The 108,945-nt window shown below is 41.6% G+C and overlaps 4 protein-coding genes and 1 pseudogene across 7 annotated transcripts; all 5 read right to left on the bottom strand.

The window, feature by feature from the left end:
- Positions 1 to 10,494: 10,494 nt before the first annotated feature.
- Positions 10,495 to 22,393, bottom strand: LOC106581741 (interleukin-10 receptor subunit beta). The gene is made up of 7 exons (XM_014163988.2): positions 22,173 to 22,393; positions 21,364 to 21,487; positions 15,095 to 15,264; positions 14,688 to 14,842; positions 12,366 to 12,513; positions 12,038 to 12,183; positions 10,495 to 11,886 (listed from the first exon to the last, which is right to left on the bottom strand). The coding sequence occupies exons 1-7, from the start codon at positions 22,234 to 22,236 to the stop codon at positions 11,683 to 11,685; spliced, it is 1,011 nt and encodes a 336-aa protein (XP_014019463.1). The 5' UTR covers positions 22,237 to 22,393; the 3' UTR covers positions 10,495 to 11,682.
- An 85-nt stretch (positions 22,394 to 22,478) lies between these two features.
- i20ra (Interleukin-20 receptor alpha chain) lies at positions 22,479 to 30,603 on the bottom strand. The gene is given in 7 exon segments (NM_001141080.1): positions 22,479 to 22,941; positions 27,055 to 27,170; positions 27,344 to 27,503; positions 28,478 to 28,641; positions 28,874 to 29,049; positions 29,882 to 30,005; positions 30,502 to 30,603. Coding segments are annotated over 7 exon segments (810 nt in total). The 5' UTR covers positions 30,542 to 30,603; the 3' UTR covers positions 22,479 to 22,911.
- A 9,809-nt stretch (positions 30,604 to 40,412) lies between these two features.
- On the bottom strand, positions 40,413 to 51,506 carry LOC106581703 (uncharacterized; annotated as a pseudogene).
- Positions 51,507 to 54,772: 3,266 nt separating this feature from the next.
- LOC106581740 (uncharacterized) lies at positions 54,773 to 61,145 on the bottom strand. 3 transcript variants are annotated; one of them, XM_045704506.1, is made up of 9 exons: positions 60,861 to 61,145; positions 60,374 to 60,483; positions 58,230 to 58,350; positions 57,040 to 57,197; positions 56,663 to 56,811; positions 56,365 to 56,524; positions 56,140 to 56,282; positions 54,961 to 55,875; positions 54,773 to 54,929 (listed from the first exon to the last, which is right to left on the bottom strand). In XM_045704506.1, exons 2-8 carry the CDS (start codon positions 60,420 to 60,422, stop codon positions 54,982 to 54,984), a joined length of 1,674 nt encoding a protein of 557 aa, XP_045560462.1. In that variant the 5' UTR covers positions 60,423 to 60,483; positions 60,861 to 61,145; the 3' UTR covers positions 54,773 to 54,929; positions 54,961 to 54,981. The 3 variants fall into 3 exon arrangements, with proteins under 3 accessions (XP_045560462.1, XP_014019461.1, XP_014019462.1); XM_014163986.2 differs by having other exon boundaries at positions 54,773 to 55,875; XM_014163987.2 differs by lacking the exon at positions 60,374 to 60,483 and having other exon boundaries at positions 54,773 to 55,875; positions 60,861 to 61,139.
- Positions 61,146 to 71,673: 10,528 nt separating this feature from the next.
- On the bottom strand, positions 71,674 to 95,981 carry LOC106581739 (uncharacterized protein C21orf62). Of its 2 annotated transcripts, none has more exons than XM_014163983.2 (3): positions 95,731 to 95,981; positions 75,577 to 75,717; positions 71,674 to 73,878 (listed from the first exon to the last, which is right to left on the bottom strand). In XM_014163983.2, exon 3 carries the CDS (start codon positions 73,813 to 73,815, stop codon positions 73,078 to 73,080), a length of 738 nt encoding a protein of 245 aa, XP_014019458.1. In that variant the 5' UTR covers positions 73,816 to 73,878; positions 75,577 to 75,717; positions 95,731 to 95,981; the 3' UTR covers positions 71,674 to 73,077. The 2 variants fall into 2 exon arrangements, with proteins under 2 accessions (XP_014019458.1, XP_014019459.1); XM_014163984.2 differs by lacking the exon at positions 95,731 to 95,981 and adding an exon at positions 75,835 to 75,948.
- Between the last annotated feature and the right edge of the window lie 12,964 nt (positions 95,982 to 108,945).

Here is a 108,945-nt window from a genome sequence, read left to right as displayed (position 1 = left end):
ATCCCACCACTGCGACCTGTACGCTCTCGTTGGCTGGCCTTCGCTTCATAATCGTCGCCAAACACATTGGCTCCAGGTCATCTACAAGACCCTGCTAGGTAAAGTCCCCCCTTATCTCCGCTCACTGGTCACCATAGCAGCACCCACCTGTAGTACACGCTCCAGCAGGTATATCTCTCTGGTCACCCCTAAAGCCAACTCCTCCTTTGGTCATCTCTCCTTCCAGTTCTCTGCTGCCAATGACTGGAACGAACTACAAAAATCTATGAAACTGGAAACACTTATCTCCCTCACTAGCTTTAAGCACCAGCTATCAGAGCAGCTCCCAGATCACTGCACCAGTACATAGCCCATCTATAATTTAGGCCAAACTACTACCTCTTCCCCTACTGTATTTATTTATTTATTTTATTTATTTTGCTCCATTGCACCATATTATTTATATTTTAACTTTGAACTTTCTTCAAATAACAAATCTACCATTCCAGTGTTTTACTTGCTATACTTTATTTACTCTGCCACCATGGCCTTTTTTGCCTTTACCTCCCTTATCTCACATCATTTGCTCACATTGTATATAGTCTTATTTTTTTCTACTGTATCATTGATTGTATGTTGTTTTACTCCATGTGTAACTCTGTTTTTGTATGTTGTCGAACTGCTTTGCTTTATCTTGGCCAGGTCGCAATTGTAAATGAGAACTTGTTCTCAACTTGCCTACCTGGTTAAATAAAGGTGAAATTAAAATAAAAGAAATAAATAAAAACATGATTTTACTGGGATACTACCTCAGATGTTTGTTTGCTTCCAGTGTGAAATAAAATACAAACAAAGACAATGTAAACAATGATGGACTGGCATACCTGTTAACGATCTAGATTAACCTACTGGTAATGGCTGTACCTTAACACATTTAAATCAGCCCAAGGTCAGCCTTGACATGTGCCAAAAAAATGCATCAGGTCAATCACTTGGACAAACAAATAAAGTTTGTTTTGTCTTTACAACTGATATTCACCACAACAACAGTACATTCATGTTTTGGTTTGGAATTAATGTAACATGCAGGACTAAATGCATATGTCTATAACACAGTGCCTCTCCAAAACTAACCACATTTGGTAAGTAGAGACCCTACTAAGTATCTCCACCCCACTTTAGCTGAGACAGGTAGAAAGGTTCTCTTTACAACCCAATATTCTCAACATACCAGTGTCAACATTGTATTTTCTTGTTGGCATAATAAAAGTGGCCATTGATTAAAATTCTATTTCATTTGAATGAGTTATCCACATTGTAATGTTTTGAAATGCTGGCTTTTATTTTAAAGGTTTCGTCATTACCATATGAACTTGATGTCATTGTTTGTGCTGCAGGCAGAATACCAGTTAGAAATGCCTAGATAGACAATGGGGGGGATTCATGGCTGGAAATTGGCAAGTGGTGGAAAATCTGATAGAAATTAACGATCTGGTGTGCCTGATTGATGGCAGAGGGACCAGGATTGATGTAGACAAGGGAAGAGTCTGCCTTGGACCTCACTCTGTATCTAGTGCGATGGCAAGAATCTGTGAGTTGAGGAGTCGATAGTAGGGAGTGATCATTACCCCATAGTATGCACAGTAAGCCGGAGGGAGGAGGTGTCAGGGGATGGAGTAGGCAGGTGGGTGTTTGGAAGGGCAAAGTGGGATCAGTTTCAGGAGTTAAGTGAGCAGCAGGTGATGGCTCGGGTGGATATGAGAGGGGATGTGGATAGTACGGATAACTGGGTGAGAACAGCTTTAGCGGGGGCAGCTACTGAGGCTCTACCTAAGAGTTCAGGGAGGAGGAAGAGGAGGAGGAGGAAAGCAGTCCCATGGTGGACGGAGGAGTGTGGGGCAATGGTGAGGAGTAGGAACAGGGCATTTAGAGTACTGAAAAGGACACATAACTTCCAACATCTGATTCAGTATAAGCAGGCCCATTCCCTGGTGAGGAGAACTATCCCTCAGGCAAAGAGGTCATGTTGGCGTTGGTTCTGTGACACCATTGGAAGTGTGACACCTGTGGGAGTAGTGTGGGGGATGATTAAGAGGATGAGTGGGGTCAGAAGGGAGTGGGATTATCCAGTGTTGACAAGTGGGAAGGATGTGGCAGTAACAGATGAGAAGGCAGAGATGCATAACTCTGCAAATTTGTCAGAGGAGGGGCAGAAGGGGAGAGAGGAGCACCCTGGAGTTCTTGATAGGAGGGAGGATGTAAATGATGCGTTGAATGCACCATTTACTATGGCAAAGATAAAAAGGGCAATGGGTAAGCCTGTGTTAACTTCACCTGGGAAAGATGTGGTGTGCTATGTTATGTTGGCCTATCTTAGTGATGAGGCACTGGATAAGGTATTGGTGTTGTACAACAGAGTGTGGGAAGAGGGGAAACTACCCGGCGGCTGGAAGGATATAGTAGTGGTATCAATCCGGAAGCCAGGGAAGGACCCAATGAGGCCAACAAGCTATCGACCAATAGCTTTAAATGTCAACAGTATGTAAGATTAAGGAACGTATGATTACGGAGAGGCTAATTTACTTCCTGGAGAGCAGGGGGCTAGTTTCGCCAGTTTATCGCCAGTTCAGAGTTGGTTCAGGAAGGGGAGGGGAACTATGGACCCAGTGCTCTGCCTAGAAGCAGTGGTCAGGAAGGCTAAGGTGAACATACAACTGGATAAAGGATTTCTTGTTTGGAAGGTCTATCCAAGTAAAGGTGGGCAGCTACCTGGTGGATAACAGTATACTGCAGGGGAGCGTGATTCGTCATTATTTGCAGATGATGGGGCCTTATGGATGAGGGGAAGAAGTGTGCCATACATAGTCAGGAAGGTACAGGAAGCAATTGATGAGGTAGAGTGGTGGGCATTAATGTGGGGATTCAGGTTCTCTGTGTTCTTTACCAGGAGAAAGGTGGGAGATGAGGTAGGCTTGAAGTTATATGGGAGAAACTTGCAGAGGGTTGGGGCCTTCAGGTTCCTTGGGGTATACTTTGACACTAGGCTGACCTGGGCAGAACACATTGACAGGTGGGAAAGTGTAAGACGGTGCTAAATTGATTGATTGATTGATTAAATTGAATAATTTAACACAATAAAGCTTAAAAGCTTATTTTCATTGTGGTCCTTTCGGAGGGGGAAGGGGGTGGAGCAAGGTTAGGCGGCAAATGCAGTGGCAACAACCAATGACAGACACAATAGTTGTTTGTTTCATAAAAGGAGATATTAGTACAGTTCCATTTCCTAATAAACAACTCTGGACAGGTACATCTCCCTGGTCTCACTTACCCCTAATATATACAGCATTCATTGTCTTATATATACACACAAGGCTATCACAAAATGATACACAATAGGCATCAAAAGGCAGACCATATGCTGTCCCGGGCATTTCCTTCTCAGCCACGTATTATAATCTTACGACTCACTAGTGCTACTAATTAGCAATTTTTCAGTGAGAACTTGAAACTGCCCATTGAAGGTATACGTTTCCAATTTTTTGAAAGACTGTGATGCACTGTCTGACGGGAAGGAGTTGGGGGGCTGGGCGATCCTCATTGAGGACCATTTATGTTCCATTGATCAAATCTGTAATAGACTATGGCAGTATAGCGTATGGTTCGGCAGCTCCGACCTCATTGGAAAGGCTAGATGTCAGTGGCTCAGTGGCTGCACTACAGGTGGAGATGGGGGATATGCCATTGCAGATTCGGAGACAGCAGCTGGCAACTAATTATTGGGTCAGCCTACAGGGACATGGGGTGTCTCATCCTGCAAAATATATTTTACAGGCATGCTGCGAACATGAGAAACATGCTGCGAACATGAGAAAAATCATCTGTCCTTGGTTTCAACACTCACTTCCGAGTTCCGAACTGCCTCTGGTAACAACGTCAGCCCAAGCTTTGGGTGTGTGGGTAATAGCCAGCCGAGGGAGATGGGACTGTATGGAAGGGAGTTTAGTCCAACGGTAGCTATTCCTGTAAATCCACCATTGCTACTCCTTCCTCCAGTTGTCGATCTAGAAGTATTGGAGAGACTACAGAAAGATAGGGAGGGTATTGAGCCATCTGATTGGTTTAAGAGTCATCTGGTCATATACACAGACGGTTCAAAAGATCCAAGGACAGGAAGTACTGGGTCAGTGTTTGTAGTGCAGGAATGTGGGGTGAAAGTCAGGAAACGTATTACAAATCATCTGGCTGTATATACGGCGGAGCTGATGGCCATACTGTTGGCCTTGCAGTAGGTGGAGGAAGTTAAGCCAGAAAGAGTAGTTATTTGCTCAGATTTATGAGCAGTTTTGATGAGTCTACAGTCTTTCAGCTCACGAAGCAGACAAGACCTGCTTTATGAGGTGCTACAAACCCATGGCCGGATTAGACTGATGGTTAAACAGATAAGATTTACTTGGGTCCCAGGACATGTGGGGATGAAGGGGAACGAGGCAGTGGATGTACTGGCTAAACAAGCACTTAGTAGAGGGGATGTTGATGTTGTAGTTTCAATGAGCAAGGCAGAGGCAAAAAGTATAATATGGACAGTGATGGTGTAGAGATGGCAGGAGCAGTGGAATAGAGATACTAAGGCAGGCAGTCTAGAGGAAAGTCGGGGAGGACGGCAGGAAAGGACAGAAGAGAGGAGGCTATTTGTACAAGATTAAGGGTGGGACACAGCCGGTTAAATAAGTCCTTAAATGTGATAGGAAAGCATCCAACAGGAAACTTTTCTTATTGACAGGAAACAGAGACTGTGGAGCATGTATTGCTACAGTGTGGGCAGTATCAGAGGGAAATAAGAGAGGCTGAGATCTAATGAGGGGATACAGGAAATTAGTTTAAAGAGTGTATTTAGTTTCTCCCTGTCTCTGGCCCACACTCCAGTACATTAGGTGGTGGTAATGCACCATAGCTGTGGATGCCAACCGCCGATAAACCCCACCGAAGAAGACAATGAGAACAGCTATATGGACACGCCTGTTTCCCAACATGGATGACATATTTCTTGAGAGTTGAGTGGAAACCCTAGTTTTAATGTCTATGGGGGGGGATTCAGTTCAGTCAGTTGTCCTAATGAGCCCTCCTTCCCTGCTAGCTAGTTTATGATTTGTGGCTCGAAACTTCAGCGAGAATTTGAAACTTGTCAGATTTTTTTGCAGGACAGTTGTCGTGTCCAAAACCACTGGGAACTCAAAGAAAAAAAGATCTATTTGAACAGTCATCCAACTCGGAATTCCAACTCGGGAACTTGGGCCTCTTTCTAGAGCTCCGACTTTCCAACCTGAAGATCACTGACGTCATGATTTGACCTAGTATTTTTCCAAGTTCCCAGTTGTTTTGAACGCGGCAAGTGTAGCATACATACACTACATGACCAAAGGTATGTGGACACCTGCTTGTCAAACATCTCATTCCAAAATCATGGGCATTAACCTGTTTTAGGATAGGGGGCAGTATTTTCACGGCCGGATAAAAAACGTACCCGATTTAATCTGGTTATTACTCCTGCCCAGAAACTAGAATATGCATATAATTATTTGATTTGGATAGAAAACACCCTAAAGTTTCTGAAACTGTTTGAATGGTGTCTGTGAGTATAACAGAACTCATATGGCAGGCCAAAACCTGAGAAGATTCTATATGGGAAGTACCCTGTCTGACCATTTCTTGGCCTTCTGTAGCCTCTTTATCGAAAATATAGGATCTCTGCTGTAACGTGACATTTTCTAAGGCACCCATAGGCTCTCAGAAGGCGCCAGAACGTGGAATGATAACTCTGCAGTCCCTGGGCGAAAAACAGTAGGGGTTTTGGAAAGTGGTCGTTCTGAGAACAATGACACTGGCTCGCGCGTGCACGTGACGACTCCATTTTCTATTTTCAGTGTTTGAACGGATACCGGTTGGAATATTATCGCTATTTTACGAGAAAAATTGCATAAAATTGATTTTAAACAGTGTTTGACATGCTTCGAAGTACGGTAATGGACTATTTTTAAATTTTTGGTCACGATACGCGCCGGCACGTCACCCTTCGGATAGTGTCTTGAACGCAAGAACAAAACGCAGCTATTTGGATATAACTATGGATTATTTGGAACCAAAACAACATTGGGTGTTGAAGTAGAAGTCCTGGGAGTGCATTCTGACGAAGAACAGCAAAGGTAATCCAATTTTTCTTATAGTAAATCTGAGTTTGGTGAGTGCCAAACTTGGTGGGTGTCAAAATAGCTAGCCATGATGGCCGGGCTATCTACTCAGAATATTGCAAAATGTGCTTTCACCGAAAAGCTATTTTAAAATCGGACACCGCGATTGCATAAAGGAGTTCTGTATCTATAATTCTTAAAATAATTGTTATGTTTTTTGTGAACGTTTATCGTGAGTAATTTAGTAAATTCACCGGAAGTTTTCGGTGGATATGCTAGTTCTGAACATCACATGCTAATGTAAAAAGCTGGTTTTTGATATAAGTATGAACCTGATTGAACAAAACATGCATGTATTGTATAACATAATGTCCTAGGAGTGTCATCTGATGAAGATCATCAAAGGTTAGTGCTGCATTTAGCTGTGGTTTTGGTTTTTGTGACATATATGCTAGCTTGAAAAATGGGTGTGTGGTTATTTCTGGCTGAGTACTCTCCTGACATAATCTAATGTTTTGCTTTCGTTGTAAAGCCTTTTTGAAATCGGACAATGTGGTTAGATAAAGGAGAGTCTTGTATTTAAAATGGTGTAAAATAGTCATATGTTTGAAAAATTGAAGTTTTTGCATTTGAGGTATTTGTAATTCGCGCCACGCTCTACCATTGGATATTGGTGAGGCGTTCCGCTAGCGGAACATCTAGATGTAAGAGTTTAATATTGAGTTGGTCCCCCCTTTGCTGCTACAACAGCCTCCACTCTTCTGGGAAGGCTTTCCACTAGATGTTGGAACATTGCTGTGGGGATTTGCTTCCATTCAGCCACAAGACATTAGTGAGGTTGGGCACTGATATTGGGAGATTAGCCCTGGCTCACAGTCCACATTCCAATTCATCACAAAGGTGTTCGATGGAGTTAAGGTCAGGGCCTTGGCAAGTCCAGACAAGTTCTTCCACGCCGATCTCGACAAACCATTTCTGTATGGACCTTTCTTTGTGCTCAGGGGCATTGTCATTCTGAAACAGGAAAGGGCCTTCTCCAAACTGTTGCCACCCAGTTGGAAGCACATAAACGTCTATTATGCCATTGTATGATGTAGCTTTAAGATTTCCCTTCACTGGAACTAAGGGACCATTTCTGTAACCAAATCTAACTCAGTCATAGGCACGCCCCAGGGACACATACAGGACCAGGCGTCATTTGACCAGCCTGTTCGATGGGCACTATAAAACACTCCCTGATTTACATTTCTCCAGACCAGGCCTACACTCCGTTGGCACATAGGTTCTACCATCTAATTCCTCTACTGAAAGTGAACCATACCACGTGGTTAACTTTTAGACTATTGATACCGACAGAATAAGAACAAGTCTTTAATATTAATTATTAGTCTGCAGCTAAGTAAATTATATCATCGAACGCGAAGACCAACGAAACCACCATTCTATGACGACATTAATGAATGTCGCTCTGAAAGATTCATTCTAACCGAGAGAGAGAACGCGGACAAAACTCCCCAACAGAACTACTCTCCAACAAGAATCAGAACGACACACTGAGCGTAAATATATATATTGATTGCAATTGTTCCCGAATGAGTGAGCCTTCAATTGTCAATTGTTAATGAACTCTGTGTAAACTTCTCAGCTGACCATTTATGACCCATTGTTCAACAGGCCGACCAGCCTGTTTAGCCCACAAGGGCACATTCCGATACCAATCCTTTGTGACGATAATTACTGTTTGTATGTTTTTCTGTTAATTACTTAGTGTAGTAAATAAATGATTTTAAGACAATTGATGTATGGATGATTTTAGTAAAGACTGGGTTCGTGCAGATACAACAATTTACGACGTTTGGGATGAGACTGGACTAGAGGTAAATACACCATTTGAACTAGAAGATAATCGACCTATACTATAATAGAATAGAATATTATAGTACAGGAAAGTTATATTAGGAAAATTATAGCTTTGTAATCTGAATATTCTCCTTGGTGCCCCGATCTCCTAGTTAATTACAATTAAAAGATTAATCAGTTTAATCGCGTGATAATAATTACAGGGAGCTAATTGATAAACATATCTTCCGTTTAATGGTACCCCCAAGGTCACGACAAGCCCCAGAGCATTATTCCTCCTCCACCAAACTTTACAGTTAGCACGATGCATTCTGGCAGGTAGCGTTCTCCTGGCATCCGCCAAACCAAGATCCGTCCATCGGACTGCAAGATGGTGAAGCGTGACTCATCACTCCAGAGAAGGCGTTTCCACTGCTCCAGAGTCCAGTTGTGGTGAGCTTTACACCACTCCAGCCAACGCTTGGCATTGCACATGGTGATCTTAGGCTTGTGTGCGGCTGCTCGGCCATGAAAACCCATTTTATGAAGGTCCCGACGAACAGTTCTTGTGCCGACGTTGCTTCCAGATGCAGTTTGCAACCTGAGGACAGACAATTGTTATGCGCTACGCGGTTCAGAGCTGAGCCGGCACAATTGTTTAGTGAGTCCGTCAGATCAGAGGAAGGAGGGATGACCAGGGATGTTCTCTTGATATGTGTGTGAATTGGACCAAATTTGGTGATGCAGAAACAAGAGACCACATGTTGCTGTTTTATGAAAATCGGATTATTCTGGTGACATTATGATCGATGCTTGGTTGCTGACAAATAAAAATATTCTCACTTTTGGCGGCAGATAGCCTAGCGGTTAAGCACATTGGGACAGTAACCGAAAGGTCGCTGGTTTGAATCCCGAGCTGACTGGGTGAAATATCTGATGATGTGCCATTGAGCAAGGCACTGAACTCTAATTGCTCATGTAAGTCACTCGGATTTGCAATAAAGCACTAAAGTAAAACTGCAAAAGATGTGGCAAAGCAATTCACTTTTTGTCCTGAATACAAAGTGTTATGTTTACATTTACGTCATTTAGCAGACGCTCTTATCCAGAGCGACTTACAAATTATGTTCGCAAATCCAATAAAACACATTACTGAGTACCACTCCCCATATTTTCAAGCATAGTGGTTGCTGCATCATGTTATGGGTATGCTTGTAATTGTTAAGGACTGGGGAGTTTTTCAGGATAAAAAAGGAATGAAGCTAACCACAGGCAAAATCCTGGAGGAAAACCTGGTTCAGTCTGCTTTCCACCAGACATTGGGGAGGTGAATTCACCTTTCAGCAGGACAATAACCTAAAACACAAGGCCAAATCTACACTGGAGTTTATTACCAAGAAGATAGTGAAAGTTCCTGAGTGGCCGAGTTACAGTTTAGACATAAATTTACTTGAAAATCTATGGCAAGACCTACAAATTTGACAAAATAGTGAAAAATAATAATGGCCTAATGTTGCACAATCCATGTGTGGAAAGCTCTTAGTGACTTATCCAGAATTATTCACAGCTGTAAAAGCTGCCAAAGGTGCTTCTACAAATTATTGACACAGGGTTGTGAATACTTATGTAAATGAGATATTTCTGTATTTCATTTTCAAAACATTTTCAAAAATTTCTAAAAGCATGTTTTCACTTTGACATTATGTAGTATTGGCGCAGCGGTCTAAGGTACTGCATCTCAGTGCAAGAGGCAGCACAATTGGCCTAGCGTCGTCCGGGTTTGGCTGGTGTAGGCTGTCATTGTAAATAAGAATTTGTTCTTAACTAATTTGCCTAGTTAAATAAAGGTAAAATAAAAAATAAAATTACACAGGTGCACCTTGTGCTGGGGACAATAAAAAGCCACTCTAAAATGTGCAGTTGTGTCTCACAACACAATGCCACAGATGTCTCAAGTTTTGATGGAATGTGCAATTGGCATGCTGACTGCAGGAATGTCCACCAGAGCTGTTGCCAGAGAATTGAATGTTAATTTCTCCCCCCATTAACATCGTTTTAGAAAATTTGGCAGTACGTCCAACCGGCCTCACAACCGCAGACCACATGATACCATGCCAGCCTAGGACCTCTACTTCCAGCTTCTTCACCTGCGGGATCATCTGAGACCAGCCACCAGGACAGCTGATCAAACTGACGAGTATTTATGTCTGTAATAAAGACCTTTTGTGGTTTGATTGGCTGGACTTGGCACCCCAGTGGGTGGGCCTATGCCCTCCCAGGCCCACCCATGGCTGTGCCCCTGCCCAGTCATGTGAAATCCATAGATTAGGGCCTAATGAATTTATTTAAATTGTCTGACTTCCATATATGAACTGTAACTCAGTAAAATCTTTAAATTGTTGCATGTTGTGTTTATATTTTTGTTCAGTATATTTCAACTTGAAGTAAACATGCATTGATAATAACCAATGATATGTGACAACACCAACCATTTATGAGCATTTAAAAATATATATTTATTCCCTTGGCAAGTCATTTTTAACTGTTGGGCACATTTTTTACTTGTTTGTGTGTGTGTGGTCTCCCACAGTATAAATGGTAAAAAGTCTATAAAAAAATGACTTCAAATGTCAAACGACATCTTCCAAGTGCTAATAGAGTACCTTCAACTGAGGGCCAATGCAGTCAAAAACGTGAATTACCTGTGTTTTAAATTTCCACACTATGAGGTTGGAATAATACTGTGAAATTATGATAATGTCCTTTACGTATAAGAGCAGTTTGAAAAGACCGTCTGAAATTTCAGCCTTTTTATGTAGGATGGAGTTTTGGGCTTCCATGGTGACATCACCATGTGGTAAATTAGTTAATAGACCAATAAGAAAGAGTTCCGAACCTCTCTGCCAATAACAGTTCATTTTCTGTTTTTGCCTAAAGCACTCTCAGACAGTCCTAGCAAATGTCTTGATTAAGAAATTGCTCTTTGATAAAAAAAGCTATTTGTTTCCTTTTCACTATTTTAATTGAAGTACCTTACTCTGTTTTCATTGTTACTCATAAATGATTTGATATTTAGATAAAAATGGCTGCATTGGTCCTTTAAATATCCTTCACAAACAGTGTCACACAAGAGACATATAGGCACAAACACAGAGTGCATCAAGGCATAAACACAGACCATGTAATACTCCCCTCCTGGTGTTGTGCAATTTGGACTGTGTTGTTAGTCTCTCTGATGACAGTGGTTGAACCATTTCGTTGCCCTATAGCCATGATACCCAAAAAATGCCAGTGTAGGCTTACCATGCATGGCCATAATGAATGATAGGCAATATTGATCATTATCATACACGTAAAGGTCACATAAATAAACACATCACAGTAAGTAGCTCTCTTAGCATTTCATCAACATTAATAAAATCACTAAATCCCAGATGTCAGAATATTATTTCTCAATAAGATACACATCCTCATTTCTGCCATCTATTTCAGTCCTTGTCCTCTTTTCTTACTTCACATCGGTCTACTCACTTCCTATTTTTGACCCATATCTTCCCCACCCACTTTGGGCGTGTTCGACATTGCAGCTGACTTTAAAGGCGAGTCAAGATTGACTGATCAATAAATCACCTTGCATCATAAATAACTTCAATATTATTTGTAGATCTGTCAATCAGTCTCAATTCACAGTTTTGATATTCTCGAACACAGCCAGACGGTCTGTGTTGTCTGCCAGTCTGTGTGTATTACGTTCTTCCGACCACCAGATAGAGCTCTCCTTTGTCTGTGCCCCATCTGGCATGATGAGGAGATCATGGTACACCTCCTCAGGCTGGGGGCTGCTCTGTATGGCCAGGATGGAGGAGCACGGGGGATCCAACAGCTACGGCATAGAATAGAATACTACTTAATTGTGTTACAGAGAACAACATTATTATGACCCATCCTCCTCTTTAGCAGCCTCCACTGCTACACACAAAGAAACACAGTCTATTATTCATTAAAACACAATGATCATGCGTCATACTACTGACCTCTGTGAAATGTTTAGGCAGCTTGGTCTTGGGTCTGAGGAAGCAGACCACCCTGTAGCAGTACCAGAAGGCCAGGGCCAGCAGGGCCACTGCCACAGCCATCACCACAAACGTCACCAGGGCTACCACCCAAGGCCTGTCATTGCCTGAGGAGTGGTTGGGGTTGGAAAAAGGACACCAGGGAAGAAGAATTTAGTTGAGCAGGGGGGACTTGTACTTGGAGAAGCACTGAAGGCAGCAATCTAATCAAATCCTCATCATTTGTGTTTAACCGATGAAAGGGAGGAAGAGAGAGAGGCGGAAAGAGAGCGAGAGACATGGGGCTCACCCTTAGTGGTGCTCTCACACGTAACATTGCTGGGCTGGCTGTGTTTGGAGAACCTCTGGGTGTACACCCAGACCTGAACACAGTACCTGGTCCATGGCTCCAGTGCCAAGACCACTTTATGCAGTGGGGTGCCATTCATAATTTTGGCCTAAGGGGGTGATAGAGAAATCTAATTTATTTGTCACATACACATGGTTAGCAGATGTTAATGTGTGTGTAGCGAAATGCTTGTGCTTCTAGTTCCGACCATGCAGTAATAACCAACAAGTAATATAACCTAACAATATCACAACAACTACCCTATACACACATGTGTAAAGGAATGAATATGAATATGTACATAAAAATATATGAATGAGTGATGCCCGAACGGCATAGGCAAGATGCAGTAGATGGTATAGAGTACAGTATATACATATGAGATGAGTAATGTAGGGTATGAAAACATTATATAAAGTGGCATTGTTTAAAGTGGCTAGTGATAAATTGATTACATCAATTTTCCCATTATTAAAGTGGCTTGAGTTGAGTCAGTATGTTGGCAGCAGCCACTCAATGTTAGTGATGGCTGTTTAAGTCTGATGGCCTTGAGGTAGAAGCTGTTTTTCAGTCTCTCGGTCCCCGCTTTGATGCACCTGTACTGACCTCGCCTTCTGGATGATAGCGGAGTGAACAGGCAGTGGCTCGGGTGGTTGTTGTCCTTGATGATCTTTTTGGCCTTCCTGTGACATCGGGTGGTGTAGGTGTCCTGGAGGTGGTGCGTTGTGCAGACCTCACTACCCTCTGGAGAGCCTTAGGGTTCTGGGCGGAGCAGCTGCCGTACCAGGCGGTGATACAGCCCGACAGGATGCTCTCGATTGTGCATCTGTAAAAGTTTGTGAGTGTTTTTGGTGACAAGCCGAATTTCTTCAGCCTCCTGAGGTTGAAGAGGCGCTGCTGCGCCTTCTTCACCACGCTGTCTGTGTGGGTGGACCATTTCAGTTTGTCCGTGATGTGTACGCCGAGGAACTTAAAACACTCCACCCTCTCCACTACTGTCCTGTCAATGTAGATAGGGGGCTGCTCCCTCTGCTGTTTCCTGAAGTCCACGATCATCTCTTTTGTTTTGTTGACATTGATTGCGAGGTTATTTTCCTGACACCACATTCCGAGGGCCTTCACCTCCTCCCTGTAGGCTGTCTCGTCGTTGTTGGTAATCATGCCTACCACTGTAGTGTCGTCTGCAAACTTGATGATTGAGTTGGAAGGGTGCATGGCCACGCAGTCGTGGGTGAACAGGGAGTACAGGAGAGGGCTGAGAACGCACCCTTGTGGGGACCCAGTGTTGAGGATCAGCGGGGTGGAGATGTTGTTACCTACCCTCACCACCTGGGGGCGGCCCGTTAGGAAGTCCAGGACCCAGTTGCACAGGGCGGGGTCGAGACCCAGGGTCTATGGTGTTAAATGCTGAGCTGTAATCGATGAACAGCATTCTTACATAGGTATTCCTCTTGTCCAGATGGGTTAGGGCAGTGTGCAGTGTGATGGCGATTGCGTCGTCTGTGACCTATTGGGGCGGTAAGCAAATTGGAGTGGGTCTAGGGTGTCAGGTAGGGTGGAGGTGATATGGTCCTTGACTAGTCTCTCAAAGCACTTCATGATGACAGAAGTGAGTGCTACGGGGCGATAGTTGTTTAGCTCAGTTACCTTAGCTTTCTTGGGAACAGGAACAATGGTGGCCCTCTTGAAGCATGTGGGAACAGCAGACTGGGATAAGGATTGATTGAATATGTCTGTAAACGCTCCAGCCAGCTGGTCTGCACATCAGGATCGACAGCGGCATCAGATTATTAGACGCATCAATTAAGTCAGGCTACAAGAGCGTAGACCCAATGATAATCACTGACTGTCATTAAACTGTTGGGTGTTTTGTAAAAGATGTCTCTTTCCATTCATCAAATGGCGCAAGCGCACAGTGCACTGTTCGGATGCAGGAACTATTTTGGAGTGGACGAGCATGAACAAGTAGTCTACTTTTTGAAGTGATTTCTCTGACAATAAGATGAAAACATCATGACTGGTTGTGTTCTTGCCAAATTAAAAAGGTAATAAAAGAATTTTGAATGTTAAATGACACGTATTTACTATTAGATCCATAAACATGTCATGGTATAATTCGCAATCTGCTTAAACTTGTACCTCATACTCCTTATAGGCTCCCGTTACTATGAAGTAATGCTTGTTAACCACCAGACGTGAAAGATCCGGCGACAGTCTGTTTTCCTTTGTTTTAACATTATCAGATCCCTTGATGAAAAATGGAAAGTAAAATGGTCACCATACCTTCTCCTCCTGACCGTCTTTCCAGTAGGTGATGTTAAAGGTTGCGTGGTCGTATACATCTTTGAACTCGGAGATCCTGAGCACTGGGTCGTTGATGCTCACTTCAATGTCAGCACCACTGGAGACGAGCGTCACACCGGGAGGGCCTAGAGTGGCTGTAGAGAGAGACATTTGAAAGGAAGTGACCTAGAGGTAGTGAACACCTCTCAGATGAGGGTTAAAGAAATTACACTTGCTAGCTGATAACCATAGCCTAGTCTATTAAAGAGGCAATTCTGTGAGGCTCCAGGCTTTATTCACAGTGACACACTGTGTTTTACCCAACCTCTGGTTGAACAGTGCATGTTAATACACTTTCATACCCTGAACATCTGTCAAAGCTGTTACGGAGATGGGTATAAACTCACTGTGTTCATCCATGACAAACTGCTCAGTCTTCATCCAGCGAGATGTGTCCCCCTCTCGTTCTGCCCTCACTTGGAAAACGTACACTCCAAATTTGTTTAGATGACTGGTGAAGTCACAGCTTTGGGCTGTTGTGTTCCAACATACAACCTCATAGCTGCTGACCAAGCCCCTGTATCAAAACATGGCATAATAGTTATTGCAGTTGAATATTATTACCAGCACGGTCCGATGCTCATTAGGCAAGATTAGGTGGCCGCCTATGGCGGCAGATTGACGAGGGTGACATTTTCGGAGCTAAACTGACCAAGACGCACCAACAACACATAAAACCTCACATAATTCTGCCCAAAAACAATGATAATTTCTCTCAACCAGTGGCATATGGGCTTTTTAGATGAACGCTGATGCCGCCCTGTGATAATCAGTGCCCACTTTATTAAAGGCAGGGGCGCAAATTATTTTGCTTGTCCATTCCCAGTGTGCCTCCAACAGTGTGCTGTTGGAGAGACGCATCTCTGCAGCGCTCCACCAACGTTCAGTCAAAACAATTACCTAACATAAATCATGTAGCAGATATAGGATGTCATAGAAAGAGTATGTGGCCTTTTCTTTTGCCTACAGGCTGGAGATAATGTATGTAATGAGATACTCTTTTTACATCATGCATGTTACTCTGATAAAATAGCCTAACCTAAATGGTGCCCAATCAAATAAAATATGCACTGTCATTTTCACGGCCGGATGAAAAAACGTGCCTGATTTAAACTGGTTACTATTCTTGCCCAGAAACGGGAATATGCATATTATTAGTAGATTTTGATAGAAAACACTCTGAAGTTTCTAAAACTGTTTGAATGGTGTCTGAGTATAACAGAACTCATATGGCAGGCAAAAACCTGAGAAAATTCCAAGCAGGAAGTGGAAAGTCTGAGAATTGTAGTTCTTTTGATTCTCTATCGAAACTACAGTATCTGTGGGGTTACGTTGCACTTTCTAAGGCTTCCATTGGCTGTCTAAAGCCTTCAGAAAGCGGATTGAGCCTTCTCCTGTCTCTGGGCAGAGTATAGTAGCTCCGTTTCTGAGTGGTCTGCCTGAGGACAAAGGGATTGGATATGTGCGTTCCCGCGAGCACGCTGTTTTTCTTTTTCTCCTTGAATGAATACACTATTGTCCGGTTGGAATATTATCGCAATTTTAGGATAAAAATACAATAAAATTTGATTTTAAACAGCGTTTGACATGCTTCTAAGTACGGTAATGGAACATTTTGACTTTTTGTGTCTCGAAATACGCTCGCGCGTTACCCTTTGGATAGTGACCTGAACGCACGAACAAAACGGAGGTATTTGGACATAAATATGGATTATTTGGAACAAAAACAACATTTCTTGTGGAAGTAGCAGTCCTGGGAGTCCATTCTGACGAAGATCAGCAAAGGTAATACAATATTTCTAATACTAATTCTGAGTTTTTGTTGCCCCAAACTTGGTGGGTGTCAAATTAGCTAGCCATGATGGCGAGCTAGGTACTCAGAATATTGAAAAATGTGCTTTCGCGGAAAGGCTATTTTAAAATCTGACACAGCGATTGCATAAAGGAGTTCTGTATCTATAATTCTTAAAATAATTATGTATTTTGTCAACGTTTTATTTTGAGTATTTTTCTAAATTCACCGGAAGTTTTTGGTGGGAATACATTTTCTGAACATCACGCGCCAATGTAAAAAGCTGTTTTTGGATATAAATATGAACTTGATTGAACAAAACATACATGTATTGTATAACAATGTCCTAGGAGTGTCATCTGATGAAGATCATCAAAGGTTAGTGCTTCATTTAGCTGTGTTTTGGGTTTTATTGACATATATGCTTGCTTGGAAAATGGCTGTGTGATTATTTGTGTCTATGTACTCTCCTAACATAATCTAATGTTTTGCTTTCGCTGTAAAGCCTTTTTGAAATCGGACAATGTGGTTACATCAAGGAGAAGTGTATCTTTAAAATGGTTTAAAATAGTCGTATGTTTGAAAAATGGAAATTATTGGATTTTTGAGGTTTTTGTATTTCGCGCCACGCTGTTTGTTCCATTGGATATTGGCTAGGCGTTCCGCTAGCGGAACGTCTGTCCACAACAGGTTTTAACAAACGACATATCCTAAAAACAGGACAGGTCAAAGTAAAATGAACGATATGGAATGGACAATCACAACTGTTGTCCAGGAGTTTCAGTCCATTGTCATGATCAGTGGTTTCAAGTTTGTATCCGTCCATTTCTGACAAGCTGATCATAGCGGGGAAAAAAATAAAAATACTTCTGCATTTCCCGCTGTGTTAAACATATTGCAAATAGGCTCACAATAACTCCTCATAAAATTGTGTAGCTGATATTCAGAGCTTAAATAGCCAAATTGGTTAGTCACAGGAATCAGGACAGATAAAGGCAACAGCCTGTTTTACAAATGGTGGGCCCACCAAATGGATGGATATTCATAAAATTCCATTGCCCGACACCCCAGTAAGCACGAGCAGACGTCTTTTTTTGGTCTTGTCCGGACGTCTTTTTTGGTGTTTTACAAACGGAAGGCTTACCACATAAATGGCCATTCATAAAATTATATTTCAGGCAACAGGCTACACCTCAGTCAGCACGGACCGATGCAGATGCCTTTTGGACGTCTATTTTTGGTGAAGTCCAGATCGGCCTTGATTTCCACAGACATTGGTTTTTGGTCCGGTCCAAATCTGAACCAATCATAGAAGTCTATGTTTGGTTCAGATTTTGTCAGGTCTGGACCAGCCTTTGTCAGGTCTGGACCAGCCTTGACAAATCCAATGCAAGTAAATGGTACCTACAATGCCTTCAGAAACTATTCATACCCTGGACTTATTCCATATTTTGTTGTGTTACAGTGATTTGCATTTGACATCTGATTTGCCAGTGTGAGTATTCAAAATGTATAAAAAAAATTACAATTATTCTCACCCATCTACACACAACACCTGATAATGACAAAGTGAAAAGGCGTATTGTTTTTTTGGTGCAAATGTATTGATAAATTAAATATGGAAAAATCGAATTTACATAAGTATTCACACCCCTAAGTCAATACATGTTAGAATAAACTTTGGCAGCGATTACAACACATTATTATTACTTGTTTATTCTTCAAGCTCTGTCAAGTTGGTTGTTGGTCATTGCTAGACAGCCATTTTCAAGTCTTGCCATGGACTGGAAGGGGTCTCTGACTAGGCCACTCAGGAACATCTTGGTAAGCAACTACAGTGTATATTTGGACTTATGTTTTAGGTTATTGTTCTGCTGAAACGTGAATTTGTCTCCCAGTGTCTGTTGGAAAGCAGACTGAACCAGGTTTTCCTCTAGGACAGCAGTCACCAACCTTTTCTGAGTCAAGATCACTTTCACAGTCAAAAAGCAAGCTGAGATCTACTGCTCAGATTTTTTTTTTTACATTAACTTGACACAAACAATTTTGTAGGAATGAGGTTTGGGAAGTAGGCCTAATACATTATCACAGCATATTGGCTATATGATTGGCCTGCCAATATTGTTAATCAGACCATGTTATATTTCAAAACTCGAGCTTTGATAACAAAATAGAGCAGTTAGTTTAGCACTTGTGAGGCACTGTGGAGCATGAATTGAAATAATTCGCTTTTTTATTTTACTGGACTGATGGTACCTGCATCTGATGTTCAACGAGGTCAAATCACGACGTCAATTCACGACGTCAGTGAGCTTCAGGTCGAAAAGTCGGAGCTCTAGAAAGTAGCCCGAGTTTCTGACTTTGATGACCCTTCAAAACGATTTTTCCCAACCGCCTCTCACCGTCCCTGCTCTCACCTTCCTTTCCTCCACTGAGACTGACCAGAGAGAGGGGACACAGTCTTCCACCTGATGGCAAAACTCGATTCGCAGCGCATCTGCTTCATGCACAAATTCATGTTGTTCCTATGACCAGAGAAAGTTAAATATTCCTTCATATTAAAATCGACACGACGAGCAGCTAATAATAATAATAAAACGCAGGGCTTTCAATACTTGGCCATTCATTGCAGCTGCAGCCCGAGCGGAAGTACGGAGAAGCGCGTTTTGTAATAGTGTTGAATGAAAACAGTGACGGTGCTGAATATAAACTTAAACACGAACTCACTAAACAAAACTGCAGCTCTTTGTTGTATTCGTTGACAGTCCCTCTGTGGTCATGGTTTTAAAAGTTATTAAATCTTACGTAGCCTATTAAACTTGTCGGTGGCCAGGGTCATGGAAGCTCGGTAATTTGAGCTATCCGATTGGGCAGCAGAGTAGGTGCACTCCATTTAGTCAGATTTGCCGGTCCGCCGGGTAGGCGTAGTTTGTCTCATGTGAACACTTTGCTTACCCGGTGCGCAGGACTTTTGAATCAAGTGCAACTACCGGCAACACTCAACACGATTTTAAAAAAGGAGCGCAAGCCTTTATCGTTCGTTGGCTTTTCTACAGAAATATTTGGTGAATGACTAGGAATGTCTTGAAGATCGACCAGTCGATCGTGATCGACCAGTCGGCGACCACTGCTCCAGGACTTTGCCTGTGCTTATAGCTGTATCATGTTTCTTTTTATCCCCAAAATCTCCCTAGTCCTTGCAGATGACAAACATACCCATTACATGATGCAACCACCACCATGCTTTAAAATATGAAGAGTGTTACTCAGTAATGTTTTTGATTTGCCCCAAACATAACACTTTATATATATTTGTATTTATTTAACCTTTATTTAACTAGGCAAGTCAGTTAAGAACAAATTATTATTTACAATGACAGCCTGGGCCAATTGTGCGCCGTCCTATCCTATGGGACTCCCAATTGCGGCCGGATGTGATACAGCCTGGATTCAAACCAGGGACTGTAGTGATGCCTCTTGCACTGAGATGCAGTCCCTTAGACCGCTGCACCACTCGGGAGCCCCCGAGGACATAAAGTTAATTTCTTTGCCACATTTTTAGCAGTTTTACTTTAGTGCCTTTTTGCAAACAGGATACATGTTTCGGGAATATTTGTATTCTGTACAGGCTTACTTCTTTTCACTCTGTCATTTAGGTTAGTATTTTAGGGTAATTACAATATTGTTGATCCATCCTCAGTTTTCTTGTTGAAATCCCTGAGCGATTTCACTCCTCGCCGGCAACTGAGTTAGGAAGGACGCCTTTATCTTTGTAGTGACTGGGTGTATTGATTCACCGTCCAAAGTGTAATGAAATACTTTACCACGATGAAAGGGTTATTAAATATCTGCTTTTTTTTTACCCATCTACCCATCCTTCTTTGTGTGGCCATGGTAAACCACCCTGGTAGACGTGGTTGAATCTGTGTTTGAACTCCACTGCTCGACTGAGGAACCTTACAGATAATTGTATGTGTGGGGTACAGAGAACAATATTATCACACAGAGTGAATCCATGCAACTTATTCTGTGACATGTTAAGCACATTTTTACTCCTGAACATATTTAGGCTTGCCATAACAAAGGGGTTGAATACATTTCAGCTTTTCATTTAATTTGTAAAAACCTAACAACTTCAATGACAAATTTCTCTGAACAGGGGAATAAAAAACATCACCAAATTCACCGGGATTGCATTGCATGGCATGAAGAAACAATACTCTGAGCCGCACCTCCATACTACTTGTCAGACATAGAGAACTGATACCATATACTCATTGTTGGTGTGGGGGGGGGGGGGGTCCATGGGGGGCTTTTGACAATTTCTTTGGAATCCTTATTGTTAGAAAAATGTGTTCCAAATCAGATGTTAGGTCCTATATGTATTGAATATGAATCATATCAATTAAAATAGCCAATTAGCTTAATTTCTCAGAGATTATATTTCAACAAAATGATGTTGCAGGAATGCTAATCTTAGCTGTTTCTAATAGATGGTGGGGTTTTTGGGGTGGGGTTTTTGAGGTGGAAGTGAAATAGGAGTGAAATAGTTGCACCCATTTCTTAGAAATATACTGACTGTGTGTGTGTCAGTGTGAGCAATACTGTATGAGAAAAGTAGGAATGTGTGTAGGTACAAAGAGTACGCCAGAGTGTGAGCGTGCCTGTGTATGACACACAGAGTCTACTGGGTAAAGTCGACTTGTAGGTGTGTCAGTTCTACCCTTTCCCAGCACCCACAGGAGGAAGTTCCTCATATTTCAATGTGTCAGCCTCCCTTTGCTCCATTGTGTTGTTTTTCATACTACCACGGTCTCCACTCACCTGTACTCTGCTCTGTAGGTTACGTTTTCTGTGTGGTTCTGAGGTGCATCCCACTCCAACACTAGTCCCATGTTGACAGAGTTAATCCTGATGTTACTGGGACTTGGAAGTTCAGCTAACACTGCTGTAAAGCACCGAGATATACATTTGAACATACTGACAATATACTGTACACCTGTGGTTCTCAACCAGGGGTAGTAGGACCCCTGAGGGTATTCAGCCCATCCACAGACTCATGAGACCATAGGCCTACTAGTAAAATTTAGATGAGGGGGCACATCAAGGGTACTCCGGGCAGAGCAAAATTCAGTTGGTGGTACAGTAACCGAAAAAGGTTGGGATGCTCTGCTGTACATCATGCAGCAGGTATGGGGAAAATAGTATTGTTTCAGGTCTTAGACTATTTTAAGAGGTACTAGAGAAATTAAGCCTGCTTCATAGAGATAAACACTCTTGAGCAAATCTGCCATTCAGCAATGCTGCTGGATAAAACCTTTAGCCTATGTGTATTTACATCATCAGTATAAATGTAACCGAAACCATTCCTGTACGTTACAGAGAAGGAAGTAAACAACTATTTACAGCAATGACGACGACAAATGTCAAGTGTTACCATTGGTTCCCACAATTGGCAATACAATAGATTGAGGAATGTATGAGAGTGTTAAATAAATGTATAATAGACTGTGAAATTATAAAGGAATATCTACAAAAGGATGTTTAAAACCTTCACCAACAAACAGACAATCGCCTGACAGCACGTTGGTTGGCTATGCCTTCTATGGTAAGACCAAGAGCAAAATACTGACCTGTAATTCCATGTAAAGTTAAACATACTTTGACAAACAAGATAGTAAAAACTGTAGATTGCATGTTTCCCAAGAGATTTTCAATGTAATCCAATGTTCTGTTGGCTATAATTTTCTTGTGGCTGCTCTTGAGAGTTTGTCGAGCCAACTTTCTGAATGGTCTGAGAATTGCGAGGTAAGCGTAACTACGCTGCTCATGAATACTGAAGCTTACGTAAGGTTCAAACGAAACCATGACACGCACTGGGCATTTCCTAGCTTCGCTATATTCAGTGTCAATAATAAAGTATTGCAATAAAAAGTATTCAATTTCCTCATTTTATTACAGGTCTATAATAAAACCTTAACTACTTGTTGAATATGACATAGTTCAATACATTTATAGAAAAATCGACATACATTTCACATTTAGTTTTTGCTTATGCCTTTTTTTACATGTTATAATCAATCACAAAGTAGCATTATTCACAAGAAAATAATAATATAACTTTGACATGACTCAGACAGAAATATAAACCAATGGTTTGTTATAATCTTATCACTGGATAATTGTGGGTTAAATATTTATTTGATCTCGAGGAGACCACCACCAGTCTATAGCCTTCATCATCATCTTCTTCCTCGACACGTCTCCTCCCCTGTGTATGGCCTGGGAGGGACAAAGTCATGGTGATGGGGGTCTAACCACAGGCAGGACTGAGAGCAGGTTGAAGGGGTCAGGCTGGGGATCTGTAGGCATCTAACCACCACCACAGAGAGGAAAAGAGGACTGCAGGCAGAGAGCGTATAGCCAAAAAGTGTTGGGTGTTAAGCCATGGAAGAGGCAATATCAAAAACATTATAATGATGTTGATGGAATTTCCTTTCCCCCTTAGTGAATAAATAACAATAATAATAATCTGTATTGAATTAAATTGGTGTCAGGCAAAGTTTCAGTAGCAAAATGATCTGTGTTCATATCCTGGTGTAAGCAGTTGCGGTGTTGATGTGGTTTTAATTTGTGTTACTATGAACAGACTGTTAAAAAATACTGTTGTTCAAGCAGAGTGTCAAATTAACCAGTGTTACATTGTGTTGATTCTTCATTGTAACATTTCAAGTGTTGATTCAGGTGTTAAATTAACTCTGTAAGTGTTACATTAACACTCATTGGTGTAAAAGAACCCTAATGTTGGTGTTAATAACCAGTGTTAAACCAAAACCACAGCCATCATTATTATATTTCCCAGCATGCCCTATTGCATGTGTTGATTAATTAATCTTATGCTTATATAAATAACATGCATTTTTCTAAGGTAATCCAATCTGTTATATGGATTTATTGCACCTGTTACTGAAATGCAAGTTCCAGTTTAGAATCTTAAGGTAGCCGCATATCTTAGTCTTCCCAACCCTGAATGCAAAATTCCAAATGTTGGATATCCCCACTCTGGTTGGATTCCAGTAGGAATTACATCACTTTGCAAGCCAGCATAATGTGACTTGCAGGCCTGATTTTGCCTGTAAACCATGACTTTAAGGCAACTGTATTAGGATCAAACTAGGCTCTCAAAATCAGGCCTTATGAAGTGCATTTGGAAAGTATTGAGATCCCTTGACTTGTTCCACATTTTGTTACGTTACAGCCTTATTCAAAAATGTATTAAATAAAATAAATCCTCAATCTACACACAATACCCCATAATGAAAAAGGGAGAACAGGTTTTCAGAAATTTTTAAAAATGTATCAAAAATAAAAAAGATTAGAAAATGATTTACATACAGTACCATTCAAAAGTTTGGACACACCTACTCATTCCAGGGTTTTTCTTTATTTTTACTATTTTCTAAATGTAGAATAACAGTGAAGACATCAAAACTATGAAACAATACATGGAATCATGTAGTAACCAAAAAAGTGTTAAACAAATCAAAATATATTTTATATTTGAGATTCTTCAAAGGAGCCACCCTTTGCCTTGATGACAGCTTTGTACACTCTTGGCATTCTCTCAACCAGCTTCATGAGGTAGTAACCTAAAATGCATTTCAATTAACAGGTTAATTTGTGGAATTTCTTTACTTAATGCATTTGAGACAATCAGTTGTGTTGTGACAAGGTAGGGGTGGTATATAGATAATAGCCCTATTTGGTAAAAGACCAGGTCCATATTATGGCAAGAACAGCTCAAATAAGCAAAGTGAAAAGAAAGGCCATCATTACTTTAAGACATGAAGGTCAGTCAATCTGGAAAGTGCAGTCGCAAAAACCATCAAGCGCTATGATGCAACTGAAGCAAGTCTCACAAGGACCACCACAGGAAAGGAAGACTCAGAGTTACCTCTGCTACAGAGGACAAGTTCATTAGAGTTACCAGCTTCAGAAATTGCAGCATAAATAAATGCTTCACAGTGTTCAAGTAACAGACACATGTCACCATCAACTGTTCAGAGGAGACTGCATGAATCAGGCCTTCATGGTCAAATTGCTGCAAAGAAACCACTATTAAAGGACACCAATAAGAAGAAGAGACTTGCTTGGGCCAAGAAACATGAGGAATGGACATTTGACCATGTGGAAATCCGTGCTTTGGTCTGATGAGCCCAATTTTGAGATTTTTGGTTCCAACTGCCATGTCTTTGTAAGATACAGAGGAGGTGAATGGATGATCACTGCATGTGTGGTTCCCACCGTGAAGCATGAAGGAGGAGGTGTGATGATGCTTTGCTGGTGACACTGTCAGTGATTTATTTAGAATTCAAGGCACACTTAACCAGCATGGCTACCACAGCATTCTGCAGCGATATGCCATCCCATCTGGTTTGTACTTAGTCCCACTATCATTTGTTTTTCAACAGGACAATTAACCAAACACACCTCCAGGCTGTGTAAGGGCTATTTTTACCAAGAAGGAGAGTGATGGAGTGCTGCATCAGATGACCTGGCCTCCACAATCACCCGACCTCAACCAAATTGAGATGATTTAGGATGAGTTGGACCGCAGAGTGAAGGAAAAGCATCCAACACGTGCTCAGCATACGTGAGAACTCCTTCAAGACTGTTGGAAAATGATTCCAGGTGAAGCTGGTTGAGAGAATGCCAAGAGTGTGCAAAGCTGTCATCAAGGCAAAGGGTGGCTACTTGAAAGAATCTCAAATATAAAATATATTTTGATTTGTTGAACACTTTTTTGGTTACTACATGATTCCATATGTGTTATTTCATAGTTTTGATGTCTTCACTATTATTCTACAATGTAGAAGATAGTAAAAATAAAGAAAAAACATTGAATGAGTAGGTGTGTCCATTATTTTGACTGGTACTGTAAGTATTCAGACCCTTTGCATGAAATTGACCTCCGGTGCATCCTGTTTCAATTGGAAACAGGATTGGAGTCCACCTGTGGTCAATTAAATTGATTGGACATGATTTGGAAAGGCACACACCTGTCTATATAATGTCCCACAGTTGACAGTGCATGTCAGAGCAAAAACTAAGCCATGAGGTCGAATGAGTTGTCCATAGAGATCCGAGACAGGATTGTGTCAAGGCACAGATCTGGGGAAAGATACCAAAACATTTCTGAAGCGTTGAAGGCCCCCAAGAACATATAAGCCTCCGTCATTCTTAAATGGAAGAAGTTTGAAACCACCAAGCTTCTTCCTGGAGCTGGCCGCCCGGTCAAACTGAGCAATCAGGGGAGATGGAAGGGCCTTGGTCTGGGAAGTGATCAAGATCCTGATGGTCACTTTGACAGAGCTCCAGAGTTCCTCTGTGGAGATGAGAGAATCTTCCAGAAGGACAAACCTCTCTGAAGCATTCCACCAATCAAGCCTTTATGGTAGAATGGCCAGATGGATGCCAGGATCTGCAAAAAATAATGGAGAAACTTCCCAAATACAGGTGTGCCAAGCTTGTAGCGTTATACCCAAGAAGACTCGAGGCTGTAATTACTGCCAAAGTTGCTTCAAAAAAGTACTGGGGAAGGGTCTGAATACTTTGTAAATGTGAGATTTCATTTTTTTATGGTTTATACGTTTGCAAACATTTCTTAAAAACTGTTTTTGTTTTGTCATTGTGGGGTATTGTGTGTAGATATATGAGGAATTTAGAAAATGGTAAAAATAAAGAAAAACCCATGGAATGAGTAGGTGTGGCACAACGTTTGACTGGTTCTGTATGTAAATAAGGTATTTCTGTTTTTTATGTTTAATACAAAAAATGTCTACAAACGTGTTTTCCCTTTGTCATTATGGGCTATTGTGTGTAGATTGCTGAGAATTAAAAATATATATTTTTTGGAATAAGGCTGTAACGTAACAAAATGCGAGAAAAGTCAAGGGGTCTGAATACTGTCTGAATGCAGACAGTATTCAGGATGAAAATGGATGCAACAACAATGTCTCTGTCACTAACAAATACAGTCATGGGCCGTAACTCCACAATTCACTTGAAAATCAAGGCACTCTGGGAAATATGCAATTTAGGCTTTAAACTAAACAGTGTGTTAATTTAACACTGAAAAGTGTGGACCCATATAGACACTGAACCAGTTTTAAAGTGTTGATTTAACACTTAACAATTTGCTCTAAAGGGAAAGGTGAACACCATAACAGTATACATTTATCACTGACCTAGTGTTAACATTGAATTCTGAAGTGTTAAATACAAGATATTAGTAAACACTATAACAGTGTCACTGTAACACTAAGTTAGTGCAACATTTTAATGCCACTGGTGTTGCAAAGTATCAGTGTTAAATGGCAGAATTTTGAAATGTATAAATTCAACACTTTCTGGTGGTTGTCATTTAAACACTTCAAAGGTGTGAAATTGAACACACGCAGTGTTCAATTTACCAATCAAATTTCGCTGTGCAGTTGAATAAAGTGGCAATAGTACCAGTGTTTTGGGGAGAGGTTTGTGCATACAGAGCAGGCGACCACTGTAGACCACTATTCCACAGAGGAGCACCACCAGGAGGCTAATGGCACACAGTACACTCAGAACCACAGGCACTGGGGGACAGACAGACACCAAGGGTTACGGACTATAATTGCTAACAGATGTAAACACTGATGTAAAATAATGGCCGTGCCTGTTGTGTATGACTGATTTACCAGTGCTGTATTGCTATGTTCTACTACAATGTGTGGTCTCTTAGCTGTGCTGTTAGGCCCTGGTACTGTACCTGTGTTGGCAGCAGTAGGGCTGGTGAAGGCACAGTGGGGCTCAGAGGGGACAGAGTGCGGGTTAAAGCTCGTAGATGCGGTGACAGTCACGCAATACTCCGCCCCTGGCTCCAGGTAGCCAATCACAGTTTTCTCAGTGGAGGTGACCCACATGCTGAACTACAAAAAGGCAGAGACATTGTCACAATGTTTATATAATGTTTATAGACCCGTTTACCATGCTGTAATGCTTTGGATAAGTCATCCACATTGATCATTGACCATAACAGTCTAATTCATAGCCATGTGTGTAGCTATAATACCAATATCTCATTAAGATATTAGTCCTATGACTAATGATTTGTTCATTCATTGTTGTCTTGTATTAGATTCACTGTATCTGTACCAAATTGACAAATAACTGTGGGTTAGAGATAGGGAGATGAGATGACTGACAAAGAGATGAGGAGAAGAGACCCCTCCTGAATCTGTGTAGGCGTACTTTTTCTCAGAGCAAGAGGCAGTTTCCTCGAACACAAACCAGACTGTGTGCTCCTGAGAGGAAGGTGTGGGCAAAAACCACACGTATCTACATCTGTAGTCATGAAAGATAAACAACCCTCAGAGAGGAAAAATGTGCATGATTAAATTCTTATATTAGACAGATACTGATCTGCTTTCTCATCAATGCCCTGATGTTATTCTCAGGTTCTATTCAAATATAACGTGTGTGGGTTTGACCACATTCTCAGAACTTGCTTTCTTTTCTTGGTATATGTCCCTTCACATATCTTTACGCTGTAAAAAACCAACAACCTCAAAATGATGTTGATAGGTGAAACCCAACGTGACAGGGAAAGGTATAGGTCTTCCCTGTGGCTCAGTTGGTAGAGCATGGTGTTTGCAACGCCAGCATGGTGTGCGCAACGCCAGGGTTGTGGGTTTGATGCATGGAATGTTATGAAATGTATGCGCTCACTACTGTAAGTCGCTCTGGATAAGAGTGTCTGCTAAATGACTAAAATGTAAAAGATATCAAAATGAGTGTAAGATCAAAGCTGTAAACAGATGTCAGCTAAAGAGATATGTTAAAAAGTCCCCCCCCAACTTACCCCATTGGGGGTCACAATTTGAACTACCAAGTCAAGTCCTACCTGAGATCCATCCCTGGTCCGGCGCACCTTGCAGGTGAACTGCCTGTAGAGGAGCTGTGTGGGGGACAGGGAGTGCTGCAGGCCCCTGGATGTGGGGGGAGTTACCTGCAGGAGCAGGCAGTTCCCACAGCCGGACACAGACACCACTGGAGGGCCCAGCAATGCTGCAACGTCAGAGGTTACAGTGAAGACTGAATGATTCTATACAGGTAAATGATGTAACAAGGACCACTAGAATGGACAATATTTTTCCATTTCCTAATATAAAAAAGAGTAGACTAACGTTTCACTCAAATACCATTCTCAACATGCATTTTGTCTAGTGAGCCGCGGTATTCCAATGAAAAGAAAAGGGGACTGAAATGGAGGGGAAAAGGTACAGTAAAAGCATCTCACTGTCAGTCAAGGGGTAGAAGGGCATAGAGAGGGACCAGTTGGACTTATGAGTAGTGGTGATGGCTTGAACACGGGCTTTGTAATGATAGAAGGAATCCTTGAACGTGTTAGTGAGGTCACATGACTGGCTGGTCTTCAACCTAGCACAACCCTTTACGAGCTGCCATGAGTTCTTCCTGGAGGAGGGAGAGATATAAAGCAATTAGAGAGTTTCATTTGCCAAATTTGAAATCATAATTTAAGATTTCCAAGACCTCTCTGATGAGAAGAGGCTACCCTTCCTGTAGGGGGAGGACGCAGAGAGCTGTGGGTTGGCAGCGCACCCCATTGTTGGGCGTCAGGTAGCCGAGCGTTTAAGAGCCTTAGGCCAGTAATCAAAAGGTTGCTAGTTTGAATCCTCAGAGCCAACTAGGTGAAAAATCTGTCAATGTGCCCTTGAGCAAGGCACTTAACCCTAGTCGCTCTGGATAAGAGTGTCTGCTAAATGACTAAAATGTAACCAAAATGAGGGACAGTGTCTGACAAACCAACCTACACATGTCTTCAAGTTATTTATTTACTTACTGATTTCCATTTCTAATACAACTCCACCCCCGACCCTTGATTATTGTTGTTACTGATTGTCATGTTTGTGACAATCTTGACAATTATTCATGATGTTGTTATTGATATTATTAATGAATCATTCAATTTCCAAAGTACACTTTGCCAATATGTACATTGTTATGTCATGCCAAAAAAAAAAATGAATTGAGATTGATTTGAGAGAGAAAAAGAGAGAGAAATAGAGGGGAGAAGCTAAGGAAATGCAACACTGATGATGATATCTACACTGCTCTACATTGCACAATTGCAGTGATTCATTATTGGCCTCGACCAACTAACCAGACGAAACGAAAGCATTGGATCATCCTGGAAGACAACCTGAAAAGAAACTGTTTATTCAGCAGCTACGTATAAGGATGGGTTAAATGAAAGCATGGGACTGAAGTGTAAGTGTGAGCTAACCTGAGGCTCTGAACTGTGAAATGTGTGTTGTCAGGAGTCCCTGGACCTGGCAGCCAGGTCAGAGTGTGCTCCAGGTTGAAGGAGACAATGGACACGTTGGTAGGGGCTGGGAGCATGGACACCACTGGAAGATACACACACACACACACACACACAGAGAGATAGGCAGACAGACAGAGTGAGACAGACATAAAAAACATCCAAAATGATAGACAGACACAAACAGGACAGCCAGAGAGAGAGACATTTTAGCAGAGCACAATATTAGTACCAGAGACAATGCAAACGAAAACACATCAAACATTCACAGACTTTCTTTTCTTCAAATAATACAAACAATGAAGATAAAATACTGTAGATAAGGGAAGCTGTGTGTCAATATACAGTACATTATACAGCCCTCCTTCAAGAGTTGCAACTTGCAAGAGGAACATCCTACATTAAATACTGCAGTCCTCAACAGAAAGTAAAATGCATGACACAAACAATCAACGAAAATCAATTGAGGGGTTAAATGCGGAAGCCAAATTTCGTTGAATGCATTCAGTTGTGCAACTGACCAGATATCGCCTTCCCCTTCATTTCCCCCCAGAGACCCCCTTCAAAAAAATAGAGCCTACCCAGGGGTAGGTGCAGGAGCAGCAGGGTCCAAGGCCCCATCTTTCAGATTGGGTCAGGTCAGTCCAGTGGTAGCTGTGTAGGATGGCAGGCCTGGCCCTTTGTCTCGGGGTTAGAGTGCAATGAGCTGGGGCTAGGAGCTGCTGCTGTCATTATGTAAAGGTGTAAGTTTCATTTCCCCAGAAATCCTCCCTGGGTTGTTCCCCCTAACTCACTCACACACCTTATAATATCCCTGTGCCGTGTTCTGTCACTCCCACACTCACTGGAATGCTGCATGCTAAAATGGGATGTACACCACTGGATTGAACAGTATTTTCAATTTTTTTGCTGTCCATTTGAATGTAATATTTGTGTTTGTGAATGTTTGAAGTGTATGCTGTATTAGTTGTGTGTTTCTGTATGAGATCAGTTTGAAGGAAGCTATACAGTATACATATTTCTGTCATGAACATAAAGCTTGCTTATAACGTTTTACTGAATAGAGTGCTGTCGTCAGTTTATTAACTGTTTATAACATAAAACTACAAAACAAATGTTAAGATGGTATATACATATATTTCATTTTATTAAGTAAATAGAAATAAAAAAGGATACAAAATGTCTTCAATAGATTCATTACAAAATGTTTGTATTAGTAATTTGACCCTTAACAGTTTGGCATTAACAAATATTACATTTCAATTACCAATAAACAGAATATCTCCAAACAACATTCTTTTTGCATTGATAATGTACATATAAAATAATACACACTTCAAAATGACTACTTTTTCCTGAATATGTAACAGTTTGGGTGGCAGGTAGCCTAGTGGTTAGAGCATTGGTTCAGTAATCGAAAGTTTGCTGGATTGAATCCCCGAGCCGACAAGGTAAAAATCTGTCGTTCTGCCCTGAACAAGGCAGTTAACCCACTGTTCCCTGGTAGACCGCCATTGTAAATAAGAATTTGTTCTTAACTGACTTGCCTAGATAAAACAAAAAAATGGATTGCAAGTTTTCTATAGTATGGCAAAAAGCAAGTAAAGGCTACTATACTACATTGGCATAAACACTGAAAAGTATGTTGACCATAAACTTGTGAATATGTACAGAATACTGTATTGTATAGCTTGACCTATGATACCCTTGACGTTTGCCCATGAGCATCCCACAAACACATATGGTACACACACTGATCCCCACTTTACAAATGTTAGGCACCAAACAGAATTTCAGGAGTTCGAGAAAGAGATATATATTTGGAAATATAGTTTAGCACATCTCATGACAACTTGGATGGTAAATTACTCAGGATGATAGCAAACGATATTGCCACTCCTATTTGCCATCTCTTCAATCTAGGCCTACAGGAAAGTGTGTACCCTCAGGGCTGGAGGAAAGCAAAAGTAATTTTGCTACCTAAGAATAGCAAAGCACCTTTTACTGGCTCAAACAGCAGACCAATCAGCCTGTTACCAACCCTCAGTAAACTTTGGGGAAAAATTGTGTTTGACCAGATATAATGCTATTTCACAGTACTTGTGAACTTCAGAGCTGTAACAATGACACTTTTGCTTTGGTTAAAGACAAGTACAAAAGCATACTAGTAGTAGCTCCTGCTTGAGTCTACACATGCTGGGAGATGCAAAACAACGTCATCATCTCACTGGCTTCTTCTCTGGCGAACTCTCATTGGCTATTGCTGATCACTGTTCTCAAAACGTGTCATTGCACATCTCACACTACAAGAGCAATGCAGATTTTGTGCTGATAAAATCAAACATGTTTGAAAATGTTAGGATGTCTGGGACTACTCAAACACAAGATCAGTAGCCCTCAGATTGCGTCTCTGACCCGCTCACATCAAACGAGCGTCAGTGATGGCAGCGCGCCCTAGTAGGCAGCGACATGGGGATTTTGTCTCCAGTCTCAAAAACTTGACTAGGATAGCTAAACAATGGCCAAAATTGTGTAGTATACACACAACTTTATGGAACAGCAGGGACTGTGAAGAGAGAAACACACACACACACACACAAAACACACAAACACATGGATTGTGTGTAGATATGTGGTAGTAGGGTAGTGGCCCGAGGGCACACAATTAATGTGTTGTGAAATCTGTTGTGAAATGCAATGTAATGTTTTTAATTGTATAGAACTGCCTTAATTTTTCTGGACCTGTAGGACCTGCCTTGTTATGGATCCCCATGCCAAGGCAGCAAATAATGGAATCCATAAAAAACACAAATGAGTAGTGAAGCAGACCCCTAGACATAGATGCAAGTTAGCAGGTTGTTAGCTAGGTAAAATGACTGAAAAATGTTGTTTATGAAACCAATAATTAGCGACCCGGAATTAGTTTAAAACGGTCCGCAACATGGTTTGTGAAATTATATAAAATATGCGCGAAATCACGCAGGAAGAAAAAAAGGTAGCTCCGTTAATATGGGTCATATTTTTTTAACCGTTTGAGCTAAGACAAGACATTTCCTTTGCTGTAAAGCTGCAAGCATGCCTGTCACATGGCTGTGCTGTATTTGTCCTCCCTGGCACTCAGAGGCTGCGTGACAACAAACTTGCAGAGCCTACTCAGACTGGCCGTTGCCTTTGGTTATACCAGGGATTAAATGATACAATGTATTATCTTTACTTGCTCTGCTCCAATGTATCAAATACATAAATGCAAACACAGAAGACTCATCAGGGTCACTATCCCTGCTCATTACGACTAAATTATATTTAAAAAACTGATTGAGGAATAGAAACTGACTCTATAAAGAAATATATAATTGGTAGGGCTGAAAAATGTGGTAGTATCATATGAAACGGTACTACAGTATTATAAAATGTTGGTATCATAATTATTATGACGTTTTGGTACTGTGATATTACCGTCGTACCGGTATACGGTGCAACACTACAAGAATGCATTTGTGCATTTTGTTAAAAGCTGCCCAGAATCAAGTTAAAAAAATTCTAACTATCATCCACCACTGTAACATCAACTTAAAACTAGCAGTGCTCAAGGACACTTGACATAGAGTATACATTCATTCTTTGGAGATTTGAACTAGGGTGGTCTACTAAGCTAACATAGGGACATTTTTTAGATGGTCATACTATGGATAATTTTGCTACTTCATTTAGAAATGTAGGACCCCTTTAGGTATCAAATTATTATATATATATTTTTTAAATATAGCCACCGAAAAGTTCAAATCCTGAGAGAATTTATGCACTCTTAGATTCTAGATTCTATCAGATTGTCACGTCCTGGCCAGTATAAAGGTTAATTGTCATTGTAGTTTGGTCAGGACGTGGCAGAGGGTATTTGTTTTATGTGGTTCGGGGTGGTGTTTTGGTAAAAGGGCGTTTGATTTAGTATTTCCGGGTTTTTGGTTTATGGTCTATGTTTATGTAGTTCTATGTGGAGTCTAGTGAGTGTGTTTCTATGGTTGATTAATTGGGGTTGGGACTCTCAATTGAAGGCAGGTGTTTTCTCTTTGCCTTTGATTGAGAGTCCCATATATTAGGGTGTGTTTGTCATTTGTGGGAGATTGTTCTTTGTCTAGCATGTATGAGCCTGAGAAGACTGTTAGTGTATCGTGAGTTTGTTTTTTTGTAATCATTTTGAGTTAATAAATGTTCAAAATGAACAAAACCAGTTCTGCTGCATATTGGTCCTCCTTTTCCGACGATGATTTCGCCATATCGTCTGACGACGACGAAATCCCTGACACAGATCCGCGATAGAAAACATCCGCATGACGGTGTCGGAGGTGGAACTGCGTTAGTGCTGTTAAATCCACAAGCATCTATCGGAATAAAAAATACGTTTTATTGTCATATACACCAGATCGGTCCAGTGAAATGTGTTGTATTTCAGCAGGTGTCAAATTCATTCCATGGAGGGAAGAGTGTCTGCGGCTTTTCATTCCACACGTGTACTCGATTGATTAATTAAGGTCACTAATAAGTAAGGAACTACACCTCTGACACCGCCAAAACACCAGCTATGCGGGTATCGGCTATCGCGTGTTTACACTTGATCTGATTGAATCTAGGCCATAATGTCAAGTGTCCCTGAGCACTGCAAATTTTTCTTAAAACCACTTAAGGATACGCACCTTTTTTTCAATTTCCGCCTAAAATGACATATCCAAATCTAACTGCCTGTAGCTCAGGACCTGAAGCAAGGATATGCATATTATTGATACCATTTCAAAGGAAACACTTTGAAGTTTGTGGAAGTTTGGGAGGCCACGTCTGAAACCTATCGTCTTAACTCCTTTGAGTACCGGACTCCGGTTGCTTGGTTGGATAGTCATGATTTAGCGTGTGACTGTTCTGGAATTCCACCAGGTTGTACCTAAGGGTGGTATTCTGCTGCATTACAGAGTCCACTAGAGCTCTTAAAGTACTGATCATGGACACATGAGTGTCGTACTTTCTCCTTTCGGTCTTAGACTTATCTGTCATCGTTTGCAGATAGAGGTCTGGAGTACGGAGCTGGAGATTCAGTGATGAGATTTCCTCCGCTTGCTTAAAAATCAATATTTCCATCTTCATCGCCTGAGTTCTCTCATCATTCATTTGGTCAGCGACTTCAATGAGTTATGCTGATTTGTCATCCAACTTAGTCATTGTGTTCATTAACTGATTGTCTTTGGTCTGCAGAATTTGGAGTAGAGTATTGTTACTTTAAGTAACGTTCAACAAAACTGCCTGCATGTTATCAAATTGTGTGCTCCTGTTTGTAGATAACTCAACAGATTTATCTAGTTTGGAGTGGACTACATCGTATTTAGTTTCGGCTAAATCGAGTTGTTCCCGGAGACAACGATTTTGTTGAAGAGTTTGTGCTCATTCATTGTCATAAGTATTTGCAATTACTTTTAATTGCTTAAACGCAGTTCCTCGGCTAGCAGAATATTTTAATTCCCTGCTTTTGTCAATAGTTGCTCGGTTCTCTCCACCTGTCTCCTCATGTTAGCCATATCTTTCACGTGCTTCAGCTGTGGTATTGGACCGATGCCAATCGTTGATGGCGATACATAAGGGCTAAAGTGGAGAGAACCGTCACAAAGCCTATGTTCGATGGTTGATTTTGGAGAGCTTTCGGCTGTTTTTTCACTAATGGCATAATTAGGGTTGGTATCGCTGCTGAGGTCAGAGATCCAGCCTTTTATGGGTGGAGGTTCACTAATTAGCGGAGGAGTGGTGAACACATCCCCTTGCTAGCTAGCACATTATTTCAAAAATGTTGAGGAAAAATGCACGTTTTTTTTTTAAGTTTGGGTTTGGAATTTGTTCGAGCCTGTAAAGAAGTTTTATCTTTTTACAGATGTTAACGAACCATCAGTACTGTACCAGTAATGTGGGAGTTGGACGTGAATGAATTTGCAAAAGCAAATTGAATTAATTAATCAATGATAATGATTAATCATACCTTGATAGGCTATCTGGGAATGAAACTTTAATTAACCTGAGAAGTTGGTTCATCTAGGTTAATATGGGAAGTTTAGAAGTGTCTCATTTGATTGGAAGAACTTTAAAGTATGTTCAACAATTTAACTTATTAAATTGAATTAGACGATATCCAGTCAATGGAGATTGTATAGATTATCATAAGTGTAAACAGCAGTTCAGATGTTAGGGTACATTCACCACTAGGTTCACTTCTCAGTAAGGCCGAAGCCACATGGGATTCCTGCTGGAGGCGGGACTTCCTTCAGTACTGGGTAGTTTGGACTGAGCTTTGCACAAGCAAATTTGACTGATGAATCAATATTAATGATAAATCAAACGTGTATAGGCTGTTTGGGAATTAAACTTTAAATTAACCTGAAAACCTTGTTGATCTAGGTTAATGTGGAAAAAGTTTACATTGTCTCATTGTAGAAAAGTAATCAATTTGGATATTATTTAAAAGGTCCACTTGAGAAGGTAAATCTGGCAATTTTACTTCTTAGTTAAATTGAATGAGACATTGATATCCATCTGGATATCATATGTAACCACTTGGGTATCACCTGAATAATTATTCTTGAAGGAATGTACTCGCGATTCTTCAGAGGTCACTGATAGCACACACTGAAATCAAGCGGAAGTATTAAGGGCAAGACTTCCGTCGCGCAATTCGGAGGAATTTCAACGTGACAGGAAAAACAAAATGGCTGTTTTCCCTTTGTTAGCTTAGCATCTTGTGCAAGCTAATCCTAATTTGTAAACTTTCAGGCATAACATGGATCCCCTTCAGCAAGGGAAAGGTTTTACCTATAACGTATTATGTTCAAACCCTTTTCGGCGTTATTATGACGATGTTTTAACCGGAACGCGCGGCAAACAACGAAATGCACCGTGGTCTATTCGCGCGAAACGCGCGCGAGCGAGAAAGAGATAATTATTGCTGGTCAAGCTATATCTATTCAATTTCAATCGGCTGACTCTTTGTCCTCGCTCGAGACATTAATAATGACCGAGCCTACCCGCATCTGAAACGAGGGAGGTAGAAATAGCACTACGCTTGGCCAAACAATCTATTTCTCAAATTTCTATAAGTAGCTGGATCTTGTCCTAGTACTAGAAATGTATAGCTAACGCTACCCACTGGCTATGTCAGAGAACAACAGGGAGGCAGTTAACACACACGCTCACCAACTCCTGTCTACAACTCCAATAATGTGTATAATAAACTGGGTGTGTTGTGTAATCTGCTTTTCAATTTAATATAGGCTGAATCAAAATGAAAGCGTCATCCTGTTCACACGGGGCACCATTATGTCGTGTCTTTAATATGGATTAAACTAATGCAGGAGAATATAACACAGATCTGGTAAAAGATAATACAAAGAAAAAAAAAATGTTTGTACCATCATCTTTGAAATGCAAGAAAAAGGCCATAATGTATCATGCCAGCCCAGGCACAACTTAGATTCTGGCCACTGGATGGCAGATGTGTTTGTGCAATTATTTTAGACTGATCCAATGAACTATTGCATTTCTGTAAAAATGTCTGTATCAAGACTGCCCAAATGTGCCTAATTGGTTTATTAATACATTTTCAAGCTCATAACGGTGCTATCTCCTCAAACAATAGCATGGTATTATTTCACTGTAATAGATACTCTAAATTCGACAGTGCAGTTAGATTAACAAGAATTTTAGCTTTCTGCCAATATCAGATATGTCTATGTCCTGGGAAATGTTATTGTTACTTACAACCTCATGCTAATCACATTAGCCTACGTTAGCTCAACCGTCTGGTCGGGGACCCACCGATCCTGTTTGTGCCATAGGCACATCAAAAGAAGGCTATCCTATAAGTTTAAATGCAATTGCAAGTGAGGCATGCCAAGTTAATTTGCAGGACAGGCCAAAAAGTACCCAAGCGCATTGAATTTGACAGTAAATATATAGCAGAACACTAATACATACACTACCGGTCAAAAGTTTTAGAACACCTACTCATTCATTCAGTTTTTCTTTATTTTTCTTTTTCCCCCCCTACATTGTAGAATAATAGTGAAGACATCAAACTATGAAATAACACATATGGAATCATGTAGTACGCAAAAAAGTGTTAAATCAAAATATATTTTATACTTGAGATTCATCAAACCCTTTGCCTTGATGACAGTTTTGCACACTCTTGGCATTCTCTCAACCAGCTTCACCTGGAATCCTTTTCCATCAGTCTTGAAGAAATTCCCTCATATGCTGAGCACTTGTTGGCTGCTTTTCCTTCAGTCTGCGGTCAGACTCATCCCAAAATCTCAATTTGGTTGAGGTCGGATGATTGTGGAGGCCAGGTCATCTGATGCAGCACTCCATCACTCTCATTCTTGGTAAAACAGCCCTTACACAGCCTGGAGGTGTGTTGGATCATTATCAATTGTTTTTCAACAGGACAGACTCACTAAGCACAAACCAGATGGATGGCGTATCGCTGCAGAATGCTGTTGTAGCCATGCTGGTTAAGTGTGCCTGTAAAATCACAGACTGTGCTTTGCTGATGACACTACCACACCATAACACCTCCTCCTCCATGCTTTACGGTGGGAAATACACATGCGGAGATCATCCGTTCACCCACATCGCGTCTCACAAAGACACAGCTGTTGGAGCCAAAATTCCAAAATTTGGACTCAGACCAAAGGACAAATTTCCAACGGTCTAAAGTACATTGCTCGTGTTTCTTGGTCCAAGAAAGTCTCTTCTTCTTATTGGTGTCCTTTGGTGTTCTAGGCCCTCTCCTATTCTCGCTATACACCAAGTTACTTGGCTCTGTCATATCCTCACATGGTCTCTCCTACCATTGCTATGCAGACGAAACACAATTAATCTTCTCCTTTCCCCCTTCTGATAACCAGGTGGCGAATCGCATCTCTGCATGTCTGGCAGACATATCAGTGTGGATGACGGATCACCACCTCAAGCTGAACCTCGGCAAGACGGAGCTGCTCTTCCTCCCGGGGAAGGACTTCCCATTCCATGATCTCGCCATCACGGTTGACAACTCCATTGTGTCCTCCTCCCAGAGTGCTAAGAACCTTGGAGTGACCCTGGACAACACCCTGTCGTTCTCTACTAACATCAAGGCGGTGACCCGATCCTGTAGGTTCATGCTCTACAACATTCGCAGAGTACGACCCTGCCTCACACAGGAAGCGGCGCAGGTCCTAATCCAGGCACTTGTCATCTCCCGTCTGGATTACTGCAACTCGCTGTTGGCTGGGCTCCCTGCCTGTGCCATTAAACCCCTACAACTCATCCAGAACGCCGCAGCCCGTCTGGTGTTCAACCTTCCCAAGTTCTCTCACGTCACCCCGCTCCTCCGCTCTCTCCACTGGCTTCCTGTTGAAGCTCGCATCCGCTACAAGACCATGGTGCTTGCCTACGGAGCTGTGAAGGGAACGGCACCTCCGTACCTTCAGGCTCTGATCAGGCCCTACACCCAAACAAGGGCACTGCGTTCATCCACCTCTGGCCTGCTCGCCTCCCTACCTCTGAGGAAGCACAGTTCCCGCTCAGCCCAGTCAAAACTGTTCGCTGCTCTGGCACCCCAATGGTGGAACAAGCTCCCTCACGACGCCAGGACAGCGGAGTCAATCACCACCTTCCGGAGACACCTGAAACCCCACCTCTTTAAGGAATACCTAGGATAGGATAAAGTAATCCTTCTAACCCCCCCCTAAAGATTTAGATGCACTATTGTAAAGTGGTTGTTCCACTGGATATCATAAGGTGAATCCACCAATTTGTAAGTCGCTCCGGATAAGAGCGTCTGCTAAATGACTTAAATGTAAATGTAAATGTAGTAGTGGTTTCTTTGCAGCAATTTGACCATGAAGGCCTGATTCACACAGTCTCCTCTGAACAGTTGATGGTGAGATGTGTCTGTTACTTGAACACTGTGAAGCATTTAATTGGGCTGCAATTCCTGAGGCTGGTAACTCTAATGAACTTATCCTCTGCAGCAGAGGTAACTCTGAGTCTTCCTTTCCTGTGGTGGGCCTTGTGAGACTTGCTTCAGTTTCATCATAGCGCTTGGTGGTTTTTGCGACTGCACTTTCCAGATTGACTGACCTTCATGTCTTAAAGTAATGATGGCCTTTCTTTTCACTTTTCTTATTTGAGCTGTTCTTGCCATAATATGGACTTGGTCTTTTACCAAATAGGGCTATTATCTGTATACCACCCCTACCTTGTCACAACACAACTGATTGTCTCAAACGCATTAAGAAGGAAAGAAATCCACAAATTAACTTTTAAGAAGGCACACCTGTTAATTAAAATGTATTACAGGTGACTACCATGATGCTGGTTGAAACAATGTGCAAAGCTGTCATCAAGGCAAAGGGCGGCTACTTTGAAGAATCTCAAATATAAAATATCTTTTGATTTGTTTAACACTTTTTTGGTTAACACATGATTCCATGTGTTATTTCATAGTTTTGATGTCTTCACTATTACTCTACAATGTAGAAAATAGTCAAAAACAAACAAAAACAAAACACTTGAATGTTGTTCTAAAGGTGTTCTAAAACTTTTGACCGGTAATGTATATTACTGTAAAAATCTACCATATAATGACTATAAAATGTACCACTAAATTAACAGCAATGGCTAACAGTGTAGTTTCATGTTATCACATGTTGAAGCATATGTGAAATATGTGACCTTTCACATCTGAAATCATGTGAAAATGTGTTTTTGGAACATATGAAGTGTTTTGAAATGTCACATGAAGTGTTCCAAAAACATGTTTTCACATTTGAAAAGCCACATCATCACGTGACTGCTCCCATCCTCCTCTTTCATCTGCTGTAATCCCTCTACGGTCCGTGTGTCTCTCTCTCTCTGAGAAAAGACTGAAGCTCAAGTCCTGTCCCAATGAACCACACTTGGCTGGCTCTGGAAATTGACTGGTTTGTGAGGACACAGATAGTTGACAGTTGTTTGATATGGACATTAAAAGGCAGTCAGGTCTGTGCAGAGATTCACGTTGTTGGTCTTTGGTTATGAAGAGAGGACATTGAGGGCGGTTGGACTGTCTCAGAGGTGGTCTTAAGCTCTGTGGATGGGACAGTGGGATAGGACAGAGAGTGTTTTTGGATGGGTGTAGGAGCACCTCTGTTTTAGAGGAAGAGGAGGAGTAAGAGGAGAGGGGGTTGTGAGAGGACAGATCGGCAGCGGCCCCTCGTGTCTCATACCCTCCTCCTCCCCCACTATTTATCTTCCCCTCCGTCTCGATCACTGCCTCACTGTCGTCCTTAATCTCTCCATTCTTTCCACTGCTTCCCGAAGGTGAAACTAAATGCACTGAGGGAAACCGTTCCTCATCGTAGGACACTGGAGGCAGGTTCTCTTGGTGTTGTATTTATCTCTGCAAAGAGTCAGACAGTGTTAATGTGTTTTAAATGAAATATGTTGATAAAAAAAAAACAGTCTTAAATCAAGAGACCGTTGAGCCTCTTCTGACACCATGTGTGAGCCTGTGACTAAGGTCACCTCATAGAATCCCCCATAAGGGAAAACCCCTCAACACTAAACCATTGCTGTGGTCAATGCTTCACAATGGAACAAATCAAATAGCGAGCGGATTGGAAACAACCTAGCTTTTATTAGCAGCGTGTTAGCCTAGACTCTCCCTCCTCTACTTGACACATTTATGTTAATTCAGCTATGTGGTTTAAGTCATGCCCACGCTATTAACGGTTCCTTGTACCTCGTCTTTGTGACAATGTATGTACAGTAATAACTATCATGTTTCCATGGCACATGGTTTATGAACTGACACACAAAACAACGCCGTATTCAAAACGTAAGAGTTTTTCAATTTAAATGATTATATAAAATTCTTGCAACCAATAGAATGTTATGTATATGGGGGATACAAAACATCTGTTTTTCATGCATGATGGCTCACTGTTTGTTGTTGGCATATCCTGCCTAGGTTTGCCCACTTTGCCAATGAAGTAATCATTAAAATAATTGGCAACATCAAATGGTTGTGATGAATAAGCCATCTGATTCGATGAAAGGTGGAGTTGAATTTATCTTTCTGCCCATAATTTAATTTAAAGTACTCCAAAGTGTTTTCCCACTCCATCAATATTTATACAGTATCATTGATCTTGGCTTCATAATAGTGTATTCTTCTTTCTGTTGAGTTGAGCTTTTCAATTCCTCATCAATCCATGGAGCCTTAACAGTTCTAACAGTCAGTTTGTCAACAGGTGCATGTTTATGAATAATTGGAAGAAGCAATTTCATAAATGTATTAAGTGCAGTGGCTGGATGCTCCTTATTAATAACATCAGACCAACAAATAATTGTAACATCATCCACATAAGAGTCACAGCAAAATCTTTTGTATGATCTCTTCTACACTATTTTAGGCCAACTTTTGAAACTTTGCCTTTCCTGGGTATAGCCACTATATTGTGACCACTGCATCCAATGGATACGGACAAAGCTTTCAAACAAAGTGCTACAGAATTAGTAAAAAATGTGATCAAAACATGTGGATTATCTTGATCCTGTAGTGCTTGTAACCACACATGTAGGTTGATTAATAACCTGAACCAGATTACAGGCACTGGTTACAGTGAGAAGCTTCCTCTTGAGCAGACAGTTTGATGAAAGCCAGTCAATATTCAGGACCCCAAAGAATGTAGACCTCTCGGTTTACATCACATACAGTATCAAGCATTTCAGACACATTATTTAGCTACTGACTGTTAACCAGTTGGTATGTGCAACTGTGTATGTCTGCTGCAGGATTGAAGCTACGAACCCATCCCTTCCAGGCTCAAGCGCTCTGGTAGCTTTCATGGCCGGGATGTTATTTTCTCTTGTGGCACACAGCTTCTGGATAGTCCTTGTTGAGGAAGATGTACGTTCCTTTCAAGTTCTTGGCTCTTTCGAGAACAGCTACCTTGTCCTTTAACCTCATGAACTTGACCACGATCGGCCTGGGCCGGTTTTTCAACCCTGTGGGCGCGCTCCACCTCAATCTTCCTGTGGTCCAGCTTCAGTTTCTCAGAGATAATTTCCATCACTTTGTCTTCAGACTTCATCCAGATCTCATGCGGAGATTCTGCAATTCCATCCACAACAATGTTGTTCTGCCTTGATTGTCCCTCGAGATAATCTGATTTCTCCGTCATTGTTATCATGGATTCACATACAGAACTGATGTCCTCGCTCAGTGACTTAAAGATTGCTGTCATCTTACTGTTTTCCTGTTTAAACTCATTGAGCTGACCCTGGGAGAACTACAAACTCTTCTTCAGGTCCTGGACCTCTTTGGTCAGGTTGTCCATTCTTTTATTAGTTGACTCCACCAGTATTTGGACACAACACTTGAAGCTATTTTCTTGTTGTTGTAACAATTGATTGTAGAACTATTTTTGTTGGTTTAAAAGTTCCTTCACCTGTGATAGAGAGACACCACTGTCCTCAATGGTACTCCCGCCGGCGTTTGTCTTTGTCATGTAGCAACGTAGGCTACGCTGTTATTCCTTGCAGTTCCAGACACCGCAGGTCACAGGGAAGATGGAAACAGCAACAAACAGCAAGGATCTATACAGTCACAAGCCCGGAACAATCCGCAGTCCCAGCCACAAGGGCTAACCACGTCACGGGCTGCGTTCAAGCCCTTAAGGAAACCCTGCTAGCTTGATAGGTACCTAACAGTGGCAGCTAGGCTAGCTGCTACACCAAGCAGCTCAGACCCTTGATCGGCAGGATGTCTGGACAGATACTATAGCAGTGGTCCCAGCAACTGTTGCCAACTGCGTCGCAGGATCCGATCTCAAAAGGTAGCTCAGGGTTAAAGTTTGGGAAAGATAATTTTCACTGTAAAAATACACCTTTTATAATAAAAGCATTACGTGCATAGTAGCATTTGCGGTCACTTTTGATAATGGTGTTTTCCTGCTAATGAAGCATTCACGCTTAAAGCCTACTGCTGTGTGCACTTTTCTGCACTTATAATGTGAAGAAATAGCCTAATAGTTAATCAACATTTTAAGCTAAACGTTCAGATTTGTTGCGTCAGGCTCAATGCAAACAAAACGTTTTTTTTTTATGCTAGTGGTTGTATTAATTTGGGATCGATCGCATCCCACAACTGTCCCAGACTGTGTTTGGAATATTTATTTCTCGCACAGAATAGGTCAACTTTGGTACTATGGGAGATAGTAGATTGACATAGGCTAGTGCTTTTGCTGTTCGTTAGGTCTACTCATCTTGTTGGCTGACGAAAAATAAATGTGGACAGTTCTTCCAATATCTTCAATATGCACCTCGGAATTGGATAAGGACGCGTGCAGTTGCGTCCCCGATGTCTGTCTTCACTTGTAACCTGAGAAAGACCTGATCACGTGATGGAGAGCCATGTGAGTGAGATGAGAGGTGCTTCGGAGCGGGCAGAATTTAGGGAGAAGGGCTGCAAAAGGCATGGCTTTTTTTTAAGGGTGCATTATAGCCACACAAAGGGGATGCCTATCAAGTGCTTCTCAAATTGTGAATGAGAGACTGATGAAGTGTGTACAGTCTGCATAAAAAAACTAATCGGAGGTCATGCCTGTTAAGCAACTTTTTCAAATTATCATTAGAGTTGCATCGTGCAGCCTTACAATGTATAAAAAATCAAACATAGCCCAACGTTTGTAAAACAACTATAGTTACATTAATAACTCTAAATTAAGTATATTGGAGGACCTATTTCTTTGTTAACCGCTCAATACAGAATAGCCGCATGTGCACACTCCCTCAAATGGTTTGGAGAAAATATCCTCTCTATTTCATTCAGCTTTTTTTAATTGTTTTTTCATACTATAAAATAATGCCACAGAATTCTAAGCAAATCTTGTCTGCTAAATGAACTAGTGTAGCCCACAGCCATAGTCAGATCAGAACCTAACATAAGGACAACTCAGAGTATGCTATTCTGTTCTTCTGAAATAGACAACATTTTCTCTATATCGTGTTTCTTTAGACCTGTCTAAAATAAACAATGGATTTACCGGACGTGCTACCTGTCCCAGACCTGCTGTTTTCAACTCTCTAGAGACAGCAGGAGCGGTAGAGATACTCTCAAAGATCGGCTATGAAAAAGCCAACTGACCCTTACTCTTGTGTTACTGACTTGTTGCACCCTCGACGACAACTATGATTATTATTATTTGACAATGCTGGTCATTTATGAACATTTGAACATCTAGGCCATGTGCTGTTATAATCTCCACCCGGCACAGCCAGAAGAAGACTGGCCAGCCCTCATAGCCTGGTTCCTCTCTAGGTTTCTTCCTAGGTTTTGGCCTTTCTAGGGAGTTTTTCCTAGCCACCGTGCTTCTACACCTGCATTGCTTGCTGTTTGGGGTTTTAGGCTGGGTTTCTGTACAGCACTTTGTGATATCAGCTGATGTAAGAAGGGCTATATAAATACATTTGATTTGATTTGATTGTGATGGTGTCGGCTATATTACATGGATTTATTAGACTTTTTAAAATGTAGATGTTACAAAGGTCTGCATCAGTGGCTTGTGTGGAAGCCAGGAGATGCTAAATGTGCTTATGTTAATTAACGGTCAATTACCGTGAGACCGACAGATATTTGCTTGACAATCACCGATTGACAACATTTTGTGACTGCAACAGCCCTTGTCATGAACAGTGCTTGTGCCCATAGAAATGCTGGAAGGGGGGCCCTGAGTGAAAAAGTTTGGGAACCCCTGCATTAGAGAGACAAAGAAGAGGGGTTTGTTTTAAAGGTGCAATATGCAGAAATCACTTTGCCATTTCTGGTTGCCAAAATTCTAATAGATCACCTAATTTCAGTTAATGTGACTGTCACGTCCTGACCAGTAATAGGGGTTATTTGTTATTGTAGTTTGGTCAGGACGTGGCAGAGGGTATTTGTTTTATGTGGTTCGGGGTGGTGGTTTGTTTAGTAGGGTATTTGATTTATGTATTCCGGGGGTTTTTGGGCACTGTTCTATGTTAGTTGATTTCTATGTTCTGTCTAGTCTTTTGTATTTCTATGTTTTGTTAATTGGGGTTGGACTCTCAATTGGAGGCAGGTGTTTTCTAGTTGCCTCTGATTGAGAGTCCTATATATTGAGAGTTGCACCCCTTCTGAAAAAACCTACACTCGATCCCTCCGATGTCAACAACTACAGACCAGTATCCCTTCTTTCTTTTCTCTCCAAAACTCTTGAACGTGCCGTCCTTGGCCAGCTCTCTTGCTATCTCTCTCAGAATGACCTTCTTGATCCAAATCAGTCAGGTTTCAAGACTGGTCACTCAACTGAGACAGCTCTTCTCTGTGTCACGGAGGCTCTCCGCACTGCTAAAGCTAACTCTCTCTCCTCTGCTCTCATCCTTCTAGACCTATCTGCTGCCTTTGATACTGTGAACCACCAGATCCTCCTCTCCACCCTCTCCGAGTTGGGCATCTCCGGCGCGGCCCACGCTTGGATTGCGTCCTACCTGACAGGTTGCTCCTACCAGGCAAGAATCTGTCTCCGCACCATGTGCTCTCACCACTGGTGTCCCTCAGGGCTCTGTTCTAGGCCCTCTCCTATTCTCGCTATACACCAAGTCACTTGGCTCTGTCATATCCTCACATGGTCTCTCCTATCATTGCTATGCAGACGACACACAATTAATCTTCTCCTTTCCCCCTTCTGATAACCAGGTGGCGAATCGCATCTCTGCATGTCTGGCAGACATATCAGTGTGGATGACGGATCACCACCTCAAGCTGAACCTCGGCAAGACGGAGCTGCTCTTCCTCCCGGGGAAGGACTGCCCGTTCCATGATCTCGCCATCATGGTTGACAACTCCATTGTGTCCTCCTCCCAGAGTGCTAAGAACCTTGGCGTGACCCTGGACAACACCCTGTCGTTCTCCACTAACATCAAGGCGATGACCCGATCCTGTAGGTTCATGCTCTACAACATTCGCAGAGTACGACCCTGCCTCACACAGGAAGCGGCGCAGGTCTTAATCCAGGCACTTGTCATCTCCCGTCTGGATTACTGCAACTCGCTGTTGGCTGGGCTTCCTGCCTGTGCCATTAAACCCCTACAACTCATCCAGAACGCCGCAGCCCGTCTGGTGTTCAACCTTCCCAAGTTCTCTCACGTCACCCCGCTCCTCCGCTCTCTCCACTGGCTTCCAGTTGAAGCTCGCATCCGCTACAAGACCATGATGCTTGCCTACGGAGCCGTGAGGGGAACGGCACCTCCGTACCTTCAGGCTCTGATCAGTCCCTACACCCAAACGAGGGCACTGCGCTCATCCACCGCTGGTCTGCTGGCCCCCCTACCTCTGAGGAAGCACAGTTCCCGCTCAGCCCAGTCAAAACTGTTCACTGCTCTGGCACCCCTATGGCGGAACAAGCTCCCTCACGACGCCAGGACAGCGGAGTCAATCACCACCTTCCGGAGACACCTGAAACCCCACCTCTTTAAGGAATACCTAGGATAGGATAAAGTAATCCTTCTAACCCCCCCCCCCCCCCAAAATATATAGATGTACTATTGTAAAGTGGTTGTTCCACTGGATATCATAAGGTGAATGCACCAATTTGTAAGTCGCTCTGGATAAGAGTGTCTGCTAAATGACTTAAATGTAAATATATAGGTATGTGTTTGAGTACTTTGTGGGAGATTGTTCTGTCTATAGCCTTGTGCCTTACAAGCCTGTGATTAGTCGTTGTGGTTTCTTTGTGTTTGTTTTGGTTCTCCTTCTTGTCCGTTTATAATAAAGAAGATGAGTGCACATTTCCCCGCTGCATTTTGGTCTAAATCTGACGTCAACCGTTACAGTGACAAAACAAACAGTCATTGTGTAAAGCGCTGTGAAATATATTTTCCATAACATAAAAAGTTGTATTTTCAGCTGTTTGAAACTGGTGTACAAAACCAAAAGTTTTTAATAATAAATAAAAAGACGCAAAAACAAAACTTAAGAACGGGAACCATAGACATAGCGCACATTGAATCGATCTACTGCGTCTTAGACTTGCTTTCAATGAGAATGACAGATCTGTAACTCACATTTCTATATGAATGTTTTCAGGTCAGCCAAAAAAAATTACCTATCTTTGTAGTTACAGCTTTAACCAAACAAGAGAGAGAAGCAGATGCCGGGGGCTGCAGCTGTCTGTTAAACACTCTGCCCTTTGTCTTTGTGACCACAGCACAACCACAGGTACATGTATCACAGTGGTGGCGTGTGTGTGTGACAACAGAGGGGAGGCATATGCGACACCTGCAGCTCTTTCCTGTGTTGTGTCTCCACTGTGTGAGCCTCATGTTGACATTTTACCAAGGCCTAAGCTAAGGTTTGTGATGTGACTTAATGCTATGAGTTACCCAACACTTTTCAGACAGTGTTACCTTGTCCCAAATCCCTGCTGATTGAGTAACCTGCTATCTAGGGAGTTTTGCCTAGCCACTGCGCTTCTGCATCAGCATGTCTTGCTCTTTGTGGTTTTAGGCGAGGTATCTGTAAAAGCACTTTGTGACAACTGCGGATGTAAAAAGTGCCTTATAAAATACATTTGATTGATTGATTGAAGCCAGGGCTGGAATATCTGTATCAGTCTATAGCTTACCAGTATTTCTGGAAGAGGTCGTTTCAGACAGATGAATCCAGTGTGAACCAGTAGGGCTGTACAGAGCCCAGACAGCATCACAAGAAGACACAAAACCACTGAGACCTCTGTGTCTGAAGAGAGAGAGAGAGTAAGGGCACAAAGACCACTAACATGGATTCATGTGTGTACACCCATGTGTGCGCGCACACACACGTGCCTGCGGTGTACTTAGAAGTAGTGAAGGTACAGTGTGGTTCGCTGTAGGAAGAGTTCCCGCTGCGTCTCTCTGGGCCGCCTAAGATGCTGACGGAGACACAGTACTCTCTGCTGGGGGCCAGGTCCTTCAGAGTCTTACCCTTCAGAGACACCTTGTCCACAAAGTACTGGACACAACAGATACCATCAAAACCATGCCAGGGATTTTTCTGCATAGAAAAGTATTGGGCGGGCAAAAACGTAAAATAAATACAAAAAATATATTTTGTAAATATTTTTCAGGATGGAAAATATGTATATATTATATATATATTTTTTATAACAATTACAAAAATAACAGGGACAATCTAAAATTTTAAAAGTATGCATTCAGGAATATTTTTGTTATTGCATGAGGCCCCCCATTGATTTTATTATAATGTTCGATACATTCAGATACAGTAGCATAAGCCATGGCCCAATGTGTAGAATTGCAGGAAATGTGCTTTAAAACTGCTAAATGTTCTCTTAGCCTCGTGGCAAAATATGTAGAATTGCAGAAAATTTGCTTTAAAACAGCTAAATTGTATCACTGCGACAGCTAGGCTGTTGGTCACGCCAAGTCCCATTTTGATCCAGAAAAATCCCTGAATGGATCATGCTTGAATGCACTTAAGAGACATTTAGCACTGAAAAAAATAACATTTAATGCATTAATAAGCACTTTTGATGATTTAGTGAGTGCTTTATAATCAGTTTGAATCTGTCACTCTATTTGAAATTGACCCATATGGCACAGGTTTTGGGTCTTCAAAGGTTTGGACCATCATAAAGAACTTTAAGGAAGTGTACGTATCATGCTCTTCCTGTCCTTACTGTTGCGCCATCCCTGTTGCTTCTGATGTGGAGTTTGTAGCTGAACCTGTCGTAGACATCTCGTTGGCCATCCACGGGTGGCCTCAAGTCCACACAGAGTGCTGCCACAGGCTCACTCACCAAGGGCAGATCCAGGTGGGCTACAGGACACACAGAGGGACAAACGAGCTTAGTGACTGCTGTGCAACCAAGCTTTTTTTTAAAGGCCCACTATGAGGTTGGAATATTACTGTGAAATTGCCAAAATTATGATAATGCCATTTTAGTATTAAACCTGTTTGAAAAGACCACCTGAAATTTAGCCTGTTTTGGTGGGATGGAGTTTTGGCCTGACTGGTGACATCCCCAGGCTGTAAATTAGTTAATAGACCAGTAAGAAAGCGTTCCAAACCTCTCTGCCAATAACAGCTAGTTTTCCGTTTCCCCTCTCCACTCAGAACACTCCCAGACAGTCTAAAAAATTATTTTGAGAAATTGCTCTTTGCTTAGAAGCTATTTTTGTTTCTTGTTGATCATTTTAATTGAAAACAATCACTGTAAGGTACTTAATTGTTACCCAGAAATGATTTGATATCAAGATAAAAACAGCTGTATTGGACTTTTAAAGGTTGAGTAAGTAAGAATTTTGTCCACAAACGTACCGACATTTATATGATATGTAAATAGTTTATGACTAATAAACGCCATAGTGTAGTTATTTTGTTGGATACTTTTCCCTATTAGCTGAAATCATATATTTTTTAAAGCCATTTTTGCTATCACGCTAGCTGTTGGATCCGAACAGACCCAACAGCTAGCCGGACAGACCCCCAAATCGGACAGACCCCCAAACCCCCGAATCATGGTAATTTGTTGTGCTAGGCAACACTCCTTCACTTGCTGGGGCAGGCCTGCTTCCTCCGTGGATAAAGCCAGTGTGAGAAACTTGCTAACAAACATTTGTGCTATGAAACTAACTGCACACTGACCCACAACATATTTTCTAGATTCATCATAGTGTTGTTAGACAAAGCAAGGAAAGTGAACTTCAATACGCGATGTAGTCTAGTTTTATTGGAATTTGCAACTGTTGTTTGTAAGTAATGAATATGCTAGGTTCTGACATGACTCACTGCATCTTTAAAGTCTCTCCAAGGGGACCAGATGTTTTTAAAATGGAGAACGTATAGGTGCAAGCTCTGTTTGTGCTACTGAACACAACTCCAAAGTATTTAAACTTTAACCCTGAGGAAATGCTGATAGTCATTGTCGTTGATGAGTTTAAAGCCATCTTAGTGGGTCGGGCGTGAGATTTGGTTCCCCAACACAGCGAACACCTGGCTGTAGTAGGTGGGGTTTCGGTCAGAGGAACTCTTTGGTCAGGCTACACACCAGAGGGGACTGCACATGCTCACAACCAGCCACCTCTTCCCAAGTCTGTCCGACCCTTCCCCTTCTGTACAGGAGGGACAAAACATAGGGAATAAGAGAGAGAGAGAGGGAAATAGCAGTTGAAGACTAGCTGAGGTGTTTTGAACTTGTTACCTTTAACTAATCTGCTTACTTGTTGGCTAAATATTACAGTAGTAACTATGAGTATGTATCATTGCCCTTAAATGCAGGAAAACACTCCCAGTCCTGTTCTGACAAGTCTATCGTCATCTACATGGTGTAATTGTAGTATTGAATCTCCCAAAGAGCAAACGCCTCAAGGGAAGGCTGTTTTGATTAAGATATTTAGGGAGTGAGAGAGATACTCAAACAGATCACAGAATGACACACTCACACCCACAAGCAAACACATACCTGTCAGAGCGAACCTTCATGAGGTAGTACACACCCCTGGATACCATGTCAGGATATGGACAAAATGGCTGGAGGAGAGAGCCACATTGATTGGAGCAGGCAGATCACACAGTGCTGAGAGAGACAGAATTATATTAGGATATTTCACCTCAGAAATACGGTAAGGGATACAATGAAGCAGTAGGCCTTGTGGAAAAAGTCAAGGCCTACTGAGGTGAAATATCCTAATATAATTCTGTCTCTCTCAGCAATGTGTGATCTGCCTGCTCCAGTCAATGTGACTCTTAGTCTTTTTCTAAAAGTGATACAATTGTTGTTTTTTCCTCAATCTGCACACAATATCCAAAAATAAAAAAGCAAAAACAGGTTTTTGGATTGTATTGCAAGGTATTAAAATAAAACAGAAATATTATATTTGCATAAGTATTCAGACCCTTTACTCAGTACTTTGTTCAAGCACCTTTGGCAGCAATTACAGCCTCAAGTCTTCTTGGGTATGACACCACAAGCTTGGCAAGCCTGTATTTGTGGAGTTTCTCACATTCTTCTCTGCTGATCCTCTCAAGCTCTGTCAGGTTGGATGGGGAGCGTTGCTGCACAGCTGTGTTCAGAGACTTGTCCCAAAGTCACATTTAAGAAGGAAGGATGGAGGCCACTGTGTTCTTGGGGACCTTGCAGAAATATTTTAGTACCCTTGCCCAGATCTGTGCCTCGACACAATCCTGTCTCGGAACTCTACGGACAATTCCTTTGACCTCATTGCTTGGTTTTTGCTCTGACGTGCAATGTTGGACCTTATATAGACAGGTGTGTGCCTTTCCAAATCATGTCCAATCAAATGAATTTACCACAGGTGGATTCCAATCAAGGATGATCAATGGAAACAGGATGCACCTGGCCTCAATTTCGAGTCTCATAGCAAAGGGTCTAAGTAAGGTATTTCTGTTAAAAAAATTCATACATTTGCTAAAAATACAAAAAACCTGTTCTTGCTTTGTCATTATGGGGTATGGTGTGTAGATTGATGATGATTTGTATTTATTTAATACATTTTAGAATGAGGCTGTAATTCACAACATATCATACGTTTTCCAAATTCGTAACATATTGTACGAATTGTAATTCGTAACATATCATACGAAATGGATGATGGCCATCCACAAATTAATACATACCACACTGTCACATCCTGACCAGTATAAGGGGTTATTTGTTATTGCAGTTTGGTCAGGATGTGGCAGGGTGTGTTTGTTTTATGTGGTTCGTGGTTTGTTGGGCTATGTTCTTGTTAGTTTATTTCTATGTTAGTTCTAGTCTGTAAGAGGGGTGTTTGTTTAGAGTGTTTTGGGGTTTGTTGGGCTATGCTCCTATGTAAGAGGGGTGTTTGTTTAGAGTGTTTCGGGGTTTGTTGGGCTATGTTCTTGTTAGTTTATTTCTATGTTAGTTCTAGTCTTTCTATTTCTATGTTTAGTTAATGGGGTTGACCTTCAATTGGAAGCAGCTGCTCCTAGTTGCTTCTAATTGAAGGTCTTATTTAAGAGGGGTGTTTTTTCTATGGGATTTGTGGGTAGTTGTTCCTTGTTTAGTGTTTGTTGCACCTGACAGGACTGTTTTGGTTTGTTCTTTTTTTGTATACGTATTTAGTTGTTTCTCCTTCAAATAAGAAGATGAGTATACATATTCCCGCTGCATTTTGGTCCAAGCCTTACGACAACCGTGACACATACGAAATGTATCATATCATACTAATAGGAGTGTCCAGGATTAACCATTATTATGTTACGTCTACCCCTGAGTCCAGGCTGACAGTGTCGTACCCTTTACTTTTTTTTTTGGTTCACCCCTGAGATTTTTGTTCCTATTCAACGTTTGGAACCACAATAACCAGCATGTTGTTGAAATGCAGCCCGTCGGACCCCTATATATGAATGGACAAAGCCATCGATCACGTGACACCATTAATTCATTCGATGTCTTTGTCCATTCATACACACTATATATACACATATGTGTGTGGACACCCCTTCAAATTAGTGGATTCGGCTATTTTAGCGAAACCCATTGCTGACAGGCGTATAAAATCGAGCACACAGCCATGCAATCTCCATAGACAAACATTGTCAGTAGAATGGCCTTACTGAAGAGCTCAGTGACCTTCAATGTGGCACCATCATAGGATGCCACCTTTCCAACAAGTCAGTTCGTCAAATTTCTGCCCTGCTAGAGCTGCCCTGGTCAACTGTAAGTGCTGTTATTGTGAAGTGGAAACGTCTAAGAACAACAACGGCTCAGCCGCAAAGTGGTAGACCACACAAGCTCACTGAATGGGAACGCTGAGTGCTGAAGTGTGTAAAAATTGCCTGTCCTCGGTTGCAACACTCACTACAGAGTTCCAAACTGCCTTTGGAAGCAACAATGAAGTGGGTTTCCATGGCCGAGCAGCCGCACACAAGCCTAAGATCACCATGTACAATGCCAAGTGTTGGCTGGAGTGGTGTAAAGCTCACTGCCATTGGACTCTGGAGTAGTGGAAGCGCCTTCTCTGGAGTAATGAATCACGCTTCACCATCTGGAATTCCGACGAACGAATCTGGGTTTGGAGGATGCCAGGACAATGCTACCTGCCCAATACATAGTGCAAACTGTAAAGTTTAGTGGAGGAGGAATAATGGTCTGTGGCTGTTTTTCATGGTTCGGGATGGGCCCCTTTGTTCCAGTGAAGGGATATCTTAACGCTATAGATACAATGACCTTCTAGACAATTCTGTGCTTCCAATTTTGTGGCAACAGTTTGGTGAAGGCCCTTTCCTTTTCAGCATGACAATGCCCCCGTGCACAAAACGAGGTCCATTCAGAAATCATTTGTCGAGATCGGTGTGGATGAATTTGACTGGCCTGCACAGAGCCCCTGACCTCAACCCCATCGAACACCTTTGTTAGGAATTGGAACGCCGACTGCGAGCCAGACCTAATCGCCCAACATCAGTGTCTGACCTCACTAAGTCCTCGCAGAAATGTTTGAATATCTAGTGGAAAGCCTTCCCAGAAGAGTGGAGGCTGTTATAGCAGCAAAGGGGGGACCAACTCCATATTAATGCACATGATTTTGGAATGAGATGTTCGACGAGCAGGTGTCCACATACTTTTGGTCTTGTAGTTATACAATCATTGGGGAAGAGTCAATAGCACATTGATGCCAAATTAAGTCGGCCAAATTAAGTCGGTTAAGATGGTGTCATGATTTGATCTGAGCTCTTATTCTTCTCTCATGAAATTGCACTTACATTACAATGAATAAAACCGACATACAAAAACAAGTGCATGGCATTTTATGGAAATTATTATTTTACATACACATTCACATTCTCAACAGAAGGCAATAATGGTGAAGGAATGTAGGCCTATGTGAGACGGCATATCCAACCAAGTGGAATATCTGTGCAGTTATAGGCTAAGGAACACTATTACACCACACACACACACACACACACACACACACACACACACACACACACACACTAATCAATGTCCCATGTACCCTGAGAAGTCTTCCTCTTCTTCCTCTTCTTCTGCTGTCTCATTGTCAGCCTGCACAGTGCCTGAGTGCGTTACAAGGTAGCCAGAGTGTGTCTCTGTGCTGTTGTCAGCATGTCTATTTGAATATTCAGAGTATATCCATGTGCAGACTGTCTGTGGCAGTGTCAGTACTAGCCCTGCATCCTCCTGTATCTCACTCGGAGATCTCATGCTGCCCGGTCGTAAGTTCCTCTGTAAAGAGTCTATGGGAAGTTGAGGCTTCTGCTCCTGTTTTGAAAATTCTAATAGAAAGTCTGTCTCCTCTTCATACTCGCCCTCCTCATCCCTCTTTACTGCCCCCAGAGTCACAGAGAACAGATTGACATTACCAGAGGTCTCCTTCTCCTCCACCTCTCTTTCTTTCTCCTCCTCTCCACCCAACCCTCCAAGTCCCAGAGGTCTGGGTCGGTCTCCGTCAAAGCTGGAAATGACCCTCGCCTGTTCACCTTTGACCTCTCCCTGAGTCTGACATCCTAGCACCATCACACCCACAGGAGCTTCCCTTTCCTCCTCAGCAGCAGCTACCTCAGAACTCAATCCCCCAGAATGCCCTGCTGTGTTAAGGAGGGCTACGTTGGCCCCTGATGCATCCTGGGACTGTGTGGTGCTGGAGCTGCTGTCAGATGAGAGCCCCGCAGCGCGGTCCATGTAGTCGTTGTTTTCCCCCTCTTCCTCTTCATCCTCCTCCTCCTCCTCCTCCCCCGCTTGGTTAGAGTTCTCTCTGTTATGGTGTGTTTTTGATCTGAGGGCCTTCCCTTGTTCCTCTGTCTCAGAAGATATAGAGACCAAGTCAGGGATCGTCCTCTCTGGGATGAGGAAGTAGCCCCCCACCAGGGCAGTCTGCATGGGGGGGAGGAGAGAGAGGCTGTGTTAAACACAGAGAAAGGTACAGTGACGTACCATAAGATTCCTGAATCTGTGTGTGTACACCCCTTTATGTAGACTACATGGGTGACAGAGTTCCTCTTACAGTATTTTCCTACAGAAATTGGCTTTGCATTGGCTTTGCATTTCTTAAGCTCCACAAATTCACATCCTTGATCCACAGATCAACATTGAAACAATGACAAAGAGTGAGATTGTGAGGTGTAGTTAGTTACAGACGTAGCCATTTCTCGCCAGTCCTCTGGGTTGGTGGGACTTCAGCTTGCACAAGAACCCCGTGTAGAACAGGCCAAACGTGAGAACCATCAGACCTACCCCACTCACAATGAGGACAACAGACACCCCAGCTACAACAGCAGGGACTGAGAGAGAGAGAATCATGATCAAATATGAGCTCTGTGCAATTGGGATGAAACATTGACTGAAACTATAGACAATATTCACCTCTGTTGGGCTCCAGACTGCTGGTGTAAGCACACTTCCACCCAGAGGACCGTGTGTTGAGGTTGGTGATGATCTTGGTGTACACCCTCACACAGTACTCCATACCCACCTCCAAGTTCTCCAGCATGTAAGCTAAATGAGTCGTTTGGGTCATTTGGGGCTGGAAATGAACATGAACGAAGAGTAATAATTCACATGAAACAGTCCTCTATATTTCAAATCATTAAAAAAAGAAAAAAAAGAGTACAATTTGATACGGCAATGAAGACAAGGAATGAATAGGCCTAGTTGTTTTTACCTTTGTCTCTCCTGCCCTCTTCCAGTAAATGTCAAAAGATAAGGATTTCCCATAGACCTTTTTAATAGTTTCTATCTCAAGCAGTGTGATGTTGATTTCCAGGCAGTTGCCACATCCATCCAAAGACAATATTGGAGCGCCAATAACAGCTATGTAAGATATAATGGTACGGTAGCATCATTTCACACACAGAGTAAACAATTTACAAAAATATTACATCAGACACGTTCACACACAAATACATACCTAGATTGTGTAATTTAATGTCAACTTGGATAACGTAAATAATTGCCCTCATACAAACACCTGTTCAAAATCTCTAGCAAAGAAATATCTTAACATTCTTATTAGCAAGTCAAAATGGAAAGCAGACATACTCTGTGTGAAGGGGGTGAAGGTGGTCTCGACCACGGGCGACTCTGAGAGGTTGCGGGAGGCCCAAACACATATTTTATACTCTTCTTTGGGGAACTTTAGATCCAGCCTATGACTTGTCATGTTGGTTTGATGTGGATATTGCGGCCTGTGGTTTCTTCTGTTGAGACAGAAACAAGGAGGGTAATTTTTGTGTGGTGCCGAATATTAGCAAATAATACAAGGAGTAGGCCAAGTTGAATAACTTTATTAACAAAAGTACGTTTGGTTCAATTCCAAATTATTCAAATGTTTAGTGTGGTCTTCAAATCTCAACAATATCTCATTCACAGTGTTGTGAGACAGGATTTTATACCCATATCACTCAGTTGGTTTTCCTGTTCCATAATGAGTATTTATCTGTAGTTCAAACAAAACAAAGCTGTGCTTTCAGTAAGCTCATCTGTCTGACTTGTTGCATCCTCACCAGACCCCCAGCAGAAGAGAAAGTGGTTGATTATATTGAATTTACTTGAAATTCACAGCCTTTTTAAAGTGGTAACACCTGCATAACAGAGTACTGTCTCTAGAGTCTAGAGCAGATACTATGAGGGTGGAAACAACGACCACGATGACACAAAGCTGTATCTACGGTCAAGTGAAAGCAATACTTGAGAAAAACACTTCACACTGCAGTCAAATCTTCCAGCCGCAACACACTTGGTAAGACAGGCAAATTATGCTGAATAGGCTAATGTTGGTTAGGTAAAGGTTATAGCTTATGTCCAAAACCAACACATTTCTCCACAAGTGAAACCCAAAATGCTCTGACTGAAGTTTGAACTTTCCAATGACTGTCACTCTGAAAAGCAATGATTTACTACTGTAATTATAGTGTTATTACATCTAACCTCTGAGACAATCCACAACCCAGTCATATCAAGTGTGTCATGGGAATCCGATCAACATCATTTGTCTAAAGTCCAAAAACCTAACCACAATGCAGTAGTAGAATTATCCAACAAGATTAACACAAACAAAATCATGATGAGAGGTGACACTATACTCAGTTTTAATTCAAAGTAACTGTCCAGTGTTTCCAGATTTCCACCACTGCTAAATGCATATAGGCAAAGCACTGGAAAGCATATAGGAGTACCTCAACAACAGAATGGTGTGGGAATAAACCGGTCATTAAAAATATTGTGACAACCTGCGGGTGATCTTGTACACGGTCCCAGGAGGTGTGCCTGGACCGGCGCTCCAGCGTAGAACATGGTGGAAGTTGAGGGACTCTATGGAAACATTGACTGGAGCAGGGAGGGAGCACAGGGCTAAAAGGAAGAAGATAATACAGTGAGGGCCATTACCATCAAACTCATAAAGATAACATACAGTATATGGTACCACTATACTGCCCACAGACACAGACTGTTTGTGGGTGGGTATATATGTGAGAGAAAATGTTGATCACAGTATCTTATCCGAGGCCAGGTAGGCAGCTCCAGTAAATACATAACTTGCTGCTAGTATCTGGCAGTAAAACTGGAATGCTATATTGAACCAGTTTTTTAAATGATTATTTTTTACCTCTTTTTCTCCCCAATTTCGTGATATCTAATTGGTAGTTACAATCTTGTCCCAACGCCGCAACTCCCGTACGGACTTGGGAGATCGAAGGTCGAGAGCCATGCGTCCTCAGAAACACGACCCTGCCAAGCCGCACTGCTTCTTGACACACTGCTCGCGTAACCCGGAAGCCAGCTGCACCAATGTGTCAGAGGAAACACCGTACAACTGGCGACCGTGTCAGTGTGCATGCGCCCGGCGCACCACAGGAATCGCTGGGACAAGGACATGCCGGCCAAACCCTCCTCTAACCCGGGCGACGCTGGGCCAATTGTGCGCCACCTCATGGGTCTCCCGGTCGCGGCCAGCTGCGACACAGCCCGGGATCGAAACCGGATCTGTAGTGACGCCTCAAACACTGCAGTGCCTTACATGGAACCCAAACCGGCTGCACGCGTGTGCCATCGTGCATAAATGTATTTTGTCCCCCTACACCAAACGCGATCAAGACACGCAGGTTAAAATATCAAAACAAACTCTGAACCAATTACATTAATTTGGGGACAGGTCGAAAAGCATTAGCTTGCTGTTGCTAGCTAATTTGTCCTGGGATATAAACATTAGGTTGTTATTTTACCTGAAATGCACAAGGTCCTCTACTCCGACAATTAATCCACACATAAAAATGGTCAACCGAATCATTTCTAGTCATCACTCCTCCTTCCAGGCTTTTTCATGTTTAACTTATATGGTGATTGGCATCTAAACTTTCTTAGTATTACCACGACACCTGGCAACAGTTCGCCTCACAATCAGCCATGTGGGTATAACCAATGAGGAGATGGCACGTGGGTACCTGCTTCTATAAACCAATGAGGAGATGGGAGAGGCAGGACTTGCAGCGCGATCTGCGCCAGAAATAGGAATGACTTCTATTTTATCCCTTGGCAACGCAGACGCTCGTTGACACGCACAAGCAGTGTGGGTGCACTAATTGAATAACATAGATTCCTACATTTATTTTGCAACGCTCGTGGTGTAGTCAGGGTATTAGACCACTGTGGCACTAAAATATTTTATTTTCCAGTTCAGTACAAAAACACAAAAACAGCTGCCAGAAATATAAGGTCGAATATTTAAGCTATAAGGCCCGAGGGGGTGTGGTATATGGCCAATATTCCCTGGCTAAGGGCTGCTCTTAGGCACGACGCAACGCCTGGATACAGCCCTTAGCCGTGGTATATTGTCCATATATCACAAACCCCTGAGGTGCCTTATTGCTATTATAAACTATTACACCAACGAGCAGTAAAAATTAAAATGTTAAAATGTTTTGTCATACCCGTGGTATATGGTCTGATATGCCATGGCTGTCAGCCAATCAGCATTCAGGGCTTGAACCACCCAGATCATAATGCTTATTATAAACTGGGTGGTTTGAGTCCTGAATGTTGATTGGCTGAAAGCCGTGGTATATCAGACCATATACCATGGGTATGACAAAACATTTATTTTTACTGCTCTAATTATGTTGGTAACCAGTTCATAATAGCAATAAGGCACCTCAGGGGTTTGTGATATATGAATACTATACCACGCCTAAGGGCTGTATCTAGGCACTCTGCGTTGCGTCGCGGGTAAGAACAGCCCTTAGCCGTGGTATTTTGGCCTCCCTCATGCCTTATTGCGTAAATAACGCATACTACAACAACATATATGATAGTGACAAAAACAGTACAGTGAGATGTTGAACCTGTTATTTAACAATGATTGGTGTTGGTAACTTACCATAGCAACACTGCAACATCAAATAAATAGTCCGAAGAAAATGTTTCATATCTTCTTATTTATTAAACATCACATAGCCTAAGTCTTCTAACTCATGGTCGGTTATTGACCTGAAGAAAAAAAAAGATTGAATACAGAAAATAAACTTGTCCTGCTCACACAATAGGAAAGGTTGACACTACGATTCGATCCTGTACATAACTATTGTGAGGTTTGTATCCCATCAAACATGAAGATCAAGTTGCATGTTGCAATATTGAGGCAGGAGGACAACACTTTACATCTAGGCTACTATTATTTATGTGTTTATAGAAAGCTGGTGTCTATAACCCTTCTACAAGTCTTGAAATTATTAAACACAAACTATTTTTAGGATATAAAAAAACATCTGTATTAATGAAGAGCCACGGTGTTTCTATAATAAAATGATACATGCTACACTGTTTCTTGATCTGAACTAAATGCTGACATTAATAAATAATTGTACCTGAAGACCGTGCGTTCCTAGAATTCCATTCGGATGAAAGTGATGTTCACCTGTTCGTAAAAGCAGAAGCGAAAATATACATGTGAAAACATAGATATAGATAGACGGTCTGAAGGAGCCAACACTCGCAAAAAAAGAGTCAAGCAATCCGCGCTTCAGGAGCCTCCTGGTTTAAGGTCCAAAGACTTAAAAGACACACCCTGTCCCCTCAAATTAAGCGGACACTTGACAACTGACGAGTATACACCTGCAGGGCAAGGGGCGAGGGAGGAAGGAATGATTTTTAAATGGACCATCCTTAACCGGAAATGTGTCACTCGCTCATCCCGCGATGATTGTGTTTTCAGCCACCGGTAACTTGCGGGTACTTTTTATACGCTATGTCAATTATGAGTGCATGTTTGGACCGTACACCCCGGATTTATGCGCTAATACACAACACGTTACAGTATCACGTGTTTTCTGGTAGGGAAACTTAACTCTTATCCACAGAAAGAGGCGAAAGCACAGCATTTCTAAACCTAGATGCGCCCCCAGATATACTTTTGAGCTGATGAGAAACTCCATTGGCATCGTATTAACGACCATTGTGTACTTCGCCCATGTTTCGATAATGGGCAGCGCAATGCGTCCTGGCCGATTCTGGGACAAGGAGAGATGAGCTCTCCTTCAAGGAGTCAATTGAGTACCACAATATGAGTCATAATACACAAGAAACTAGCGGTAAAACCCGGACATGGTTCCAATCGTTTTTCCACCATTCATTTTTCAATGGGGGATTTTAAAACCACTTCATATAAGGTCTGTATTTTGTGTAGGTTTACCCCGGAAAGTCTCTCGGACAAGGTAACTTTTATCAATATATTTGTCTGTAATTACCCCTCCCTAAATTAAATTCTAACTAGCTGCTAATGTGGCTATCAAACAGAACTGCAGTGTTGGAAAAAGTACTCAATTGTCATACTAGAGTAAAAGTAAAGATAGTTTAATGGAAAAATGACAAAAGTAAAAGTCAACCAGTAAAATACTAACGTTACTTGAGTAAAAGTCTAAAAGTATTTGGTTTTAAATATACTTAAGTATCAAAAGTATATGTAATTGCAAAAATATACTTAAGTATTAAAAGTAAAAGTATAATCATTTCAAATTCCTTATATTAAACAAAGCAAATGGCCACATTTTCAAGTTTTTTATTTATTTACGGATAGTCAGTGGCACACTCCAATACTCAGACATCATTACAAATTAAGCATGTGTTTAGTGAGTCTGCCAGATCAGAGGCAGTAGGGATGACATCTGATGTTTTCTTGACAAGTGTGTGAATTACACCATTTTCCTGTCCTGCTAAGCATTCAAAATGTAACAAGTACTTTTGGGTTTCAGGGAAAATGTAAGGAGTAAAAAGTACATTATTTTCTTTAGGAATGTAGAATGAAGTAAAAGTTGCCAAAAATATAAATAGTAAAGTACAGATACCCCCAAAAAACTACTTTAGTACTTTTTTTGTATTTTTACTTACAGTTGAAGTCAGAATTTTACATACACCTTAGCCAAATACATTCAAACTCAGTTTCACAATTCCTGACTTTTAATCCAAGTAAAAATTCCCTGTTTTAGGTCAGTTAGGATCACCACTTTATTTTAAGAATGTGAAATGTCAGAATAATAGTAGAGAGAATTATTTATTTCAGCTTTTATGTATTTCATCACATTCCCAGTGGGTCAGAAGTTTACATACACTCAATTAGTATTTGGTAGCATTGCCTTTAAATTGTTTAACTTGGGTCAAACGTTTCAGGGAGCCTTCCACAAGCTTCCCACAATAAGTTGGGTGAATTTTGTCCCATTCCTCCCAACAGAGCTGGTGTAACTGAGTCAGGTTTGTAGGCCTCCTTGCTCGCACACGCTTTTTCAGTTCTGCCCACACATTTTCTATAGGCTTGAGGTCAGGGCTTTGTGATGGCCAATCCAATACCTTGACTTTGTTGTCCTTAAGCCATTTTGCCACAACTTTGGAAGTATGCTTGGGATCATTGTCCATTTGGAAGACCCATTTGCAACCAAGCTTTAACTTCCTGACTGATGTCTTGAGATGTTGCTTCAATATAGCCACATAATTTTCCTCCCTCATGACGCCATCTATTTTGTGAAGTGCACCAGTCCCTCCTGCAGCAAAGCACCCCCACAACATGATGCTGCCACACCCGTGCTTCATGGTTGGGATGGTGTTCTTCGGCTTGCAAGCGTCCCCCTTTTCCCTCCGAACATAACAATGGTCATTATGGCCAAACAGTTCTATTTTTGTTTCATCAGACCAGAGGACTTTTCTCCAAAAAGTACAATCTTTGTCCTCATGTGCAGTTGCAAACCGTAGTTTGGCTTTTTTATGGCGGTTTTGGAGCAGTGGCTTCTTCCTTGCTGAGTGGCCTTTCGGGTTATGTCGATATAGGACTCGTTTTACTGTGGATATAGATATTTTTCTTCCTCCAGCATCTTCACAAGGTCCTTTGCTGTTTTTCTGGGATTGATTTGCACTTTTCACACCAAAGTACATTCATCTCTAGGACACAGAACACGTCTCCTTCCTGAGCGGTATGACGTCTGCGTGGTCCCATGGTGTTTATACTTGCGTACTATTGTTTGTACAGACGAATGTTTGTACCTTCAGGCGTTTGAAAATTGCTCCCAAGGTTGACCCAGACATGTAGAGGTCTACAAAAAAAAATTCTGAGGTCTTGGCTGATTTCTTTTGATTTTCCCATGATGTCAAGCGAAGAGGCACTGAGTTTGAAGGTAGGCCTTGAAATACATCCACAGGTACACCTCCAATTGACTCAAATGATGTCAATTAGCCTATCAGAAGCTTCTAAAGCCATGACATCATTTTCTGGAATTTTCCAAGCTGTTTAGAGGCACAGTCAACTTAGTGTATGTAATCTTCTGACCCACTGGAATTGTGATACAGTGGATTCTAAATGAAATAATCTGTCTGTAAACAATTGTTGGAATAATTACTTGTGTCATGCACAAAGTAGATGTCCTAACTGACTTGCCAAAATTATAGTTTGTTAACAAGAAATTTGTAGAGTGGTTGAAAAACGAGTTTTAATGACTCCAACCTAAGTGTATGTGAACTTCCAACTTCAACTGTAAGTACTTTACACCACTGCAGAATTGCACATCTTGTCACATGCTTTGACGTGATCACTGAAGGCAGTGTTGCAGGGTGGGAAAAAACTCAGTTTCTCCACACAAACGCTCAGTAACAAGGAACCTAGCAGGTGAAGTCAAATAGAATAAATAGTAGATATTATTTTATATAATATATAAATAAACATAGTTTTTGTAGTTTCTCATTTAAATAACTGATATTGTGTATTTATCGTGTGTATTGTGGTATAGCATCTTTCCAATTACCTACCGTAGCTTTTTTTTCTAGAATTATTTGAATATCCCTGGCTTTTGTAGCTAACTAGCTAGCTAAGCTTAGGCCTCTCTGTTGATCAGAAGCAAGGATGGTTCAGTGCTATGTACTGGATTGTAACCACTACTCCAATAAGCATACGTGAATTTTATCGTTTTCCGACCTCCGTAATCGAGAGGCTAGCTGCTGACAAGCTATTTTGGTTAGGTCGAAGATCTATGCTTAGCTAGGTGCTTATGGAAATTAGCTAGATAACCACCGACTGTAGTTATGTGTACAATGCACATTACCTTCCTTACAAAAGAAAACCAGCATAGGCTAGCAAAATGGCTGTTGTGACCTTTTTATTGACGAGTCTTTAGTGAGCTAGCCAGCTAGTTAATGTTAACTCACAGGTTGTGTAGTCATACACTATACACACAATAGTATGTGGTCACCTGTTAAAATTACCGACTTCTTTGCGCTATTGAGTCTTTGCATAGGAAAGAATGGGGTAATGTGATCGATGGAAACAGCGGCAGCCTATAAGAAGCGACACTAAAGTACCATACAATATTTAATTTATAGCTAGTAATTTTAATACTTTAAACCAGACCATCAGGTCAGTGGGTGTGAAGAATTAGCTGTATTAAGTTACAGTACATTTTCAATAACCCACTTGTAACTAGTTGACAGTAAGATTTGAAAATTAAACATTAACTTCCTGTGAACCAGCTGCCATCAAGGTCCTGGAAACTGCACAATAACCTTTTAACAGTGCAGGTCTTGATTGACACAAGTTCTTACAAAGATTGCAAAACTGACAATAGCAAAAGAGATGCTCCCGAATACATTTGCCCCACCTACACTTTAAAGTCCAGCAATGAGTGTTCTTAATGCTGCATTCATAACCACATGGGAAGTAGGATTTCACCACATTCAACTGGGAAAAATCCACATGAATGGCCTTCCAACTGGTAATTACTAGTGGGAAACGCGTCTATCATCCATGAGCTCCAACTTCTCCCACATGCTGACCTATGATGTCACCTTGCCAGCAGCATACCACCCTGCATCCCATTGATGGCTTGCTTCTGAAGCTAAGCAGGGTTGGTGCTGCTCAGTCCCTGGATGGGAGACCAGATTCTGCTGGAAATGGTGTTGGAGGGCCAGTAGGAGGCACTCTTTCCTTTGGTCTAAAAACTATCTTAATGCCCTGTGTAGGGTGCCGTCTTTCGGATGGGACGTTAAACGGGTGTCCTGACTCTCTGAGGTCATTAAAGATCCCATGGCACTTATCGTAAAAGTAGAGGTGTTAATCCCGGTGTCCTGGCTAAATTCCCAAGCTGTCTCTCATACCACCACGGTCACCTAATCATCCCCAGTTTACAATTGGCTCATTCATCCCCTGTAACTATTCCCCAGGTCATTGCTGTAAATGAGAACGTGTTCTCAGTCAACTTACCTGGTAAAATAAAAATAAAAACCTACTATTATTTATGCACTTTGAGATTATTTTTGAAAAGCGCTTTACACGTAAAAAATTATTATCATCACTACTACTAAGGAAATGACCTTGATAACAGCATTTTCGGCAGTCAAATGTAACAAAACATTATTTAGAAAAACCAACCTGTTAATATGGTTTTTGAACTCTATAATTTGTTTACCAATCTGATAGCTGTATTTGTCATTTATGGGTGACGCAGCTTGTTGGCCACAAGCCAATTAGTGTTTCCCAACAATTTGGATGCACAAGAATGCATCCAACTGGTATTACGACTTCACAACTAGTAAATTCCCACCTCTCACATGGTTACGAACGCAGCTTTAAATGTAATATTTTGGGTAGAAAAATGTACCATTATAATAGATTGCCCGCACATGAACCCTAAATAGATTGTCCGCACATGAACCCTCACCCTACCATGTGAGTTCCTCTGTGTACCTTTGAAGGTATCTTATGTTTTCCTTTGGCCTTTTTGTACACCAGGGAACAACACTACCATAAACATACTCTTATTTTTGAGAGTGTGTGCATATACTGTATGTTCTTGGTAACAAATAACCAGCTGGTGGCACTGCTGAGACATTAATACACACAGACCAAAAGGTTGCAAGTTCAAATCCTCAGAGTATTTATGCACCCTTAGTGCTAGATTATATCAGACCCGCGCTATTGGACACCTGTGTAACTGGTGTGAAATGGCTAGCTAGTTAGCGGCGCGCGCTAGTAGTGGTTCAATTGGTGTCGTCACTTGCTCTGAGAACTTGAAGTTATTCTTTCCCATTGCTCTAAAGGGCCATGGCTTTTGTGGAGTGATAGGTAACAATGCTTCGGGGGTGAATGTTGTCAATGTGTTCACAGGGTCCTTGGTTTGAGCCCAGGTTGGGGCGAGGAGAGGGACAGAAGCAACACTGTTATACCCACGTAGCAGTTGTTTTTGCGGTGTCGGAAGTGGAACTGTGTTAGAGCTGTCAAATCCACAAATTATCCCAAAAATATTTATTGTCACATACACCGGATAGGTGCAGTGAAATGTGTTGTTTTACAGGGTCAACCCTAGTAGTACGGCACCCTTGGAGCAAATTAGGGTGAAGTGCCTTGTTCAAGGGCACAGAGAACCTTTTGGTTACTGGCCGAATGCTCTAATTGCTATGCTACCTGTCGTCCTATACCTAGGGAACTAAACTCCACTCCATGGTAAAGGAAGTTTCTGATGAACTTCACCAACAGAGTGAAGCAGAGACCAGGCTTTGTGGAATCTAGCTCTCACTACATTGATTCGCCCAAGGTCAATACTTTAAAAAAACGTAATCATTAAACGCCTACCTTGTACTTATGTTTGTCCTCGGTAGTTGCGTGCCTTTCTTTGTTTGCTGATATCCATACCTTTTCCATAAAATGTTAATCAAATACAACCACCAACGTTTTATTTGTTTCTGTTTCTTGAAGTAGCCAATAACATATATATGTATTTTTTTTTTTACAGTTCTTGCCATAAGTGCTTCAAAAGAAGGCTATCCTATGAGTTTAAATGAAATTGCAAGTGAGGCATGCCAAGTTGATTTGCAGGATGGGCCAAAAAGCCCCCCCCCCTTTTGGTCGTGTGTATTGAATGTCTCAGCAGTAATAATATAGTGAAACTAATTTCTCAACATTAAGTGCATTATGTGGTTTGAATGAAGTAACAGCACTGCATAAAACAATTAATACATGTCCCATGATGGTAGTGACTACCCATTACTGCTTATCACTTATTAACCATCGTTTATTCATATTACTTCACTTTAATAAAATATTTGTTGTTGTGTATATTACATTTGCTTTATTTGGTGACTTTATTTCATTCCTAGTCATCATCTCATCTCTATAGAGTAGCTGTCTATGCTGTCTGACAAAACCACAATTTTAATAGTTCTTCAATGTAAGTACAGCATACTTTTATGACTCCAAAAAAACATTCCTTACCCCAGGATACTTCAACTGGTGACGATCTGGGAGAATGAAGAAAAAAGAGCACTTTGTTGCGACATAAATCAGATTTATTGACAGGACAAGTATGACTCGCCTTCATCAGATACTTTTATGACTGCTGAATACCAACTATCAATTTCTTAGATCGTGTATTTTCAGGTAGAGATAACGCTCTCTCGATTGTGCATTCTTCTGTCTCTTATACATAGCAGGCATAAAAGAAACACAGACCAGACAAGTAGGTGCGCAATGGATTATGGTCATTTTAGTAAATTACCACATTTTCTGTGGTAAACTATGTAGAGTATTAGCCTGTTGGAAACTACAACTCCCTACTCCATCGCACAGTTCGGGCTTTGTCCGATTTATGAGAAACGAGCAATATGCGCATTTAGCTCACAGAATAATAAACTAAATGGAATTCAAATAATTGAACCGACATTATCAATTAGTGGTTTAAAAAAACTAAAAATAACCAAAATGTCAGCACTAGACATTTCACATGTGAAAACATGTTTTTGAAACACTTCCCATGTGATCACATTTTCAAATGTGCAATTCCATGTGTTATCGCTGTTCAGCTTAATTATGATACCATCTGGGATTTGAACTCACAACCTCTGGAATTGGAATACGCTGATACTGTATTTCTGCTGCACCACAAAGTCAATAGCGTTCCCCTAAACATTCATTACCTATAATACATCTCAGTGCTTAGCAAAAGAGTGCCAAGTGCAGTGCTATTTTAGTTATTCTGACTATTCTCTCATCATGGATTTCAATTACTTATTTCAGCAATTTGAGGGTTTTCTGTATAGTTGTCTAATGTTGTTGGGGCATATTATTCTGATTTAATGTTACTCCTGAATCATTAATATAAATATATTCGTTTTTCTTGAGTGTCTGAGATTTGACTTTGAAGTCCAAAGTGTAGGAATACAGGTGAAATCAGTTACTGACACAGACATGGTGGCGTAGCAGGAAGATTGTAATGCCGTGAACCAAGAGGTTGTGAGTTCAAATCCCAGGTGAGAACATGTTGATAATAAAGACTGTGTAAATAAATGTACCCTCTTAATCAGGTTTACATCCAACCTTTTTATGTGTGTAAAGTTCATGTCGGATAAAAAATGTCATGACAGACCTGCTGGTAAACTTTCCAAATATCGACAAAACAAAATACACTAGACAAGGTGGGATCTTTTTGTGTCTGTAAAATTAATTATACAAGGAATGTTGGCTTGTCGGATGCAGAACTTCACAGGGTGGTGAATGTGCAAGGTGATGAGCTTGATGCTCCTTTCCAATAAATATTGAGGGTATTATTCTGGTGACATGAATTTCGATGGTTGATGGACGTTATTGTCCATAATATTCTCATCATGTAGGTCAGTGGTTCCCAACCAGGGGTACTAGGATCCCTGTGGGCTCTTGGCCTATCCACAGCGGGTACATGAGAAGACTCATGAGGCCTACTGGTAAAATGCACAAGGAGGTACTTCAGGGGTACTCTGGGCAGAGCAAAATACAGCAACCGAAAAAGGTTGGGAACCACTTATGTAGGCTATAACTGCACTGTATCTGTGAGCTGTTGGCTCGAGCCCATGTGCCAATACCAGAGTGGGCACACGCTATATAATGCAAACATTTTCAAGAGTTGAAAAAATGTCCTGGAAACACATTTAACTTGTATTTTTTATTCGGTATTTGGGAATTTAACTGCAAAATGTATTTTTATGTGCCCTGCATCATCACTTTTATCTGCAACAAGTCAATTTGATGGAAACACATCTTGTTTTCATGCGGATTTTAGAATATTCACATTAAAATGTGTTGCCAATTGGATGGAAACCTAGCTAGTGTAGTCATGTTTGTCAAATATGTACGTTGAAAACACAATGTGTATCATAACAACTTATTTTTGTTTGTAGGGCATCATCTGTGAAATCTCATTTGAAAATGTTAATCCACATTGTGGATCACGTGAAAATCCACATGTGAAATATCATCACATGTAAAACACATGGTTTCACATGTGAAAATCCACATAACGTGAAGTGTTCCAAAAACACATGGCTTCACATGATTTCACATGTGCCGAACATATGGAAATGTCACATGTGAAATCATGTGATTTTCCACATGTGAAATCATGTGATTTTCCACATGTGAAATCATGTGGTTTTTCCGTAAGAGGCAGATGGTTAGAGCAAGGAGCAACACATTTTTGATGACCTAGCCTGAATGTTTAATCCACAGTTAATGGTTTTCAGAGGTGTCTACTCATACATTCCCCAGATGGGAAGGACTAATGCCAGATTTCTGGCTGTACAGAGTGAGTCTGTGCTTGAGAGATTATATCGGCGATACAGATTCCAACATCAACAGTCATTAGTGAGTGCCCACGTCCCAAATGGCACCCTATTCCCTATATAGTGCACTACTTTTGACCAGGGCCCATAGGGTTACAAGATGTAGATGAGAAAAGAATATGCACGCAGCTATGCATGTACAGAGCATTCGGAAAGTATTCAGACCCCTTGACTTTTTCCACATTTTGTTATGTTACAGCCTTGTTCTAAAATGGATTAAATAGTTTTTTCCCTCATCAATCTGCACACTATACCCCATAATGACATAGCAAAAAAAATATTATATAGTATTCAGACCCTTTACTCAGTACTTTGTTGAAGCACCTTTGGCAGTGATTACAGCCTCAAGTCTTCTTGGGTATGATGCTACATGCTTGGCACACCTGTATTTGGGGAGTTTCTTCCATTCTTCTCTGCAGTTCCTCTCAAGCTCTGTAAGGGTGGATGGGGAGCATTGCTGCACAGCTATTTTCAGGTCTCTCCAGAGATGTTAGATCGGGTTCAAGTCAGGGCTCTGGCTGGGCCACTCAAATATATTCAGAGACGTCCCGAAGCCACTCCTGCGTTGTCTTGGCTGTGTGCTTAGGGCCGGTATCCTGTTAGAAGGTGAACCTTCACCCCAGTCTGAGGTCTTAAACACTCTGGAGCAGGTTTTCATCAAGGATCTCTCTGTACTTTGCTCTGTTCGTCTTTCTCTCGATCCTGACTAGTCTCCCAGTCCCTGCCGTTGAAAAACATCCCCACAGCATGATGCTGCCACGACCATGCTTCACCGTAGGGATGGTGCCAGGTTTCCTACAGACATAACACTTGGCGTTCAGGCCAAAGAGTTCAATCTTGGTTTCATCAGACCAGAAAATATTGTTTCTCATGGTCTGAGAGTCTTTGAGTACCTTTAGGCAAACTCCCAAGTGGGCTGTCATGTACCTTTTACTGAGGAGTGGCTTCCGTCTGGCCACTCTACCATAAAGGCCTGATTGGTGGAGTGCTGCAGATATGATTGTCCTTCTGGAAGGTTCTCCCATCTCCACAGAGGAACTCTGGAGCTCTGTCAGAGTGACCATCGGGTTCTTGGTCACCTCCCTGACTGTTCAGTTTGGCCGGCGGCCAGCTCTAGGAAGAGTCTTGGTGGTTCCAAACGTCTTCCATTTAAGAATGATGGAGGCCACTGTGTTCTTGGGGACCTTCAATGCGGCAGACATTTTTTGGTACCCTTCCCCAGATCTGTGCCTCGACACAATCCTGTCTCGGAGCTCTACGGACAATTCCTTCGACCTCATGGCTTGGTTTTTGCTCTGACATGCACTGTCAACTGTGGGACCTTATATAGACAGATGTGTGCCTTTCCAAATCATGTCTAATCAATTGAATTTACCACAGGTGGACTCCAATCAAGTTGTAGAAACTTCTCAAGAATGATCAATGGAAACAGTATGCACCTGTGCTTGATTTCGAGTCTCATAGCATAGGGTCTGAATACTTATATAAATAAGGTATTTCTGTTTTTTATTTTAAAATAAATTTGCAAAAAAAAATGTTTTTGCTTTGTCATTATGGGTGTGTAGATTGATGAGTGAAAAAATATTTAATACATTTTCGAATAAGGCTGTAACAATACAAAATGTTGAAAAAGTGAAAGGGTCTGAATTCTTTCCGAATGCACTGTACACATGCACACAACGCCTAGACACACACATTCATATGCACACACACACACGCACACGTTCAGATACTCTGGATGATCTACAGAACAGAAGTGTTGGCTGCAGTCTTTGTTTGTGAGAGTGGTTTTAGATTAATTGAATGTTTACGTCTCTCAGAATGTGAGATGGAAATAAAGATCAGATTGGTGCCATTTGTTTTCTGAGTGGAGAACTTCTTTTTGAGTTCCTAACACCTCTTTGCATGCTCCTTTTTTTTACACCATGAGTAAAATGTATTAACCCTTACTAGGCTGGTCTATAGTAGGTCCCAGGTCAAGTTACTACTGTAAATATACATGGTCGTTCTAGAACAGAAGTGGGCAAACTACGGCATGCAGGAGTGGGCAAACTACATTCAATCCGGCCCGCGGGAGGTTTGAGTATTTTTTTTTACAAACTTTTGGTGGGGGAATTATTATTTCGTCAGAAACAAAAAATGTGCGGCCCTCCGTTGAATTTCGAAATCCCAATGTGGCCTTCGAGCCAAAAAGTTTGCCCATCCCTGTTCTAGAACATGAGCAGAAGAACACATTGTGGAACATAGAGATGAGAACACTCCACTCCAAGGTTGTTCCAGGACAACCCTGAATTCTAGAACACCAGAAACAGAGAGACGTAACCAATCCAGCTTGGGCCGGACCAATCTCCAGATCAAACCAGTCCAGAACGCTTTTAGCTTCATCTTGAATAAAACCCCAACCAAGTCCAGCTTAAGTAGGTGGATTTAGAACTTTACAGTCACGAAGCGTGAAGTCCATCGCCTGATGATCCAACAGGGTTCTAACCAGGCTGGCCCATTTATAAGGCAGCCATCGTAACCGGTTTCAAAACAACATGTTTTAATAGGCCATCTGCACGCAATAACCGAGAGAAAAGAGCATCTGGAAAATTTTACTGTTAGATAGCAGCAGGTCTACAAGCTCTGTCAGTTTATAGAGCAGCAGACGGATGCCGTCCTTGTCTTACTCTCACCTCACCGGACCTTTCCCTTTCTCTTGCAATGATATTGAAATATGACTCCATCTTCTTCTCAGAGATGGTTGTGTTTTCTTGTCCAGAGTCCTCTTGAGGACAGATAAGTGTTTTTTTTTTTCCTGCACTGTACAAATGCACCATATAGACACACATTGAAAAGCAGCACAGCTCTCTGCACCCCAAGCCCATTCAGTAACATCTGGGTGGATGGAGCTCTTGTAGGCACCTCGGTGTCATCCACCCAGCCCAGTCTAGTTTCCACAGATCTAGCTCTGAGCCTACAGGTCTAGTATATGAAGGTGAGGAGGCAGTCCTGTTGGGGCTCCGGAGGCTGATCCAGGGAGGTGGAGGGGTGTAGGGGTAGGGGCAGGTGGGGGAAGTGTTGGAAGAGGGTGGACATGGGAGGGGCGCTCACACTGTAGGCCTTCAGGGACGACAACCCATTTAGCACTGACACATCCAGGAAGGATACATGGAGAACGGAGGAGGGGGAGGCGGGGTCAGTGGAGGAGAGGCACCCCATCCCCTCAATATCCCTACTCCTAGAGGAGATGGTAAGGACCTGCTCCAGGTGTGGAGCGCCCTGGGCAGCACTGTGGACCCTCAGCCTACGGAGGCCAAACAGGGCCAGGTACTGGGTGGGGATGGCCAGGGTGCCAGTGCCACAGAACGACAGGCGGAGGTCGAGCACCACGCTGCCGTTCAGCAGCTCTGTGAGGACCCAGGGCTCTCTGAGCCAAACAGTTAGTCCGCCCTGCTCCCTCAGGCCACCTGGGGTCAGCTTGGAGCGCTGCACAGTGTGGCAGCTGCACAGCAGGTTGGCCAGCGCCTCGTCACAGTCCTGGATGTGGGCGGAGCAGCTGCAGTTCCGCAGGCTGTTGCTGTTGTCGGTGCTGTCAAAGAGCAGGGTGCTGTTGCCGGGGCCCGTGGTCAGGGTGACAGTTGAGGGGAGGAGTAGAACCCACAGAGTCCACAGCAACAGGGCAGGGGGACGGCGCCAAGAGGAGGCCCTGTTTAGAGACATCTCCAAGGCAACCAATTGGACTACATCTTCACCGAGGGGATATCCTGAAGGCTGTATGCAAATCTGTATGACAGGAGGGAAAGTTATGTAAGTACATGTTTTTAAGAAGCTTTGGGTGTATACAAGGTTGAAATCACAACGTAGACACCAAGACCAATTCATAAACAAAGCTAAATCGAAAGCAAGAATAATCATACCAGTGGGGAAAAATGAGTCAGATTGCTCTCTGCCTCTTTGTCACAAAGAACACACAATTATACAGACACTCACTTGCTCATAATAGCATATGATCCATAGCTGTTCTGTCCTACAGTAACCTAGCTGCTACTGATTAACATCTCCAGTTTATTGGTTTAAGGGCTGTGCGAGACAGCCAGCTGAATTCAGCTTTTTATTTCCAGGACAGCCCAGGCTACCGCAGACGCAATTGAGCCACTTATTTTTTGCTCCACTACTTTATTAGGGCGAGGTCCTTCCAGGCCCTGGGCTACTGCGGATGGCATTTGGCTGTCTATAAAAGTGCCTGCGCCGTGCTGCGCTGCGGTAAAGGCCGTGGCCAGCCACATTAAAACTGTCAGGAAAAATAAAACACTGCCTCTTTCTTTCCCCATTGAGGAGCGAAGGAAAAGTGGGATGAATAAGTCATCTTGACTTCAAGAAGCAAGGACTTTCCGATGCTGTGATTGGCATCACGGTTGGACATAATGTACATAGATGGAAAAAAAGAAGGATTGATCTGGTCACAAAGAACCCTTTTTATTTTTCTCTTATATAAACTGTATAGCGCTTATCAGGGTTTCAGTTGCTAAAACAGTGCCATATTCAGACTATTTTCTCTCTAACTTAGGAGGATATATTTGGTTGAAAACCCAGCCTGGCAGAGGATTGGCTATGACGATCCCAATCCTCATCTTAGCATCAACAGGTTATATCCATCACACAGCACAAAATAATTCTCAGTCTTTAAACAGAATATGCCACTGGCCTTAAATCTAAACTAAAACCTCAGCAGCTGTGGCTTCATTCAACACTGTGTTAACTTACTCCCATTCTGTGCTAAGTGTCTGGCTGCTTCTAACTCCCTCTGCCTGCAGCCACTGTATCCTTCAGTCACCTGACCCCTGCTAAGTACACAGAACCATAGCCCAGTCTGCATTACCGGAGCCCAAGCTCTAATCAACTACTGTTCCCTTCCTCCTCCAGACCACAGCCCTGACTCACAGGTCTGCAATACTAGAAGCCTATGCAGCGCTCCTGTTTAGTTATCTCCCTCCTTATTTCCACTCCGTTACTGTCCAAGTCCCACTCATCTCTCTCTCCCGAGTTATGTCACACCAAACTTCTTCTTCTCCCTCTGCCCTACTGTCTTCCTCTCTCTCTCCCTCTTTTCCTCCTTTCCCTCCCTTGCTGCAGGCTCCAGCTGCAGGGCCAGATGCTGAGGGAGGGAGGGAGGGGGGCTGCTGTTCCAGACAGTTATGAGGAGAGGCACAGAGCATTCCTCTGACATCATGTTCCACATGCGGCCGCAAGCAGGCACCCAATATCCCCCTCTCCCCCTCTCTCCCCCCCCCTCTCCCCCCCTCTCTGCCTCTCCAAATCCTCTCTCCTTTTCCCTCGAAATCCAATCTCCTTCTCTCTCCTTTTCTATGTCTGTTACGTATACACACATGCACACACAGACATAAGGCAGGCACTTTAACAGATTCCCGTATGATAAATGACTCAAGATGTGGCTTGACTATTAAATGTATGGCTACTTACAGGGATGGCGCTGGAGGTGGTCAGGGAGGCATGTTGTCGTCTTCTCTGCTTCTCAGATGTTAGCCTTTTAGCTCTGCTCCTGACGCAGCAACTTAGCCTTCCACATCTGTTGGGAGACACGCTGGAACTCCGCACCCCTGTCTAGCAGACGCAAGGGTGAGAAACGGTCAGCCCAGAGAGAGAAGCAGAGGGGGGGAGTCAGAGAGCAGGGGGAGAAAGAGGAGAGGAGAAAGAAAGATAGAGAGGACTTAGGCTTACTCTCTGAACACGGGATACCACGGACAGTCTTCAGTGATGACATGACAGACAAATTCTCTGCCCATTTTCTCCTCATGTCACTCCCTCCCTCTGTTATTTCCTCCCTCTCTCTCTCCTCTTCTACTAACTGCACCTTCCTCTCCATGTCAGTGATGTATCTCAAGCTTCCACCTGCTGTTAGAATATGGTACTACTAAAAACATTTTTATCACGCCATTCAGACTAATCGAGACCACTTAAATTATTAAAATAGCATATCTATCCAATCATGTTATCTGACTCCCATACATTTAATCTGAAATGTTTTCAACTAATACAAGCAGCAAAAAAGGAGACAATATAGCCAGTGTGCATTATGTTCTTGTCCTTTGAAAAGCTATGTAGACTTGGATTTTAAATAGGAGTCTGTTGGCCTGTGACAGGGTAATGGAAGTACACAGTGGTCTCTTCACGTCATACACTAGAGGGAGAAGACCCATGGACACATGGCCTGATGGTCCTCATTAATATTACTGCCTTTTATTGACTGTGTTTGTGTGTATGTGTTCCAACTAGTACATAAAACACATTCTTTCCCAGAGAAACACACATGCATATGTAAAAGAAAAACACCACCAACAAAAAACAGGCCCACAATAAATATAATTATACTCATGTATACTGTCTCTATGAATCAACAGCTGATACACAGCAAAAATACCCAGTGTTAAATTAACACTGAAAGTGTGGACCTCAATAGACAGTGAATAGTGTAGATTTGTTTTTACTAGGCAAGTTATTTAAGAGCAAATTCTTATTTACAGGGGCAGAATGACAGATTTTTACCATGTCAGCTAGGAGTATTGATACAGCTACCTTTCGGTTACTAGCCCAACACTCTAACCACTAGGCTACCTGCCGCCCCGAATTAACACACTGCTAAGTGTAAAGCTTGATTTCCATATTTCCCAGAGTGCTTTTCCATTCAAATGAGTTGTAGAATTACCACCCATGATTTAATTTGTTAGTGACAGAGACATGGTTGTTTCATTCATCTATTTTCAGGCCTATGGGCATCACCGAGTGAGATCCTAAGTGGATATGTCATCGTTAATATTTTATTATTTAAAGGTCCTGGACTGTCGTTCTGAAAATTAGTTTTTCTCTCATGGCTAACTACCAGCAGTGTTGTAGTAAAATCAGCTCAAGCAAATTTGATGATCCACAAAACAACTCAAACAACATTGAAATTGCATGTCTCTTGTGATGTGGTTCACAGCAGCACTGAAAGATATGTTGACTTGACAACTGCTTCTATGATGTTGGTTCCAAGGCAGTACTTATTTAAATTAGGTAAAATAATATAATGTTACCATTGGTGTATTAAAATGAGAGTTAAGGTGTCCCCTTAATAATGAATCCAAGTTTGACATGGGGGAGGGGACCAGTAACTTTATGATCAAACTTTATCAATGGAGAAGCAACAATCAATTTTCATACTTTTGTCATCATACTTTGCTCTGGTGTCATCCAAATATGATTTGGACTGTTAATCATGACCTTTTAACAATATTTCAGTGTCAATACAGGTCACACTTTGTGTTAATTTAACACTGGCGAATTTGCTGAGATGGAAGCATGAAACTACTAACATTGTGAAACTGAGGTGTGAAAAGAATGCAGACATGAAAAAAATATTTATGTCAATAACAGCAAAGGTCAAACAAACTACAATATAACTACCCACCCCTCCCGTTTGTCTTCCTAGGAATGTTGTGACAGAGGGGCTCATGGGTAAATCTCAACGTCTCACAGGCTTGTTCCACTGAACAGATACATCATTATGCAGCACCATGCATGATTTGTACTATTCAAACCCTCTCAGTCATGACTCACTCACCAAAGCACACTAATACACTGTTTACTGACTAATATATTAGCATGTTTACCTCATTGAGAGTAGGGGCACATTCATTCATGTTTGTGTCGCGGCGTTGTTGCTAGCAACCAAGAAAACTGTCCACTGCAGGGATGACAAACAGATGGAAAGTTTGGCTTTTCCACCGAGGGCCAGGGCTTGAGTGAGATCACTTCCTGCCTGCGTGGTTCCAGTAAGTGTCTGGACGAGAGAGGAGACGAGATGCCAACGTGGTTGCCAGGACAGTGGAACACACTGCGACCCTGCCTGTCATGTAAAAAAGCCCATGGGCGGGTTGCTGGGCCTCCAAAACATACACACACAATCCCAAGGCCTAGTGGGTGATGTGGCTGGATGCTCCAAAAAAATTATATTATTTTATATCCTATTTATATCCTAATCCTTGATATCCTTTGTCTGCGCTTATGGACTGTCCTCTTCAATTCAAACGATTGGTTTTAAATGGGGTTCAAGTCCGGAGACTGATATGGGCATGGCAAAATGTTGATTTTGTGGTCAATTAGGACCCAAAAGGAACCCTAGACCCCTAGATGACCCCTAGGACCCCTAGGTGTCTTCTCCAGTGTTAAATTAACACAAAGTGGGGACCTGTATAGACACTGGAACATTGTTAAAGGTCATGACGAACAGTCAAAATCATGCAACATAAAATCCTTGAAGATAACACAATTCTGGTAATTTACTGGAAAACTTCAGTTTCCAGTAATATATCCCCCTTTTGAAACCCTAGTTATGCTGAGTCATGTCAAGTCATGTATGTAGTGAGTAGAAATACTTTAAAGTACTACTTAAGTCGTTTTTTGGGGTATCTATACTTTACTTTACTAATTATATTTTTGGCAACTTTTACTTCACTACATTCCTAAAGAAAATAATGCACTTTTTACTCCCCACATTTTCCTTGACACCCTAAAGTACTCGTTACATTTTGAATGCTTAGCAGGACAGGAAAATGGTCCAATTCACGCACTTATCAAGAGAATATGTGATCATCTCTACTGCCTCTGATCTGGCGGACTCACTAAACACAAATGCATCGTTTGTAAATTATGTCTGAGTGTTGGAGTGTGCCCCTGGCTATCCATACATTTTAAAAACAAAGCACACACATCCCTCTTTTCAGTTCGCTGCAGCTAACGACTGGAATGAGCTGCAAAAAACAATCAAACTGGACAATTTTATCTCCATCGGTTCATTAAAAAACTCAATCATGGACACTTACTAACAGTTGTGGCTACTTCGTGTGATGTATTGTTGTCTCTACCTTCTTGCCCTTTGTGCTGTTGTCTGTGCCCAGTAATGTTTGTACCATGTTTTGTGCTGCTACCATGTTGTGTAGCTACCATGTAGTTGTCATGTTGTGATGCTACCATGCTGTGTTGTCATGTGTTGCTGCCATGCTATGTTGTTGTCTTAGGTCTCTCTGTATGTAGTGTTGTGGTGTCTCTCTTCTTGTGATGTTTGTTTATTTTATTTGGAATCCTAGCCCCAGAGCAGGAGGCCTTTTGCCTTTTGGTAGGCCGTCTTTGTAAATAAGAATTAGTTCTTAACTGACTTGCCTAGTTAAATAAAGGTTAAAAAAAAATACAATAAAAATTGTGCCATCTGCTTTGCTTAATATAAGGAATTTGAAATGATTTATACTTTAACTTTGTAGCTCCCTCCAGTAACCACGAGCACAACCGTTCCTTGATTTTAACTGCCGGCTTTATTCTGTAGTTTAGTCAGAATTATTACCTTCCGTGAGAACTATAAAGTAAATTAAAATACAGTTAAGCACACTCTTACAACCTTCTTATCTTACGAGTGACTTATTAGCTTGGTATAACTCTGAAGTGCTTACATACATAAACAGTTTAGCCGGAGCTATAACAGTATCAGATTAAACACATGAATAAAGGAAAAATACCTCATTGGCTGCTTATTACAGAAGGGAGAAAATCAAACTTCACACTTATTATTCCTGGCATGAATTCACACTTCATCCTTAATTATTATAACGTTACCATCCTAACATACACACTTCAACCTTTACAAACTACACCCGATGACATAAAAACTTAGGTAACACAGCGCGGGATTGCCTTCCCTCAAGGTGTGTTGCTACAATAATGATCCCCGCTATAACCGTTATTAGCTACGTAGTTCCGCTTGTCTTATCATTTCCCCTGCATAGCGAACACGTAAACAATTCAAACAAAAAACAACGACATAGACTTATAGGTTAATTGTCAGTTACACTCCCACCAATCACCGGTGATTTCTGTGAAAGGGGTCGGCAGGTTTCTTTATCGGCTTCCAGGAGGGTGACTGTCTTATGGATGGGCCTCTCCAGATAGGTGGGTTTGGTGATGCGTTTACCTCTCTCATCCAGGGTTGAGTCGCTGATCAGTAACTTGAATCCTGTCCCGGGTACACTTCTGTAACCTTTGCCAATTTCCACTGGTTGCGTGGTGCAGTATCATCTTGCAAGATGACAATGTCATTAATCCTTGCGTTTCTTCTGTCTATTCCATTTCTGTCTGTGTTGGAGGTTTAGGAGGTACTCTTTCTTCCGCCTTGTCCAGAATTCATTGGCTAAGAATTGTACTCTGCGCCATCTCTTGCAGAGATGAAGATCTTCCTTGATGAACTGTCCAGGTGGTGGTAAGATAATTGTGGACTTCATTGTCAAGATGTGATTTGGTGTGAGAGGTTCTGGACCTAATGGATCATTCAGATATTCCGTAGTTAGGGGCCTACTATTTAAAATCGCCATGACTTCATAGAGAAAGGTACGCAGAGAAGCGCTGTCGAGTCTTCCGTCTGACTGATCAGGAATGGATGTTAAGACACTTCGTATCGTGCGGATTTGCCTTTCCCAAACACCACCCATGTGACTTGAAGATGGGGTGTTCATGATAAACTCACATCCAAGTTCCTTCAGTCATGTTTGATCCATTTCTTTTAGGACGTCCACAAACTCGCGTCTTGCGCCAAGGAAGTTGCTGCCTTGATCACATCTGAGTTGACGAACATTACCACGTATGGCAATGAATGAACGCAGGGCATTGATAAAGGCATCTGTGGTTAAGTCATCAAGCATTTCAATGTGAACTGCTCGAGAGCACATGCAAGTGAGTAGGAGCCCATAACGCTTTAAGTCTCTTCTTCCGTCCTTGGCATAGAAAGGTCCAAAGCAGTCCATCCCACAGTATGTGAAGGGAGGTGTGGTCTCCATGCGTTCCTTCAGAAGATCTGCCATCTTTTGCTCTTCTGTACATCTTCTGAATTTCCTGCATTTCACACATTTGTAGATTTGAGAGGAAACTGCATTGCTGCATCCTAGGATCCATATACCGTTGGATCGCAGCTCATTGATCGTCATTCCACGTCCTTGGTGTCGTACTCTTTCATGATAGTGTTTGACGAGCAGCACTGACAAGTGGCTATCTCTTGGCAGGATTGCAGGATGCTTCACATGGGAATGAAGAGTTGCATGAGCCAAGCGACCTCCCACCCTGAGGATACCTTGCTCATCCAGAAATGGACTCAATTTATGCAACTTGCTTGCTTTATCTTTGGTCTTGATGTCTTTCTGGTGCCTAAGGTTGTGTATCTCATGGGAGAAGGCTGCTTCTTGAACCATCTTTATAATGGTGAGCTCTGCCTCTCTCCTTTCTTCTATGCTTGTAGCTTCACTGGACCTCAGTTTTAAGCCCATGGCTTCCTTGACACGTCGTTTGAGCCTGGCAATAGCTTTTACCACTCTTGCCCAGTCTGAGAACTTGTGAAGGTGATCTAGTAACAATCTTTCTTCCTTTGCCTGGGTATCATGGACTAGGGATTTCTGCAGCTCTGGGTCATTGTCTGAGAACTCTCCACCCTTGACTTGTCCTTTGGGAAGTTCTTCTTGCCAAAGAAAGTCTGGACCTGTGAACCAGTTGGAAGTCATGAGCTGTTCTGATGTGAGACCTCTGGAAGCATGATCCGCAGGATTCTCTTCAGAGGTCACATATCTCCATTGTTCGGGATCTGTTCTTTGCTTAATGCGTTGAATACGGTTAGCTACAAAGATGTGGAATATTCTGGCTTCATTGTTGATGTAGCCAAGAACTACCTTCGAGTCTGTCCAGAAGTATTCCTGTAGACCTTGTATCTTTAGCTCCCTTTTGAGCATGTCACTTGTTCGAACAGCTACCACCGCTGCTGAAAGTTCCAGTCGTGGTATGGTCGTAACCTTGGAAGGGGCGACTCTCAACTTCCCCATAACTAGGGAGCAATGAACTTCTCCTGCTGTGCTGATTGTTCTGAGGTATGAGCACTCTCCATAACCTGAGGTACTAGCGTCGGAGAAGTGATGGAGCTCATAACTCTGCACTTCCTTGAAACTTGATGGCAAGTAGCCTCATTGGATCCTTACTTCAGACAAGTTTTGTAGACCATGGAGCCAGAATTCCCACTGGGAACGTAGGTCATCTGGAAGGGGGTCATCCCAGTCGATCTTGTCATGACACATCTGCTGCAAGATCTGCTTACCTGCCAGGACAAAGGGTGCCACAAACCCAAGCAGATTATATACAGAGGCTACTGTAGACAACACTCCTCTTCTTGGGAGTGGGCGTTCCTTGACAACTACTCTAAACTGGAACTCGTCTGATGCGACACACCACAGTACACCAAGTGCTCTCTCCATGTGTGGTTCACCCAGAGCCATATCCAGGTCTTTGGCACCCTCGGCACGTTCTTCCTTGGGAATTGTGGCTATAACTTCCTTGCTGTTAGAGATAAACTTGTGCAACCGAAGTTTGCCGATGCTGCAAAGCTCTCTTGCTTCTTTCACCAGCTGGGCCGCTTCAGCTTCAGACGATACACTCGTCAACCCATCATCAACATAAAAGTTCCTTTCTATGAACTGGATAGACTTCTCGCTGAAGCTTCCTCGTCCTTTGGCAGCAAGATGTTTGAGACCATAGTTGGCGCAACCAGGAGATGAAGCTGTGCCGAAAAAGTGGACCTTCATACGATACACTGAGGGTTGAGACTCTAGATCTCGGTGCTCCCACCAAAGGAACCGCAGATAATCTTAGTCATCTGCTGTCACATGAAACTGGTGGAACATGCGCTCTACGTCACACATGATTGCAACTGGACACTTACAAAAACGACAAAATACACCCAGCAATGTGTTTGTCAACTCTGGACCGGTAAGGAGATGGTCATTCAAGGACGCCTCTCGAAACTTAGCTGAGCAGTCAAAGACGACTCGTATCTTCCCAGGCTTTTGTGGGTGATAAACCCCATGGTGCGGAATGTACCATGCTGGATGCTTGTTAATTTCCTCATTGGAGACCTTCTCAGCATCTCCACAAGCTATGGTCTCTTCCATGAATGCTGTGTAGTCCTTGTAGTACTGCTTGTCTCTCCTTAGCCTCCTTTCCAGGCACTTGAGACGGTGAACTGCACATGTTTTATTGTTCGGGCAGGTTGGGGCTTTCTTCCTTAAATGGCAGCGGCATCTCGTAATGTCCATTGCCCTTGCCTCTGATGCCCACTTTCATTTTTGTCAGGAACCGGATATCCTCTTGAGATATGAGGTCCTCTTCTCCTCTCTCGTTGAAGTCGGATTCAAGCGTCTTGATAATGTCCAGTGCTGTGATTACCTCTCTTACGCGTGTTCTACAAACATAGTGTACTTGATTTTTGAGGTTGGAAGAAGATCGAAGGCTTGGCATCACCTGTCTAACGATAACCCGATGACTCACTCCAATAGCGTCGCCATAGTCGATACATGGGTTTCCATAGCTGACTATGCTGCAGCCAAGGTCTGTTCTCTGAGCAAAAGGTTGATTTCCCTTACCAGACACAATTTCTCTTGGAAGGAGAGCCTGGGAGCAGTTGTAGCCAATTAAGAGACCGACATGACAGCTCTGTTGAGGAGCAATCTCCTCTGCAATGTGTTCAAGATGAGACCATGCTCTTGCAGTCTCTGGAGTAGGAATATGATCTCTGTTTGCAGGAATAAACTCTCTCGAGTAGGTCGTTGGCAGAGGGATTTTCTTCTCCAAGTAAAACCCTCTAACCTGCAAACCAGACAGCTTCTGGCAGGGCACGATGGTATTCCTTGAAGCCATTGTAGAGATTTTGTTGTACTGGCTCCTTCCTTGTATTGAGAGCTTTTGTTGTCTCTTCAAGAATGGTGTCACTCTGGGTGTCAAGAAATGCATACACGAGAACTTCACGATCTGGCTCACTTGTGGTTGACACCCATACTGGAATGATTGTGGAGTTGTGAGTGTTGTTAATGTCCCTTACGACTCTGTTAGATATGGCCTCACTTGACGCTCTTGTCCCTTTATCTTGTGGGGGCTCTGTCTTCCTATCCCTTGACCTTTCTTTAGTACGATCTTCGTGCAGGCAGGATGGATGCCTCCTCTGACACGTGTCACAGGTGTTCCTGTTATCACAATCTTTCGAACGATGCCCAGGCCTTAAACAGCCAAAGCACAATTTATTCTCTTGAACAAACTTCTGTCGCTCTGCAGTGGGCTTATACATGAACTTCCAACATTTGTGGAGACCGTGACCTGACTTCTCACAAAAGACACAACTAGTAACAGTATCTTTCTCATCAGAGTTAGTTGCTAATACCCTTACTCCGGGGCTTTGAATCCTTGGCGTCTTCGGTTTTCCATCTTCACTTGGTTTCAAAGCATGAAGGGATGTTACAGGATTGCAAGCGATCTTGGCTTCTCTCGTGAGAAACTTCACAAACTGACTGAAGCTAGGAAAGGTCTCAGTTTCTTCTTAGATGTCTATGACCTTTCTATTCCATCTTGAAGTTAGCCAATCTGGAAGTTTAGCAAGGATCTTTTGGTTTTCATTACAGTCATTAAGCACCTCCAGGCCCTTATTCTGAGACATGGCAGCCTCACAGCTGCGAAGAAAGTCTACAAGATCTCTAAGTTCAAGACCGTCCTTGGATCCTATCTTAGGCCATGCATTGAGCTTATCTCTGAAGGACTTAGCGATGAGGAATTTGTTTCCGTACCTTTCTTCAAGAATGGTCCACGCAGCATGGTAGGCTGACTCTGTTCCTAACATAAAGTAACTTTCGATGGCTTTCTTGGCAGGCTCACCGACATATTTTCTTAAGTGATATATCTTCTCAGTTGCTGGTATGTTCTTCCTGTCTATCAGAGACTGAAAAGAGACCTTCCAGTCGGTGAATGAGAGTGGTTCTCCATTGAATGTTACTGGTTCTGGTATGGGGAGGCGGCTTTCACTGATTGATTCCGCTAGTAACCTGAACATGGTCTTGGTGCTATCTTCTTGTTGTGGTGAGAGACTGTGAAATGAGCCACTTCTGTGCATGACTTCTTTCACAGATTTGCAGTTAGAGAGTAGTTCTCTCTTCTCGTCCTGAGTTTTCATCTTGCTCATACACTTGCATCCGCGCCTTGGCAGCATTTAGTTTCTTGAACACTTCTAGACGCTCTAACTCTCTACGCTTGTCTTCTAACGTCCTTCGTCTGGCAGCATTTTCTACCTCTAACTTGACTCGCAGCCTAGCTTCTTCTAAGCTGCGTTTCACAGCCTCAGCTTCTTGCTCCGCTGTCCTCTTCTTATCTTCGAGTCTCTGAAGCTCTTCTAGTTGGCGTTATTGCTTAACCATTACTTCTAAAGCTGCTTGGTTAGCAGCAACTTCCGCCGCAGCCTCTTGTCTCTTGACAGATGACACACTTGAGCGTCTGGAGTTGACCTTTGAGACTGGGAGGAAGCACTTGAGGGCTGATAGTTGAGACTTGACTTATGTGAGAGTTCGGACATGCACAAGGAATTGCTGTCCTTCCAGTGCAGCTCTATCTGGTTACTTTGACCTTCTTCCCTGCCTTTTAAATGACACCTTACAGTCTTGATAATAGACATTGTAACTGCTTCACAAGTATCAACTCTGTGGCGTATATCGTTGTCGGGAATGTCGATTTGACACAAATTTACATAGACAAGGTTTAGCTCTGTAGAGGTATGGCTGATCTTGTTTAAGAGGTCTTCTAGTAGGTCTTCAGAGCAACAGCCTGTCAGTGACAGTTTTGCTTCCTTTACCAGAGCCTTCCACTTCTCATAGCTGACCCTGAAACGATGTTCGAGCTGTCTCCACTTTTCGTCGCGCAGTTCTCTGCCCTTTTCAGTTAACCTGCGGACCCTCTCACCTTTTCGTGGCTCTTGTAGTGATGTCTCATCAGCAGCCTCTGTATTATCATTCGCTGGCAGCCGTGACTCCAGACCAGTCTGGGTCTCTTCCTGCTGCTCTGTTTGTTCTGATGAAGGCTTGAAGTTTGCGAGGTGTTGCTGCGGCTGCTCAACTTGACCCACCCCATCTCTATCACCTTTAGTGAAACTACCTCTTTCTGACATTCTAAATCAAATCAATTCTAGGTAAGGTTTGGATAAGTGAGTAGATAATGTATACTCCAATTCACTGTAATTTAAACCTTAGTACGCGGTATAAACATGTATAATTCTTGTAACAAAGGCTTGAACAAACACCTTACCAAACAATTACACTATTAACTTACAGGTGAAATAGAATTAATAGGGGTACGCTGACCCTTAATGTTTTGTAACTATATATATTTTTTAGTAAGTATCAAATACTATTTTTCCAGTAATACACATACCAGCGATGCATTAAGATAGAAAGAGCAAATGCATAATACCAGCATCTTGATGAAATACACAACTATCTCCAGTCCTTACGAATGGTAATCTTAAAGTCTCTTATTAGCTGTTCACAAGGCTAGGACCACCTTCAAACACCTTAACTTGTACTTGTGTGTCTGACTTTCCTGTTAGTCTTGACCTTATGTTGCGTCACGACGCTTCCTTATGTGGAGATTTTCTTCTTAGGTTGCAGGTAGGTGCAAAACTCTTATCTGGCAGATGACAGGGCCTACCAGGATTTGAGAATCTTGTGAACGTTTTACAGCTGGATAAGATTCTTCTTTCTCTTGCTCGTGAAGAGCATTGAGTTCTCACTGTAGCTCCCTCCAGTAACCACGAGCACAACAGTTCCTTGATTTTAACTGCCGGCTTTATTCTGTAGTTTTAGTCAGAATTATCACCTTCCGTGAGAACTATAAAGTAAATGAAAATACAGTTAAGCACACTCTTACAACCTTCTTATCTTACGAGTGACTTATTAGCTGGATATAACTCTGAAGTGCTTACATACATAAACAGTTTAGCCGGAGCTATAACAGTATCAGATTAAACACATGAATAAAGGAAAAATACCTCATTGGCTGCTTATTACAGAAGGGAGGAAGTCAAACTTCACACTTATTATACCTGGCATGAATTCACACTTCATCCTTAATTATTATAACGTTACCATCCTAACATACACACTTCAACCTTTACGAACTACACCCGATGACATGAAAACTTAGCTAACACAGCGCGGGATTGCCTTCCCTCCAAAGGTGTGTTGCTACAATAATGATCCCCGCTATAACAGTTATTAGCTACGTAGTTCCGCTTGTCTTATCATTTCCCCTGCATAGCGAACACGTAAACAATTCAAACAAAAAACAACGACATAGACTTACAGGTTAATTGTCAGTTACAAACTTTTACCTTTGATACTTAAATATATTTGATCAATTACATTTACTTTGATACTGAAGTATATTTAGAACCAACTTTTATGCTTTTACTCAAGTAGTATTTTACTGGGTAACTTTTACTTGATTTGATTTTCCTTGAGTAACTTTCTATTAACGTATCTATACTTTTACTCAGGTATGAAAATTGGGTACTTTTACTACCACTGCATGTAGGTCACCATCTTATCCAGCACTTACTGTAAAGGTCATATTCTGACTTTATGGTCACATTCATAGTGGGCACTATTCCATCTTCATACATATAAGGGTACTGCTGGGGTGGCAGGTAACCTAGTGGTTAGAGTTTTGGGACAGTACCCGAAAGATTGCTGGATCGAATCCCCAAGCTGACAAGTTAATGTTTTTCTGCCCCTGAACAAGGTAGTTAACCCACAGTTCCCTGGTAGGCTGTCATTGTAAATAAGAATTTGTTCTTAACTGACTTGCCTAGTTAAATAAAATAAAAAATCTATATAATTTAAAAAATGGTAAACAAAAGGTCAAAATGTGTCACGCCCTGACCTGAGAGAGACGTTTTTCTCTGTTTGGTTAGGTCAGGGTGTGACATGGGGTGGGCATTCTATGTGTTGTATATCTATGTTGTCTTTTTCTTTGATTGGCCGAGTATGGTTTCCAATCAGAGGCAGCTGTCATTCGTTGTCTCTGATTGGGAATCATACTTAGGCAGCCCTTTTTCCCACAGTCAGTTGTGGGATCTTGTCTTTGTGTTGCATGTGTTTGCACGCCTAGCTTTTCGTTCGTTGTATTGTTTTTTCTGGTTCACATTGAAAATAAAATATGATGAACCCAACCCACGCTGCGCCTTGGTCTACCATTAATGACGAACGTCACAAAATGAGTCATCATCAGAAAATGTTTTGTCAAGGGCGTGTATGTAGGGAGCTGGAACTGTAAGACCTGTTACGGATAATCAGGGGCGTAGGAGCGACTCTGACATTGTGGTACTCTGGTACAGTCCAATCAGTCTTAGGACCATGGCCATTTATACTGTACTGAATAGCAGTTTTACTGTGGATATATTCAAGTAAACAACCATTGTGTACTCTCTGCTACTCTATGATTCATTTCCTTGTATTTTTCTCACTTCCACTATGTCAGGTTGTTACTTCCCCTATGTCAAGTTGTTACTACATACTGTATGGTTTGAAATGTGACAGAATATTTTCTACTTATTATACAGTTATTATATTGTAATAATAACCAGCAACATACACAGTTAAAAAATGTCAACCTGAAATGAATCAATCTCCACAATTATCCTAAATAAAATATCATGGCTGCCTCTCTCCTGCATGAAGTTAAGGCATGCAATACACCTTCTAGATCAAGGGTGTGAGACAACCCTCCCACTACGGCTCTGCCCGAATTCTTTCTCTTTGCTCTTGTTTTCCTTAATAGGATGTTGGTGGGCAGAGCCGGGAGGGTCGTCAGCGAAATGGGACACACCTGGGCCCGGGTGTAAATAGACCGTCCATTCATTAAGGAGACTCTCTCCATGCAGACACACTGTTGAATTTTAGTTGTGGCGGTTTTGGTTGTTTGCTTTGGCACCTTTCAACACCCCATGCTTCAAGAGGGCCACCATTGTTCCTGTTCCCAAGAAAGCTAAGGTAACTGAGCTAAACAACTATTGCCCCGTAGCACTCACTTCTGTCATCATGAAGTGCTTTGAGAGACTAGTCAAGGACCATATCACCTCCACCCTACCTGACACCCTAGACCCACTCCAATTTGCTTACCGACCCAATAGGTCCACAGACGACACAATCACCATCGCACTGCCCTAACCCATCTGGACAAGAGGAATACCTATGTAAGAATGCTGTTCATCGACTACAGCTCAGCATTTAACACCATAGTACCCTCCAAACTCGTCATTAAGCTCGAGACCCTGGGTCTCGACCCCGCCCTGTGCAACTGGGTCCTGGACTTCCTGACGGGCCGCCCCCAGGTGGTGAAGGTAGGTAACAACATCTCCACCCCGCTGATCCTCAACACTGGGTCCCCACAAGGTTGCGTTCTCAGCCCTCTCCTGTACTCCCTGTTCACCCATGACTGCGTGGCCATGCACGCCTCCAACTCAATCATCAAGTTTGCAGACCACACTACAGTGGTAGGCTTGATTACCAACAACGATGAGACGGCCTACAGGGAGGAGGTGAGGGCCCTCGGAGTGTGGTGTCAGGAAAATAACCTCACACTCAACGTCAACCAAACAAAAGAGATGATCATGGACTTCAGGAAACAGCAGAGGGAGCAGCCCCCTATCTACATTGATGGGAGAGTAGTGGAGAAGGTGGGAAGTTTTAAGTTCCTCGGCGTACACATCACGGACAAACTGAAATGGTTCACCCACACAGACAGCGTGGTGAAGAATGCGCAGCAGCGCCTCTTCAACCTCAGGAGGCTGAAGAAATTCGGCTTGTCACCAAAAACACTCACAAACTTTTACAGATGCACAATCGAGAGCATCCTGTCGGGCTGTATCACCGCCTGGTACGGCAGCTGCTCCGCCCAGAACCGTAAGGCTCTCCAGAGGGTAGTGAGGTCTGCACAACGCATCACCGGGTGCAAACTACCTGCCCTCCATGACAACTACACTACCCGATGTCACAGGAAGGCCAAAAAGATCATCAAGGACAGCAACCACCCGAGCCACTGCCTGTTCACCCCGCTATCATCCAGAAGGCGAGGTCAGTACAGGTGCATCAAAGCTGGAACCGAGAGACTGAAAAACAGCTTCTATCTCAAGGCCGTCAGACTGTTAAACAGCCATCACTAACATTGAGTGGCTGCTGCCAACATATTGACTCAACTCGAGCCACTTTAATAATGGGAAAATTGATGTAATCAATTTATTACTAGCCACTTTATATTATATAATGTTAACATAAGCTATGTCCATCTCATATGCATATACTGTACTCCATACCATCTACTGCATCTTGCCATCCTGATGTAATGTATCACAAGCCACCTTAAACAGTGCCGCTTTATATGTTTTCATACCCTACATTACTCATCTCATATGTATATACTGTACTCTATACCATCTACTGCATCTTGCCTATGCCGTTCGGCCATCACTCATTTATATATTTTTATGTACATATTCATATTCATTCCTTTACACTTGTGTGTACAAGGTAGTTGTTGTGGAATTGTTAGGTTATATTACTGCATGGTCGGAACTAGAAGCACAAGCATTTCGCTACACTTGCATTAACACCTACTAACCATGTGACAAATAAATTTGATTTGATTATTACATCTATGCAAGCAACCAATCACTAACACTGCTGACTACTGACTATATACACCATTGTTAATTGTATATTGTTTACTTTAGTTAATAAATATATTTTAGTTATTCCTTATCTCTACGTTGTCTCCCTTTTTGTTACGGGCATCTCGCTGGTTCGTGACAGATGTCAAACTCATTCCATGGAGGGCCTAGTGTCTGCTGGTTTTTGTTTTTCCTTTCAATTAAGACCTAGACAACCAGGTGAGAGTTCCTTACTAATTAGTGACCTTAATTTATCAAGTACAAGGGAGGAACGGAAATCCGCAGACACGGCCCTACGTGGAATGAGTTTGACATGTGCTCTAGACCAGTTTTTTGGGGGATATCTGTACTTTACTAATTATATTTTTGACAACTTTTACTCCACTACATTCTTAAAGAAAATGATGGAATTTTTACTCCATACATTTTCCCTGTCACCCAGAAGCACTTGTTACATTTTCAATGCTTAGCAGGACAGAAAAATGGTCCAATTCACGCACTTATGAAGAGAACATCTCTGGTCATCCTTACTGCCTTATTTGGCAGACTCACTAAACACAAATGCTTCGTTTGTAAATTATGTCTCAGTGTTAGTGTCCCGCTGGCTATACGTAAATTAATATAGGGAATTTGAAATGATTTATACTTTTGATACCTCTTGGGGCTATGTGGGACGCTAGCGTGCCACCCGTGGTGCACCCTATCAACAGCAGGTGCATTTCAAGAGCGGCAAATTTGAAACCAAATAAATGTCAAAATTCAAATTTTTCAAACATACAACTATCTTACACCCTTTGAAAGATAAACATCTCCTTAATCTAACCACGTTGTCCGATTTCAAAAAGGTTTTACGGCGAAAGCATAAAGTTAGATTATGTTAGGAGAGTACATTGACAATAGCTGTGTGTAATGTTTTGTCAATTCAAAGACAGGCGTCACCAAAACCATAAAACCAGCTAAAATGATGCACTAACCTTTAACAATCTCCATCAGATGACACTCCTAGGACATTATGTTAGACAATAAATGCATTTTTAGTTCTATCAAGTTCATATTTATATCCAAAAACAGCGGTTTACTATGGCGTTGATGTTCAGGAAATCGTTTCCCTCCAATAACCGGCAGTCAAGTCAGCACCACAAATTAAATAATTAAAATTAGAAAACATTGGTAAAATATTATATTGTCATTTAAAGAATTATAGATTTACATCTCTTGAACGCAATCAACTTGCCAGATTTAAAAATAACCTTACTGGGAAATCACACTTTGCAATAATCTGAGCACTGCGCCCAGAAAAATACGCTTTGCTATACAGACAAACGGCCATGTTGGAGAGATCTAAAATCGAAAATACTATGTAAATAATCCATTACCTTTGATTCTCTTCATCAGATGTCACTTCCAGGAATCCCAGGTCCATAACGAATGTAGTTTTGTTCAAAAAAGCTCATCATTTATGTCCAAAAAGCTCCGTGTTCTTAGCACATGATCTAAGCCAGCCGGACTTCTCGTCATGAACGAGGGGAAAAAATATATTTACGTTCGTTCAAACATGTCAAACGTTGTATAGCATAAATCATTAGTGCCTTTTTTAACCAGAACATGAATAATATTCAAGGTGGACGAATGCATTCTCTTTTATAACGTATTGGAACGAGGGTACCCAACATGAACTCGCGCGCCAGAGTCTAATCGGCCATCACCGTTCCAAAGCTCTTGTTCGGTCAGATCTCACAGTAAAAGACTCAAAACACTTTGTAAAGGCTGGTGACATCTAGTGGAAGCAATAGGAAGTGCCAAAACATTAATCAACCCCTGTGTGTTTCAATGGCATAGGCTTAAAGGTAATTCAACACATCAGGTATCCACTTCCTGTCAGAAAATGTCTCAGGGTTTTGCCTGCCAAATGAGTTCTGTTATACTCACAGACACCATTCAAACAGTTTTAGAAACTTTAGGGTGTTTTCTATCCATATATAATAAGTATATGCATATTCTAGTTACTGGGTAGGATTAGTAACCAGATTAAATCGGGTACGTTTTTTTATCCAGCCGTGAAAATACTGCCCCCTAGCCCCAACATGTGTATTTGAGGATTTACATTTACTTTTGATACTTAAGTATATTTAAAACCAAATACTTTGACTTTTATTCAAGTATTATTTTACTGGGTTACTTTCACTTTTACTTGAGTCATTTTCTATTATCTTTACTTTTACTCAAGTATGAAAATCGGGTACTTTTTCTACCACTGCTCTAGATTTAAGACGCTGTCGTTTAATCGAGGGGGGGCAGGACCGAGTTGAGGAAACCTTGATATACAGTGCCTTTAGAAAGTGTTCATAGCCCTTGACTTTTTCCACATTTTGTTGTGTTACAGCCTGAACTTTAAATTGATTAAATTGCGATTGTCATTGTCCTACTAATTAATAAAAAAATACATCTGAAATGTCTTGAGACAAAGTATTCAAACGCTTTATGGCAAGCCTAAGTTCAGGAGTAACAATTAACTTAAGAAGTCACATAACTTGCATGGACTCCGTCTGTGTGCAATAGTGATTTTGAATGTACCCCACACATACAATTATCTGTAAGATCCCTCAGTCTAGCAAACACAGATTCAACCACGAAGACCAGGGAGGTTTTATCAGACGAGTTCCCTGGCACTTGTGGGGGTTGTAGAGCAAAACGGAGACCATGTCCGTGAGAGGCTCCCCTATCCACCGAGTGGTAATAGTTTATAGATCAACCCATTCGATGCTACAGACGTTTTCGTGAGAAGACCAATTTTTGGGATGTCATGGTCAAACAACGCTCTAGCTCTGCGGAAGTGCGACATAGGCGAATGCGGTGGATATCTCTAGTTTAAACTGACGGATATTAATGGGGATGTTTTGATTATGTTACTGAGATTTACACACTGGTGCATCAATCCACTCTCTGGGGATAAAAACAATGTGCATTTGTGCATTTTCCCACCAGAGATGTTTAAAGATGTTTACAGATGTTTAAATTGACTTGTTGCAGCTAAGGCTGTGTGTGATGACATAGTGCAAATAACAATACCTTTCCCATGTACTGAATAAAAATACAAGTTACATGTTTTTCCATCGCATTTTCAAAATTACTGATAGTTTTCTCACAAAAAAATGTTGTTATATTGCGAGTTTGTCCACTCTGGTATTGGCACGTGCGTTCTAGCCAACAGATGTATCTGCACGCTGTTGGAGCGCACGTATAGCCTACACGATGAGATTATTATTATGGACAAAAGAGCAAGATGAGCATGTCACCAGAATAAAACCCTCCGAAAGGAGTGTCAAGCTCATCACCGTGCACTTTCACCACCCTGTGAAGTTAATCATCATTTATTTAATCTGTAGCCTAATAAACGGCATGCTTTCACGACGAGTCGTAGTGGGAGGACCACACAACATGCCATCGAGTGACTCCAAGTTTACTTCGATATGAAGGTTATTATATTAATATTTGCTCATAAAAGCGTTTCCTCCATCATTTCTTGCAAAATACATTTTACAGACTCGAAAAGATCCCACCTTTTCTAGCATATTTTGTTTTGTCAACGTTTGGAAAGTTTACCAAAAAAGGTTCTGTTTCCATCAGACCTGTCATGTCATTTTTTTATCCGACATGTACTTTACTCACATAAAAAGGTTGGATGGAAACCTGGTTAGTGACTGCTGATGCACAACCACATTTCACAATTGCGCCTTGTGTATTCTACTTTTCTAACTCTCAACAGTAAATTGAGACCTGACTGAGTTCCTAAAAAAGGAGAAGCATTTGTTTCCACTCTGGTGGTACCTTAAAACACAGGCTTCCTTATTCTATATAGTTTCTATTTTACTTTAACATTTAGCATTTTTTCTCTCTTTTCTTGCACGTCAATGTTGGTAAATGATTGTTTTCAAGACTGCCATCTACCACACCGTTGCTCTCACATACTGCCCATGACCAGAGCATTACAGAGAGCCATCAGCCCACACCCATACTCAATCTGTTGTAGAGACACTCATAAACCTCTGCTTAATTATTTCCTAAAGTCTACCACATTCCAGACAGTGTGTGAGGGGCTGGCAGCTCTAGCAGACACTCATCCACTTACCTAGCTGCTAATTCTAAAATGGAACATTTTCCTGTTTTAATCGGGAATGTTTGGTGTATTCTATATGTTATTATTAGGGCCCTTTGTTTTGGATAATCTTGTCACATGACCTAGATTTTAACCTTTATTTAAAGCTTTTTCATCAAACTGTCCCATTTTCATTTTATGTTAGATGGTCCAGCACCATCCTCAGACAATTGCTTTCATTTAATTTTTCATGGGCGGTAACTCTACAATTCACTCGAAAGGCAAGGCACTCTGGGAAATATTTGAATACAGTTTTACACTAAGCAGTGTATTAATTTAACACTGGTTCCAGTGTGCATATGGCCCTACTGTTTCGATGTTGATTTAACAATGGAGAATATGCTGTGCTTTCTTCTCTCTTCTTTATCTCTAGAAATCAATCTGTACTCTGCCTCTCTCTTTCTCCACCTCCCCTCTATCACCGACTCTCTCCCTCCTCTCTGGGTCATTTTTAGGCAGGTGGTGCATCCCATTAGTTGTAGAAAATGAAGAGGTAGTTGTCAGGAACAAAATGTGACAGTGTGTCCTACTATGGTGGTAGGGTTTTTTGTTCCCACCCCCCCATGGAAAGGTGAACAGTAAGACACAGTTACTGGAACTAAAACAAAATGTTTTAACAGTTCTAGAAATGAATCATGCCTATCTGACACACACACACCCACCAAACAAAAACACAAATAACACACACATCCCCACCCACTGGGCACAGACGTAAATTCAATGTCTATTCCACGTTGGTTCAACAAAATTGAATTGAAATTCTCTCTCTGCATTGTTGGGAAGGGCCCGTAATGAAGCATTTATTTCAATGTTAGTCTTAGCCTGTGGTTTACGAAGCATGTGACGAATAACATTTTATTTGACTTACCTATTTGTTAATGAGAAGTCTTTCAGCTTTCCATTATTTTTCTCTTTCCCTGCTCCCTTATTCTTTCTCTTTCTTTTCAACCTTTCTCTCTCTTCTTCTCTTTGTCTTTAAGTTGTCTGTATGATCTCCCTTTCACTGAGTCCACTTCTTCTATCCCTTGGGAATTCTGCTTCAAATGTGCAACGATCAGGGTTGGAATGTTCGAGTCTCTCTCACTGAGTTCAGTCCTCTCACCCACCCCTCTCCCCTCTCCCCTCTCCCCGTTCCCAGTGTACCCATAGCAACCCCTACCAAAGCCACTGGCCAGCCTGTTTCATTATTAAACCAGCGGGACAAGGGCTCCCTTTCTGCAGACTCCCACTGAACTATTAATTAGTGTGTATGTGTGTTAAAAGTAGAAAAAGTATGGAAATGTGAAACTGGACGATCAAAACTAAGTGTATGTGTGTCTCATTCAGTACTCTTTCTAAGTACACAGGAGTGTGTGTGTGTGCTGTTGGGTTCTAAAGCAAACAGAAGACCGAGTGGGTCCGGGCCAGCCACTGGGCCTGAGTGTGGCAGAGCGGGCTATAGGCTTCAAACAGTGGAGAGAAACACAAAGACCTCCCTCTATCTGTCCCCTTCTCTCTCTCTGTTAGTCTTCCTCTCCTTCCCTTGGAATCTATGTGCTCTGGGTTCACGCTATCTGCATATCTATGGCCTCTCCCTCACAAACCTATTGGTCCCTGTCAGAAATCCAATGGCTGAAACAGGGACCGCTGAGAATTTCTTCTACTCTTGATCGACCCCAGTTAATATCTGACTCTCCTTTGGAGCGCCTGACTTCAGGAATTTCAACCCATCGGTGGTTTTCTTCCAATGCACATGCTTTGATAAATGTTATTTGTTTAACTTTATCTGAGAAATATGTGAACATAAAATATTAAGCAGATAGATCTGTGGACCTGGTACATTTCAAGCCCAGGCTTTTAACTTTAGTCACTTTAAACACTTTGATATGGCTGCATGCTAAGCAGCTGGGCCAAACCAAGCTCTTGCAGTAAATTAGCAGCACTGGAAAGATAAGGGGTGATTAGAAGGGTTGAATACTGTACACACAACGTCTTGAACAAAAAGCCTTTCCTCATGATCAACTCTCGCTGAACAATTAGAATGTGCACTGAAGTCTGTTTCTTTAATAAGGTCTGCAAACAAACTACAATGACGGCACAATGGTGGATGGAGCTTTGGGCTAGAGATGAGTAGGCTGTAGAATAGTGACAGGCTGTACAGTAGGCTATTACAGTAGTATAGTGACAAAGGCCGTTGAAGGTGCCAAAAACTAGAATGACAACTGAATCCAGCCTTTAACAGAGACAAAATGGCAAATAGGGACCAGTAGCATTAGTACAAATACACAACATTACTGAATAAAGACACCTAGAAAGGAGAGGGCATCCTGTGAGGAGGCTCCTAGCGGTTCCCTGGTGTCTGCCTGGAGGGGTGTGGCCATCAGCGTTCTGACTGGCTCTGTACTACAGGACCCAGGGGTCAAAGGTCAACAGGCTGTGTCACTCAGCACAGTCTGAGGCCCACTTTACCCAAAACCTGGAGCCAGAGGAGGAGGAAGAAGAGGGTAGTGTGTGTGTGGCAGCTCACACTAGGCACCTCAATACATTTACTCCTTGTAGCCAGGTTTCTTCTGACAGTTTTCTCTTGGGTTTTGGCCATGCATGACTTAAAATTATAGCCCATGCTATGTTAGATATCAACCCTCATAAATATAAAATTGAATGTGATACATGTATTTCAGTGGATATCAGTACAAATAATTCTTCATACGTTGAAGTGACAGTATCTCATAAGTGTATCAGAATGCCTGTTTACCTGCCTATGGCAGGTTTTGAGACAAACACTTACGAACAAAATACAAATAAAACAGGCCGAAACAACAGGTCGAGGCACAGGAGGTATCCGAGTGTGTGACATGAGTTTGTGACAGGATCTGACGTATGCTCTGGCTTATCAGATCTCACATGCCTATTTTCCGGTATAGTGGGAACAGTTTCTCAATTTCTGTATACAGCTTCAATCAGTGAAGCAGTGAATGCAATAGGCAGGTAAACAGGCATTCTGATACATTATAGTGACAGTATCTCATAAGTGTTTGAAGAATTATTTTTATCGATAACCGCTGAAATACATGTATCAACTTTATATTTTTGTTGTCGTCAAGGTTGCAATGGAGCCCGCTTCGCCTGGAATAGTTAACAAACGTTTCCAGCGCTGTAGAAGCTGTGTTAATTACAATCTCGTCCGGGACAGTATTGACAATCCAGAGTTCTAATGTGGCAATTGCTTTCTGGCAGAGGATTACAGGAATGAGGTGGCTATCCTAAGCAAGCAAATTTCAATTCTGAGCGAACTTATGGGGAAAACGCACATTGGAACTTTCTTGTTCTTAACACCTGTGGCTGGATGCCGCTTGGGCCTGATGGATGTATCCCCGCCTTGTCATCTGTCCCTATCCGATTGGCCTGTGCTACCTGGAACTTGCCTGCCAAGGAAGTTGTCTCCATCTGCTTTTCCTACTCCATCTTGTAGAGGAGTAGACGGCGAACAGCAAGAGGATTGTTCCAATCAGTGCTGGTCCCATGTCACAAGTCGTGGAAACCGAAGGCAGCGGCATGCTGCTAAGTGGACTGGGGTGTCTGCTAGGGGTCCGGGACAGATTGACATGAGGAATAGCTTTGCTGCCTTGGTGCCTGATCTACCGCCGCCTTCATCGCTGGGACTGCCTGTGCCTGCAACGGCTGTGCTGACACCAACCATGCTGACTCCAGCAGTGGCTTCATAGTCGAATTCAGCTTCTTTCCCTCTCTCTGGATCTGACGGGGCACTGCCTGCTGTGGGAGGTCTGGACCTAACGCCGGGAGCTATCCTGCTTCTCGTGGGCCTGTGAAAGGTTCAACTAATTGTGTGATAGGAATTGTGTCACTGAGTTGTCACAATCCTTCAGAAAATGTACATTATCTCAGGGGCGTTGGAAGACACAATGTAAGAGTTTTCCTGTTAGCAATGAGGCAGTGTGCCCTAGTAGGATGTCCACTGTGTGCAACTCATCCTAAACTAACATAAATAACATTACCATGTCTACTTCTGCTAAGCTTCCCAGTAAAGCAATGAAAACAATCAAGCATCTCAGAAAAGTCCTAAAAATAGCCCATGTTAACATACAGTGCATTCCGAAAGTATTTAGACCCCTTGACTTTTTCCACACTTTTTTAGATTACAGCCTTGTTCTAAAATGGAGTTTGAGATGATTATAACATATACAGATAAGACAGAAATGCCAATGGTGATGGTGTCACCGTTTACATTCAGAACCACATTCCTGTGAAGCTTGGAGAGGATCTCATGTTAAATACTGTTGAAGTAATATGGCTATAGGTTCATCTGCCTCACCTAAAGCCCATTGTTGTGGGAAGCTGCTATAGACAACCAAGTGCTAACAATCAGTATTTGGATAACATGTGTGAAATGCTTGAAAGTGTATGTGATATCAACAGAGAGGTATATTTTCTGGGTGATTAAAATCTTGACTGGCTTTCATCAAGCTGCCCCCCCAAAAAAGCTTCAAACTGTAACTAGTGCCTTCAACCTGGTACAGGTTAGCAGTCAACCTACCAGCGTAGTTACAAACAGCACAGGAATTAAACAATATATTGTATTGATCACATTTTTATTAATGCTGCAGAAAAATGTACTTTAAAGCAGTATCCAAATCCATCAGATGTAGTGATCACAATGTAGTAGCCATATCTAGGAAAACCAAAGCTCCAAAGGCTGGGCCTAAAATAAGTTTTGTAGTGATTCTTATGTTGTTAATGTAAATAATATTTGCTGGTCTGTGGTGTGAGGAGCAACCAGATGCTGCACTTGACACATTTATGAAATTGCGTATTCCAGTTACTAATAAGCACCCATTAAGAAAATGACTGCAAAAATTGTTAAATCCCTGTGGTTTGATGAGGAATTGAGTAAATGTATGGTTGCGAGGGATGAGGCAAAAGGAATGGCAAATAAGTCTGGCTGCACAACCGATTGGCAAACGTACAGCAAATTGAGAAATCATGTGACTAAACTGAATAAAAAGAAGAAGAAACTATACTATCAAACAAAGATAAATAATATAAAGAATGAAAGTAAAAAGCTTTGGAGCACCTTAAATGACATTTTGGGCAAAAAGGCAAACTCAGCTCCGTCTTTCATTGAATCAGATGGCTCATTCATCCCAAAACCCACTGATATTGCCAATTACTTTAATGATTTGTTCATTGGCAACTTTAGCAAATGTAGGCATGACATGCAAGCAGCAAACGCTGACACTACACATCCAAGTATAACTGATACAATTATGAAAGACAAACACTGTAATTCTGAATTCCGTAACGTGAGTGTGGAAGATTATTGTTGTCAACAATGACAAGCCAACATGGTCTGATAACTTGGATGGAAAATTACTGAGGATAATAGCGGACAATATTGCCACTCCTATTTGCTATATCTTCAATTTAAACGTACTAGAAAGTGTGTGCCCTCAGGCCTGGAGGGAAGCAAAAGTCATTCCTCTACCCAAGATTAGTAAAGCCCCCTTTACTGGCTAAAATAGCCAACCAATCAGCCTGTAACCAACGCTCGTGTTTGACCAGATACAATGCTATTTTACTGTAATTTTTTTTTACAACAGACTAATACATTTACATTAGGACATTCAACATGAGCAGCACTTACACAAATGACTGATGATTGGCTGAGAGAAATTAATGATAAAAAGATTGTGTCTAGGCCTCTTACTTTTTTTCAATCTTTACTGACATGCCACTGGTCTTGTGTAAAGCCAGTGTGACTATGTATATGGATGACTCAACACTTTACACGTCAGTTACTACAGCGAGTGAAATCACTGCAACACTTAATAAAGAGCTGCAGTTAGTTTCAGAATGGGTGGCAAGGAATAAGTTAGTCCTAAATATTTCAAAAACAAAAAGCATTGTATTTGGGACAAATCATTCACTAAACCCTAAACCTCAACTAAATCTAGTAATGAATGATGTGGAAATTGAGCAAGTGGAGTAACCCTGGATTGTAAACTGTCATGTTCGTACATCGGTAACTAAAATGGGGAAAAGTCTGTCCATTAAAAAGCGCTGCTCTGCCTTTTTAACAACAACACTATTAACAAGGCAGGCCCTAGTTTGGTCGTAACTGGACTACTGTTCGGTCAGGTGCCACAAAGAGGGACCTCTAAAAAATTACAATTTGGCTCAGAACAAGGCAGCATGGCTGGCCCTTAAATGACTTGTACAAGTCAAAAACAGACTATGGGAGGCGCACAGTACTACATAGAGCCATGGCTACATGGAACTCTATTCCACGTCAGGTAACTGATGCAAACAGTAGAAGCAGATAAAAAAACAGATAAAAATACACGTTATGGAACCGCGGGGACTGTAAAGAGACATACACACAGGCACCGACACACATACACATGATATGACATGCATTCTACGAACACGTGCATATGGATTTTGTAATGTAGATATGTGACAGTTGAGTGGTGGCCTGAGGGAACACACAATGTGTTGTGAAAGTGTTATGAAACGTAATATTGTATAACTGCCTTACTGTTACTGGATCTCTGGCAGAGAGAGACAGACAGACAGATACAGAGAGGGAGAGAGAGAGAGAGAACACACACACACACACACACACACACACACACACACACACACACACACACACACACACACACACACACACACACACACACACACACACACAATGACACACGATGACCTTCACATGGCACAAATGTTAAATACATTCAAGGCAGTTACATAACCTGTCTGGAAATGACTGTAAACTGGTCCAACTAATCCAGATGATTGGTAACAATAGCTATTCTGCACAAGTCAGACCTCATTTAGTTTAGTTCTGAGTCACATGATGTCATGTAGGTAGCTGTCTTATTAAGCTCTTACAGTAAAGTTCATATTCTGCCTTCGTGGTTACATTCATCATGGGAACAATTGACTATTTGTGATCGTCAGGGTATTAATGGTTATTGTATGGTCAAAAGGGGTCATCAGACAAATGTTTGTCAATGTTTGTGCAGGAAGATGGAGATGTAAGATCATTATGGATAATCGACTTAGACAAATACTGGAGTATTTCTGGGTTATTTCCGAATTTCTAGGAAACAAACATCTGTTATTTTTTCACACTGTTGGTACTGTACAGAAGACTTCCTTAACTCTACTTTCTAACCTACTTCTGCAATTTGTTTTGATGTTTTCCTGCACGTCAATGTTGGTAAGTTATTGTCTTAGAAAACGGCCATCTTCCCATCTACCACACTGTAGCTCTAACCCACTCAAAACAACAACATTCAAAACAATTATTGGCTAAAAACGGCCTAATTTGGTCAGTTAGGATCACCACTTTATTTTAAGAATGTGAAATGTCAGAATAATAGTAGAGAGAAGGATTTATTTCAGCTTTTATTTCTTTCATCACATTCCCAGTGGGTCAGAAGTTTACATACACTCAATTAGTATTTGGTAGCATTGTCTTTAAATTGTTTAACTTGGGTCAAACGTTTCGGGTAGCCTTCCACAAGCTTCCCACAATAAGTTGGGTGAATTTTGTCCCATTCCTCCTGACAGAGCTGGTGTAACTGAATCAGGTTTGTAGGCCTTGTTGCTCGCACACACCTTTTCAGTTCTGCCCACAAATTTTCTATGGGATTGAGGTCAGGGCTTTGTGATGGCCTCTCCAATACCTTGACTTTGTTGTCCTTAAGCCACTTTGGAAGTATGCTTGGGGTCATTGTCCATTTGGAAGACCCATTTGCAACCAAGCTTTAACTTCCTGACTGATGTCTTGAGATGTTGCTTCAATATAGCCACATAATTTTCCTTCCTCATGAGGCCATCTATTTTGTGAAGTGCACCAGTCCTTCCTGCAGCAAAGCACCCCCACAACACCCCTGCTGCCACCCCCGTGCTTCACAGTTGGGATGGGGTTCTTCGGCTTGCAAGCCTCCCCCTTTTTCCTCCAAACGTAATGATGGTCGTTATGGCAAAATAATTATATTTTTGTTTCATCAGACCAGAGGACATTTCTCCAAAAGGTATGATCTTTGTCCCCATGTGCAGTTGCAAACCGCAGTCTGGCTTTTTTATGGTGGTTTTGGAGCAGTGGCTTTTTCCTTGCTGAGCGGCCTTTCAGGTTATGTTGATATATGACTCATTTTACTGTGGATATAGATACTTTTGTTTCCTCCAAAATCTTCACAAGGTCATTTGCTGTTGTTATGGGATTGATTTGCACTTTTCGCACCAAAGAACGCGTCTCCTTCCTGAGCGGTATGACGGCTGCATGGTCCCATGGTGTTTATACTTGCGTAGTATTGTTTGTACAGACGAACGTGGTTCCTTCAGGCATTTGGAAATTGCTCCCAAGGATGAACCAGACTTGTGGATGTCTACAATCTTTTTTCTGAGGTCTTGGCTGATTTCTTTAGATTTTCCCATGATGTCAAGTAAAGAAGCACTGAGTTTGAAGGCAGGCCTTGAAATACATCCACAGGTACACCTCCAATTGACTCAAATTATGTCAATTAACCTATTAGAAGCTTCTAAAGCCATGACATCATTTTCTGGAATTTTCCAAGCTGTTTAAAGGCACAGTCAACTTAGTGTATGTGAACTTCTGACTCACTGGAATTGTGATACAATGAAATATAAGTGAAATAATCCGTCTGTAAACAATTGTTGGAAAAATTACTTGTGTCATGCACAAAGTCATGTCCTAACTGACTTGCCAAAACTATAGTTTGTTAACAAGAAATTTGTGGAGTGGTTGAAAACAAGTTTTAATGACTCCAACCTAAGTGTATGTAAACTTCCGACTTCAACTCTATATAATTTATATGTCTAAATGGACGTAACAACTACATACTGCCCCTTTTAAGTCTATCAAAAGTGTGCAAGTTTGAACATGTGTCCTTTAGGCCAATGGATTTAAAAAAATATCAGCATGAATTAGATTGAGCAATAAAAGCCCCACTTCTATTTCATAGGCTTAGATCCTCACTATGCAGCTGTTGCATGAGTGCATTTTCCACTGGCTGTCCACTGGTTTCAAAATAAATGATAGGCAGCTTAAACTTCTTGAATTCAGCCATTATTGGGCTCAAATACACATTTAGATTTGTGAACAGCCATCCACAACAACCACAATCCGTAAGGCGCAAATAGCTAAATGAGAGAGCAGCAATGTGATTCACATCAATCCGCTATGTAGATATCAATAATAAGTGATATCCGTATCGCCGTAGACTACACCACTGCTGTCATCCTTACCTCCAAGCATTTATTCAAGTTGGATAATCTTTGGATGCCGACAGCAGTTGCACTATTGGAAGACATAGCTTTGACTGTAGCCTACAAAAGCCTATTCCTGCTCTTTTCTCACGATCCATCAAACACATTTGGTGTGTCATCATAGAGCTTTCTGACTTGTAATGGTTTCTGACATCATAGTGGTTTCAAACTTAAACTTGCAACTTTTTTCAATGCTGATTTAAATGTCATTGAGAAAACAGAGAAGTGTCAAAGATTTTTTTCAAAAACATCATTACTGAATTTAAAAGTAATCCTTGAAGTAATCATCTAGTTTTTCAAAAGTTTCTGTAATCTGATTACAGTATTTTTTCTGGTAACGTAACGGATTACAGTTACCTTTGTTGTAATCCCTTACATGTAGATTACACGTAATCTGTTACTCCCCAACCCTGTCTGTAAGGTCCCTAAATCAAGCAGTGAATTTCATACACAGATTCAACCACAAAGATCAGGGAGGTTTTCCATCGCCTCACAAAGAAGGGCACCTATTGGTAGATGGGTAAAACAAAAAGCAGCCATTAAATAACACTTTGAGCATAGTGAAGTAATTAATTACACTTTGGATGGTGTATCAATACACCCAGTCACTACAAAGATACAGGCACCATTCCTAGCAGTTACTGGACAGGGAGGGAACTGCTCAGGGATTTCACCATGAGGCCAATGGTGACTTTAAAACAGTTACAGAGTTGAATGGCTGTGATGGGAGAACATTGAGGATGGATCAACAACACTGTAGTTACTCCACAATACTAACCAAATTGACAGAGCGAAAAGAAGGAAGCTTTTACAAAATAAAAATATTCCAAAACATGCATCCTGATTGCAACATGGCACTAAAGTAATACTGCAAAAACTGTGGCAAAGCAATTCACTTTTTGTCCTGAATAGTTCCACTCTCTATGTTTTCAAGCATCATTTAGGACTAGGGAGTTTTTCAGGACACAAAATGTATGGAATGGAGCTACAGTACACACTAAAGCCTTATGAAAAATATAGTTTACTTCTTAAAGTTACTTTAAGAAAAGTAGATCACTACATCCAAAATACTTTGTGATAAATGATCATATCTAAATCTGAAATGCCAGACTACACATTTCAAGAACAGATCACACTGGAGTCAGATGTTAAGAGAGGTCAAGGAACACATCACACTTGTCTTTAGATCTAATGAACAGTGAGCTATTGAAAATTAGACCTATCACAAGAGATATTCATGTAAAATCAGTTACATGAACAATTGCATTTCTAATGGGTGTACTATGGAGGAGGGAGGTCAGTGACCAAACATGAAGTGGTTTTAGATTTACAGATTTGAAGAATATCAAAAATAAAGTAATTTAATGTAAAACTACATGACTTTTTTGTTTACAGTGTAGTGAGCAGGGAACCCAGTAAAAACCTTCATCTATTGGCAACCAGATGTAACAAACAAAGTGTTGCATGTTCTTACTTATGGAAAAGTGTATGACCACCCAGACCCTTCTTATAAAAACAGCCCACCCCCCTGTTCAAAACTGTTCAACTATTGTCTTTCTCTCTCTTTGAGTCAACTACTCACCAGATTTTATACACTGCAGTGCTAGCTAGCGGTAGCCTATGCTTTCAGTACTAGATTCATTCTCGGATCCTTTGATTGGGTGGACAACACGTCAGTTCATGCTGCAAGAGCTCTGAAAGGCTGGAGGACGTCCTCGAGAAGTTGTCATAATTACTGTGTAATTCTATGGAAGGGGGTGAGAACCATGAGCCTCCTAGGTTTTGTATTGAAGTCAATGTACCAAGAGGAGGACAGAAGATAGCTGTCCTCTGGCTACACCACAGTGCTACCCTACAGAGTGCTGCTGAGTAGTGTGTTTTAATGTGTGTTTTAGTGTGTTTTAATCCGTGGCGGAAAAAGTAACCAATTGTCATACTTGAGTAAAAGTTAAAAGATAGCTTAATAGAAAATGACTCATGGAAAAGTGAGTCACGCAGTAAAACCTTACTTGAGTAAAAGTCTAAAGGTATTTGGTTTTAAATATACTTAAGTATCAAAAGTAAATGCCATTGCTAAAATATACTTAAGTATCAAAAGTAAAAGTTGAAATAATTTCAAATGTCTTACAGTTGAAGTCAGAAGTTTACATACACTTAGGTTAAAGTGGGGTAATTTCCAGATAAGGGGGGTTTCTTAAGAGAAGCCAGCAGCCATTTAAGGGCTCGGTCTTAAAATGTGTTGTGTGGTTACTTCAATGAATGAGGTTTCTACAATCAACCAAAATCACATTCTTAAATACATCTACATCCAAGTGTATTGACATTAGGGTACAATGTATTGGAAACCACAGGTAAATTAAACATAATCATATATATTTTATTCTCAATACAGCAAAATACAAATTATATTCAGGACAGACTCAGAAATCCCATTAGTAACAAGTAATACTTCACAAGACATTATAAATGACATATTATTCCAAGTTTGAATAAACTCATAAGAATACCTTTACTTAATATTGCATCCATAATACATCTGTTATCAATAGTTTAAAAACGAACATACAGAAATATCTCAAAACAATATCAAACAATATCTCAAACATACAGAAATATTTCAAAAGACATCTCGGATCAATTTCAAAAGGGCTTTCTCACGTGGAATAGAAACTGAGAAGGTTTTCTTATGATCAACTGTACATCTCACACCAACATCCATCCGTTCAATCTGATCAACAATATACATTGCATGGATTTAAATGTCTCCATATCAAATACAGAAAAGACAATATTAGCACTTGATCTAAAGACATCAATGATGGTAATGCTTATGACAATGATAATGACAGACAGTGGTGAAGCAGGAGACAAGGCATACAATACAGTAACAAAAATGATTAATAAACATAGTGATATACAGTGTTCAGAGACTCAAGTGTCATCTCAACATTTTTTTGAAGAAAAAAGCTCAGAAAATGTGTATATAATCTCAAATTGTATTTAAAACTTAATTTCAATACAAATGTTAAACTGTAGTAGAAATTTACCCTAAAATAAATATTTTATTTACAATTTGTACATTTTTGTATTTAAATAGAAACATGCAAGTGTTAAGTCTTTCTATTGAAGGTCAGAACATTTCATTTTACCCTGGATTTATTCAAGTTATAACTAACTATACTTACATTGAAATATGGTATCGAACAACCCATACAATATCTTCCAAACACTTCAAATAATATTCAGTAAAAGCCAAACAAAGAGAGAAAAAAATGGTTGACAAGCTAAAGTGGCAGAAAAACAAATACATATGAGTGAAAGCTTTGTGAGAACTGTTTAAATTATTCATGTCATCTTTTGTACATCTAAGTAGGATGGAACACAAGCCTTGCAGCTGTACTTAAAAGTTTACCAGTGTATGAAGAAATGGCTACATGAGCACACACACCCAGAGAACAATCTGAGAAAAGTGGCCTCCAGCTTAAGGTATAAAATGGCTTAGGCCATCCATGTTTGGTTACAAAAACAGATGTAAATCAGTGGACAATCATGAAGCATAAGCTAAAAGCATTGGACATTTGTGTCAAACAAAATAGGATTTGGATAACAATTAAAAAGTGGAAATGCCTGACTTCAAACTAAAAGCCAAAAAATTCTTTACAAAAATTTTACTTAAAAAATCCTGCATAGATAAAACATCTTCCTTTACTCTGAGTGCAAGAAGAAATAACAGTTTTCATTAAAACTGTTTTTTCAACCACTCCACACATTTCTTGTTAACAAACTATAGTTTTGGCAAGTCGGTTAGGACATCTACTTTGTGCATGACACAAGTCATTTTTCCAACAATTGCTTACAGACAGATTATTTCACTTATAATTCACTGTATCACAATTTCAGTGGGTCAGAAGTTTACATACACTAAATTGACTGTGCCTTTAAACAGCTTGGAAAATTCCAGAAAATGATGTCATGGCTTTAGAAGCTTCTAATAGGCTAATTGACATCATTTGAGTCAATTGGAGGCCTACCTTCAAACTCAGTTCCTTCCTCTTTGCTTGACATCATGGGAAAATCAAAAGAAATCAGCCAAGACCTCAGAAAAATTATTGTTGACCTCCACAAGTCTGGTTAATCCTTGGGAGCAATTTCTCAAGACATCAGTCAGGAAGTTAAAGCTTGGTCGCAAATGGGTCTTCCAAATGGACAATGACCCCAAGCATAGTTTCAAAGTTGTGACAAAATGGCATAAGGACAACAAAGTCAAGGTATTGGAGAGGCCATCCCAAAGCCCTGACCTCAATCATATAGAAAATTTGTGGGCAGAACTGAAAAAGTGTGTGCGAGCAAGGAGGCCTACAAACCTGACTGTTACACCAGCTCTGTCAGGAGGAATGGGCCAAAATTCTTATTGTGGGAAGCTTGTGGAAGGCTACCCAAAATGTTTGACCAAAGTTCAACAATTTAAAGGCAATGCTACCAAATACTAATTGAGTGTATGTAAACTTCTGACCCACTGGGAATGTGACGTAGAAATAAAAGCTTAAATAAATCATTCTCTCTACTATTATTCTGACATTTCACATTCTTAAAATAACGTGGTGATCCTAACTGACCTAAGACAGGGACTTTTTACTAGGATTAAATGTCAGGAATTGTGAAAAACTGAGTATAAATGTATTTGGCTAAGGTGTATGTAAACTTCCGACTTCATCTGTATATTAAGCAAAGCAGACTTCGCCATTTTCTTGGTTTTTTAATTCATGGATAGCCAGGGGCATGCTCC

The sequence above is a fragment of the Salmo salar genome, chromosome ssa21, assembly GCF_905237065.1.
Source record: "Salmo salar chromosome ssa21, Ssal_v3.1, whole genome shotgun sequence".
NCBI classification, from domain to species: Eukaryota; Metazoa; Chordata; class Actinopteri; order Salmoniformes; family Salmonidae; genus Salmo; species Salmo salar.
The sequence above is the reverse complement of the archived record's forward strand: the minus strand, read 5'-3'. Positions and strand labels throughout refer to the sequence as shown.

Excerpts from the sequence above, each read along its gene's own strand:
- LOC106581741 (XM_014163988.2), bottom strand. The coding sequence starts at position 22,236 with ATGCAATCTACAGTTTTTACTATCTTGTTTGTCAAAGTATGTTTAACT. Across the intron at positions 21,488-22,172 it reads AACTTTACATGGAATTACAG|CAGTGTTAGCTGAACTTCCA; the intron begins GTCAGTATTTTG and ends GGTGCTTTACAG. Across the intron at positions 12,184-12,365 it reads GTGTGAGAGCACCACTAAGG|GCAATGACAGGCCTTGGGTG; the intron begins GTGAGCCCCATG and ends ACCACTCCTCAG.
- LOC106581740 (XM_014163986.2), bottom strand. The coding sequence starts at position 60,422 with ATGAAACATTTTCTTCGGACTATTTATTTGATGTTGCAGTGTTGCTAT. Across the intron at positions 58,351-60,373 it reads GATGTTGCAGTGTTGCTATG|CCCTGTGCTCCCTCCCTGCT; the intron begins GTAAGTTACCAA and ends TCTTCCTTTTAG. Across the intron at positions 57,198-58,229 it reads GTGTACAAGATCACCCGCAG|AAGAAACCACAGGCCGCAAT; the intron begins GTTGTCACAATA and ends CTGTCTCAACAG.
- LOC106581739 (XM_014163983.2), bottom strand. The coding sequence starts at position 73,815 with ATGTCTCTAAACAGGGCCTCCTCTTGGCGCCGTCCCCCTGCCCTGTTG.